At 54.8% G+C, this 144,179-nt stretch overlaps 1 protein-coding gene across 3 annotated transcripts; it reads left to right on the plus strand.

Moving 5' to 3' along the window:
* The first annotated feature begins 329 nt into the window (after positions 1 to 329).
* Positions 330 to 88,881, plus strand: LOC105701014 (protein tiptop). Of its 3 annotated transcripts, XM_012427397.1 has the most exons (4): positions 36,830 to 37,294; positions 56,430 to 56,544; positions 81,888 to 82,131; positions 83,324 to 88,881. In XM_012427397.1, exons 2-4 carry the CDS (start codon positions 56,478 to 56,480, stop codon positions 86,871 to 86,873), a joined length of 3,861 nt encoding a protein of 1,286 aa, XP_012282820.1. In that variant the 5' UTR covers positions 36,830 to 37,294; positions 56,430 to 56,477; the 3' UTR covers positions 86,874 to 88,881. The 3 variants fall into 3 exon arrangements, with proteins under 3 accessions (XP_012282821.1, XP_012282820.1, XP_012282823.1); XM_012427398.1 differs by lacking the exons at positions 36,830 to 37,294; positions 56,430 to 56,544 and adding an exon at positions 330 to 687; XM_012427400.1 differs by lacking the exons at positions 36,830 to 37,294; positions 56,430 to 56,544 and adding an exon at positions 75,466 to 75,490.
* The last annotated feature ends 55,298 nt before the right edge of the window (positions 88,882 to 144,179 follow it).

Below are 144,179 nucleotides of genomic sequence, written 5' to 3' on the forward strand. Positions count from 1 at the left end.
GCCCCGAGTATCAACACCGACGTTTAACCAGGAATGGGCTGGGGAGTTGGGTAGGCTGCTCCCGAGATACTGGGATCCGTTCGCCAACTGGTACCTTCCCAGCTGAGAGACCTCTCAGGGACCTATCGACACCGCTCGGATGCAGCTGACTTGTTGAGGGCGCGAAATTAAGCGTAATCTCTGATATCGATGAACTTTGGCCACCTGTCTGGGAGACTGCCGGAATTTCCCTCCACCCGGCGACTCGCGACATGAGGATCATAATTGGAACATCCAGAAAATAGGCTGCACGTATTCTGGGGATTTATCCAGATTTTTGAACGACCTGGTCGGGGAAGGAACCTGGAACGAGAGTCGCTGGTCCTCCCGTTGTCCTGCGGTTCTCGGCGACGCTGTTGAAGAACCCGCCGTAGAGGGTCTCGGCGATCAGGGTTTTGGAATGTGTTTTGGTAAGGCACCTTGGTGTATCGCGAGATGATTCCTCCATATCGGTGAGAATACCGATGACCCGGGGAAAGGTGCCGATTTTCTCGGCCTATCAGGACGGGATGGAGTGAAGACCGAGAGGCTGCGTGGACCGAAGCTTCGGCGAACCGGAGGACGACCTGGAGGCCGTAAGGGTAAACGAACACCCCCGCAGGACGCAGATGCCCCGAAGGAAACAGCACGCTCCGCAACGTATGAAATGTGAGTAGGACTTTTATCCCGGGGGTATATTCGATATTTAGATTAATTTATCAACATCCCCTCTATTTATACTTACCAACCGCGGTACCGAGTATCTTCGTCGTCGCTCGTCATCTGGAAAATTCGACCGGTGATTTAGAACATCGGGGGGAATTATTTATTTATTCACAGGGAGCTTCAATAACGGTGGCAATTTATTTCACTTTTTTTCCCCACGTCTTTGAGAAATTCACTGACGGTGGAGGTGATCCATTGGGGGAGCTTTAATGGGTGTTTCAATGGTTACCTCTCTTCGTTCTTTGGAGTCGAACGGTCTGTCATTAATTTCAATTAACATCCAATTTTATGGTAAACTCTTCGATGATTTAGGTCGTGGGGGGTTTCTTCGTGTTTGGGGGGAATCGACCGAGATTTTGGAAGTTCGAAGTGTCGAGGTGCTTCCATTCGACTTTCGTGAAAATTCACAGAGTTGGGCGGATCTCGAGGAGGTCTTTGGGGTGGAGGTTAATTTTCTGGGGCACCTGAATTTTTTTTTATCACGCCGCTGTTCGACGGGGACGTCGACGGGCGTCGCCTGTGGGGTTCTGTATGTTTAAACGGGTACGCGCCCGCCATGCTGCTTTTCCCACGTGGTAAGCCGCGAGGCGTAAACAAACTCCCGGCCGTCCGCGGGATTCGCCATCTTGGTGGAAGTTTCGCCGGAAACACTTACTTACTCTCACGGAGCCCCGAGTATTCCCCGATAAATCTCTCGTCAAAGTCCGAATCCGGTGTAAATCTCTGGACCGGGGGGGAGGGCGCGGAAGAGTTCGCCGGGAGATCCCGGAGAGGAGTCGCCGAGTTTCGGGGGATATCTCGCCGAGTTGTCGGAAATTTCCTTCGAGTTCCCCAGGAATTGGCCGGACTGACGAATCCGGCCAAGATGGCGGACGCCACCTTTCCTCTCGGAGTTTCGTCCGACGCGGTTCTTCCGCGCGGGAAATACACACTCCTTGGATACGGGATTCGATTCGGTAATCGGGGACGCCACTCGGGATTTATCCTGAATCAAAAATACTGTCGAAAATTACGAGCTCTAATATGGCCGCCGGTACCTGAAAATAATAAATACAGCCACGGCTTGTGACGTTATGATTTGTAATTTCCTCCTTTTAGGCGTATATCGTCTTTCGGTTCAAGCGTAAAAAATAGTGTCGAACATTACGAGCTGTAATATGGGCGCCGGCACCTTCATTTTCACTGGACATTTTTATCAGTGTACGGTTTGTAAAGTTACGATTTGTTATTCGTTCTCCCTTCAGGATGTATATCGCGTCTAATTCCTAGTCTATTTTTTTCAGTTGATGTCTGATAACTCGTACGGATCTCTCCGTCACGATCAGGTATCTCCTGTTAATTTCTCCACCAGTAGGTGAAATTTTCCCTCGGTTTGATAAGTATGGAAATGGCCGATTGACAGAAACATGATTCCCGCAACCTGACGGTCCGGTTTCCTCTGGGCTCGCTGACAGGATTTGCAACGCTTGAAATAACTCTAGACAGTTACCACGGGGACTAGGGTGTTAACAAAGTCAACTCTGGATGCTCATTACCCTGGGAAGCAGAAAACAGGAAAAGGTCTCGAATGTGGCGTAGATTAAATTACCGTCGACAAGGTGAAACGGCAAACGGCGTTCAGGGGACTACCCTCGAGTACCATCAGCAAGGCCTGCAGGCGAGCTGAATATTCGCTAGTAATTTGTTCCAAAGTGAATAGAAACATCTTAAGAGTGGTGATGTAACACGAGGTGTCGATCGTATCGGGTGTAGTGTACCTGGTTTACCGACTCGGTAAATTAGCTCGCGTCGGCTCGGGACTACTTGAGCAAGTCCAAAGCCAAGGGGACGGGTTGCGTCGCCGACGTTATAGCCGTTTCGACGAAAGAAATCAACTAAGCAACAATTATCCGCAAACTAGCCGGAGGAAAGGTATAAAAGGACATATCAGGCGGAAGGAATATCCCCGATAACGATATATCTTCGTTTGGCGGTAGACGTAAAAGGCCGACGAAGATGATTTGTGGAGGGCGAAAGTTCAAGCCGCGTCGCCTAAGGAACGCCGGCCACGCGGTATTTCGATTTTTCCCCGAACCTGGAATAACGTTGGCTCGAAATCGGCCACGAGGGTCCTAGGGAAGTTCCCCAGACGGACGGTGACATTTTAGACCCGGGTCTCTGAGGCCTCTATCCCGAAGAAAGCTCCATGAGAATTACAGGGGGGTTGGATTTTTCTCCTTCATGGCGGCGGCGGGCCCGCGATGGATCGCATTATTTCTGCCCTCTCGAAGGCGATTATTTAACATGTTTCTTTCCCCCGGCCTAATGGAACGTTAGACAGTTAGAACTCGCATTCGTGCGAACCGATGCTTTATGGATCCTTTCACCGGGACACCATAAATTACGCCCGAGAGAAATTAACCGGCCGTGCGCGAGTTACACGTACCCGTGGCGTACGTGTGTGCGGGAGTGCGCGCATTTCTCTGGGATTATTATTACCTTAGCCTAAGTGAGCCTCGTTTACCCGGTACGTCTACTTTCGCTGATGGCTTCATCGTGTGCCACATGGGAACGAGTTTCGTCCTCTGCTTCCGGTTGGTGGGAGCTGAGGACGAGGAACGCATCCGGGACTCCGGACGGCGATCCGTCCTGACGGAAAGTCAAAGAAAGTCCCGTGAGAAACGGGCCCGATATCGAGCCCGGACGATAAATTAATGTTAATTCGATTTTACATGCACCTCGCGATCGCGGGGACTTACCTCCCACGGGAGAGGAAATTGGATAAAGCTGGGAAACGAGCCGGGTTACGGCGACGCGAACGAGGAGTCGACCGGGGCGCAGTCTGTGGCATCTAATAGCTCGCAACAGTTATTTTAAGAACGATGAATAAACCGAGGAAACTCAGACACGTTGGCTCTTAGCTCGACGAATTTAGGGACGCCGAGTTATGATTGATTCCCCGACAGAACCGCAGCGATTTTTTTTATTACCACGGGGTTTTCCAGTCCTCCCCCGCGGGGGTGATCGGGTCTTTGCCCCGGCACTTTGAAATCTCTCGTTGCGTCGAGGGGAGAAAAAAAGAAGAGAGAGAGGGGACCTATATACCCTGTTAAAAAAATTGTTCGAATCACATAAGACACATTTACAAAATTACAAAATGGCACCGTGAAATTAAAAACTCATCTCCGAGAATTATAAACAATGTGTACTAAGTTACGTCCGAATGTGAGATTTATAATTTTCACGAAAACATAACATCGTGTTATAAAATTGTAAATTTATTTAGAAGTATCCAATTGTATACTAATTTAGTTTTAAGACATCAAATGTATAATTTTGTATTGCAACCTTGTGTACTAAAAGTGTAGGAATTTTATGAATTTTTTTAACAACGTAGGTACGGACTCATTCGTCGGCTTATTTTAACTGGGATGTGAGGTTTATTTTAACTGTCGCGAATTTCACTCGGCCGGCTCTCGGTTCTGGGCTTTTAAATTATATTGGGGTAAATGATCAAGCAATTGGAGGGATTCGTCATTCGTCGTTTTGTTGCCGTAGTCAAATCAATGGGCCGGGTCTTTCTATATATCTTGTGTCCGTGGCGGTGACTCCACCAGAGGAAACTGGCCATCCCATTTGGGCTCTATCCGAGGAATGTAGGGAAAACGCTTGGATCCGTTCGAGGGGCTCGGAAAAGCAGGGCGAATCGCGGAGTCCTTTTGGGAAAGTAGCTCGGCATTCTTGAGTAACGGGGCTGAGAGATGTCAGTAAAAAATGGCCGCCTCGAGACTGTCTGCAGACGCGTCCGGGACGGGTCCGCAAGAACGTTTTCTAGGGGCCTTCTGTCAAGGAAAGCACTCGTGATTCGAGCCTTCTTTCTCCGGAAAGAAGGATTTATGGTCCCGAAGGACTGTCTCGCCCTTGGAGTCCCCTCGTCCTGGGAAGCCGAAAAATTTCGGCCGCCATTGTTTGAGTAGAAAGTTTGCGCAACAGGGTAGGAGCCTCCGTCCTAAGTGGAGGCGCGAATGACCTAGGAAATTCCCGAATTTACCTCCAAGGAGGAATCTATGTCACCGGGGATTCCCTAAAACGAAGCAAAACCCCCGTGAATGCGCAAACTTCTGCCCCATGGGTCGCTCAATGCGGATTAATTGGGCCGCGAGGGGGAGAAAAAAAAAAAAATTCGTCAAAATTGGGGAACCCTCCTCGGACGGTTACATCCGAAACTATCCCCGACATCTTCGCAACATCTGGAATTGTAAAGAATTAGGTCTCGTCGGGGACCACGGGAGAAAAATGTCCTGTCGAGGAGCACTATACTGCCCGGTGATGTACTGCGCCGCCGGCCGAGCGACGCTAAACAATATAATTGTTTGTACCCCGATTTATAGGGAAAAGCGGTCCGAACGTCGAGGAAGATTTCGAAGTATCAATCCACCGGGAAAACCGCGCGCTCGTGTTTACACGTAGGAGAGATTTATCTGTGGATAATAAAATGATTCAGTGGGTCACCTCCTTTCTCCCAGTAAGTCATGTGCATATGACATATCACTTAACCCGTCTTATACGGCGTAATTTGTGGGATCGTTTATTAAGGAGCACGACGTATTTTGAACGTCCCATTCGGGCCTTGTAAAAACTTTGGGTAAATCGGCTTTACAGGAAAATCGGGGTTGCCGGAAGAAGCCACGGTCGGCTGTAATAGATATCATTTCGAGGAGCTTATCGGGTGAAATCTGCTCCGATTTTCTAAGCGATGGTGGACAAGTGGGAATAGAAAACGGGGGGCGAAAAGGAGATGAAAAAAGTGGAGGGCCAGGGAAAATGTCAAGTTCCCATCGGCTAATTTGCATCTGCTAAGCTAATGTGGTCACGGTTACCGGGTACAGGGCGTCGTATGGTACTTTGTCATGGGACATTTTCTCCCCGGAATAATTCGGTCTGCGTTCGCCAATTTCACGGTATTGGATGGATGATGATTTACGCGGGTAATTGTTCATTTCTATTACGGTTTCTGGTGGGGCGATACCATCCTAATGGAAGTATCCGTTCACCTGCGAGTAGCATAATTCAATGGAGTAGAATTAGCGAGCCATTTCAGCGTTGGGTGATTAGGTCCTCGATGTACCCGACCATCTTCCTAAATCTGACACTAGGTTAGGATCATCCCTAAAGATCCGGGAAAGCCGGATCGATCGATCGCAAGACCTCGATGCCACTTTTCGGATTTATCGGCGATTTTGGGAGAGGCAGTTGGTAGCGAGCCAACGTCTGACGACAGGATTTATTAGTCGTTGTTTCAACACTGCCGTGGATAAATCCGGCGTGGTTCTGACAAGTTCCCTGAGTAGTAACTCTTTATTCCGTCCCTTGTTACCCTCTGGCACGTCTGGGCCGACTACGACGCGACCCTTGGATCTCGATCAGCTGGGCGGGAGACCAGCCAGCTCCTCTACCACCTTCTTTCCCTTTTCACGTGGTAAATACTTTAGGTAGCGATGACAGTCATCGGTGGATCTCGATCTAGAGGACACTCGAGTGGCTTAGGCCACTCTAAAACGCTCCGCAGCCAGCGAGTGATCTCTCTCGAGTGAGGGGCTGGTGGTGAGCCAAAATTTCTTGACGGGATGCAGTCGCCGTTTTCTCGGTCATTCCCGCGAGTCGAAGAGATAACTGTGCCACGTGTTTCTGGATTAATATATTTATCCTCCATTTCGACTGCCATGGGTCTCTCTAATCGCCGTCAAAGAGGAGAAGAGAGACTCGGACGAGGCTCCGCCCGAGTTGTTCGATGATCGGCGCTCGGGGGCATGGGCCTTGAAAACCACATAGGAACGACCGTAGCCTCCTGGGATGGGATTATCTAGGTACTCGGGGCTGGATTTGAGGGGAGATCGACGATAGACGATGGAAAGTGCACCGGGGGTCGTATTAATAGCGATCATCGAGCACCGACCAGGGCGGCTGGTGACTTTGGACAAGGTGTTTGGTGTCGAGCCAATTTTTGACGCGCGTACTCGTGTGGGCGATACATCGCATATTTGCGGTGTCCTATCCGAATTGTCGGCGATCGGTCGCCCAAGTTACCGAATAAATGAGGGGCCCTCTCGGTTTAGGCATCCTCCAGGCACCGGATCCTCCGCAAAGACGTCCACCCATCGTCAGGGACCCGGGCATCAATTAAACGCCGGGATAACCCACCAGAGGCGGCTCGGGTGTACTCGAATATATGTCCGTCCTTTGATGTGCGCACTCGTGTGCCGAAACTCACACCGGCGACATCGGGCGTCTGTCACCCGGCCATCTTTTTCCCCGTTAATTTATCGTGCCCGTCCGCTCGCGTTTCTCAACAGAGGGCGCGATCCCTCCCCGCGACGGAGGACGCTCGATCGGCCGCCACCTCGTCCCTCTCGCTCATAAAGAAATATCTCTTCAGCTGAATGACATTTTTTTTCTCTTCTCAAAGTGATTGGGCGCACTTTGCTCAGTTTGAGAATGTTCAGCGATACCGAGTACCGAGGGTTCGCCGAGGTCCAAACGGAAGTCCATATAGAGGGAATACTCGCATTCGAGGTGTCGGTTTATCCCCGGGTGGGGAGGCCGCGGCTGGGGTCGCGATCGCTCGGAAAGCTCCGAAAGGGGAATTCGAGAGCGGCGCCCGAGGTGTCCAGGACGCCCCACCGGGAGGCAGAATTCGGTCCCGGTCGAGCCTATTGGATCGTAAGATCTCGCCGCTCTCGTACGCGCTTAACCACCTTGCCAATGGCGGCGCACTTAAGTGACTTTCGGTGTCTGACACGAGGCGGCGAACGGGACAGAGCCTCCTTTCGTTCTCCCTCTAGGCAGCCGCGCCATAATTCAATGCTCGCCGGCGGATAGCTAAATCACAACGACAAACCGCCGGTAATGCGCGAGCCTAGACGAGGCCGTGCACCGGAGCTCGACCGGGCTCGCGGGGGTGGGAAGGGGAACGCGCTCTCGGGGTTGGTGCGCCGAGCAAGGTGCGCTCCGAGGAGGTTGGTGCGGAACTGGTTCGGACTTCCGCAAACAGGTTGCGTCCTCGTGGCGGGTGTACCTGGGGTTTTGCCACGGTCGCGGACGCCACGGATTCCGCAACCCCTTGGGTACCCTGGTTTTACCGTGATCGGGTGGAGTGACGATTATCGAGCTGGATGTGGTGACGAGCAAGGGCTGTCTAGGTCTTGCGGAATTGATCTCGTAGATTTGACATTGCAGAATTGGTCTTGCGAGGAAGGGGATTAAGTCCTAACTACATAATTGCAAGGCCAAGACCAAGACCCACGTTTAACGTGATTTCATCGACCGCAGTGGAGTCGCATTATAGTTGCTTTCAGAAGGAGGGAGAATCAAAGTTAAGACCTCCATGAACATGAAATGTAATAAAGGAAGGGTTTAAGGTAAACTCCCCATGTCTTACGTTCTGGAATAATAAGAAAACGTCCACCCCTCGATGATAGGGGAGTATCGAAAAGGGACACTCAGGTGACAGGCGTCATCCGGCGTCGTCGCAGTCTCCCGAGCTCTGCGTCTCAGCGATCGACGTATTCCTTTAATAAGGGCGGTCGTATCTCCTAATCCCCGGTGTTTCTTCCATTTCGCCGCGATAACGCGATCTAGGCGATTTCTTGCGATATCCCCGTCCCCGTGGTCGGCGGAACCACGGGCGTAGGTGCAAGAGCGCGAGGGTCACGCACACACCTCTCGCGAGCGTGTGGGAGCCATTCGTAGGAAGCGCGGTAGGGGAAGTAAGCAGGATCTCCGGCGCCCCTCCCCAGGAGTCTACCGTCACGTCCGCCCCCGCCGCCTCCTCGACGGGGCTTCTCCGTCCGTCTCGTCTCGACTCGTCTCGCGTGACGGCCTCGTCAGCCGTCAGCCAAGTTCCGTCGGATCGATACGCCCGCCACCCTTACGCCGCCCCCGCCACCCCGTGAAAAGCAATGCACCCACCCCTTGCCCCCCCAAACCGAGCCCGACCCCCCGCCAGCAGTCTAGTTGAGTCGAGTCGAGCCACCGGCCGGGTCAGAAGACGTCTGCTGCCCGGGCGAGCGACAGCTACCCCCACCGTCTATTTTCCCGCCACTCCACCCCCCAAACCGCCGCCCACTCCCCCCGCGACTCCATTCTACCACGGTGGGCCGCGAGATGGACAGCTTTGCTATCGAAGGCACCGAACCAAAGTCGGCGGAATCCCGGACGTGTCGAGGGGGTGAGGCAAGGGGGTGCGAGACGGCTCGACGGACACGACCGCGGGGTTATTTATGAAAGGACCGAGGATGGGAAATAATCGAAGAATTCCGGGATCGGGAGGTATCGCCGACAATTAGCCCCGGGGGTGGAAATCTAAGAGGTCCCCGGGGGTGGCTCGTCTCCCCGGGACGTGGATTATGTGGATTATGGGGTGGGGGGGTGGATCCTTTGGGGATGTGGGTCAGAAAGCCGGGGATCCCTGGGGGCGACGCTTCTCCATGTGCGTATTATGTCGGGGTGTACGCACTCGAGCAATCCACCCCACTTAACCCCGTGACCCGTCGCGTCGGGGCGCTCTACCCCTAACGTCCGACATCTCTGGTTCCTTCCGAGTTCTTTCGCTTAATACCTTCGTCCTTTTCTTATTCTTTTTTTTTTCTTGTGGTCATTTCCCTACGCCCCACGTGTCGTATGGGGAGGCAACCCCGAGGTCGTCACCTTTCCCTTAGAACTCCGGGCGCACCCGGCGTGGTTTCAGACGTCAAATTCCAATAGGTCCGATCCGCGGCGTGAGATTAAATTGGAGCCTCCAAGAGGATCCCGACGTCCCCTGCCGGAGACAGGGTGAACGAGGACGTTCATCCTCGGCGCCGGTCTCTCATCCCTTAGGCCGCGGCCTCGGTCTCCCAGTAGTCAATTAAGAGCGTCGCCCTCGCGGACATATTTCCACCACCCCCCGGGGGTCGGAGGGGGAGACCTAACCTCCCTCAACCTTCACGCACTCCGCGGCCGATAATCTTCCGCTGGTATCCGGCGAAGCGAGCCATCGACGGTGTATAGGCGACCAATCGATACTCCCCCCCCGTCACCCTCCCCTCTGACGAGTGTACTGCCAGGTTTCTTGGACGAGTGACGAGTCAGCGCGGGCTCGACGAGGAGGGGGCGACGCGAGTGGACGGGCGATGAGAGAGGGGGGAAAGGGCGCGAAAGTGGAAGAGGGAAACGCCGAGGACCGGGAAGAAAGGGATGGAACGGGCGAAGCCGCGAAGGAGGAGAGAGACGGGCCGACGCGGGGCCAGGGGGTTGAAGGGGGATGCCGATACACCCAGGTGGGGGGGCAAGTGGTAACCATGTGACGCGAGTGGTGACCGAGGGTGTAGGGCGACGGAGGGGGGCCAGGGAACATATTTGGCACCCTGACAGCCCGCCGCACTTGTCGCTCTTCCTGAGAGGGGGGTGGACCGGGGTCGCGGCTGCTCAGAAAGAAAATGACCGACGTCTCGACGCTTGACGGCGACGTCGGACACTTCGACGGGGCTGCGAGACGCGCGGCGACTCGGCTAACTCGCCACGATCGATTCGACTTCCTCGGTCCGTCCTGTCTTGTCGACGTCGCGTCGTATCGTTACCTGTGCCGTGTTCCGTCAACGTCGCGTCTCGATGTCGCGGGTCAAAAGCTCGTATCGTGTCCTGTCAACGTCATGTTTCGACGTCAGATGTCAAAAGTCCGCATCATGTCCTGTCATGTCACGTGCCGGTAGGACGTATCGTGTCCTGTCAACTCCACGTGTCAGAGGCACGTATCGACGTCATGCCCAAACAACATCGGCAGCGCGTATCATGCCGCATCGGCATGACGTATCGTGCCCTGTTAACGTCATTCCTCCTCAATGTATCGGCATCGCGCGTCATGTCCTGTCAACGTCACGTCGCATTACCGGCAGATATTAACATCGCGTCTTATCGGCCCCATCGGCTCTGCTGGTCCAGCTCTCGCGGGGAATACCGCCGGGGAGCGATCGTTGTTTCGCCGTCGGGGGGTCGTCGATGACGATTCCAGGCTCCCGGAGGCCGTCCGTCACGGCGACGACGGCCTCGGCCGCCGGAGACCCCGGGATAAGTCGCGGCAATTCCTGGCGCGGCTCCTGACGCCGTCATAAATGGGAACCTATCTAAGGGGTAGATTTCTAATTTATGACGCCGGGGCGATGTGATGAACAGACGTCATAAAGCATGTCGCCCTCCACGTCTGCAGCCTACCCCGCCCCCCGCCCACCCCCTGTTATCGCGGTCCCCCGTCGCCCCTCACCCCGTCGCCGTGATTTGTGGCCTCTCGAATTCTCTTCGCGGACCTCTTGCAGAACTTGGATTCCTCACCCTCTGGGGAACCCTCCCTCGGGTCCGCGAACTGCCCCCGCTATGCGTTAAAATAGCCCGCCGCCATTTTCATTAGACACGGTGCGGAGTCCTGGAAAAGGACCGCACCGCTTCTTGGGGTTCCGCCTGCGCACCCTCCCGATATTTATTTTTTTCCTCCCTTTTCTGGATTTTACCTCTTGCATCCCGGTATCCCACTTACGCGGAATTTTTACCTTGTGCCTTGTAACCCTGGTAATTCGGGCACGCCGATCGAGCGTGTCGATGGCGGGCAGCCGCGACCTTATAAAGTACGTCGCAGTGATGTAGGGAATTTATTGCGAGGCACGATCGCGGCGATAACAGCCGCTAATAATAAGTCGTAAAACCGTGAACTCGATCTCGCGGGACCGAGGCCGGCCGAGATGGGCCCTTTTCTTTCTCTGGATCCTGGGTCAGATCCCCATCGCCTCGAGATCAGGGATCTACGGCCGAGGAACGACCCGGGGACTTTTGCCGCGGACTCCTGCCCGTCCACTTTCGGGATCGAAGATCGGCATCGGCCACTGTTTGACCGTCAGCACCTTCGTCGGCATAGGGACAGAAAAGGCCTCTCGAAGGAATCGCATCGAGAGCTAATGACGAGAGAACCACTCAAAGTCGTCATTCAGGTCGAAGAGGTCGACCTACCGACGTCCGATGCCTCATCGTCATCTGCATAGCGAGTATCACCTGGTTGCTAGACACTCTCAGAGTCTACGACGGCGTAGAGACAGAAACGGAGAAAGGCCTCGCGAAGGGGTGGCGTTGGGTGGCGATGATGAGAGACCGAGCCGCTGAAACGTGCGGCGCGCCAGGTTGCGCTCTCCTCTCTCTCTCCCTCTCCCATCGACCCTCCGGCCGGCGTCTCACTCTCTCGGGGCCTTTGTGAAAAATCGTGTTATAACCCTAATTTAATTTTATGGCCGGCATTACGGGGGGATTGTGTTGTATCGGGCTGGCATAATGGCCGTATATGGCCGCGTATAATAATGGAGGGGGCTAATAATCAGTTGTAACGCGAACCGTCGTAAACCGCAAAACAACGAGGATCGAGCAACGAGAAAGCGAGAGAGATCGCCGCCTAGCGGCTTGTCTTGGGACTAGAGGGGGAGGTTGCGAGGGAGGGAGCGAGAGGGCGCGACGGGCTTCGCCCGGCCGAGACGAGGAAGAACGGACCCGGGAACGAGGAGGGCCTATGTGTGTTTATATTTCGTCGAGCGGACGGGAGGTTAGGGAGAGTATCATTATCTCGGGACTGGCAGGACGAGAGCTGCCACCTCCGGAACCCTTTCGATCTCGGCCCGGCCTCGATAGTCGTCAAACGTGACCGCTTGGCGCCGCCAATCGTAAAACTTGGTCGCCAATCAAGGTGACGACCTTTCGGCTCGGCTCGTCGCCGCCGCTCCCCGACCGTTTCCAAACCGCTTCCTTTTGACGGCGAGCGGCTACCTCGCGCGTATATAGGTACGCATTATAGCCCCCGAAATATCTATCCGGAGTCCCGGCCGGTCTTTAGCCGCCATCTTGGACCGGCCGAGGCCGCTACCCGAGTTCGAGGCTCATTTTCGGCAATAGCTATGCCGCCCTTCTGCCATGGGGAAACGGGCCGAGGATATATTTGCCAGGGGGTGTAGACGCGCTGTTAAAAAGAAGAGGGACTGCGGATTCGGATTGGCCTGGGGAAAGGCGGCTGGAAGTTTCCGAGGCTCGCCTCCGTCGAGTATCCTGCGAGGGACGTTAAGGTGGCGCGAAACCCGCCGAGGGACTTGATCGGCGTCGGTAAAGAAGACTTTTTAATAAATACCGTTGATGTTTCTAAATATCGCTGGGGAAAGTATTGTCTGGAATTTCACCACGTGACGAGTAACGAATTTTAATTGATCGACCTCGATTGAGGCTTTCCGCGCTTTTCGTGTCATCTCGAGGTGGTCGCGTTGCCGATCATTGAGTGAAATCGCCGATGGTACCGAATCGCCGATCGAGGGTTCATTTCGCGAAAACCCCGGAGTGAGTCGTGTGGCCGATGCGTTGGTCACTGTCGAGGTAGCCGACGTCGGGAACCCAGGGCCCGCTGCCGGGGCCCCCCGTTCTCGAAACGAAATTACTATAATACCAGTACTGGCGTCGAGACAGCCTGAATATTCCGTGATTATTATTGATCGGCGAGGAGCGATATTAAAGTGGCCCTGGGCCTCTCTATGTTTACGCCGGGATCTCCCGAAAAACCATGAAATTACGATAATGGCCGTAAGCGTACGCGGTGTGCACCGTAACAATACACCCCGGACCTGCCATAATCACGGGTGCCTTTCCGTCCCCCTCCCCCTTTCTACGGGCTGCTTCCCCTCTTTCTGGCCATTCCCGAAATTTCGATCATCGCGAAATTATGCGAAATCGGTTCCTGCCCTCCTTCCGAACCCCCTCCACCCTGGTACGCCATCGTCGCGGAAATGTAAATGGAGGGCAACTCGGCCTCTCGCGTGGTCAGTCGCACTCTCGCTTTGGCAATCTTCGTGTCGAGGGGAGAACGAAAGAAGCGACTCGGTACGTGCATATATAATCGGAGAAAATCCCTCACCCAACAATTCGGGTGGAGCGGGGAAATGTTAGAGAATGGCGTGGGGGAGAAATTCACGGCAGCTTCTCGAGGAGAATCCGGAGCGACCTAATGTTCTCCTCCTCCGTAATAGTCGTAACATACGTACTGCTAGATCGCGAACGGGCCTGGTTAAATGCGCGTTACTTATCAGCGGGGAACACATAACAACCGCTCATTAGCATCGCTCGTTAACACAGGGAATAACACGGCGGTGCGCGCGGAACACCCACCGTGTTAATTCAATCCCGAATGCCACTTGGACTGCGGTTTTCGCAACGTCCCGATGGCACAATCGCTGCCGATGGAACAGTTCGTCTTGGTGCCGAGAAATCCATCGGTGTTGCGCCTAGGGATTTATTTAATGATCTTGCCGTGTCGGGAAGGACCGCGGAGGCGTCGTCGGGCAACGTATCCGTCTCTGGTGCTAGATCCAGGAATGGGAGCTGATAATTACGAAATGAACCCTGAATGTAGGATAACGCATCGCAAAATTGCTGATCGGCTCCCTAGGGAATTTTGGGACCCAGATGAGAGCGAAAGACTCTACTTCCCACTTTGTTGCTGGGATGGTTAATTCTTAGGGATTTTTTAAATGATCATGGCATGTTAGGAAAGACCACGGAGGCGTCATCGGGCAACGTATCCGTCTCTGGTGCTAGATCCAGGAATGGGAGCTGATAGTTGAAAAATGAACGCGAGAAAACCCATCCCAAAAATTGCTGATCGGCTCCCCATGGAATTCCGGATGCAAAAATCCGCCAAAAAGTTAGCTATTCAGTTAGTTGCCGAGACATTAATCGGTGCTGCCCCTAGGGATCATATTTAAAGATCATGCTACGGGAAGAAAGATCGCGGAGGATCGACGATCGGCTCATCGGGGTATTCCGGTCACGAAAGTCAGCCAGGGGGCTCGGTCATTGGGCTGTCCCAGGGAATCATAGAACTTGGAAAATTCCTCGAGGAACTCGGGGGAGGGGATCCCCCGGGAATGATTTTCCCAGGGCACCGAAACGTCGCTGCTCGATCGTAACACTTAACCCGGCCCATAGAAATCCGTAATATACGTCCGAGGAGAATGCGGTATCTCCATGGAAACCCGGAACGAGAAGGTCGGAAAAGGGATAGGGAGCAGGGCTGTATGCAGTGGCGAACTAGCCGGGTAACGTATCCTCGTCGGCGACCGGGAGAGCAACCATGGGAGCAACCATGGAGGCAACCGTGGAGGCAACCATGGGAGCAAGAAAGGAAGCGAGCCCGGCCTCGGCAGGGTCAGCCGAGCAGGGAGTTCGGCTCGGGCTGCCGGCCGCCGTAAAAACGTCAATTAAAGTGTTTTATTTGATCCTTCGTTAGAACGTTGAAATGGAATTTTGATTTATAGCTGCCGCAGAGCTATACGCGCGTAAATAAAATAAATAGGAGGCTATAATTAGTCGGTAGGACTAAGCCGAGGCTCGCGAGAGCTGACGGGGAGAGCGAGCGATCGCGCCGCTCGACGCTCCCGCGGTACGATCAACAAATTCCGCCGATGATCTATGGATCCCGAGACGGCTCGACGGACTTTTCCGCGGATCATTCGACGGGTTCGTCAACTCCGACTGTGGCCCTTTGACTTTTTGCGAGGCCTCGCTCTTTCAAGAGCCGTAAATCAGAGACCGCGGCGCCCACCTCTGGCGGCCATTTTGGACGCTCCGAGAATCCTCCGGGGCGTAATTGAATGTCTCTGAATATCCTGGCTTGTATACCGTAAACGTTCACTTAGCGTTTGTGCCGTAACTCGGTAATGACTCTTCCCGGACATACCTTTCGACCAATTTTCCCACGCAAGGTGTGCTTCCACGGGGGACTTATTTCGGAGCCCTTCGTAACGCCGCCATCTTGAAATATCATGTCCTGAAGAATCAATTTGTATTTCGAACTCGAGAAATGTCTGGAGGCTATGTATAATCTAGGGGAAATTTTCATTAAGCGACGCCGTTTTCATGTCTTTTTTATTTCTTCGATTTCCGGTTTAGTTCCTATTAGGCGTTATATTTTTATTAGGCGGTCACGTAGCGACTTTTTTCGGGGTGCACTTCGAATGGTCCCGCAAAAGGGATGCACGGTGGCACACCTTGTCTCTTTTACGTCACGGTTCTTCTTTCTTCGACTTTGAGAGGTTGTAAGCCAGGCCCGGCGGCCATCTTGGACCCCTCGGTGGCCACCGTTGGCTCGAGAGATCGTAATCGGGCTCCTTCGTCTTTTCATAGGTTGATAATTTAGAGGGCCAAAAAGAGGAGGCGAAGGACGCCCGGTAGAGAAGCTCTCACGTAAGAGGAAAAATGAGCGAAGGGCGAGGGAAGATTGTGCCAGCCAGACGAGCATCCGACTGTTATTGTTTATTACCGGGCAACGGGGGCTTGATTTATCATGCGAGATCCACCGGCGGTCCAAGCCGTGAAATAGTAACATAATCCCGTTGATTTGTGGCCGCCATTGTTCGGCCTGGCACTTCGTCGAACCCTCGGGGCTATTTTTGTCGTTTTCATTAAATCCTCACTTACGAACCGCGGCGATCGACGCGCCCGGATTACGCGGGAAATATAACGCAGATGACTCGAGAGGATGCTTCGGACTATGCCCGATGGATGGCGCCACTCTACCAACGTTCTTCGACATCTTCAGCCTGGTTTATGTTTCCATCCTGACCCTAACTCATTTCCCCCCTGTCCTAATTTTACATGCCACAAGGGAAGGTCCTGACACTCACGGAATTTCATTTATTTTTTTTTAATAAGAAATTTTAAAAATACCTATAAAGAGATTTGTAAAAAAATCAGTTCGGGGAAAGGTTCCATAAACGGGGGACCTCTTCACGCCACTTTCGCATCACCTTAATGCAACCGTTCGAAAGCGAAATTTCAGGGCGTTTTTTCTCCTCTTTTCTTCCTTTAAGGTCGTTCGTTCGTTCGTTGGAAAATTTCCTTTCGAGTGTCATGCGACTTGGGTGGACAATTCCGGCCGGAGTCGTTCGTTTGATCGCTTCGAGCGATTGGCCGCCATTAAGGCCGTGTTGTACCGCGCGGTTAAGTAGCCGGTAGGTCATCTGTAAGCCGACTTATTCTTCACGAGGACGAGTATTATGGCGCGAAGCGGCGGGCGGTCCCTTCCGTTTGACGAGAAACCCATTCATCCTCATCCACCTACGTCCTAACCTATACACGCGCTCCCATAGAGGTGCGCACGCACGCTTCCATTGTGCGCCCATCCATCATGCGTCAGAAATAACGTGGCTCGTTCCTTCGATCACTGGGAAGGAGCTAGAGGCCCTTGCCCATCCCCGTAGGTGGAAAATTCCACCGACGAATCTCCTTGGAGGAACGCCGAGGGTTTTCGACGGTGCGCTCTAATTATTTCATACATTTAATCAGGCGTCCTTATCCTCGACGCGTACGCGAATCCGCCATTGTGCGGCCATTCATCATGCGTCAGAAGTCCAGGGAAATAATGAGAGACCATTGGTCGATTTTTTTTACCGCAGACCATCAGAGTATACGAACTCGTGAACGAGTTCCGAAGGTCGGTATTTGACGTCATATTTGACGAGTTCTCGCCTTTGGTGCCTGAATTCAATATGGCCGCGGGTTTTGCCGGACCCTTAAGGAAGTCTCTCCCAATCCAGGGACCCTAGAGTCCTACCAACGGACACCCTGGCGATGACCTGCCAACGGTTCGCGCATTAGCTCGACAGATAGCGTTACCTAATCGGGCCTCATAAATTACCAAATTAATATCCCGTGTTGCCGACGCCGGGCTATCCGTCAGGTGTCAGCTCCGGCGTAGATAGCCGCCACCTCCACCTACTAACGTCATCCGCCTTGCCACCAACTGACTGACGGATAGGAGGTTCTTAATAAAACCGTGACCCGCCACGGGGGGCGCCACCGTGCGCGCTACCAGAACTTCTACTCCCAATCCCTCGGGGTCTGGTCACGTCGTGGGAGAGAGGAAGACTCCACCAAGACTACGAGCTACCGCGTTGAAAAACCGATCTCTGTATTCTGCTAACCCAGGTCGGTAGCGAACCGTCATATCACTTTGGTACCGCCTTAAAAATCAAATCTTATCAGGCCCACAATCCAGAAACATGAAAATAGAACCCGTCAACCTATACTCTTGAAGACCGATCTCTGAAGCTGGTACCAGGTTCCTCACGTGGACTAACCCACCTCCCATCACTTTGGTCCCACCTTAAAAACCAATGGTACCGGACGTATCAGGTCACGATCCAAAAGCCCCCAACATAGACGCAGAACCCATCACCCAGGAAGTCGGGATGTCAGCCTATACCCTCTAAGACCGACTCCCAAATATGGAGCCAGGTTCCCCACGTGGGCTAACCCACCTCGGTCGAGGGAAGTCGCGTAACGTGACCTCTCGGAGAAACGTTAACGTGGAAGACCACCCAGATGGCCGGCCTCTACAAGCCTCCTCTACAGGGGCTATAGGAGCCGACCTCGTAGGCTATGCACCGGAGGATGCATGCTCGTCAGCATTCGCCTCCGCCCACGCATAACGCATAACCTAGAGGGAAGCACGTCTTGCACTCGCGTGTGCCGTGTGGGTGAGCGAGAAGGTGCCGAAGCGAAACCGAACGGGAGGCGAGGACCCGGGGAGAGGGCGTGTAGCCGAAGAAGAAGAAGACCGGGACCCGGGAGGGAAGGGGCAAGAACCGCTTACGAATTACGCGACAAGCAGCCAGCTACACAACCGGCTCATGCTACCTCTATGCGACAAGGCTGCCAATTAGCGGGCTGACATCGAGCTGACTGACCACCGCCGAGACCCTACCGGTCACTCTCTCTCCGGACCTCTCTTCTCCTGACCGGCCGCCATCTTGGACCCGGGAGTCGAAGAAGTCGAGGGATAAGTCCTTTGTCCCTTTCTCGACGCTCCTGTCCTTAGCTGTCGTCGCATTACGCCCACTCCTTACGAGCTACGGGTACCGACCTCGAGTTACACCCGACTCGGGCCCTATACCGATAAATATACGCCGATAGGACGAGAAACTCCGGAATACTCGGGCTAGCTCGAAATCGTACGACAATTGACGGGGCAGATGGGATTTCTCGATTTTCCAGGCTCGTTCGTTAAGGCGATGTCAAAGTGGCGTAAAGAGTGATACTTTTCTACAAATGGGTGTACCGAACCGATTCGAGCTTTACAATATAAATATCGAGGGTATAAGGAAGGTCCTGAACCTCGTGAAATTTTTTTTTTTTCTAATTTATTAAAAATATTGAAATTTCATGAGGGTCAGGACCTACCTTACAGCCTAGATATTCACGTGGTGGAATTTGAAACGTTTCGGGGCACCCAGTAAGGAGAATTATCGCAAATGATCCCACGGATTCACTTTTGCATCCCCTTAATGTGGTGATGGGTGGTAACGGGGAAGTCTTTCCCATGACGGCGCGAGGTCGAGGTACCGGTTAGGTGATAACGTCGTACCGAATTAGATCGATTAGCGTGTATCTCGGGACACCCGGTCAGGTGACGAAGTCCCGGTCGCCTGGAGGTAGCTCTACGTCGTCGGATAATGACGACGATGACGCGGCCTCCGCGAGGTCCGCGCTCGGCCTCTCTCTTGGCCGGCTCGGGACAGGCCGCTTTATGAATATTAATGCCCCGCCTTTCTGCCTTTTATGACACGTCTAATATTAATAATTGGTTTACCACTCGCTACGGGATGACTTTCCAAAGCGTACTAGTTATGCCCCCACGGAGCGATGGCAGCCGATACCGCGACGACGGGGCCGATTTATCGGCCGATTATATCCGCCGATCCGCGGAATTCACGCGGGTAGGCTCTCGGCCCAGGTCGAGGACCAGGAAACCGAGCTCCACCTAGAGGATATCCCGTCTCGAGACCGCCAAAGCGGCGATTTCTCTTTCCCATATACATATCCGCGCGGCTCAACGGCGGAACGGGAGTGACAGAGCCCGCAACATGGCGACATAATTACAACGAGCCTGTCGTTTCGAATTACCCCCGCATTCTCGAAACCCGATAGAACCGAACCCAGCCGTATTTGCATCCCGCCCCTTTCTTCCTACGTTTTTTCCCTTTTTTTTATATCCTCGCCAATTCCTTTTTTAAATTCCTATTTCGCATCAACCCTCCTTTTGTCGATGGGCGCCGCGCACTCTTTTAGGTGCGCGGCCACGTCACGTTGTATTACGGAATCGTACTCGCTAATTGAGCACGAAGATAAAACAACGGGCTAATAACCGTTCTGCGTTCGTAGCCGCACAGTGGGGTCCCCTGGGAGCGGATAATCATACGTTGAACCGGCCGTATATGTACGTACGCCCGTTCCGACGCTCCCCGACGCCGAGTCGGGTATCGGACTTTATCGAGGCATAAGTACACCGTTTGTCGTGCCGTAATTTTCATTTTTCCTCCTGTCTCCCTCCTTTTTCCGAAAACGGGCCTCCTGTCGCTCCCTCGAAATTCCTCTCTCACTCTCCTCGAAAGCGAAACGTGATAATCGACCGCGAGGAGTGCACTCCGTACCGCGCTTCGAGGTAATTGTAAGCGGTAACGGTCGATCTAATTGCCGACGTCAAATTACATATCCTTACATTTCACTCCCCGGAACTTGGTATCATACTTAAGAATGTTGATTTTCCGCGGGTGGGAAGCTCACTCGTGAAAAAGTGCATCCCTGGCTCCGGCGTTAAGGCGACGCGAAAGTGGAGCCTGTCGATCGTTTATGAAACTTTAGGGGAAGAAATTTAATAAATGAAATCTCACGGGTGTCGGGACCTTCCTTAAGGCCTTGGGATCGATGTGACGATCTTTCAAATGATTCGGTGCAACCATCTTGGAGAAAAGTTTTATATGTACTTTGACTGTCGGTACGTATATATGAGACTTTCATATCACCTTAAGAGGGGAAGCTTTCGATGCACTTTTACCGACCATTTTTGAGAAGAGATACTCTTCACGGTTGCTCGTATCGAGGGAATTTTTTTCAGGCGGTCCTTCGCCCCCTTAACGATTTCGTTACCGCCGGGTCTCTCCCTCTCTCTCGTTGATTAAACAGCGGCGTTTCTGGTGCCGAAGCGGCACCGAGGGAGCCGGAGATGAAAGCGGAGGCTGAGGTGCGTACCAAGGCGCGATGGAGACGTCTCGAGTTGTCGGACGTTTGATCGACGGCGTCCCTCTCTTTTTCTCCCGCTCCCGGAGCCGGATCGGCGTCTCTCTCGGTCCTTCTCCCGCTCCCCTGCGCCCCGATTTAACCTCTCGCTCTCGCACCCGCTCCCACGCTCTCGCGATCTCCGATGGGGCCACTTCGCGCCCGGTGTCGTCATTCGGGTTTTTGCCGGACGAGACTATAAATAGGAGCCGAGCCGCTGCGGCCCTCCGCAGTTGCCTCGCGGACCCGCCCGATGCAACTGCGGATGCATATCCAGTGGAGGAGTCCGCGACAAGGTCGACGCAGACCCTGACGAATCTCGATTTAAGTGAAAGGGGCGTCAAAGAGGTCTCATAAATCATACTTTTCTCTTAACCGAGTCTTCCGAATCGCTTCGAACTTCACGATCTGAACATAACATATTATATAAAAAAATGAAATTTCACGACGGTCAGGACCTGATTGATGGTCCCTATGTTCACGATCTGAAGTTTCATAGGATACGGTGGAGCCGGTTCGTTGAAAAGTTTCATGAAATTTCCCGCTCGCGAACGCTTTCGGGCTGGAGGATTTTTGGCCGAGGGTGGACAAGCGGATCAGGGGATAGACAAAGGAAACGGGGAGCCGAAGTAGCCGGGGGGCTCCCCAAATCGGAGCACCATGGGCCCGGGCGGGGTTTTCAAAAAAGGCACCGCCGTAGTGAAAAATCGGAGATTAGAATCGGTGGAAGCGAAAGCGAAGGAGGTACATACGGGTGGTCTCTTATGAGACACCTTTGAGTGGTCCACGCGGGGCTCGGGGGCCCGAAGTTTGGGCAATCGAGACGGCCCGGAGACCGGTAACCCGACACCTGGGTTACGGAAGGCAACGGGTTGCACGTTCGATGGAAGTCGATCGTGCGAAAACCGACGAATCCGGCCGATCCGATCTCCGGCCATGTTGTTGTCCCTTCGGTCAGAAAAGAACTCGGTCAAATAAGAGCCCCGAAAAAGGGCCGGGACTTATAATCCACCGTGGCATATCCTCGGCGGACTCAATGGAGAAGGGCGCATGCGCCGACGCGAGGGGTGCCTCTCCGGGGTCTCCCTGGTTGACCGGGGACGACGGATCTATGGCACCTGGGGGGACCAGGACCACTCGAGGATCCGTCGAAACCGTTCCCTCGCATACGGAAATCAGGAATGCTCGATAATCATCGGTATATCATTCCGTGTGTAACGTGCCGCATACCGCGTGCGGACCTAGCCTAACCGCGTGCGTGGGTCAACCTTTATGGCGGACATAACTCGCCTGATTTCTCCGTGAGATTATCTCGTTATTTATTGGAAACCCGGATACGGTGTCTTCGCTCGACCGAAAACGCCACTCCTCCGGTGCCACTGGTTCTCTTATTTATTAATATCGGCCTAACCAGATGAGGCCATCGGTAACCTCGGACGAGCCGTCCTCGTCGGCGGTAACTCAGGACCGCTTAATCGGGCCCGATGATGGACGTTGATACGAGAGGTTGAAATTATTCCCCGGACGAGTCTCTCCTATTGACGAGGTGGGTTTACGTGGATGGCCGTGAAGTCCTGACGTCGACTTTGTAATCGGGACCTGGACTTTGATGGTGGTGGGTGACAAAATTCAGGATAACGAACGTTTTCGGGAATTCGTCAGGTTGATTGGCCAACTTGTAATGGCTCGACTTGCAATGGCAATATGAAATGACTTCATAACGACGTCGGGTGGTCATGAAATCCTGACGTTAACCAGTCGACTCTCGATCGGGATGTGGACCCTGTCGGAGGCAGATGGTCCAGGAAAAGGAGCATTTTCCAAACTGTCCGGGGAAAAATGGCGAGCGGGACTTCTCAGGTGGTATTAAAGAACAGGTGCAGGGTGGCGCTGCCGTCCGTTGCGCAGGTCGCGCAGGAGAGGAGCCTCGGCGACCTCTACATCGGCCACGAGTTATTCATGAAGACGTAAACGCAGGCGGTTACTACGTAAGCGCTCGGCGGCTCGTAAAATCGTCGCCGCCTCCGCTGCGCCTCCACCTCGTCCGGTTTCGGGCGAGCGATTGGTTAAAATCCACATTGACGTCAGCGATACGTCAAGATCGGCGCGCGGTATCGTCCTCTAAAAGGGAACAAAGGCCCATCGCGCAATTCTTTACCAAATTCGTCCGAGCACTACTTGCCCCATCATTCGAAATGAAAGAAAAATATCGCTCGAATCGAGGGGGTACTCAGGAAATTATGGATTTTAAGGTGACGTGGAAGTGGCCTCAGAGACCTCGTTTGTGAAACTTACTTTCTTTTCTTTTTTTTCCTGAATTCGATGTACCTAATCGTTTTCCCGCGATTAGGATTTAGCAATCAAAAGAGCCGATGAAATCCGCAACTTCGATACGCTCGACCCGATAACCCGAACGGGGAGAAAGTGGGAGGAAAAGAAGGGGTTACCTTCCGCGTTAAGCGTTAATTCTCATGACCTCGTAGTTTCGCGAGGGAGTAAGTGAGGTTAGGAGACGTTTCGGCGGTCTAAGAGGGGGTGAACGACGGAGGGACGCCGGGGCGCCGTCCAGAAATGCAGGCGGCACAACTTGATAATAATAAACTGAAAAAGGAGCAAAGGGCGTTATTTTAAAAGGGAAATGCAGCGGCGCATTTTTATGTCTTCGCCAGAACTTTTCATCTCCCCGGCGCTAAAGGGGACGCCGTCGGGGTTGGGAGCGCCGAGGAGGGCGTCCAAGGCGCGGATAGGCGGGGGTGTTGCTGCCCAGCGGAGGGGGGGCTGCTGTGAAGCGCGGAATGAAACGGCGGACTGCTGCTGATGAAATTCATAATTTAGATCCAATGCGCTCTCTGTACCTCGTTTAGAATACACTACTATTTATCGTCGAAATTTTCCTTCGGAACGACCCCGCGCCTCCGGGATGCAGGCGCGCCCCGCGTCAACTACTACTTTCCCGGGAGTTCTTACCAACGCCCCCGCCGACCGCCGCGACGCCGTCGCCACCCCCGGGAGATAAACTCCCTGGATCCGACGAGGCGACCCTGGATAACCGCGATGCTTGCGGGAATATTCGCGTGGCGGAACGGAGGAGTACTAATGTGGAGGGTGTAAGATAGGCCCTGAGACTCGTGAGATTTCAATTGATTAAAAATTTCTTCATGGATATTTTCAGAATTTGTTAATAAAAAATGATATCCCAGGACCTTCCTTAAAGCCTCCACATTCAGGTTGTCAAGCTTGGGACGGTTCGGCACACCCAGTTCGGGGATGAGTTTCATGAACGATTCAGATGCCACTTTCACATCCCCTTAAGGTGGGCTGGATTCCGATATATGGCGTCGTATCTTCTTATACCACCCCGTGGTGACAAACCGTCCACGGTTCAGATGCACTTGGCGGGCGTAGATCGGATCGACGGAGACTCGGACGCATCCAAAGCTGTGCCATTTGGAGCCATGTGGTTTGTCATACAAGCGGGAAAGAGCTAAAGGGTTGCACCGAAGCCACGAGGTGGAGTTACGAAGGGGGGAGGCTCGTCGGAGGCACGCATCTCGTAGAACTGCCCCTTCCTTGCGCCGTCCGCTGTCGCGTTTTATCCGGCAGTTATTCCATCCCTAATAGGATGTAATATTATACGAAGACTCACGTCCACTTGAGTTTGCGGGCTTTAACGGTGACTGGGCACGAGACGCGGCGATCGCGGCCCTCGTACTCGCCTATTATGCACCGATGCATAACGTACGTGCATACGCGAACAGGTTGCGCGTGCATAGGCAGAGTAGGGGTTGCACCGGCGCTCCAGGGGTAGACCTTGGGAATTGAGTTTGGCGCGAGGGGGGGAATTATTGCGCGAGAAGAATCGTCGATAGTCAAAGGGAAAGATAGGCCTATGGCAGCATTTCAAGAGATCGAGATCCAAGAGAACGGAAAAGTCGCCATTGCGATCCAGAGGGGTCGCTCGCGCTGATCCGCTGTATCGTCTTAACCGGTCGCGCGGGGAACGCCGAAGATTAATGGGCTAATTATGGGGTAATCAGCCCCGCTGGAGGAAAACGTCTCCTACGAAAGTTGTTCAGGGGATCCAGGGGCGCAATCGTTGTCTGAGGGTTTTCGCTACGTCGCGCGTGGTTTAGGCGCTGAGGCTCGTTTTGACGAGGTACTCCGAGGGATTGGCTATCGGGCGGCGTTGTGGATGGTCGGACGGCATCGGCCATAGATGGGACAGTTCCGGGCAGATCGCGGATTGATCTCCGGGAGAGGAAGAGATGGGACGACATTTGGTGTTAATTTTCAGTATCCCCGCACGCGCGTCGCTTAACGGGGTACACGCGTGCAGGCGCGTCCTCCATCCATTACCTCATCCCTACTCTGGAATCGATACCCACATATCCACCTACGGGGATTCCAATTCGAACGGAATGGCGGCCCGGCATTAAATTGACCGTAATTGCGCTCAATGCTGCGCGTGACGGATAGATCAAAGTCAATTGCTTGTCTAGCGATGAAACGACGTCGGAGAGACTTCCAGCCAATCGGATTCTTGCCGCGGCGAGTCCATTACTTCTTTCCCCTGGATTCCAGGATAACCCGGGTCCAGGAGAAAGCCGTTCGGTAACGATCCTACCGTACCTCGTCGCAAAAGCTGCAGGACTGACATACATTTTTTCACGCCCGATGGATATGTAACGTTTCCTCGTAGCGACTTTAATTCTTGCTCCCGTCCAACTGTGGAGACTCAAAGTTGGCGCCTTCTTGGCGGTGCCCGTTTACTCCACGGGGAAAGGAAGACGTGGAACGCCTTCCTCTTTAAGCCGCGACGCACCAGGCGCGGGGAAATCGGCGCGGAAAGCGCGCGTCCAGTCCGTGGAATAAATTAACATGCAAATACCTTGCAACGCCTACCGCGCGCCGCAAGCCTGGCTGTGGTTAAGCGCGATTAACCTTAGCCGAGGAGTGTATACGTACCACGAATTACCCTTTCGTCGACGAGCCATCGATCTTACACGCCGACACCGATAGGCTGCCATTACCGATCGGCCGATCCGCCGCGGCGAGATCGCCGCGGACGATCGATCGCCATTCGATCGGTCGGCCGGCCGTTACCGCGGCATGGATCGATTTTTTCCCCCCGCATTACAAATGGCACCGAAGGTCTCATTAAACGAAATTACCAATCACGGAAATGCCGCTCGTAGGAGTAGCGTAACGCCGCGGCCCCGGAAAAGGAGTCCGGGAAAATCGACGCCGATCGGGTTTCCGGCATTATGGACTTGAGAGGACGGTTGTTTTGGCCAAAACGCATTTGGCCCCGCGTTGCGCTTAAACCGCTCATTAGGGACTTCAGCCCGGTATTTATTGTTTTCAGGAGCCGTCATTAACGTGTTTACGCAAACGAATGTCGGCGCGGGCGTCATCGGCTAAAACCGGCGAATGACCGGCGGCAAATATTCGACTTTCTAGTCGATACTGTCGACCGATCGATCCTGTTTCCAGCCGGGCCTGGAAGAGGGGTCCCGAAAATCGGGGGAAAACTCCCGGCACCCCTCGGGTCGCTATCTTAAGGAGGGGTCCTTGGTTTCGGTTGGTCCTTCCTCCTTATCGCCCGGGGCCTGGTGGATGGTCGTCGGCATGGAAATGCCGGACTCCGGGGCCCGGTGCCGGGCATAAATCCTTAGGGCCGACTCTCCGCGAGAGAAAGAGCCGGTGGTCGTTGAACGATAATATTCCGGCGTGACTCGAGTGCGCCCATACGTCCTTACGGAGCGAGTCTGCAATGAGGAGAAAGGGTTAAAAGAGACAAGCACTCGCGGGAGCGACAGAGAGAGAGAGGGACCAAGGGAGATCGGCCTGGAGATAAAGTTCATAATGAAAGGCATTCATTCCACGGCGAGGCCGACAGTGAACTTGAGTGACGTGGTTGCAGACAGCTGCCCAAACCTGATCGGTCCGTACGTTCGTCCGTTCGTCTGCTCTCACGTGATTCCTTTTATGATATCGTATAACCAGCCAAACCAGGGACCCCTTGCCGGCATCTCCCGGAACATCCCGAGGGATCCGCAAGGTGCACGCACCTAACTCCTAAGATTCGCAAGACCGCGCTGTCTGAAATCGGAATCGGTCCTAGAAATCGACCAGTCGTTCGCCTTGGGACTTATCGACACCCTGGACGGAAGAACTTGACACCCGAAACGACTGGGCGAATTCGATGCTACCTTCTGTCAAGAGCAGGTCCACCTTTTCAGTACCTTAAAAAGGACCTCCATTGAGCCTTGTGACCGAAAATCTTTGGGCGGTCGCCAGTATAAAAAATCATCGCCTCCATATAAGTCCCGCGAACGCGAGGAGTTCGAGGGTAAGACGGAAATTTACGGTTTTCAGGAAATCCGGTGTCATTTGTACCTCGAATGTACACTTACGTCCGTATTTGTCGGGTGGAGGCTCGGGTGAACACTCGCAATTTCCGAGTGCTCGATCGTACCTGGAGAACCTTTTACATAAAATATTTGCATAAACTGTGATATTGAGTGTTATATTCATGATTCCACTTTTTATGAATGCGATCATGGAAAAGACTCACTTGATTTTATTTTTTTTTCTTATATGTTTCCGAGTGACCTTTACTCCGTTTTTCGTAGCCTGGGGCGTTTCTCGGGGAACAGGTCCACCTTATCCGAGGAATACTCACCTTGAGGAACCTGCAAACTCGTCCGGTGACCCAGAAATCCTGGGTCGGTATCGAGATCATCGATTCGCAGCTCCGACTTCGCCGGATCGGCGCGTGTTTGTCTTCGGTATGTCGCGACTCGCTCCACTTAATTTACGATGTCGTATAACCAGACAGGCCAGAGACTCTCTCGGAACGTCTCGAAGGGTATCGCAAGGTGCACGCACGAGTCGCATGCTTCCAAGTCCGAGGATGATCTCGAAATCGGGTGCAATCCACTCTGGGGGGATCTCGAGAGCCAGCTCGTCGGGTTCCATTAACGAAAGTGGCGGAAAAGTATTCCAGGCGTTTATCCTTGCGACGTCGTCAAGCCACGTTTTTCGGCCCGCCGTTTCTGCCCTTTATTTCCTGGCCGTGACAGGATGCCTCCACGTGGAGGCCGGACCTCGATCGAGGTTCTTTATTCCGGCTGTAAAATCGCCGCAACGTTCCATTGGATATCCTTTTCCCGGGTTTACGACGCTTTCGCCGCCAAGGAGGACGATCCTTGAGTTCGGTTAAGAACCAGGTCTCGATTTCCTCCGATTAAGGACGCGCCGGATTCCTCCACTTCGGCGTCTACCAATCTTTCGTCTCCCTAAGTAAATTAAGGCCTGACGGGGTTTGAGAAGGCTATAACGGCTGCCTCGGGGATCATGTAATGCCCCGGCCCTGGCCGAGGTCTTTGTGGCCTCCAAGATACCGACGTACCGCACCCGCCACGAATCAACCTGAGCTCTGTTCCAAGAGGGAATCCATAAATCTCCGGAGGTCTTGGACCTCCTCGGAGGGATCTACACGCGGTCGAAGTCTTGCTCAAAACCGAAGGAAAGGAGCCTCGGTCTTTGTAGCCCCTGCGGCAACAAAAAACCAAACGATACCCCTAACCGACCAAACCGACGAAACGCTACCCCGGAAAAGTCGAATCGAGATGGTATAATTTTATTAACAGCTTCCGCCGTGGGGAACCGAGGGAACGATGCCAAGCAGTACCTGAACCCTAGTTTCCAGGCATAACTCATGAAAATCGACATTTCCCCTAGAACCTAGGATTTAATTTGACATCAGGCCAATTTGATCTACATTTTCCACGTTAGGCATCTACCTAAATCCTGGAAAAGTTGGATGGTTCAATGTGGGCCTTATAATTATATGTTGAAATCCTAGGTAGGTCCTTCCTAGCGTGTCTAAAAATTCCGCACGCGTTTTCAAGTCGCATATTAAGCGCCTGGAGGGTATAGTACTTTCTAGGGACCCGGCAATATCCCTCGTCATGTTGGTCATCGGTCGGGAGTGACTTCTCGGCCAAGTCGCCCGTCAATTTCTAGAGGCCGGTCGATGATTTTCCGGCAAACGGCGCCTCCGTAGATGGCGAAGGTTTGCACACGGTGGTCGTTCCAGGAGGCGGAGGACGACCCCGAAGAGCGTAAATTTGACGGGGCCGCTACCGCGGTTAGCGGGATGGACAATATCCTTGACTGGTGATGTCAGGGGTCGCCATTACCCCGTCTTAGGCCGAGGAGAGCCGAAGAGGGCCCTCCTCGAGGTCTCGCTGCCACCTCCGGCTGGCTGGAAGTCTTCCAGTGATTTTTTTAGTCGGCGCTCTTCCGGAGGTCTCTGCCTTCTGGCCCGAGCCAGGTCGACTTCTTCGAGCAGAAAGAGCTCCTGGCCAGAGGGTGACGCTGACGGAGTCACGCTCTCGCCCGATGCTCTCTCTCTCTTTCCCGACAATTTCCCTCTCTTCTATCAGAATAAAATCCTCGGTTTGGTCGGTCTTGATCTCCCACTTTTCACGGAACATGTCATTCCCGCAATACATCCCACCCATGGTATATGGTTATTACATGGAGAAGGAAATGTTCGGTTGACATGATAAAATTCTTCGGTCAATAGCTGTCCATTAATCCCGTCAAATATCGCGGGAGCTTACATTAAGCATTGAAATAATTCGGTACATATAATCGAAACGTTTCGGTGTACCGACCAATGTATTTTCCAAAATTAACGAGACGATTTAACCAAGCCACTTTGCTCGATCGAACGAGTTGGGTCGGATCAACTGAAATTCGGCGCACTCGAGAGAAACGTTTTCGGGAATTGACCGAACGCGATCGATCGATTTTGTTCGTTCGATCGAACTTTTCTTTTTTTTTTTCTTTGCGCGCGAGGATTGTACGGTCGATTCCGTCGAAGGGAATGCTCGGGAAATGGCGTAAAAAAAAAAAAACTGGAAATTATTACAATCGAACCACACTTCTTAACCGAGTCGCGTGAAATGAAAGGCAATCGGCTCTCGAAGGAAATCATTCTCACCGATTACCGAGCGAATGGCTCTTCGGATTTTGCCTATAGGTACTTTGGATGGATAAGAAGTCGCCGGAGTCGACGAGGGGGCGGAGGTTCGTTGTAAAATTTGGGCGCAAAATTTGACGATTCGGGAGGGAAGTGACGGGAGAAGGAAGGGCGTAAACTCCCGATTCTTTCGTTCCTCTCGGTAAGAAAGCCAATTAGTCATCGGTCTCTCGACGGATGAAGTCGTCGGACTCGCAACGTAACCCGACCATTAAGCCACCGTCCACACCGAGGGCCTCGCTCTCTTCCTCTCGGTGGTTCTCCTCCTTCGCGCAGGACTTCCTCTTTCTCTCGCTCGTTCGATCAGATCCGGAGGGAGGGAGAGGGAGAGGGCGCAAGGAAGGGGGCGCCAGAGCGAGAGAAGGAGCAACGCCGAGCTCGCAGCGATCGCATTCTGCAGCTGGCGAGCCAGCGGGGAGGGAGTGATTTATGCTAAGTTGCTAAAGCAAGCGCTCCCAGCGGCCATCTTGGGCCCCTCGTTTCTCTTGGGGCCCGACGCCGATTGACGGACCGCGGTCACTCGCTACTTAGCGGACTTTCCTCCACCATCTTCGCTCTTTCCCCTCTTTCCCCTCTTTCTCCCCTCGAGCTGGTTCCCCCCATCGCGCCAAGAGTTTCCCTGAGACCGCTGTCCGTCATCCGAGGACGAGGACGCTGACCAACGCTACCGACACCTGTGGTCGAGCACCTTTCGCGTTTCCTTAGCGAGCGAAACGGTGAACGATACGCGAAATACGATATTCGCATTCGCAATGAGCGACGGCATAATTTTGCATTTGCCGGGTTGAGAAAAAAAAAAAGGAAAAAAAATTCTTGACGACTTCCCCTTGATTTCGCATTAAACTCCGTGATGTCCCGAGTGAACAACCCCGCGGCTGTTCCTCATTTTTCCGTAACAATGACCGGCCTTGGATTTTATAACAAGCGGAGACAATTGTCGGAGGGACCTCGGCTAGTGTACGCGAGGCGTAGGACGGGACGTAGAAGGACGATGCGTGGGGTAAAAGGACTCCGCTGTTCCTTTTATTATTTTCCTCTCTTTTCCCGCGAGCCAGGAGTAACCGCGCCGTAGGAATTTTTAGGCGTTCCACAGGTCCGCCCACGGGCTTCTTTAGGATCTCGTCCCGTGGAACTGTGCACCGGCTCCCTCATCCCGCCCTCGTAGATGTCGAATCTCCGTGTCGTATCGAAGGAATTGCGGCGCAACGGCGCGGGTGGAGGAGTCCGGAGGGTCGCTCGATTTTTGGGGAGGATGTCTCGGGGGTCCAGGGGTCCTGGAATCGGCGCAGGGTTCGGGGAAGGAAGTCGTTCCTGGGTCCCCATTCTGCGGAGGCTGGACTCTCTTGTGGTCGATCGACGGACCGTGGTCACCCGCTAGTTAACCCGGGGACCGTTTCCCGTCCGTCGACCATCTTTACGGGGCACCCTCTTTCCGGGCCCGGATTTCGGCCCCGGGTCCCGGCTCCGTCGGGGCCTTGTCGGACTCCTGTCGGTCACCGGCAGATTTACGGCGGGACCCTGCACGTCGGGCCCGACAATGAAGCCGCGCCATTTGTCACCGAGGCGCTTCCTGCTCGTAATAATGCTGGTCCTCCGACTCCGCGATCGTGCAGTCGCAGCTGAGAGACCTTTAACTTTGCACAAGAGTCGTGATCTCTCCTGCTGATCTCTCTTTCTCGCTCCCTCCTCCCTTCCCGGCACTCCGTCCCTCTCTTTCGGTCGCGAGGTAGGTCCCTGGGTCCTTCTCTCTCCCTTCCTCCGCTCCTATGGAGACGTGCCCTGCTCCTTCTCTTTCCGGGCTCCGGTAGCCCAGGAACGCGCCTCGTGTGGGGTCACGATACTCGGGACCTCCTCGAATTGTCATACAAATTGTCGCTTATTCAGGATCGCCGGGGTCGGCCGGAGGGTCGCACCGAGTACTCTAGGTCGTGCTTCGGGATCTTTCGGATCTATGAGGATTCACCGCGAGAGCGCTTCGCAAATGATTCCATGCCGGTGTTCACCGGCTCGTTTTGCAGGAAGTGACCATCACCGGTGATTAAAAATCGTGGCCAGGTCTTGGTATTGTACTTTTCGCAAAACCGAAATCGAGGTTCTAGGAGCAAGATCTATTTTGCATCATCACTGTGAGTCGGTAGTCAGGAGTGACGACGGGCCCAGAATAGACGGGCCCATTTTCGGGCCCGCCCAGACCGTCCAGGAACCTTCCAATTCACCTTCGGGACGCCGCCTTAGAAGTATTTCCCTTTTTACCCCCCGGCAATAGGAATTTGTCACGAGAGATCGGCCGGTGAACAATACGCGGTAACGAAGCGCGCGTGAAAACTTTAATGGGGTTGCCACCGACCCCGGCATGAATGGGACTCCGTTGGAACGGGCCCCTTACGGCGGGATCCTTCCTCCGGGTTCTCTTCCTGGGCTTTGTGCAACCGGCGATGTATCGATACGGAACATCGATAGGACACAAAGCGGATGTCGACGCTTAGGCTTAGAGTCGCGCGCGGAAGCGCATCCGCCTCGCGTGTAGGACATCTTCGGCATATTCTTCATATTTCGATCCACCAGGAGGCTCTCGTCTGCATCCGATGGTACTTAGACATGGCAGCGACCTTTTGGTGTCGCACCTCGATATGTCACGTCCCATGGATCTAAAAAAAATCGACGAAGTATATCCCAATATGAGCGAAGCCCAGGACTTCAGAGGAAGGAACCAAAATGGCGGCCATCTCGCGTGGCCCCATTCTGAGAAAAAAGGACTGGTTCAATGAAAATTTTTTTTTTTCTCAGCGCAGCATCCTCGCGCGTTTCTCATGCATAAACTGGATTTGCAGCATGCAATAACTCTTACCACCTGTTTCAATCAATATCTCCTTAAAAACAGCGGATAACGCGCATCACGTAAAGAAAGACGTACGAACGCTTCGACGGCCGCTGTTCCCGATTTCAAGATGGCGGACAAATTTAACTTCTCATGTTTCGTTTCTACATCCGCTGTTAATTTCGCGAGGTGAGACTGGAAGGAGGCCCTGGTAGGAAGTCGTGGATGCATCGGACATCCTCTGGGATAAATAGGGAGTGATCGATACGAGACGTCTCTTATGAAGTTTTATTTTCCCGAGTATTGGGCATGGCCGGGCGTCGCGTCGTTTGTACGACGGGCTGTCTCGCGGAGAAGATGAGGGTCTGCTTTATCGGGCCGGGTGTTTGGGGTGATCGGGAGGCGCGCTCCTCCATCTTGGTGACAATTTCGATCGGTGGAAATCCATCCGGGGGTCCTCGGGACCGAGGCGGAACTCTCGGAAGGAGCCGGCGTCGGTCCCGCCGTCTGCAGGCGGCCAATGGCGGACGGCGAACCAACGGACGGCCCCGCTTATTTATGGCGACCATACTTCAGATATATGAACTGGTTCTGTCGAAAGTTCGGGATGCATCTTCCTATCCGGTTCGGGGCTGGCGAAATGTATAGAGAGGTGTCCCGGCAGTGTTCGCTTTCAGCGGAAGATTTGCGAGGGGTCACCTTAATGTAATATCGAATGAGCTTCATTTTTTTCTTCCCCCGACCTTTCCCCCGAGCCTCCCCCATCTCCTTTCGCATCTTCTCGGGGAATTTTCATCGAACGGGATGCCCCCCGACTTAATTCCCGCTTATCCCCCTGGCCCCCCTTTGCGGTCCCTGTCAACGTAACTTCTTTCCTCCGGCCGCTGGAAAAAGCCCTGTAACTAAAGGCACTACGATTTTACGACTCGGCCGGTTTATTGCGCTTAATATCACGTTATTACGAGTCGAAGCAGCCCCCCGTGCCTGCCGTGCATTACACGCCGAGTTAAGGAACTCGCGATTCGAGGGGAGGCTCTCGATACCGAGGATGGCGGGAGATATAAACGAATCGAGGGTTTCGATCGTCTCATCGAGAATCGCCGATCGCCCCAGCTGGGTACCAGTTACCACTCAAAAACGACGGTGAGGATCGGCATTAACCCGTAATGGCACCCGATTTTCTAGTACTTGCACGTGAACGAATCGACGCACCGTGTACTGCGAATATATTACACATTCCCTCGAAACTCTCAGATCTGCACCTAACTCAAAATTGGTACAATGGTTCAAATGCAATAGTGCCAGTGCGCCCTGGATCCGTCACATGTACCCCTTTGACAAATGACCTCCTTGCCTAAATCATGTATAATTGCAACGAAACAATTACATCGTCGAGAAGGAAACTCATATCGTCGATTTAATCGCACTTTCGACACTCCACCTGACGTTTCTTCCGACGGATTTGACAGCAGGATATTATCATAGCGATGACTCCTTCTCAGGGTGTAATCCCCAGCAACCGTGACAACGACCCTTGTTCAAGAGATCGGTACAGTGGGTCGGTTCCTCCAGTACCGAGAATTTCACGGAAGGATTCCCTGATTGTCCCTGAAAAAAAGAAAAAAAAATGCATCATCCTGGCCGAGGTGCCCCCTATTTCCACATCTTCCCGGAGCGAGGGGGACGCCACCTCTGCGTCGCCCTGCCAACGGGGGCCATCTTTGTCCCCGGGTGGGTTGCACCGAGTTAATTTATATTTATCCTCTCCTTTTACGAGGCCATCCCCGTTTCCGATATCCCGGAACGGCGGGGAGGGGCAAGGAGGGCACCAGGGGCATCAACGGCATCAGAGGAGAGGGCAGGCAGGAGATGGAGTAGATAAATAGATAGATGGGCAATATTATAACTCACCGGCTGTCATCCCGCACGGCCTGAGTCAGGCTGCTAATCAGACCCTCCTCGCCCTGGTCCCCCTTCGGTCCCGTGGATCCCTTCACGAAAAATGGATTTATTGCCGTTCGCCTCGACTTCGGCACGCTATCGAGTTCCCTGATCCATGGGACGTACGCAACCATCGGGGTTGCCCCCAAATCGCCGAAATCCCCTCGGCCCCCCAGTGGCCCCTCCTCCCGGAATCCTGTACCGGTGTCGCCCTTTCAGCTCCAATGTCGCGGAAACTGCTACGCCTAAAATTACACGCGAACCAGCTACGTACGGAGGTGGGGGGGAATGGCGTCCCTACTTTCCAAATTTATCGCTCGATTTTTCCTCGAGCGCGAAGACGGAATCCGCGCCCCCCTTTTCCCTCCTTTCCCGGTCCCAGGACCCCCGAACGCAACTGCGATCTCCACCGAGATCCGCATTCTAGCCAACGTTTTATTCTTTCGAGGCGTCGTGCCCCTCCACCTTTTTCTTAACGCCGAAGTATAAGTAAGAGGTAAGGTGACGCGGAAGGAGCATCCGCCCTCACTCGTTCACGAAACTTCTTCGAGCGAGATGCATCGATCGCTTTTAAATTCGTCTATTTCGATCTTGAAAGTGTCTCGGTAAAAATGTATTTAAATGAGATTTACACGAGCAATTTTCGAGTTTGGAGAAGAGTATAACGAAACGATTGACTCCTGAGATGTCATTTCCACGTGACCTTAGGGTGCACTCCTTAAGTCGTGGGTGCCTCGGCGAATCCGTGCTCTCGTCGCAGAGTTGACGAGGTCACGTGGTGGGGGAGGGGGGACATGGTCAGGTGAGGGCCGATGCATCACGAGAGTCGTGACACTCGCCTCTGTATGGCGGGCATACATCACGTCGACGTCTTGGCCGGGAGGGGGGGAGCTCGACCGTCACGTGGGGTAGGGACGTCGGGGAGGGGGGGAGGATGAGTGGATGGCACATGGGAGGAGGGAGCACGCATTCGCACCGAGGTTGCTGCGTAGGAACCGCGTGCGCCTCGAGTGGCGGTCGTTTTTTCATCGAGATTTATTGCCGAACTCCTGGCGACCAGCAGAGGGGCCCATCCGTCCCTTTTGGGCCCGACAACCATCACGGGGTCCCGTGACTGGACGCACTTCCGCCGCTCGTAATGGGTGAGGCGGAATAACGAAGGTGACGGAAACATTGGAGAACGTAAAAACCGCGATGCGCGATGCGCGATGCGCAGCCACGTGGACGGCGTGCGAATTTGTGGGGCAATTCGGGCCTGCCGTTCGGGGGGGTTGTAAAAACCCGGAGGACGCGCTTTTCCGCGCGGGATGCGCACCGTCTACTGAACGGGAGAGGGTTACGCGGTGGTTTACTACTTTTCCGCGTAGCGTGTCGCAGGACGTCAGCGCGCACGCAGACGCACGCGTGCCGGCGGTTCAGCGGGAGCGAGAGGTCCGCGCGTGGGACACGGACGCTGGCCGGTCTTCCTTCGCTCCCTCTCTCTCTCTCCGACTCGCGATACCCGCATAGGGGCGTCCCTCTCGGCCTCGCGCCGGCGCTCCGTCCGTGGGTCTCTCTCCAACCCGCGGCGGCCGCACAGCGCGGTCCTCCTCCCACTCGCGGAGTCCCCGGCATGCTCGCCTCTCCGTTCGACCCGCATGGATGCGGGCTCGCTCTCTCTCCCTCTGACGTACTACCCGCATGTCGCACCGCCTCTCTCCGCCGCCGGTCCAGGAGCACGTCGACCCTTCTCTCTCGAGCGCACGGGGATCCCGTATCCCCGTCTCGCTCCCTCTTACGGCGCCGCTGGATGGTTACTTTTCTTTCCACGGCACAGTGGCGCTGGTGTACTCACCTCTCTATCGCGTCTCCTTCTCCCTCGGTCTCACGGAGCCGGAGTGTAGTGTCCCCTCCCCTTTCTCTCTCTATCCCTCGGTGGCGCCGCTCGTTGCCTCTCCCTCCCTCGTCCGGAGGGGGCGGCATGCGAGAGAGAGGAAGTCAAAGTCCCGCCGGAGAGGGATAGGGGCGTGGGTGGCGTGGGTGAAGCGCGGCACTTCCCCTCCCTCCCGCGCGCCGCTGGAGGGGAGGCCCGGTGGTGGGGGTACGCCAGTCGCCGCGCCGTCAGTGCGCCACGTGCTGCCGACGTGAAAAGGTGTCCGCGTCTCTACGACTTTGGCCCGGTCCTCGGACCCTTCTGCCCTTCTCCTTCTGGACCGAGCCTCGCACTGCGTCCTAACCTCCCTCTTTCTCTCTTTCTCTCTCTCGCTCTATCTCTTTGGCCTTCCTCATCGGTACGTACCAGTTCTCTCCCGGACGGACGCAGTCCTTAACGCGAATGTGGTGGAAAAACGTGAACTCAGTCTCGGGCCATGGCCTGGCCAGTGTGAGGTGTGTACTACGCGAGCGGGTGCTCGGGTGCGAATGAGCCCCGACAGGCTGGACCCCGGACTGCCCTTCGGCCCGCGAGGAGGCGCTGCCTCCCGGGGGCACCATGTGGGCGACCTGGTGATCCTCCCCAGGTGGTGTGGCGCGACCTCGGCCGCGATCCCGCCGACCGGCCTGGCGCCGGAACTTCGATCGTGGATTAACGACGCTACCGGAAACCACTACTGTTGGTGAGTGACACGTGATCACCCTTAGCAAGTAATCACCCTCCAGCGGTCGAACGATCTACATCTCCCCTACCGAAAATTCTCGTGGCTTTGTTTTCATCCGTCGAGACGAGGTGTCGGGTCGTTGCTCCGCGGCCGTCATCTCGACGATGCTCCCAAATATTGTTTCTCATCCTGGCGAGGTCCGCTCGCCGGCTCTCTTATCATCTGGACACGTCATCAATGCGACAAGTGACGAACGCGCCGCGATGGTGCGGTGTTTTCGCGTTACCACGTGCCGCCGTTAGTTTCCGATAACGCCACCCTGGGAGCGCGGATAACGGGCGACGTTCGGGAAGGCGGATCCTCCAGGTCGACGGGAAAGATACGCGAGGTGGACGGTCTCGGGGACACGACGTACGGTGACAAGGCGACCGCTCGATGAGTCACACTTGAGAGACGTATTGCTCGGCAGGTGAGAGACTACGTGCTAAAAACGGTAACGCAGGGGGGAGCGGGACGCTCGTCGGTAGACTTCGCGCCCGAACGATATGTTTACTTTTTGAAGGAATTACATGCGTAAGGTATGTCGTTCCTATGTGGAAATCATCCGTGCCATCGGGCTGAATCATTCGAGCCCGCGTCCAGCCTTCTCGCTCTTTAAACTAAGAGACAATGAGGAAATAACTTTTCGAGGTGGAGGCGCAGGGGGACGCGTTTAGGCTGGTGCCACGTGACCGGTTAAACTTATGCGTCTTGTTGGAACAAAGGCGACTCATCGCCCTCGGATGCTACTGTACGCTGAAATATACTTTTACGACGGACGTTGAAACGACACCTCCGGGGTTATAGACTTAGGGACCTCTTCGCAGGTGCATCCACGTGGACGGGGAATGGCGGGTAGGTACTCGTCGACCGTGCACGTGTATAGGGGAGCGCGTACCGAGCGTCGCGAAGGATGAGCTGACATCTGCCAGACCATTTCCACTGAGGCCACACGAGCGCAATTTCAACGTCCGTTGTGACGGACATACAGTCGAACGGACACTTTTACGTTAAACCGCGAACGGGAAAAAATCGCATTACGATGGATTTTACAATCGCAAACCCACGCGAACGACGCACGGTATCGTTTATAAGAAAGTCTGTTTAACACGATCAGAAAGTTCTTATTACTCGAGTCTGATCGAAATGTCTGATACACTTAGAAAAATAGTAAGAGCATATTTAACAACATGAGCCAGTTAAATTCTGATTCTTTTACTTAGAATTGCTTTTTGGCGTCTTTTAGACGCTAAAAAAAAATACATAAGTTTTTACGGACGTCGGTTTTGGAAGTTTTGCGGGTCTCAGGTACCTCTTCGTAGGTGTTTCCACGTGGACTGGAAAAGACCGAGGCGGAGCTTTTCAATATTGCACGTGCGTGGAGTCGCGGTGAAATCCCGCCGATGTTTCTGGTCGTCCCGACGTTGCGGAATATCCGCCGACATCTGCCGGGGCATTTGTAGCAACGTGGACGGAGTAGTCCCTGTAATCGTAATCGCAAAGGTGGCCACGCACCGTTCCACGGTGGCCGGCATACCGGCACGCATCGGGGACCCACACGAACGGGGTGTCTCTCTTTCGCCCCGGGTCCCTCTCCGTCGTGCCGTGTCCTCGGCGGAGTCACACCTGCACGCACGCGTGTCGGGGAAATAATGAACGCACACTGGGCGCGCACGCGTGGCCCGCACCGCTGCACGTGCCTCTCGTGGCCTTTGCCGTACAAAGGTGATCGGCCTGTCGCGAGATATATGGGGACGCACAATGCGTGTCGTGCGAGTGGGCTGATTGATAAATCAGCCCGCTCGTGTACGCACGCCGATCGTGGAAGGCGTGCGCGAAAATCATACGTGGCGCCACTTGGGGAGGGGACACGCGAAAACGGCGCCATTGTCGAGCCGATCACCTCCGCGTTTTCCTGTCAGGGAGTACTTAGGTGACGCGGGTGTCGATGCGTTAATGCCACCCTGGGCCTCTTGGGGTGATCGTTTCACTCTGGGCTGGTGATTTCACGCGATTCGAATGATGAAACGCGGATGAAACGCGGATGAAACGCGGATGAAACGCGGATGGAACGCTAAAGTTCGATGGGTACGAAAAGTCGAGTCGGGAGTAGAGAGGAGGATATAGGTACGAGGGACAATCTATCCCAGTTGGGAATCTGGACCCGGGGCTGGGGGATGCAGGATCCTTCCGTAAAGGGGAAGGGCGATGTTCAGGTATGCCGAAGGAGCGAGAGGGACTTTATTATTAACCCGTTCGAGCTCGGGCAGGAACAACTTGTCGGTAGACTGACGGTCCGGGCGAGGAGACGTGGCGGATGTCTCTCCACGAGGACGGGCGGACGGACGGATGGACCGGATGGATGGACAGCGACGCGGATAATGGGCGGGCGGAAATACGAGTGTCCGACCTCTTTACCGCCCTGCACCCTGGATGCTCGACAGAGCCGATGCGCTCTCGATGGATTCGCCGAGATCCTCTTCGTGTAACGATCAGCTTTTGACGGACGTTCCTGGATATTTGCGCGTCCTGGCCGAACGAAATGCGAGGTCGGTCCTGGGATTTGATCCTCGATTACCTTCATGGGAGGTTAAATACTTTCCCTCTAGGGAATCGCATCCTTAAGAGAGTCTCGTAGCATCTTCATCGGCATTAACGTCGATAGCGGGTATCGACATCGATGACCGTCAACTCGTTCCAAAGGACTCCTTCGATGGACCCCAGGAGATCCCCCTCGTATACCCATCACTTCTGGTGGAGGTTTTTTAATGTACTCCTCTCTATGGATGAATACCTAGTTTTCGGGACGGTGATTCGGCAGCGCGCATCAAAGGGTCTTCTGGATGGACCTCGGGATTATCTTCATCCCTACGTCACCAAACGTCAACTCTGACCGACGTCCCTGAATACTCTTACGGACAACTAGCTCGAGGGGTTGCGGGATCATTCGGCCCCACGACGTCCCCAGTTCCCTTTGAGGGGTAGCTAAATATTTCCCTTAGAAGGCGACTCTTCGGGCTGAATGGAGGCGGACTCGTTTCGTCTTCTCGCCGTCATTGGCGTCATTGCCGATCGGCGGGTACCGATATATCGATGCCCGTTGTTCGGCGGCATCGAAGGGACCCCCTCGAGGGTTCGTTAGTGGGCCTGCCTATAGGACACGGGAGATGGGTAATACGAAATGCAAAAGAGCGAGCACCCGTGTCTCGGGCGAAACGGGCACGCGTGCACGTGTGGGTCGAGACTGGTGTCGCGGGGGTGGGTACGTGTGCGCGTGTGTTCCGAGCCACCCCCGCGGATGTGCCGCCGCGCGCTCGAACCTATTGAAGTCCGCGATGATGGGCCCCGTCTGTCAGCAGATCAAAGCTGAAGTAAGCTCTCTTTGTAATGCTTTGCTGAGCTGGTATTTAATTATGTATGAGATCGATATTCGGGCCTGCGGGGCGGGTTGCTTCCTGCCGCATGGGCAAACCCGAAGAACACACGGGGCGCCTCTTTCCGCTCGCGATACTTCCGAGGTTTGGCTTTGCCGATTTTTATTTGTTTTTCAATTTTAAATCATATAAGATCGGGTCTTGGGATCTGAATTCTCGGATCGATCGGACCTCGTTAACGATAAGTGGAATTCTTTTAACGAGGAGCACCTAGTGCGTTAACTCCAGCCTTTCCGCGTGTGTGGCACGTCCCCTTTCTACATTGCGTCGGATTTGAACGCCGGCAGCGTCGTCCTGTGTGCACGGATCATTTGCATACAGGATCGCGAAGCTGGGCACCGATCAAGAGGGGAGGTTAGGAGGGTAACAAATTCACTCAATGAAAAATATTAGACCGGGGATTTTCCACGGGGGAGCGGTGGCGCTAATTTGCCAGCGCCTCCGGCGCCGTCGAGCCCGGCTACCGCGAATTCGCATTTCGCATTTCGCATTTCGCATTTCGCATTTCGCATTTCGCATTTCGCTCGATTTCCATTTCACGCACCGCTTGCGACGCGCCGCCCGATATGGACTCTGCCGTGCCGGGAGTTATCGGGTGCATTCTTTCGAGTTATCGCCGGCCAGCTCGCGCCTTTCCTGGACCCTCGTCCATTCCCGGAGGAAAGCCGGGAGATTCCGACAGATTTGCGGATTCGAGGAACCCCCTCGAGTTATGTTCCCGCGGACTTTTGCGGGTTCCATCAAAGTGACCCCCCGGACAAAGGGTACGCAATTAAGTTGGGCCGAAATTTGGGGGCAGATTTTCTGGCACTCCACTATCAATGCCTGCGACTATCTACCAGAAATCTAATACACGCGTAGTCGCGAGATATCGCGATTTGATCGATCGACCCGTTAATATTCAATCATCTCACCCTTGTATCAGAGATTTCGTAGGAATATCGAGAGATTCTCAACTATACACTCCGTCGGCTGTACTCCCGGCGCCTTCTCCCGAGCGGTCCCGCTTCCGCGGGTTCCGCGTCCACGGACGCGCGGCATCTCGCAATCCGGCATTGTCGGTCGGTGCCGTTTGATCTCCGGGGGTGCCTCGATAATACCATTAAACGACGACACCGGGCCCCCTCCCGAAATGACTGTATTAACGCTGACCGGCGGCCTACCGGGACGGCCGCATCGTCGGGGGCAGAGGCCGCACCCTCCCCGTCACGGTAGAATGGATCCGGGATCCACGTAAACGCGCAACTATCGGCGATATCTAACGTCACCGAAAGCACCGCGGCATAAAGCGGGAGCGGCGGGGCCCGACGTGTGCGCGATTTACCGATGCGTATGGGACGGCCTAAACGTCTGGCCTGGTCGTTAATGCGTAAACGCGGCCGTCGATGCGGACTCGCAGGTGTGCGGAGCATGCGGAGATGCCCCGCTCTCGTATCCACCGCCAGGTCGGAGCGTTTTGATCGTTCGGACAGAAAATTGTATTTTCGAAATGAATTAATAACCGGCGGAGTAATAATGCCGGGGGGGAGGGACGGGGACGTATAATGATAGCCCGGCTCGAACGCCGCGGGCGCACCTCTCTGCTGCGGATGCTGGGTCCATCAAAGTGCGTTTGACAAAATTTTCAACGTCATCGAAAAAGCTCACCGATCATCCAGGCTCTTTGACCGGTACCCCCTTTTTCCACCTGCAAAGTCGATGATTCCACCCGAATGAGCCACCGGGGGATGGTACCGGTAATCACCCTCGATTACCTTACCAAGGGAGGTTGTCCGATTGGTCTCTTAGGTATTCGGTTCGATCGATTGCACTCTGGCAGGTTCGATCAGGGAATATCGACCTTATGAGAGCTAGGTTTTGCAATATATATATATTTGTTTTAGTAATTAATATTTTTTAATCAGTGCACCTCCTCCGTTGGACGAAATTTTCTCTTTTCTTAAGAACACCGGTGGAGTCGGTTTTGGAGGAACCTGGCATTTGTTATGTGTTTTATTGCTACTCGATCGACTCGGATATCCCGATTAATCTTCGAAGATGGCGAAAGGCTCGTCGCAGCCACCTTCTCCCAGGCAGCCTAACGACCTAACCCAGTTAGGCTGCTGAGCGAGAGTAGGCTCCGGCCGAGGTTAGCCGTGCGCGAAACGCGATCGGTAATTCGAGATTACGCATGCCGGCCGGGTAAGGAGGAGCTCGCGGTAAAGCGGAGTGGACTTATTAATTAATTAATGGTGAGTTATGACCCGGTGCAGCCTGACCAGCCATCCGGTCATTTTCTCCGCTGTCCTCCTCCCAGCCCTGGGGCACGCGATGTGCGTGCGTATGTGCCATCGGTACGTACGTGCGTTAGCGGGAATACACGGGGGTACCGCGTTCCAACCCACGGGAAAGTCATCTCGCGACCACCAGGAGTGATGTCGCCTTGGAGAAGGTGGACCATTCGAGATCGGTCACTTTGATCGAGTTGGTAGCCCTGGGGATGGAATCCAGGATTTCTCGAATACCCCGATCGCGGCTAATCGCATTGACGTGTTTTCCTGCGGTACTACGTGTATCGCTTCTCACAAGCTCTCGTCAGTTTCTTCCACTGTCCGCGGTCTGTGTCGAAAGGAAAGGGGAAAAAAAGGAGGGAAAAAGAGAAAACCGGAATCCGGAGAAATCTCGTTCTCGAAACGCCTCGACCCCTTGCCACGTCGCGCTGATAACGGCCGGGGAATAATTGCGCGCATTACGTCACCGCGGTGCGCGCATACCGGTATGAATGCACCGCGGTGCATACATCACCCGTGACGCGCGACATCCTAAGGAGGCCCTGGGAGGGCATGCGTGCACGCGTGTGCACGCCGGGTGTGCAAACGAGCGAATTACCGGCCGCTCTCGAGGGCTCAAACACCCGGAGAGCTGTCCGAGAGACGTCCCGGAGAGTCGCGTCGGGATTTTCGAGTGACGAGCTCCCGTCGATCGTCGAGGGGGGGGAAAAAAAAATAATATGTAAAAGGAAATGAAATGAAATGAAATAAAATAAAATAAAATAAAATAAAAAAAGGGTGGAAAATGAAAATGAAAAAAAAATCGAAACTGCCAACTCGGGGACTGACCGAACTGCCGACTGACAGTCGCTGCTCTTTTTCGACGGAGCTCTCTTCCGAGCTTTTTTTCCCTGCCCGATTGCATTTCCTCGGCCGAATTTTTTCCCGGCCTGTCGATCCGGGGACTCGATTCTCGAGCTCGCACGATTAACTTGCGTATGCAAAATTGATAGCTTCGGATAGGACTTTTTAAACGTTGACCAATGAGGGGACTTCGCAAGAATGGAAAATTCTTGCAGGCGAATCTATGCGAAAAAATAATTGTCGGGAGAAGATCGGATCTTCCGGTGACGTCTTGGGCAAAATGGTGGACACTCGGTATATGCTGCCGCGGACATTACGCAAGGCGACGCGTCGCGTCGCGACGGAGACGCGTGACCGGGCTCTCCGGGATTGATTGATCGGTTGCTTCGGTGTTTGCTCCGCTTCTCCGGTCAACTCGACTGAAATTGTCACGTCGATCGATTATTTCTGACGTAGCTGATTGATGGAGGCCTGATCGATCGGCCCTGACGAGCTAGGCGAAGCCGACTCTCCCGATAAGTTTCCTCCTCCTCTCTTTAACCGGAGGGCTGTTTCTTTATTTATCGAGGAGTTGGGATGGAAAAGTGGGACCGAGGTCGACCGGGATGGTCCGAGATGGACCCTGGGGGTCTCTTCCGGAGGTTTGAGAGAGAGAGAGAGACCGAGGACGCGGGAGGAGGGGCTCTCGATCGCGAGGAATCGGCGACAGTTGGGATCCTCGATTCCTTTTTCTGGGTCGATTCGGCCGTTTTGTTCCTCCCAGGCTCTTCGATCGTCGATTTAATCGGCGAAGGTGGAGGGGACCCGGAGAACGTATCGGCCCGCTCGCGTCCTTGTCGCTCGCTTGCACATTCGTCATTACTCCACCTATAGAAACGTCGGCTTCAGCCGTGCCAGATATTTTCAGGCGCGTCCTCGACAAAGAGAGGGGGAGAGAGAGAGAGAGTCCCGTCCTTACGATCTCTCCCCAGACCGGGGAGACGTCGATTGTTTGACGACGAATCGAGATCGGAGCCGATCGACGGTCGGGCCTGATGGGACGCGGTCCGACTCGGACTCCTTCGACTCCCCTCTATCCTTTCCTCTTTTTCCCTTTCTTTTTATTTCCTGGCTTCGTAATTACACGTCCAGCCGTTCACTCGTTCATCCACCCGCTCGTTTAGCGCCGCGGGATGAAGATCGGTTAACCGGTGATACTCTCGAGCGGGTCTCGGAGTCGGGGATTACGTCGCCGATGAGCCTCTTTCCTTCGGTTCTGCTTTCTTCGGATCGGTACATCCTAACTCCGTGTAAATTTGCTCGAAAAAAAAAGAAGGTAGAAATAGCCAGAAATCGTCCCCTTTGTTCTCTCCACCTCGTTTCTTCCGACTTCCCGGTCTGATCGACGTGCAAGGTCCACCCATGTCGATCGTTGCTGCCGACCGCGGCCTATCGCCTCATTTTACCGGTGTATTTTTTTTTTTCCCCTCCACCGACTGCGGCAGGTGCTGACCTAGTGATTATATGCCAGCGTCGACGGAGGTTCTTATCAGCACTCGGCATTTGTCATCGTTTCCACCCGCGCCGCCGGTTAAGTCAGACATGTCCCTCCCGAAGTCTCCTCGAAGTCTTTGCGCCTCTCCCATGGCGTTGCGACATCCCGGATCAACTCCTGGAGGAATCACCCGCGGATCGACAGGTGGGAAAGGTCGACGCGTTTCTTCTCAGCATCTCGATACCAGAAGAAGGATGTATCGGGAGGCTGACGATCCATTAACGCGATATGAAAGGGTCGTTCTGCATATCGAGACGTCAAAGTATATGTATGGAATGACCCTTTCATATCACCTGAAGCGTTCTAAATACCCCCGGGTGATTATCCAGTCCACGTGGAATTACGTCGCCACGTGTGGCCGAGAACTCCGGGGCCGTGAAAAGGAACTCCTCGGGATTTCATTCGAGGGAACGATTTCCTTGGCTCGAGGATCCTCCGAGCGTCCCGACTGGTCCTCCTCCTCCTTTTTCCGCGACTTTTTCCGCCCGCCTCGATTCTCCTCCTTCTCTTCTTCCTCCTTTTTTCCTTTTTTTTTTTTTCTCTTTTTCCCTCCTCCCTGACTTTTATTGTTCGTCAACAGCCGGAGGTGCAGAACGACAGGTTGGGCCGGTATCGATACGGGTTTACTCTTTAACGATCACCGCCGGCCGAACGACGCAGTCATGCACCAATAATAACAGCCGCGCGTCGTCGCTGATAATAACAATAAAAGTGGCGAGTAATCACGGGCAATCGGCAATCAAAGAGACCGATTGGCGGGCCCGATCGGCGACGTGTCTCCTCGGCGAGGCGCATTTCTCATTAATATAAACGTCGTCGTAAATCCTCTCTTTGCCCGGCCTATTCCTCCACCTGGGATATCCGATCGAATCGGATCCGCCGTGATCGAGATGGATCCGCGATCGTTGTGGTACCATCGAGTACTCAATGACTCGTGGAAGTACCAATTGAAGAGTCGTCTCCGTTAAGTCTCGAGACTGGAGATTTCCGCCGGTCGAAAACCTGGGGGAGGTCTAATAACGCTCTATTTATTTTTTTATTTTATTTATATATTTTTTTAAATTTCTCTTCATGTATAAATTTTTTTTTTGTGGCCTTCGCGGTGAATCCGACCGTTTGGAGGGCGGAGGCGCGCTTTTGGAATTTTTTCCCAGGTCGTTCCCAGCTCCAGACGACACTCCACGCTCCCGCGGTGAACAGGTGTTGGTCTCCGCTTGCGCGGCTATAAAAAGATCTCTCTCGTTCGTGCGCGCACTCCTTATGTAATACATAACTACATGGGTAAGTAGCTACCAGCGGCCTCTGTGAATGGGGCTCGAGCTTCTGCCCACACGCGCTCTCTCTCTCTCTCTCCCGCCGCCTCTTCCTGGACCTGCCTCAACCTCCGGTGTGCTCCCCAGTCGCCTCCCTAGGCGAGCCCAACGCAATCGGATTCCCTCGCGCCGAACGGAATCCCCCGATGTGACTTTTCCTTTCTAAGGTCGTCGCTTAAGGTGGCACCGACCGAAGGGTCCATGGTTCGTCACCGCTTTTCGGGGACGCACGTCCGCGAAATCATCTGAAATCTCCCCACGTGGACGTAGAGGCCTTAAAGAAGGTCCCTGCACCCATGAATGTTCATATTTAAAAAAATGTATACATACTTTTATATTTTCATATTTTCTCGGGTTCTGTTATTCGAAGGTTTCGGGATGAGAGGTCTTTTTGCGAGGGGGGCGATCGATCCTGCTCCTGGGAGCAGGACTCACCCCGAAGGACTCGGATCGAGGCCCGGCCGGTCGGCATCGGGATTTTGCGAGAAGTCGATCCTCGCCCTCGTTCTCTCGGCGGGACCTTTTTTTCTCGCTCCTTCCTGCCGAACCTACCTGTTTAGCTTTCGAAAAAAACTCCTTCTAAGAGGATCTCAGGTGCAGCTATCCCGGCTGCGCCGCGTCCGGCTCGAGAGATCGAGTTGCCCGATGTCTTCTCGAATGCCCCCAGGAAACTTAAAACGCCTAAGCCGCCGACTTTTCCGCCTCCATTGCCAACGACGGGGCCCAGGACGAGATCGGCCCCTGATCGGGGTCTGGTGCGTCGATTAAGCGCCAGAGGAGGCTTAACCCTTCCGAGCCCAACAATGGAGGAGGACGAGAAACCAGCGGGAAATTACGGGAGGGGAAACGTCCAGTGGCCAGAAAATTTGGGCCCTCGACGTCCTGGCGTCCGATCGACGTGTCCATTCGCCCCTAACCGGGGGACATTGTTCCCAGCGGGCGCGAAAAAGCGAGCCGCGTAAGAAGTCGAGCCGAAAGGAGAAACCCGGCCGGAGGGATGGTTGAATCGATCGAACTAATTGGGCACGGCGGATTGAATAGCGCCGACGACAAACGGCTGCTCCCGTGTGAATTAATTAACACGAAGGGAGTAAATTCAGCGAAACCAATCGAAAGGATGCGCCGCATTAATTGGACCTTCAGGTGAGCGAGGCGGATGAGGCTGCCGCCTTTGGCGGGCGGTCGGCGGTGAGGCGGCCGCGTGGTCGGCGGTCGAGGGCCCCAAAGTCGGCCGATCAACGCCGAAGACAAAATGGCGAATGCGGTCCTTTTCTACCCGTGATAAGGATCGGATCCGGTCTCTTTGGACCGGACCGGAGATCCTTGGAGAGGGGTGGTCAGGGAAAAGGGACGAGGAAGGAAACTCCCGGAGGGGGGTCATTGGTCGCGGCATAATTCCCGCCTAATGAGCGTCGTGCCTCGTCAAAATGGCGTCTTCATCTGGCTTCGAGGAGCGGGCGCCAAGAGTCGGCTTTTTGGCCCTTTAAAAGGACCCCTCCAGGCTGACGCACGGCGGAGATGACGATGACGACTGCCCGATTGCGATCGGCAACGGTGCCGCTCGCGGGCTGATTGAGCCTTGTGACTTGGCACTAAAATAATGACGAATGCGTCCTCTTCCACGGACGGACAGCCGGGGTCACGTGTCGCGGGACTCGCGATTCGATTCTCTCGATACCGATCGCCGAGGACTCTTTGGGGCCCGCCAAAGGCCCCTCTCGACTCTTCTTACGACCTCCCGTCCATCAGGGAACGAAAGACAATCCCGCAGATTTTTCTGCTATTTCTTTTCTCTTTTTTTTTTTTTTTTTCAAGATGGCGCTTGCGAATATCCCTAGGAATCCGCGGGGGGGGGAGGACGGGAAACTGTACCTCGCGGGCGTTTCGCACGACGCTGCTATGTCGGCACGCACGTGCGACCGCTGCCGCAAATGCCTTTCTCCATTGCACGGTACGCAGCATATTACTCATACGTTTACGTTCTGGCCGTGCGTTACTGTCGCAACTCGGCGACGCGTTACTCACTCCGAGGCAGAATGGCCTCTGGGAGCGCGAATTGGCGAGGTCTGAGAACCAAGACCGAAGTCTACTGGGCCCCTTACCAAAAATCTCGAGAATCCCATTAAACCATGTCTCGGATTTTCCCCTACATCCGATTCACCGTTTCCGCTGCGACCCCCACCAGGTGGACCCCGGAGCGAAGAGGGGGAACTCGGCGGGGCAAGTGGGGGTATCCCCTCCACGGCGCCACTGACCGCCACCCATGTGCACCGGCGAAATGCATTTTTCCACGACTTAGAAATGTCAATCAACGCGACTTCGCAAAAATGTGAACTTTTTTTTTTTCAATGCGAATTGTACGCGGATAAAATCCGTGTGAACTCGAGAATCGGGTCCCAGAACGGTTTCCAGGTTCAGGAGAGAATTCGCGATTTTTTCTCCGACCGTTCCGAATGTCTGGGGGATTTCTCGAAATGGAAGATTCTTCCAAATTCAGGGCCCTGGGGTCCCGGGCAGACCCGGGCCCGGTTTCCTCCCCCAGGGTACCGGGCCCGGGATTGACAGATGCAGAGAGTCATCGGCTCGGCCGTCATCGTCTCGACGATGATTGGCCCTGGGTGCATTTGTTTCGTGACGCAGCACGCCGGGTCGGGGTATAGGCGCATGCGCTGAGGGTATACGGCCAATAGCAGCGGCTTTTGTAATACCTAAGTGTATATCCGAGGTGTGCTGCGTCACTGCCGGCCGGGCCCCTGCTCTTCTGTACGCGTTACACATATACAGAAACGTCGGACCCGGGCCAGATAGACGGAGAGAGACCGCGTTACCCGCCTCCCGGTAGGAGGGAGCGAGACCGAGGCACCGCCGTGGCGTATCCACCGTGGCAAGAATAATAAATAATAAAAGAACGGCCAGGCGCGAGATGGATGGCTGCGCCATGACTGACGGTCCATCAATCACCGTGGGAGTGGAGCGAAATGGAGATGGAAGGAGCCAATGGGAAGGAGAGAGAGAACCGCCGGCCGAGAGAGACGGAGCCTTCGCCCCGCGGAACATGGCCGACGTTTCTTCAGGGTCGACCCGGAGGGCTCGTCGGTAGATGCATCCTCGGTGCATCCTTGCTGCCGGCGACGCGGCCCTGTTATCGCCATGCTAAGGCTCGTTATCGCCCGCTACCGCGCGTGCCGTCGAGGAGGCTCCCTCGGCCGACCTCGACCCCGCGAGGTCCCCGCAGACATCCGGAATCCCCTTTGTCCCGGGCGAGGGTGCACCCGATGCGATTCCTTCGCGGTTATTAGTTTTAAGTCGCCGGTGGCGGCCATCTTGGTAGTCGCGGGGGGTCGATGTAGGATCCCGCGCGACATGGGGAGGCCGTTTTCTCCGGTACCCTTTGGCAAGGTTTCCCGAGGTCGAAACGACAATTCTTACCCCCCCCCCCGCCTTTCCCTTCTCCTTGGGTCGTAGTAATTCATCCCCTTTGGCGTGCGGTGAGTGGCCAGGACGGATCAATCGGAAGGCGGGTATAAGTTTCCGCCGTTGTGGTCCTGCACCGAGGTTAGCTGTCGCGGTCAGTTTCGGATTGCGGCGATGCCAGTGACAGCTGTGCTCGAGGGCCGCGTATTGAACTCACGTCCAGTCACGCTCCTTTATACCTACTTACCTCGCCTCCTCACCCCGCTTTGCCCGTTTTACCCCCGGTGCCCACTTTACCCCACCGAGCCCCTCCTCGCCCCCCGGCCATCTCGACCAGCTCGACCATCTCGCGCATCTCGGCAGTTTCACCCTCTCGGCACTTCTTACTCCCCCCCCCCCCCGTCCGCAATTTCATCCCCCTCGGACGGTACGCGCGAAACTGCCCCGACGCTCTTCGGAAAGGCGTCCAGCTGCTCAAGGTACGACTCCCATTTTCCGCTATACTTTAGATACCAAACCAGGGATGATACCAAAATTCTATCTACATCGGAGACTAATCATCCCCCAAGATACGCGGGCTTCAGCACGCGAAACGATTTTGAAACGTTGACCAGTAGCGCGACGTCGCGACGATGCAGGGTTTTTCATGCATGAAAAAAAAATGCAAATTTTTCATTCATATGCGAGAAAAAATCCGTATTAAGTTGAGAATGTAGATCCTGGACCCGGATCACGGGTCGCTGGAAATTCATTCTCCATCGAGATTCCTTCGTCCTCCCCCCGATTACCGGTACCAAATGAATTCCCCCTGGCTCCGCCAGGTAGGACTCCACCTGCGGTTCTAATTCCAAGGGCGGCGCCCCGTGCCCGGGGGTTGATACCCTCCCGAAGAAGGAAGTAGCCCAAGAGAGCCCTCTCGACCGTCTCGGCCTCGCCCGATAGGGCAGAGACGCTACACGTCGGCCCCTGTTTTACTTCCCAATTACTCGAAACACTCGCCCGATAGCCGGGCGAGTATTAAAGGGGGCTCGTCCCCTCCCCCCCGCCGCCCTGGCCGTAGTCGGGACGCTCTACGAGGCACTGCAGAAGCGGATAACGACGGACCCGGGCCACGGTGCGATATTACACGCCGAGCCATGGGGTGGTAGCCCCATCCCCTTGCCCTCGACCCTCCACTTCCTCCCCACCTTCCGGGGTTGGGGGTTTGGGGGGTTTAGGGGAGGTTTCGGGGGCTTCCGGAGCGCGGGACGGCCTCGGGGGAGGCTTTGGGGGGGGGCATTGGGACATCGCGGGTGTTGGGGGCATTCAAGGGGGCGTCGGGACGCTACGGGACGGCCGCCGAGGGACGCTTCAACGCAACGAGCACCTTATCTCCGCTACACCTTCGCCTACGAAGCGCTCTCCGACCTATCTGCTGTTACTGCCCCTCTCCCTCCCGCACAGACAGGGCCATCTCTTTCTACCCTCACACCTACGCGATTCCCTGTATCTCTCGACTTCTGTCTCCCTTTCTCTCTCGCCTTTCTAAATAAACTGGTCGCAGGGGCGAATGTAATTATCCTATCCTACCCCCTCGCCTCTCGCGCCCTCGTTTTCCACCGACCTCGCCCTGACGGAGGTTAGGGCGCCTCCTAAAGGTTCGACCGTTTTCTTTATTCCTTTCTTTTTTTCTTTTTTCTTTTATTTTTTTCCCTTCCTTCTTTCTCTACTCGCGATTCGCTAACTGGCTCCGCCTGTGACGGCGCCCTGAGGAAATTCGCGACTTTTGAAGATAAGGGCCTTTGTCTTTTGAAATACCTCGGAATGGGTGGGTCGCGTCTTTAAGGGCGGCGAAAAGCTCGGATTATTAAATGATGTGATTTAGAGAGGGGCTTGCTGAGAGTGAAATCCGGCTTAAGGGGGGGAAGTTTAAAGAGAATTAAATGGTACGCGTTATGTCGGCGCGTGGGGCTGTTTTATTTCTGTTCCTTTAAGCGTACGTTTTTTTAATTCACCGTTCCACTCGAATTTTAGGTTAGGGTGCCTGCCTTTTGATATACAAATGTACGTAGATGTGCAAAAATGGGTTGATGAATGAAACGCTTCTCGAAGCATTTTTTGTATCTTTACTGCCACCGTCTTTGTCTTCGCCGTGCGGTCTAACTTTCGTCCAAGATGGAACATCCTGGAGGTTCGACCGGGGCCTAAACTCCTCGGGGGCAATATTTCAGGCAGCTCGATGTCCACCCCGGGTTTTCGTTTTCCCGAGGCTGAGCCGCGGGCATAAAGGTCCGACAGGATTGGCCTGAGCGCCGTAGAGTTTCACGATTTATAATCGGCGACGCGCGCTCTCGTCGGTCTCCCTCCCTCGCTCGGGAGGCGCATCTCTCCGTCCCGCTCGGCCCTCTCCCCTGTCCCGTTTTATAAATGTCCCCGAGCAATAAAGACGCAGGATGGATTAGCCGTGGGCCCGACATTCCACGGCGGCGGATCTATTCTGGTGATTTGAAGCCGGGCACGCGCGTCCAATGAATCAATCGAGTGCCATCCTCGTCGCGACGCCTTCTCGTCTTTAATCTGTCAACCTCCCCGAGGTCGGCGAGGGAGAGGCCGGGTGCCGGGGAACTAAATCTCGGGCGGAGGACGAATTTTCGAAGTCGTTAGCTCCGGGCTAATCCGAGCTGGGCTCTCCGAAAAACGAGGAACGCGAACGACGCCCATGACGGGGGCCCCTTACGCCGAGTCGTGGTCATCGAGACCCTCGGATCGATATTAATATCGGGGATACCTGGGGCGGCCCTCGATAGGCGGCTATAGGTCCACGTGGGGGAACTCGATCTATCGCGGGGAGGGGAATTAATTAATGCGGCTCCTGTTTTCTCAAGTGGAGCGTCTATTCGCCCCAGACTTTCGGAATAGCCCTCCTATCTTAACGCGGTAGCCGTTCCCTCGATAAAAACACGGGGCCGTCCCTTCGGTCGCGACGCTAGACGCCGATTAACGATTTATCGACCGCGGGACGCAGTTATGACGAGGAATTGACGTAATTGGCCGCGACTGGATCTAACCTCGTGGCGACTACAGGGAATGGCTTATTAATCGGGACGAGAAAGAAAGAGCGGGTATTTTCGGCTGTCTGGGTCCTTTTGATTCGGTGGATCGGTCGGAACGATTTCCTCAAGACCGGAGGACGTCTCGGGGCGTCGGTTACGAGATGCACTCTGTGCGGGGTTCTGCTCGGATTGATTGGAAGGCGTTCCGGTCGTGCCGCGGGATTTCACTCGGTACTTTTCCTCCCCCTTGCTCCGAGGACGTCTCCTGACAGACACGGCGTCTCGGGGAGTTTCGAGAAACCACGTACGCGTCATAAATAGTGGCCACCCACCGACGCCCAACGCCCATCGCCATCGACGTTTTCCAATATTCCGAACTACACTGATTCCATCTGCACCCCTGCGACCCCGCCGCTTCCGCAAGCCTCCCGCTTCCGTTTACCGATTCCACCGATTTCTTCGCCTCCATCGATTTCCGTCTTTTCGCATTTTTCTGCCCCACAATTGACGATGCGTGGGACGAAGGACGGGTGGAGGGTGGGAGGGCACAATTTTAGAAAAAATTAAGGTCTCGACACTTTCGATTAGAGTTTATGAAAATTGCTGATAATGATAAAAACTGAGGATAATGGACGATTAATCGACCTTGCGAATGTAGGAAATTTTGGAGACCGAGGGAAATGGGCAACCATTGGAGGTGCCAGACATTTTGACATCTTTACCACACGATTTTGGCGTTGATATCGCCTCGCGATGGAATAAAGAAATTTCGGAAAACCAGGACAATGGACAGCAAGGTGCAATAATACGACATCTTCGAGCACATCCATACCGCGTTTTATCATAAACCGTAAGAATTGGCGCGAAACTCAGAGGGAGGATTCGCCGCATCGCCGGTCTGGCGCGTTGGGCGCCGACCTTTACCCACCAACCCTCCCTTAGAGAGCCGCCCTCGCCCCTCGTCCCTCGGCGCCACCTCCACCACCCGGAGCCACCCCGTCGCCAACCCTGACCTGATTTATGGGATTCTGGAAGCAACCCTGGCCGGCGCGCGTTTTCGAGGGGCGCGTTTCCACCCCCCGACCCGACGCCGCACGCAACCCCTACGAGTACGGAGACTCCGCAAGAATGCGCCTGCACCCCGGCAAGTGCAACTTGGCCCCGTTCCGGCAACTTCCCTGTCGATTTCCAACTTGCGTTTCGTAATTCCCCTGGAAACCGAGCTCAAAGGCGCCGACGGGGAGTTCGAGACTCATCCCGCGGACACCTTGGCGCGAGGTGCTACCCCTCCACGTAAAGTCCCTCTTCCGCGGTGAAAGAAATCACGGGGGGGGTGGATTCGTCGGCAGGTTGGAACCGAGGAAAGCGTAGGGAAGATTCGGTAAGGGCTCGGAAATAATTGGGAAGGAATTCCCTAGGGTGGAGGGAGCACCCTTTGGCAGTCGCGCTGCGCACTTCGGCTGTAAACTCCGCCACCCTTCGACTCGGAGCGAGGGAGACGACCGGGCACACGTGTACCGGGAGGCGGACAGAGAGGGGAAGAAACGCCGAGAGAGCCGGCCGAGGAAGACGGCGGTAGAGAGGCGAAAGAGGAGAATCAGCCGTGGGACACAAAGGCGAATGATTTGTGTCGTTCGCCATTCTTTTGACCGCACGGCACGCCGTAGATATGGGTGGGTAATATACGAGCCCTGCATCTGTTCTCCGAGTGACGCAACGTCCCGCCATAGATCACACCCAGGCTTTTAGAGAGTGAAGGCTGTTAAGGAGAGCGAGAGAGAAGGCGAGATACCGGGAGGGGGAGAGCGAGAAGGAGGACGGAGGGAGGCGGAGAAGGACGGATGGACGAGGCGGCCGCGACCACGAGGGAGACGGCGAATGGGAAGGGGCGAGACGGACAGGGTGACGTACCGTTACCGTTAAACTCGCTGCACACGTAAGGAGGGAGAGAACGAGAGAGAGCGCCCGATGGGGACGGGAATGCCTCGGAGAGAGAGAACCGAGTGCGGACTCCGCCGTGACGTGCCGAGGGCGAGGGCGCAAGGGGTGAAAGTGGACGGGTGGGGTGGTGGATGGATGGATGGATCGAGTGCACGTTTGTATCCGCACTCGACTGTATAGGTACCTAACTCCACTGCGGAGAGTGGGTACCCAGGCACTGGGTTACCGAGGCGATTGACTTTCGGAGGCGTCTCGCCCCAAGATCGCGAAAAACCGAGTCTCTATACCAGGACGACCCTTTGACCGAGCATCGCAGGCAATGCCTAGGTCAGGGTTTCGGGCGTATACATATTTGGCGGGAACTTGGTCCGTCACTTTTAAGGCCCAAAGTCGAACCCCCGTCGTATAAAAATCCTTCACATATTCTCAAATGTCATTTAAATCGGTAATTCCAAGTTCCAACTCGAGTAGAAATTTCTAAGGCTCTGCCAAATCACGCGATCCGAGGATACGATCGGGACCGTTCTTACTATCTTCATTCGACGTTCCCAGGGTACTTAATCCAGAAGGGTTGGTTCCTTTTCACCCCTCGGTGCCTAGTCCATCTACGCGGGGGTCAGTGGTCAACATCGGGCACTTATTCCCGGTTAACGCGACCGTACCCCGGTTCGGGGGTTGGTTCACGTATCGAAATAGGCGGGGGTGGGTTTGTTTGCACTTGGCGCTCGCGGGCCGCGTCCGGGTGGGCGGTGGGTGGGTGGCGGGGTTTTATCGGGGCACCCTTATGCCTATTATTTCCCTCCGACCTCTTCCTCTTCGGCGCCACCCCAGTCGGGGTGACGCACCATGCGAATTAAAACGCCTCATAAATATCTGAAACAAAGGCAGCCGCTTTTCGAGGGCGTACGGCTTGAGAGATATACGGCTGGTAGAATGGCACCGGGAGTGCCTACGACCCTGGCAGGGACCCGCGACCGAAACGTATTGCCTCGTCTAGATGGGTACCACGGCCCAAAACGCCGTTCCCAACCGGCATTAGGACGCCCGTGGCGCCTCCCTCGGCGACGATCGCCTCCTAGCCTTTAAGGCGATACGCGTAAATCGGACGGGTGGGAATTTACACCGCGACACGACGGGCCGCAAATTGCGGCACACGGGAATCTTAATTAACGGCAGGACGTATTAATTCTCGTTAACGGTTTCGGTGCCGTCTCCACCGGGGGGTAATCGGCGATGATCGACTCCGCTCGATCGGAGTCCCTCCCTCGATTTAGTTAATCCGCCGGATGAACCTTTGTAAACGATTTGACGCCCTTTCTTCTCCTGATTTCAGGTAAGTAGTGGTCCCGAAATATCGAAAATCGGCCCGCCGACGGGAGATATGCGCAGCAAGCAGCAACCGAGGCCTTCCTTCCGGTGGCCGCAGCAACGCGGCGATAACGTTACCGGTAAATATGACACACGCAATCTTATTCAAAACCTTTAACGAGACGCCGACGTGTCCCCGGGCGCGACAGGTGAGAGACTCGGCCACGCCAGTTAACGCGAGTGGAGTGTACCCCCGTTGTATACACACGCCGTCGCCTCCACAAATTGCGACTCATTAGCCGATTATCATCGTCGCCGGGCACGACCGTCTCGTAAATCGGTAATTTACGGCGCCGACGAGAACGCCCGATCGGCGCAGGCGCCGATCCGAGGACTCTCGCTATCGCCGGCGGAAACTCTAACGCCGGTCTGGCTGTACGGCCTTAAGGGCCGGACCCGGTGAAATCCCTTACGAGGAAACGATGCCGATTTACGTGTCTAAGATTTTTCCCCTCTCCACTTTTTACCGTACTTCTTTTCCGTTTGCTGATTATCACTTGCCTTTTGCGCGATCGACCTGGTCGGCGACTGCCTTAAGGGTCGAGCCCCGGATATAGAGCGCGACGGTTTTACGGGCTTAATCTTCGATTTTCCTTTCGGGGTCTTTGGCCATTTCTTTCCGATTTCTCGCGCGTTTCCTTTACCGTTTGCTAATTATCGTGGTAGTTTACAAGCCGCGTGTACGCGAAGTGCGAGGAAGATGACGACCGCCTTAAGGGTGGCAAGGGTGAGTTTTGTTTCGTTAATTCTCATCTTTCCTCGTTCATTTCCGTGGCGATTCGTGGCGTGAGATCCCGGAGACACGTCGGCAAGCCAAGCCGACCTGCGGCGGACGTTAAGCCCGTTCCCATCGGGCGATCGCCCGGTGCCCCCGAGTTCCGTTCCCGCAGCTCATTACTGCCGATTGTCACCTGCGTCCGCCCGACGGCCGTAAATCGGTCATTTATATACCGGGCCGCTTCTCGCCGGGCGACGCGGCGTTTCGTGTCCGAAGAGTGAGGTCGCGTCGCTCGCCGTGCGCGCTCGCCTTGATTTACGCGCTCGCCCGAGCATAGGAATCGGCTAATCAGTCGCCGGGCGAGGACTCGCTCGCCTTCGCTCGCCTCGGACGATGCTCGGGCGGAGGCGATTCCGCGCACTCTCGGCCGCGAGAATCTCCAGATGCGGGGAACGCCCGTAAGCCGCGGAAAGTCCCTTCCACTGGAGAACGCGAGAACGGCCGGCGCGCATCCTCGCTGGTCGTTTCCTCTTTAATAAATTCCCCGCATTTTGGTTCCGCTCGTTCTCGACCGCCAGTGAAAAAATCCCGCAAGGTGAAAAATCGCCCTTAAGGCGAGAAAAGCTCATACTATTTATACAATGCCGGAAAACGCCCTTAAGGCTTGGATATAGTCCCTTCCGAACCCGGCAATGGCCGGCGAGCGCGCTTAGTTAATTCATCGTCGTTAGTTATTTCCTCGTCGATTAATTCAATTCCTCCGTCGAGTTTCTCCCTTTTGGCGCGGCTACGCCGCGGCCGACTCGGCGCGTATAAATATTCTTAATGGACTTTCATAATAAATTCTTGGGCCGCCTTAACACCGGCGTCCCCTCGGTGCGCGCCGATTCCACGGAGTGGAGGCTTCTCTCACCTCCGGCTCTCCTGCCGGCAGTCGTTACTCATGTAAACGCGAGTAACCGAGAGCCGGTCATTCTAAATCAATCACCGGACGGTCGTGCATTTCTTGGCCCGTGTCCGAGGGTTGGTCCAGACGACCTGCCCGACCCCGGGCCCGACCATCGCGCCCGCTGCGTGCGCGACCCTAGGGTCGCGCGGATATTGCGCCGATGAAATTTATCGGCCCCTCGTATGCCTGAATAAATAATTCCGAATCGTTACATTTTCACATAAGAATTTATCCCGCGAGGGGGTTTAGTCCTAGACCCTGCGACTCCACCTTGGGACCCTACAAGCCCTGATACAGGGAACGCATCATCCATGGGAATTTTTTTTTTAAATATACATGCGGTGCAATTTTATCCGATTCTTCGTTTTCCACGGCAATTGAGGACTAGGCTCTACATAGTAAATTATCGTTGCAAAATAGTCTCCACATTGTTAAGTTGGAATCCGGTGTTAATAGGTCCTTTGTAGAGTTTCCTCAGAGTAGCCCAAAATGGCTGACATCGAAGAACCTCCGACTTCTTTCGGCCGCTTCTCTTATTGGAGGCCCGACCGAGGCCGCGACAATTAACCGCGGATTATTAATACCTCGAGATCGACCTTAATCTATCGCAAGTACTCGCATCACTTGCTCGCAACATTCCTTAAGGCGTGTACAGGTGTCACGACACGCGCGGGTCTCGCACGATTCACGTGAACACCGACTCCAGGGTTTGGGGGCATAACCGAGAGATAACACCTGGAGACGCTTTAGTATCGAAAGTTAGTATTCGATTAGCGATATCTGCTTCGGCAGGATACGAGAGTCTCTCAAATCCTAGAATTCCCGACGGAAGGATAATTGACTATACTCAGCTCATACAAATTTTTCCCGCATACGAATATACTATGAAAAATTTGGCATTGTTGGAAAGTCGCGTCATTGATTAACGTTAGAATGTCGTAAACGAAACTGTCAATTTGGCATAGAAACTGCCAAATTTGCATACGAGTGTTGATCGTACGAACTCGAGAATCGGGTCCTTGGCCAAGGGTCTTAAGAAGACGGTGGTCATGGGGTTGGTCTGCCCAGGGGGGTCTCAGAGCTCGCGGGTCCAGGATCTTTGCTTTCTTTACTTTCATTTAACCGAGGAGAAAGAGATAGGGAGGGAGGGAGAGAGAGAGAGCGCACTTTCGAGGGAGAGAGCAAAGGCCGATACTAATAACGACGCCGGGTGGAAGATATGAAAGGGGCATGTCCGTAATATCCGATCGGTCGCCGGATCAATGGGAGCGTGGCTTTGTCCGTGGGCACGCGTATATACCCTCTCGTATGTGGCGACACGTCAAGAGACACGTCCCCCCCCCCCTCGACTCTTGGATGTCTGGTCAAATTCGAAGGCTGATATGACACGCGAGACCTACACTCCCGAGCCCAGCCGGACGGCAGAGGGTATCGGTGCAAGTCTAAATGGACCCAGGGTAGCCTTCTGCTTTGATTTCAAAGAGATCCCCAACAGCCTAGGAATATTCATTTAAATATCTGTCAATACGAGAGGAAACCCGGGGATGACCGCCCCGGAGGATGGACTTCCTTCTGTCCCACCCACCGTTACACATCCCCTACATCCGCGCACCCATCGACGGTGCACCGACCGGATCTGACCTCGAATTTCGGGGCGACTTCCGGGGAAACGTCGACCTTCCCCCTCGTCTCGGAGACGGTCGTTCCCCACGCGTCGACGGGAAGCCAGGAGATGAGGACCCTGGAACGGTGGAAGGGACGGGTGGCGTCGGCACCGAAGTCGTCCGGGTGATTTACCGATTTTTCGCCAACGAGAGATCAGGATTACTGCTCCATTTCGGTGCCCAACCTCGTTCCCCGGTGGTCGCGGAGCTGGCGCGATGGAACATCCCGATGCAACCCCCGGGGAAGGGGTTGGAAACTGGCCCCGGCAAAGCCCTGAAGAACCCGGTCGTGGGTTTGGATGGGCGCGATTGGCGGGGCCCATCGTACGTTTGGCCCGGCGGCTCCTCCGCGATTTTCCCCGGTTTTCTGCCACTTTATGGCGGCCGTAAAGCGAAAGCATTAATTTTTATTATTATTACTCGGCAGCGGTCGGTCCTTCGGGGCGCGAGGCGGGGATCGGGCGAATGGGAGCGACCACGAGCGAGCGCGACACCCGGGCCTCTCGCACTCGCTCGGCTGTATAGTCGTAAAAACTCGGCCCCCCATTAATTATCCTCGCCACATGACGAAACGCGATGAACGCGGCTTCGTCAGTGTCGCCCTGGATGCGCCGCGCAACAATTTGCTGCATACGAGCGCGGTGGAGTGCCATCGACGAGATCGTCTTGGGTCGCGTTGATGGGGTCGAAAAACTGTCGAAAAAACGCCACCCCGGCTAAGCCGGGGAAATTCGCAATTTAATACGACGACGCGGCAAATTGTGTTTAATACCAAGAAGGCAAAATGGTAATTGATTAGTCTTCGGTTAAAAGTGGCGTTTCGTGGGATACGCTTCCCCTTTAGTATTATTTTTTTTTTTTTCACACGTGGGCTTACATTAAGGGGGATGTTACATTTCGGGACCGTCGCCGGACGGGGATGGCGCGTGACGGAAATCCAGGTCCAGGGGGTGCGTGCCTTCGCGAAAGAGGAGTATCCGAATTGGGGTAGGAGCGGAGTCCGGGGGGGGGGGGGAGGAAGACGCCGCGAGAGGGACTCGCCGGTCCCGGGGGATGACGTTTCGCGATCCACCCCCCTCGTCGCTCGCCCACCGTTGTCGTCCCTCCTCCCCGCCGCGACGCGCAGCATTTTAATCCGGCCGACGACGTCACTCCACCGCCGCCCCGAATAATCAGCCCGAAATTCGTTGCGAGAGCGCAGCCTGCAAATTGCCGCGAAACACAACAAAAGAACGAGATATTAGTCGCCTCCCCCCCCCGCCTCCTCCCTCCACCCTTGTGCCGAGCGCCACCGGAGGACGGGCCTGACGTCGTCAGCCGCACTTCCCGTCTTGCCCGTGACGACGCCAAACCGACGCTTAACTACTTCGCGAACGCCGAAAGGAGGGGGGGAAAGAGGAACCCTCCCACTTGGAGAAACGAGGAGAATGCTCCCTCCGGTCTCTTTGTTTCCTTTTCATTGGTTAATTATCCTACATATGTGCGCGTATAATTTCTCTTCCCGGAGTTTCGAGGAGGTCGTCGCGTCCAGTCGCGCCGACGAAGCGTCGCGACGAGTCCCTTCTCTCTTCATCGAGGCAGTCGTCAGGGTTTCCCCTCTCCGGGCGCCCCCACTCTCGTCAGGCCCCGCTCTTTGGGACCCTCCCCCTCCAGGTGCAGGCGCCGTCATGGGTTCGCCGCGAGATCGGGGGCCCATTATTCTCCCTTCTCTCTTTCTCTCCCCTTCTTCCTCTCTCCCTCCGCTTGGCACCTGCATTCGGGCTCCTCGGCTCTCTCCCTCTCTCTCGCACTCTCTGGGCCTTACGCTCGAGTTCTCCGACTCTCCGTCTCATTCTTACCCTGTTTCTCCCTCTCGCTCCCTCTTTCGCGCCTGTGGGACTCGTACCTACCCGCGCCTCCTTATGCCCGCTCGTACGTCGAGGTGAGACCCAACCTGGGCGCGTCCGACGCGGCCGGTAAAGCTGATCCCTGTCAGCGGCGGACGAGCGCCCGAGCGAGCGGAACGAGTCGCTGCCACTCAAAGGTCCGAGACGGCTGCAAGGCCACGTCGGAGTGGCGGAGGTTCTACGATCTCGCGGGATCGACGAGAAGGATCGATCGAGCGCGATCCGCGCGGAATGTCCCCCCTCCCCCTGAGTCCCGCTCGGACTTCATCTCCTGCATGACTGTAGTTCGGATCGGTGCATAAGTCATACTCTGGAAAAAGACAATCCCTAGAACCGAGATGCTTAAAATCTAAAACACCCCCTAATTCCTCCAGATCGCGGATCGATGAAGAACACGGAGCGCCGTCTTCGCTCGAGACCCTAGAGGGAGGGCAGCCATCTTTCGTTCCCGTCGCTTTTTTAATTCCCCCCCAGACGGATTTAAAAAGGAAATTACCCGGTTATCGTTACCATCATTTGCACTTATAGTCCTTCCAATTGTACGGTACAATTTCTTGGGGTTTATATTTTCTCGGCGATTAATCGTATTTATCGTATACGGTTGTCGATTCTCGCAACGCAAGATGGCCGCCGACAGGGTGAGTAGAGTTTCGGTTCCCTCCTTTGGGATCTGTATATAAAGTCGATTTCTTCGTAGATCCACGTGCGAGACCTAGCCGGGAACGAAGTAGGCTTATTTAGATATCTCTCGGCGAAGAAGCCGAGTGGGAGGGTCGGCCGAGAGGGAGAGAGAGAGAGAAAGAGTCGGGTCGCGTGGCTCTCGTTAACTGATCGTCGTCAGGGTGGAGGTGCTTAGGGTCGTAAGTCCTGGGGTCGGTGAGCGATGTCGGGTCGTTCCGTTGGACGCCTGAGTAAATAAACGAGGGTCGTTCGTGCCAAAGGAAAAATCTGACCGACCGAGGTCTCTCTCTCTCTCTATCTTTCGCCCCTCTTGGCTGTCCCCCTCTCTTTCTCCTCCCACTCGCCTCGCCTCCCTCCTTCTCTTTCGGGCTCCTAAAAGCGTACAAAGGATCCTCCGGGAGACGGAGAAAGAGACCACGCGCAATAAGAAGGCGCGAGACAAACCGGCGGGCAGCTTTGGTGGGACGGGAAGGGGGGGGGACAGGGGGGAATAGTAAGAGCCAAGCAATAGCGAGCGAATCGCTATAACGGGTGCCCGGCATTCGCGTCGTCTACGTCTGATTTATGCGAGCCGGGCCGTGATAAGGACACCGGAATAACGCGGACCCTCCGCCACCTGCCGGCCTCTCCGCGGCCTTACGCCTTTTTGTCCCCTGGACTCGGCCTCATTTTTAATTCCCCCGGGACTACTAATTTCGGGAGATCGTATCGCAACCCCTTTAACCGGAACCTCGGACAGGAGCCCGATGCAACCCGCCGTGGGCGACGCTCGAAGGAACCGATTTGTTACGCTTAATTTGTTAAAAAACCGTCATACCTCGTACATTGTCGAACCCGATGTTAGACTCTTAACCCCTTAACCCGAGGGAATTTCTTTTTCTCCCTTGAACGTATCTATTCGGTTGCGTAATTGAACACTTTACCGACCGGAAGCCTATTAATCGGTTTCGCGATACTCGTAATCTACTTGCAAATTCCCCGGTGGCAATTTGTTAAGTGATACGGCGACGGGCATACTCGTCAAATTCAAGATAAATAAATTCCCTGTCTGTACGGTGGAATTGTTTTCAACGAAATAGCTAATGTTAGGACGTTCGTTAATGTAGTAGGTGTTATTAATGTTGCTTTGAGCGAAGGGCGGGGGAAGATTGGGCTCCCGAAAAATTAGAGCGTTTCTGAGTAACGAGGGCACTCGTTAATCGTCCGTAGGGGTTACAAGTCGGCTGCGCAATTTGCGAGGTGCATCGGTGCATTCGAGCTCAATGCGACTAACTGATAGTGCATGATTAGCGGTTGACGTGTCATTTCTAATTTCCCTAAGTCGGAATGAAACCCTCCCTTTCCAACAGTGGAGCGTCTACTTTGGTCCCCCCTTTAACCCTTTGTTACGCATTTTTCGGTTCTATTTCCATTCTCTCCGGGTTTATTTGTCCCCGAAAATCTTTAACGCGATAAGCGGCAAGTCCGTTTTACCTTCCTTTCTGTTTAGCCCGGGACATCCGAGTGTATCCGAATTTACCGGACGAAAAGTATACCGTCAGTCACCGGTGACTGACGCGGTCCGAACGGAAAGTACAGTGTCAGTCACCGGTGACTGACATGCCGCTTAACGCGTTAAAGGGTAGGAAAATCTCTTTAACCACGTCGTGCGTTTCCCGGCAAATCTGCCCGACACTGACGAGGACACTGGAAATTCAAAAGCCCGGTCCAGGCCCGCAATTCGCGGCCAGGGTGCGCCATAAGTTCTAGATTACAAGCGACGTACAGTCCATACTCGGCCTTCGCGGTTTCCCCGACTGTGTTTCGGGATTTAATTCCTCGATAAAGGGAAAAAGAAAGATTGATACCACCCGTCGATGCGCTGACGTCTTAAAAGGTTCTCCGGGAGGAATAAATGACGCCCTATTAAGAGCTCTGCCATCGTCGGGGGAGGTTCGCCGGAGGAGCTGTGACGAGTTAAATGGAACAGTCCCCGGATAACGCGATTTACAATGTCTGTCAGGTATTCGACATTAGACGGATAAAAAGGGAAGGCACCGACCGGGGTCCCCGGTCGCGTCCTTGCCGATCGGGAGGATAGATCGGAGACGTCGTCGAACTCGAAGAGGAGCGACCGGGAGGTGGAGGCGCAAAGGAGTGGACCGTCCGTCCCGTCCGTCACGTTGCCGGCGTCAGATTATCGTTCCGACACTTTCCGAGTTATTCCGGCCCCGCGGCCGCGGTCTCTCCGGTGCGGAGGCATCGGTTATACTTACACACCGGACGTCTCCTCCCGGTCGCCGCTCCCCGGCCGGGAGGAGACGACGTCGTTGGTGGTGGGCACACCTCCTCGCACCTCCGCGGGATTCCTAAGTAAGTCTGTGTAAGGCTCGACGTCGGCGGCGTCCGGCCGACTCGCTTGGCCGGTGTCGATCAAATTTCCGAGGACGGGAGATCGCCCAAGGACGTCGCGACGCCGGCCCGGACAAAGCTCCTGGGAGCCCCGGCCTTTTGTTCCACCGCCGGCCGACACTTTTCATAGGTAGCCGGATTTTAATGCCCCGAGTCGTTTGTTCCATTAGGGACGATGACGGAGAGGTGACAGTGGACGGCTTTAACGAGTCCCGAACGAAATCCGACCAATTAGGGGTGCGGGAGGGAGCGGTGCCGGGGTGGATGCCAGGGGACAAATTGGACCCGGCGGAGATGTTGGGTTCCATTGCGGAGCGCGATCGAAATCGACTCTGTAACCTGGGCGAGACCTGGTGTGGGAACTAGGTATTGCTCTTGGTCGTAGGGAAAAGGACAGGAATTTTCTTCCTCATCTTCTGCAGGGTGGAGGGTACAAGTGGCAGGAACCTTTCGGCTACTCTCAGCTACAGAGAGCTAAGACCGTTTTTTCGAGAACGAGGACCCTCGGTTTCACCGAGCCGTCGAAATCAACGGTGGGATTCGAACTCCGGAGGGGATGCTGGAGTCCCTCCCTCCTCGCAGGGTGCTGATTAGTTTACAAACGGCACCTTTGCAGGGCCCTCTTCGGGTGCCCGTTGCCGCACACGACCACCCTAACTCCCCACGCCCTCCGGACCTCCACCCCTGGGCGCAACATACACACCAGCCGCGAAGTTGACACACTCCCCGGTCGTTCGGCTTCCACGGCGACTGCGTTTGATGTCACGCGCACGACAGTGAGCCCGAAAGAGAGGGTTTGCCCCCGGTGGACGTGCAAGCGGAGGGTAGTTACTGGCTCAGGACGGCACCAAAAGAAAGAGGACCCCGTGAAATTGGCTCCATCGACGGAATTTATTTGTCAAATACCCCGAGAGTTGCCGGATATACCCGGACCATTGACTTTTCCCCTCCCCTCCGCGTTACACCCCGACCAAAATGGCCCCTCTTTTCCGGGGTCGCCTCCACCCTCCGCGCTCGCGGCCTCTAAGGCACCTGTAATCTCATCTCGGGAGGGGTGCGATTGTCCATCTCCACCGACGTCATTCGAGGGATGCAAGGACCTCTTGCGACGCGGATACGTCCGGGCACGTGTGCGACCCTGGCCACGCGCTTCATCCAATTAATAATTCAATCATCGGACTCGATTGAATTACGCGTTGCGCGGGGAAAAGGGAAAAAAAGGGGGGAAAAAAAAAGTGTCACCGCTCGCGCGAGTATACCCGCGAGCGAGCTTCGGGACCAGAGGGCGCCAGGAGGGGGACACGCTACCGGACTGTGGAGTTTCAGGGGGCGGCTGGGCGGAAATAGCGCTACATCATTAAGCACTCGGTAATTGAATTATTTCCGTTTTATATCCCGCTCTTTTGATCGGCGCAAAATGACGAGCCGAGGGACCGGGCTTGCCTCGTGCTCGGCATTTCGCATTCGCCATGCGGACTGGCCCGAAACCGAACCGAGTTAATTATCGGCCGACGCCGGTCGGGCCCGTGCGCGACCCAGAAAGTGGGCCCGACGTTACTGCTAATGGACTCCGGGACTGGCCTTACCCTCGTTAAGTCCGACTTAGGCTGCCCCGACGAGCACTTTTTTCCCCCCAAGAGAGAGGAGCGTCTCTTTCCCGCTCTTCGGACGGATCCCTTCACCGCTCGGCCGTTTCATTTGTTCTCGACTTGTTTTATCATTTTTTCTTTTTTTTTTTTGGAAGGCTTCGATTCTAGGGATTTTTTTCGAAGAGGGGTTTCTTGCTTCGGAAAGCTTCGGGGGAGGAACCAGGAACTCCGGCGAGTTCCGGCCGATGGAAACCGGGGTCGAGCGACGCCCGGCGTCGGGGCACCGCTCGTTTAACGCAATATTTCCGAAATCGAATCAATCGCGTTGTCGGTCCGCCCGCGATTCCGGAGTGATGTCACGTAGGAACGTCCTCTCGGCGGGCGGCGCATTTTTCCTTCTTTTTTTTTTTTCAATAATATTTTTCACACCGCGAATAAATCACGACGGCCGAGTAAATCTCGTCGGAGTAGCTCGATCGGTCGCGTTGGGGTTAATTACTGGTGAAGGTTAACTAGAAATTCGTTCGGATGATCATTCTCGCGTAGACTTCGCATAAAGTGTTTCCCGCCATCTTTTACGCGACACGTTACTTTTGAATATTAATTTTCCGCCCGTGGATGAATCACGAGGGAGTAATTCTCGTTAAAGTTGCTCAGTTAGACGGCGATGGGATTAATTACTTGCAAGACCTAACCTCAAAATTCGTTTGAGCGACCAATTCCGCGTTGATCTCCCAGATTTTAAGAACAGCCCCGTGCTCCGCGCCGGGACTAAAATTCAAAGCATTCCCTCCGGGGAGATCTTCCCCCTGGATGGCAAGGGAGGCATCCTGGTCGACATAATCCGCCGGTCCTGGGGTGTCGCCCCCTCCCCGAGTTGCGGAATCCGCAGACGAGCTCCTGGCCGTAAAATGGCGGGGGTTGCTGTCCAGACGCGCACATCTTGTCGGGCGGCCGTCCTAGGTATGTTAATGCCTGTCCGGGGGTGGATGTAGCGCGACATCCCCCTGATGAAGTTGACCCGCGACGTGTAATAAGGGTCGCGAGAGACGAGACGGACGGACGAGGGGTGGTGGTGGTTGGAGGTGGAACGAGTAAGAGCAGGAGTAGAGGGTGGCGGCAAGGGGGTTGACACGCGGGGCGACAGGGCCGTCTTGTGACCCGCCATCCCCTCCGCCCTGGACCACCCCGCCACCCCAGCCCCGAGAAACCCACCCCCGGGCTCGGCACATGCCGCGACGCCGAGCGACCACTACTAGCCCCGCTCCATTGTTGTTATTATTAAAGGGGGCCACGTGGGAGACAGGTGGGCCGCTGGAAGGGTGGAGGGACGATGACGGAAAGGAAGGCGGCGTCTGCAGGTGACAGATGAAACAGCACCCCCCCGGCCCCCCCTCTCCGCGGATCACCTTCTCTCCCTCGCTCGCCCCTCCGCGTCCTCGCTTGCCCTCCCACCCCGCCCAACCTTTCGACCCTTCGGAATCGTAGTCCGGTCCTCTTGCCTTCCTTCCCACCTCGGCCCCCGAAGCGCGCACCCCTTGTGTGGGTGGTGGTGGGTGGCGAGGCGAGGCGTTTAGTGCGACCGGGGATCGGACTTTTCGAGGGGCGAACTCTCGACCGCCCCGAGAACGGGATTTTCAAAGAGGGCGTTTTCGGGGGAGCGTGTAAAGAATCCTGGAGGGTGGGAGGGAGGGAGGTCAACCCGGGGTTAGTTTTATCACGGTCCACTATCGCCCCGACCGTGGGTGGCGGACACTGGGGATACGCGCGGAATGCGCAGGGGGTGCGGGGGTGGCCAGGGGATGAATTCTCCGGCCCTCGAGGCTGGTCAGCATCTCGGCTCGAATAACTCGACGTCGCCGTATCACCCTTGGCGGGTGGTTCCTCGGCCGCCACCCTCTCTCGTAACCCTTGCAAGAAATCGGAACCCGAGCGCCTCCTGTTCGTCGGGTTGGGGGGGAGAAATCGACTGAAGGTTCCATCTTTGTTCTTCCCTGATCTAACCACCCCTGGGGACGCACCTTGGGACGGTTTTGCGTGGCCCGCGATGTGCGTCGGGGTAGGGGTTGGGGGATACCACACGGAAACCAATAAACCTCGGGTCTGATATCCAGACTCCTGGAGGAGGTCCGGAGTGACTGGTTGTCGGGTCTCCGGGGTTGTAAGCCCCCCACAACCCCCTCTTCCACCCAGCGAAGGGTTTCAAGACAAAATCCTCCTGCCACCGTTCGCTGAATATGCAATGAGCTCGGGGGAGGGTGGTTTCGTTCGCTCGTCCGTCTGTCCGACCGCTTACCCCTTCGCCCGCGGTCCGTCGCCCGTGCAGAAAAACCCGCCTCGCGGAACAGATATTGCCGTCCGTCAATCTGACGGTCCTCCCTTAATTCCGAGGTACTCTCGGGGAAAGTTTCGGGGGTGGAATCTACTCGTGATCCCTAATTCGTATTTTCTTTATTTAATGATAGGGAACATATACGTCGGCGACGACTAGTGGCGAGGAGAATCGGTGTTGGTCTTGGTTTGGTCTTGGTATTGCTCTTGAAAAAATGCAAAATAGCCACGGTAGTCTTGGTCTTGTTCTCCCAAGATTTAAAAATAATCTTGGTCCAGGAGCAGCATCCGCTCATCACATGCGACAGTTCGCAAGAAATAGGTACCTCGCGTTCTCGACTCACCCTCGTTCCGGATCCAGGAGGACGCCCGGGAGGGGCGGAAGCTCCCTGGGTCGGGGGGGTAGGAAGGGGGTGCGGACGTCCACTCGTCGATTCGCGGATGTCCGAGGGACGTCGGAGGACGTCCGAGGAGACGTCGGAGGACGCCTAGGCGTCGTCGCCGCTCACAGCATTGATCTGTCGGACGGCAGTCTTGATATCGGCGAGGAAGGGGTAGAAGACTGCGGGGGGGTGAGCCGCCCCCTCGCGACTGTATATATTCTATACCCGGCAAGTCCAGGAGCTTGGCTCAAGTCCGCGGTGGGGGTGAGTCGCCCCCGGGGACCCGGGGGGAGGGCGGGGGTGGCTTGTCAGGCCGTCACTCCAGGAGACGGCTCGTCACCCGGCGTCCGGGACTCATTACACCCCTCTCGGACGGGCGCTGTCTTCCTACCCCCCTCGGCCCCCCTCGGCCCCCCTCTTCCCGCCCCTTTGGCCCGCGTTTCCTCCCCTACTCTTTCACCCTTGGCCCTCGGCTCTCCGACCCACCGACGACCCTCCTCGAGAACCCACCCTCGCTCGATGCTGTTGACCGACGCGAACCTCGCGACACTTCCGCTGATCCCGCTTTTTCTAAGCCTTTCTTTCCCCTTTACCTCGACTCGCCCTCCCTAGGTCCTCCGATTCGTTACCTTCTACCGGTTACCTGAGAGCAACGTCGATTTAATCGCCAATCGACCGGTCTCTTCTCTAGGGTGGCGCCAGAGGTGATGGGTCCACTCGACGTGATTCGCGCTTAACCCTTTTCCCCGTGCTTCGTTAGCTCGTTCCAGAGCCTCGGCAACTTGTTTATCCACCTTCCAAATGACGTCAATTTGGCTTAACCCCGATGTCCTCCCCCTCCACCGGGCCGCAGGAAATTACATGTAATTATGCATCAGCGGATTGGACTTCCTCGGCCGGAGCCCCCCGGTTTAAAACAGGGGTGCCGGTTTTTGCCGGTGATCTTCATTCTCCTCCTTCCTTTACCTTTCCTTTTCTTTTTTCTCTTCCTCTCTTTTTAATCCAAAATATAAACTTTGGCGGATTTTTCTATTCAGGCCCGGAGGAAATTACTGTCGTTACGGGCGTCCCGCGCGATTACCGCGCAGGGCGGCGACACCGTCGCGGGATGAGCCCTCGGCTTAATGACAGAGCGCGAGTTTTACGGTCGCAGACGAAATTCCGTGAAAGCCACTAGGGTTATTAGGGTTGCGAGGAAATTGGCGGACCTCGGGGTCCACTTGAAATTTCCTAGATTATACGTGCCAAGCCGGGGCCGAACGCTTGGAAGGACCTCGCTCTAGTCCTTTCCGATCGTCCTGGTCCAACTCCACCTTCGAATCTCGATGTAGGGACCTCCTTGTCGGCGGTTTCGCGAATTCCTTCCCCGGCAGAATTAAGGGCGAAGTCTAGCGGGTTGCCCGCGACAACCCCTGGTTAGGGACCCAGAGCTGGGGGGGCCTCGGGGAAGGTGTTGGTCGCGGCTTTCACAGGTTTTCACGCCCTTATGGGCAACCCGCGCCTTCCCCTTCCTGGCTGCGGAACCGACGAGACTCGGAGACACCCCTTTCCACCCCTGGCCAAGAGTTGCGCCAGGGTAGGGGTAAGACGGGTTCGGGTTAGGTTACTCGGCTGACCCGGTTGACAATCGATTGACGGCTGTCGCTAAGACCTGGCGACCCTCCACGACCGCTCCCCGGGCACCTCGCGACCATGGGGTCCCCTCTTCGAGCCAACCGCGACCCCGACCACCTCTCCCTCCGCCTGGACTAATTATTCGACTCGATCCGACCAATTTGCCGCCTCCATCCCCCTACCCCGTGGGCGAGTCACCCCAAGAATCTACCCTTTCGACGATACGACCGCCATCGGCATCCCCCTGAATTTAATTAGCTTCCAAAAAGAGGACCTGTCGACAACGTCCCCGAGTCCTGCTCCGAAAGGTTCGTGACTGGACCGCGAGACCGGAAGGAGAGGGTTACGAACCACGTCTCGATTTTAAATCAACCCCATCCATGACTCCGTGTCTTGACTATCCACGTGTTAACACGATAACACGTAAATGGACTCTGGATGGGAAAGAAAAATAAAATCCGTGTTGCATCTCGGTCCTGAACTCGAAAACCAGCCCCATCTCCGTACCCTCGGTCCTCCACGCTCAACACATTAACACCCCTAGGAGTAATCGCTCTTGCGCGCGCACCCCGCGTGGTCGCACGGGGTGGCGGGGAAGTTACACGTCACCGAGCGGTGGTGGATATTATTTGCCGAGGACAGTGACAAACGCCCGTCAACGTCACTTCCACTCGCAACCCTCTCTCCCGGCCGCGACTCCCACCCCGGGCCACCCCTAGTTCGTCTCGGTCTTCCACCCCTCCAGGGCGCCCGGGAGGGGCGAAAGAGAGGAGCCGGAGACGTGACGAGCATATCTAGCTCTGGACCAACTCGTCATCTCTGCCAGCCGTCAGGCGACGTCGCGACGCCCTGACGGCCACGACGCGGCGTATTCCGGGACCGGCTCCACCTTAGTCAATGGCCACCGGTTACGATGGAACTATGAGGCTCCGGAGATATCGCTGTTATCGTGCACCTTCTAAACACCTATTCATGAAATTCCAACCGAAGAACTTAAGTAACGATGCTCGAAAATTAAGAACAACCATGGAAAACGTGGACGAGAGTGATCTCCCTTGGCGACGATCCTGGACATGGAGTAGGTAGGCGGACATTCTAAACGGTGGGAAATTAATCAAATTATCTTTAATAAATTCTAACATCTCTTTTCCACGTATTGAATCGAAGGATTTCTCTTTCAGTCGATTAACTGTATTTTTTTTTTCTTTTTTTTTTTAATCTCGGTGCATCGGAAATGTGAAAAGCGTCTTGGGCGAGGGTGATCGCGAGCCGGCGATCCTCGAGGGCATGTATGAGTACCTTGTAAAGACCGGTGTTCATTAAAGAGTACAACCAAAGACCTGAGCAATGACTCGGCGTCTCTCGGAAATGTGAATTCCCGTCGAAAGCGTCGCACCGAAGACGTCCAGCGCCGTGGGCGAGGGTGATCGCGGGGCGGCTGGCGTCGGGGTGCCCGGCTCACCAGGCGGCGTAGGTAGTCATTATGTAGGGGGAGGTGACGTCACTGACGGTGACGGATGGCTACGCGTCAGGCAAGTATAAACCCCATGGTACCCAATAAATTATTGCAACTATAAATTACTTCTGTGCCCACGATATAATACCACGGCTACTGCTGCGGGTGGGGTGAGCCCGGGAACGAGGCGCGGTGTCGCATCGGGGTCGCCTCCTCCTCCCCGAGTCGAACAAAGGTGGCACGCATTGCCCGGACAAACGCACGTCGGGATTTTCGGGAACAACGGATCCCCAGGCCTGGAATGATGCCGATATGGACGTAGGATAGAAATTGGCGAGAAATTCTGCCGACTTTTCGGCAGAACAACGGAATCCTTGCGCGAAGGGTGAACCCGGGAAAGGCGCGCGCTGTCGCCTCGTCAGGAACAGGAATTTCTTTTTTTTTAATAACAAATGATAACACCTATGAACAAATTCCGAAAAAAAAAAAAATTGAAATTTCATGTGCGTCAGGACCTTCCTTATAGCCTCCACTTTCACGTGGTTCAGAGAAGAATTTCACAAACGAGACTTCTGTGCCACCGCTTTCACGTCACCTTAACCTTATGTCTTAGTGCATGTGTTCAAATTAAGTCCGAATCAGGTCGCGATGATGGTGTTTTTTTGTTCCCCCTCAAAGCTATCGTTATTGTCCTTCGGTTTACAGTCCTTTTCTGATTCGGTTTAGGACGTGCCAGGACGGAACGCGAGTTAGGGACGAATGAACGATCGGGTAACGCGTCATGCCGGGGAATTTGCCCGAAGTGGGGCACCATGGATCGCGAGGCATGTCCACGTATCGGCCTTGATCCTCGAGGAGGTCCAGCCGCACGCGGATTCCCTGGACTCATCGGGGTCGCTTTAGAAAGCGGAGCCAGGTCCACGGCGAGCAATGCACCGAGTCGCGTGGGCGTCGCTCGCGATGGGAACCGCTGGATAACGTAATCCCAATACGTAATAAATATCACATACGAGCAGGAGAGGGAGGGCAGGGTTCGGTGGTATCGGTGCGTCTGTCTCTCATCCCGGCTCGCCGGAACGCCGAGGGGCGGGAAGGAAGGGAAGAGGATATTATGGGCGAGCGAGTGAGTTATACGCCTTGCCGCATGTGTGTCGCATAAATCCGTTCCAACCTCGGGGTCTCAGCCCCTTACGACTTCGCCGGTGAACCGTGCTCCCAGGGACTGACTGACTGGTCGACTGTCAGTCGAGGAAGGGAGGCATCGGGCTGCGCCCCCGTCGAATAGTCGATAACTATCGCCTAAGACGTCCTGATCGGGACCGACCGCGACAAGACCCCACCTGGTGAGGAGGAAACGCAGGGACCTTATATCGCTCCCCAGGACTATGGATATCAAGTCTAGGGGTTGCTGGGCGGAATCGGTCTTGGTCTTGGCCTTGAGAAGAGTGCAAGATGAAGAAACGAAGACTCGATAGCGCGGGATCGAAACTCGAGTACGCATCCCCAAGACTATCATGGGACCTCGCATTGGCCTCTAGTCTCCATAAGTCCAATTGCAAAGCCAAGACGGATGTTTCTCGCGTTTCGGTTCAGGGCTGTTCTACCGACTTATCGGCTCGGAATGAGGAGGAACCCTATCGGCGATAGGCGTCGCCTATTTCTAGCGTGGCTCGCTGTCACGGTGCCGCTACTTAAAGCCGCGTACTCCGAGGATAGAGGTGCGAGAGAGCGCGCGCCTCCCCGAGTCGCGGCAGAGGGAAAGGGAGGAGGATATATCGAGTGGGCCGCTAGGTGGCGTCGAGGCCGCCCAGGCGTCGGGGCGCACCTGTCCTCCTGTACATCAGCCGTCCGTCACGCGGCCGACACCAGCCGGGCCGCGCTTCGCTCTCCGGCGAGGAGCATATCCCACGACGCATCACGCTTATTTACGTTGACACAATATTTATTAGAACGGATCGGTGCATCGTCTCCGTTCCCCTCCCGGGGCCATTCTCTTGCCCCTTGCCGAGCAGCGGCGCCTCTATTTTCGGCGGCGACTCGAGACGAGCCGTTCGTTCTGCCCGAAGACAGCCCACTCGCCACTTGCCGGCCGCTCTCTTCGGAATTAAGATACGCGCCGGTCGCGAGGCAGGCCTTATTTCCGACCGAGACGACCACGACGACGCCCCAAAGCCGTTTAGGATGTCGCTCGAGATTCCCCGGAGCGTCGCGGCGAGCGACGCCGCGGACCCTCTTCGAGTTCTTCTCTGGGAGGAGTCTCTGAAGCTAAACGGCCTCAAGAAACGTTCTACTAAAAAAGAGGAAGAAAATTGAAAATCCGAAATCAGGAAGCGCTGAAAAATTGTCCCTCCTAAATTTCATGGGAGCGGGGAATAACATGGAGAATGATGGACCGAAAGTGCTGGGGCAAGGTCTTGCGAGGGAAGAAGAGTAAAACCCTAACAACGGCTTCTGAAGGTTGAATTCCATCCCATTCTTAATCGGAGCACCGAGATGGGAAAAAGGATGCGGAACGAGGTCTGAGACAAGGAGCGAACAACGCTCGGGACCCTGCGCAGGATGAAGGGGATGCACCCCCTCGAATTTGTAATAAATCCATGCAACGAAACGGAGGAGAATTTCTCCGCCCCTCGTTCACCCGAGAGAAGTATATGTATTTGAAGGAAAGAAGTGAACCAAAATCGAGGATACGTAGGGTGGACGTCGATTCCCGCGTGTCCTGGAAGAGGAAGACATCAACCGACCGCGGGGAGGAGGGTGACAAATGACGGGAGGACGCCTTCATCGTCGACGGGTCCGTCATCCCGTCTGCCTCGGAGGCATCCGACGCCTTCGTCAGGCTGTCTTCGAAGTGTCAGTCCTCCGGGCCGGCGGTGCCGTCCGTGACAACAATAATTGTCAGCGAACTAACTCTCTCGCGTCAAGCATCGGGTGGGGTGGTCGCGGGGTGGAGGGATGCCGCGCTATTTCTGGAGCTGTAACCTATATATGCCCCGCAGCTGGCAGCTATGCTCCCGGTTATCGAGATATTTACCGGGACAGCCGATACTCTTTCTGGGGTTTTGCGGAGACCCCGGGAAGAAAGGCGAAATAAAGGCGGCCGTTATTCGCGTCGAGTCAACACCGCCGAGACGCGGCTCCTACGACGGCAGGTTGCCACGTTATCGACACCGGAAACGACCGATATGCGTCCAAACAAGTCGCAAGGAGCTATCGCAATTGACGAGCTCAAAGTACGCGCGAGAACTCGAAGGAACGAGCAGGAATATTCGCTGAAGGTGGAGTCGCAGCATCGAGGTCGAAGGAGCTGGGTCCATCCGACTCCTCTTGGGCCTCTTCTCCTCGCATCGGGGCCCAACTATCGGTAATTATATCCGAAACTCTTCTAGATGGACGCGTAAAAGCCGAGGTTTAATTCCCAGCCGGGGGATCGACGAGATGGGGCCAGGGGAGCCTGCAGGCCGAGGACCCCTGGGATGATGGACGTCGCGACGAAGGCGTCCTTCTGTCATCCTTCCCTTTACCCTCTGGCCATCCGACCGTTTCCTCTCTTTTCTCTCCGTGAATTCGCCTTGACGAGAGATCTTCCCTCTGTCCTTGACGTCCGGACACCCGTTTCGTGGATCCTAAACAAAAGGCCTTCCGAACAATAATCAACTCCACCCTCGCTCCTGGCGCAACGTTAACGGTGGCCCCGGAGGATCATCACCGTGGTATCCTTCCTCTCACCTGTCAAACCCCTGGGGAGATCAATGGATCCCCGGGTCCAGTTCTCGAAACCTCCGCCTCGGGCCTCTCCCTTCCTTCCTTCGTCCTCCAGAATGCGCGAAATAATTAATCCGAGTCGGCCCCGTTTCTTTCCGCCATGATGGACCTCCCCGATCCTAGATACGTCGCGGCGTTAATCGCAACTCCCGGCTCGATGCGATAGAAACGAGTTTGCCGATTCCGGTTGGGAGTCGGCGCTTTCCTAAGCATCGCATCGATCATCACTGTCGCCTGTTGCACCCTGTATGTATACCGATGAACGTACGCGCGAGCATCCATCATGGGTTCGCCATGTTAACCGGCCCCGACACCGTGCATCGATCCGGCATCGCGATGGGCTTGATTAGTTTCCAGCCAGTCGTCTCGGAGTTTTCCTCGGCCTCTTCCTCTTAGACGTCGCCATGTTCCTAGAAAATCCCATCTTCCTAGTCCGCACTTTTCCTAGCTCCGTATCCTGGTTTCTCGTTAAATCGAAATGCATCGATCCAGCATCAGGAACAGCTCGATTGGGTTGTAGATCATCCTCTCGCTGGGTTTTCCTCGACCCCTGCTTTCTAGACATCACCGGTCCACTTTTTAGCCAGGTGATGATTCTCTCATCACCCATCGATCGGATCTCTTTATTTTCCCCAGGACCGAAATCGGCGGAAGCGCTTTCGATTCGGAGATGCCCTCGACAAATCTTCCCTTGGCTCCTCCAGTAGGCAAAAGCCTCGCGGCTTGTAGCCGACCCTCGTGATCCATGTAATATTCGTAAATCGGGCAAGTTTGTCGCGTCAATATCGCGGGGGAAACGCAAGGATTGCGAAGGGTACGAGGAAGGCGCAAAGGAGTTGGAAAGCAATTGGGCGCGGGGGATTCGAGGCTTCGGGGGAATAGAAAGACCCGAACTGCTCATCCTTGACTCGCAGCTCCGAGAACCTTTCTGACTGGATTTGGGGCACGTTCAGCTCCGCAGGCTTTCCGCAACGGCAATCTCCAGTACACACATATTACATATATTAGCGCGGAAAAATGAATCAACCTCTCAACTCTAGACGTTGTTTCATGGACCATTTCATATACGTATCGTGTACACTATCGCGGGAAAAAATGAATCAACGCCTCGGGTTAGAGGTTCTTTTGTGGAGTCGCTGTCTCTCCGACTCTGGACGTGTATTAATATCGCCCATCGCGGGGTTTGTCGTCCATGTCCATGACCATCATTTCTCGTTGCTCCTCTTTAGGGGAATTGTTGGCTCTCGCTCGAGATGTCGATAGCACCGAGGTGGACACTCCAGTCCGTTCCTCGAGGAAACGTTGCTCGACGAGACAGAAGGACGAAGGAGAAGAGGGATTCGACCGGTTGATGGAGTGCGTGTTGACTTAGGATAACAGTCGCCTCATCAGTCAATCAGTCAGTCAGCCAGATCTTGGTATAGGTGGGCATCCGAGGCCGCAGGTCTTGAGTCCACTGGGACGGACTTTAAGGTCCCATTTACACCGTAGGGCCTTTATCCGCCACCCAACGAAGGACTTTCACCGTGGAAAAATAAACGGCAGACTTAGGTAGCCTCCCCATTGACGTTTCGTGCTCTCGCTTTACCCTATTTCTCCATTAGTGCGAAATAAAGGATTAAACGCGAGCCGATGTCGCCGGGATGTCAACGTCCCAAGTCAGCGGACTGACCGTCTGACTTTAAACCGCGATGACGAAAAGAACTCTACGACTCGACGCGACAACCTGGATCCGAGTCCTCGAGGACTCGTCCAGGACCATCGAGGAACTTGCACCGATGACGTATCTCGTGATGGATTCGACGAGGCATCCTACAAGAGACGTCGGTCCGGTTCTATCTCCTCCACTTCCGACTAATTCGTCTGTGTCAACCGATGGGAGATCGTTACGCACCGGTTCGTACAAAGAGCGGCCTGAGTAATTTTAACATGCTCGGTTGACACGTCGAAATCTACACCGGAGAACCCACGAGGCACCCTGTTCCCAAATTTGATTTTCTGGACACCTAGGAAACACAGCCCATATCCTGCGTCTAAGCTATCGAAATCGAACCCATCGGAAATTTGACTAATCCGAGATTAATTAATCACGGTTAGGAAATTTAACTGTAGTCATGAGTTAACGAGGATCAGGAAACAGGACTTTAGGCCAGGATTCGACCGCGACAGCGGGGACGCGTCGCGGATATGACTCTCTTTTTCTCTAGTCTCGGAAGGATAACAACCGGAGGTTCTCCCTCGCAGTGTCAGTTCTCTTTCTCGTTTGATCTCGAGTTGGCAGGACTCTTCGGCCCTCGCACGCACGTCCCAGGATCGCGCTCCTTGAGCGGAGAAGAGGGTTTCGAGTGGCTCGCATTCGCGTCGTCTCGGAGATGAAGCGGAGGCGAATGGATTCAGCCGTCAGTCAGTTCCGTGGCAGACCAGGAGGGAATCACAATGCGCAGCATCCCCTCCTTCGGAGCCCATCCTGCACCCATCCGTCCGTCCGTCCGTTCGCCCGTCCATCCGCATATCCATCCGTCCGTCTCCTCGCCTGTCTGTCGGTCTCCTCTCCTCATCCGCGTCTTTCCGTCCGCGTATCACCCCCAGCCTCTCCGCCTCTCCGGGGGCACCGCCGATCTCGCATCAGAAATTCATCTCGTATCTCATCTTCCGCGCCTCCACCTCTCGGGCCCACCTCCTTTTGTTCCACCGCGCCGAGGCGGCTTGTTATTATGTACTCTTTTATTGCCGGCACGATAACTCCGCAGGGTGCCCAGAGCAGAGGAACCAGGATCGAAAAAGTTATCCGATACCGCCGCCGAAAGTAAAAATCATCCCCCCCAGGGGGGGGGAGGGAAGAGGTCCCTGAAGAGCCACCCTCGCGTGGCTCTTGAAGAGACGTTGTTCCTTGCGTCGCTTCTTCCATTCTTGCGTCTTTGGGGGGAGTTTCAAAGTTAAGGAGGATTCAAAGGAGCTGGGGAACATCACCGAAGGGAACCAGCTCGGAGGAGCTTCCCGAGTTCCCCTGCGACGATTGGAAGGAGTTTATCACCTGGAACAACCTGCTGGGGGCATCGGGCTGACCCCTGGAGAAAGGAGCATGACCCGATGAGACAACCTCGAAGACTGCCTGCGTACACGTGTACACGCGTATGTAAGACTGTATCAGCCAGGCGTGCATGTTTGCCGGTAAAGGAGAAAAAGGAGCAGGGGCTGAAGAAGAGCCGAGGGGGGCCGCGGGGGGCAGAGAGCCCAACGGTGGGTCGTTACACGTTAGAAAGAAGGGTCCGCCGATAAGACTAATTATTGTTGTGCATTGTCGGCGAGGTAGTAGGTGGTTACCTCCACCTGTGGACCGGCGTGCAGACCTGGAGATAGGGTAAAGCGAGAGGGAAGGACGCATTAAGCCCGAGGTGGAGGAGGAGGGAAAGAGTTAGAGGTAAAGAGGTAAAGAGGGTAGACGGGGGACCGGCTACGTACGTAGCTACTAATATATCGTGTTCGCCGGGCAGGACCGAGTGAGCTGAGGACAGGAGGAGCGGATATCGGTTCTCAGCATCTCCTCGAGTGTCAAGAGTCTCGGTCGGGCCGGTATACTACGGTCCTTGTTCCTTGTTCCCTTCGTATCTTTCCCGAAGGGGCGCCCCGAGCCTTGTTAGTGGCAGCCAATGGGATCGCGACGCAGGGTCGTGCCGGGTATTTGCATCTGGGAACCGGAGCCAGGGATATACCCGCCTTTCGAGCGACATCGGGGAAACTTGATGAAGTCGGCCCCGATTCCGCGCAATCGCCGATTGCCGATTTAACGTCGAGGTACCAGGGATGAGGGAAGTCAATTGCGAGGTACCTGGTACCACTTGGTGCACGTGGAAAAATAAATCACGGTCATAACGAGAAGTGTCAGCTTGCTTCGGAATCGCCCTTCGGGTCGACAAGAATCCGGGATCGCTTGATCAATGACAATATTTTCTGGACATTGTTACAAATTCGTCAGCAAGTTTACCAAGTACTCCATCCATGGATTTTTTCCGTGCGGTCCGGAATTTATCGCGGCTGAATACGTTATCGGATTCTTTTGGGGGCTTGGGAACTTCGAGGTCGAGGTCGAAGCCGACGAAGGAAGAGGTTATAGCGAATCAATCTCGAGGTGCCACGCCTCTGGCGTGGTAGCGGGTACCCGTTGGTGGGGTCCGCGAATTCTCCGTACCATGCCCAGTCGGGACTTCTTGGGCCACGGGACTTTCGAAGTCGAAGGGGGTAGGTACCGGCGAAAGAAGAGGTTCCAGGAGCGGGCGGGGCTGACTGCCGGTGGTCCGCCCTGGTCCCAGGCTGGACCTGGCTGGACCTGGCTGGACCCTGTTGAACCTCGTCGGACCTCGACGGACCTCGACGGACCTCGTCGGACCTCGCCGGACCTTGCTCGATCGGGTCCAGGGGCCTGAGAGGGGTCCGCTCTCCCTGCGCACCTTCCACTCTCGCTCCCGACTCGGAGACAATGGACAATGGGGACATAAATCTGCGTAATTAGTTGCCGATGCCCCTACGGATCAATGTGCGATCTCCTTTCTCTCCCCCTTCGACTCGGCCGCGAACAAACGATCCCTTGGTTGGTCAGTTGGCGAGGTAGGACGGTGCTTGGTCCCCACCAGGGCACGGGTGCGAGCCGGAGGACGACACCTCCCCTGATCCGGAGGTGGACGCGCCAGGAGCAAGATGGCGGCCCCACGTCCGGGAGCGGTATTCCCGCCGACTTGGTCCCGCACTTCCTTTATTTACATCCTGCCCCTCGACATAGACGTCCCTGTCCCTAGGATCCTCCACCTGTTCGCCGTAGATCCTTGGATAACCCCTCCACCCACCATCGTCCCACCATCGTCTCCAGGACCTCTTCAAGGAACGTCCCGTGTCGTCAACCCCGAAATTCCCCTCTTGGTCCCCGTTCCAAGGGCCCAATTTTTTAAACCCGACTCGAACCTCGCTTCCATTCGTTATCTCGGTACCGGGAACCCTCATACTCCTGCTTGCATTGGGAATGATTTGATTAAAATTCATAATGCCGATGACGGAAGACCTCCGCGCTGGCAACAATGGCGTCGTCAGCTCTCGACGACGTTTCTCCCTCCTGGCATAGCAGACGTCTTTGGCGTCGAAGGCTGATAAATGAACCGATAGCGCCATTGTAACCACCATCTGCACCTTTATATCAGCCCTCTGTATACTTAGGTGCCGCCCACGAGCCTTTCGTCATTTCTGATTTTCTCGTTAGGGCTGTGCTTCCTTCTGCTTCGAATCTACGTTTGTTTATTCCTACCGCCAGGTTGTCGCGATAAAGGGCGAAGCAAATCCTGGCACACCTTGAAGCTAGATTTTCCACGTCGCGCCGCACGCCCCGAGGCCCCTTCGGTTCCTTTCCAAGTTCCCTTTAAGAGGAAGGTCGCCGAAGACGGAGTTCGGTAGCATCCTTGTTCGGAAAGCGACGACACGGTCGCTTTTCCAAGACTCCTCGGCTCTGTTCGCCGTCCCTTTGGAAAGCTCCCCGACCAGGGGCGTCACTCTAGACGGATAATTAGCGGCGGTGCCGCGGGCCGCTAATTACCCGGCGTTTGTACCCTCTTCGGCCGAGGTTCGCAGGAAATGAAGCCGAGATCAAGCCGCGAATTGCGCTAATAACCGCGGAAGTGAGCCGCCGGATCGGCCCGGTCGCAAATCGCGAAGACGCTCGCGAGTCGGCTAATACCAATTTGGAGAAAGCTCCCCCAAAACTCGAGCACATTATCGCCGAGTTGCATCGCGATGCAAAAATCGTCATGCGTTTTCGTGGATCTTATATGAATTATCGCATATTATGGAGGGAATATTGCGAGCCGCCCTGGCAATAATGTGCAAGAGCCTTTAGGGCTACCACCCCCTGGCGATCGATATCACAACAAAAGTTGCAACCACCGCGAAGATAAAAAAAATGACGGGGATTTTATTCCCGAAACTCATGCGGTGCCTTTCTTTGTCTGATCCAGGGGAGGACGGCGTAGAGGGCGCTGGACCGGGTACGGATCTCCAGGGCGAAGAGGGCGACTGCGCGGACGAGGATGGTCCTGTCAGCCCCAGCGAGAGGGGCTGCGTCCCGACGGCGAAGGATGACGACGACGGGGATGTCACCGACGAAGAGGACGACGACGACATCTCGCCACCCGCCCCCTCTCCTTCGGCATCCGCGAGGTTAAACCCGGTGGCACTTCGGGACACAGGACCTCCCGACAGGTTGGTGTGAAAAATCGAGGACCCCCAAAATGGACCCACCGTCCACAATTAACATCCTCCAAGTCGTCCCCACAACAAACACCCGCAATCGGCAGCCTCGCGAAAGACAAACACCCAGCATCTCGCAAAGGCTTCGCTATTTCGCGGGGTTCTAAATCACCCACGCGGCCTGGATTCTTTGAAGTCGCCGCCTTGGGTCGGCTCTTATTGTTTAACGGCAACAAATCGCACCGGATAAGCCGCTGATAAATCTACGCCGTCAGGTTGCGGTATCTACTCGCGGATTGTCGCTATCAGCGGGCAAAGTGTTACGTCACTCTGTTAATAGAGATAGGAACGCGCTTCCCGACCCTCGTTCACCCCACCCTGAACCCGGGAGCCCCCTCCCGTTGTACCAAAAACTTCCCCTGCATGCGTACAACTGCATCCCCTTTCATCCCCGACACGCATTCGGCATTCAGTCAGGAGTCAGTTACGAGCGAGCCGTCGCCAAGCCTGTAACGTGTCTCCCACGTGGCGCCTCCGCCCTCGGTTGACGTTTCACGACCACGTGCGTGTCCAACCCCCGAGATAACCGCTGCGTAAGTGCGAAAAGGACGCTTCTGCCTGAACCAGTCGACGTCTCATCTAGAATTTTTGTATATAACTTTTGCCCCCCCCCCGCGGAAAATTTCAAAAGACGTTAATTTCTCCCGCAAGTTTGCGCCGATGAAGCCGCACAAAACAATCGCTTGGAAGAGCGGCGACAGCTCGTGAAATATTAATGTCGAAAGCAGCGGATACTCGGTTGCGCGATCGATCATGGGGAATTCGTCGGCTGGTCTATGTTGATTAATGATCCTTGCTTCAATCTATGAACGGCATGCATACGTAGCGACCCATTTTCACCCGCCATTTGCCTGATACCGCGTCGCTATAAAACACGTAAACGGGCATGTGTGGAACGGAAGTGTAGTGAAACGGGACCGGCTAGGTCGGCATTGCTAAATAATCGCAACATAAATTATAAAAACATTCCCGGGGCCATATATCAGGGGATCGAGAGCGCAGTTGCGGCGTCAGCTTCAGGTGGTTGATCTAGAATTCGCTTTCCTCGAGTGTGGTTCGTGGGGATAGGGATACAGGAGAACGATCGTCTAGATTGGTTGTCGGAGAACGGAAGGACCAACCAGGGTGTAATTTCTGTTCGCAGGGAGCCAATGAGTCCACGCTGTCCCTCGAGGGACTCCCGAGAATCATTTGGCCCAGCAATCGGAAGTCCGCCTCCACCAGCAACGCGGAGCAGCGCGAGTCCGGTCAGTCCCAGCAGCATCGTGCCTCTTCCCCTGGGGACGCATCCGTTGCTGCCGCCCCATTCAGCGGCCGTGATGGCGGCCTATCTCCAACAGACCCATCAGCGACTGATGCTGGGACATTCCCCCTTATCCCGGGGTTCGGTATCCCCCCTGGTGTCGTCGTCTTGTTCCCCACCAGCAGCAACGCCGGGTCTGCTGGTGTCGCCTAACAGCGGGGGCGAGATGTCCCCATCGGCGACGCCCCTCCCAACGGTGCTGGACTTCAGCACGAGGAAAGCCTCGTCTACGGAGGAGGAAGAGGAGGAGCACATCCTGAACCTCAGCAAGCCTCCTACGCCGTCTTCCTCGTCCGAGACGAACAACGGGCCCCTGGACCTGTCGGTTCCCAGCAGGAAGCGTCCAGGTCCGGAGGACTCGCCTCCTCCACCCCCTAGGAAGTCCTCCAGATTGGCATCTGCCGGCTCCCATCAGGAGACATCGCCAGTAGCTTCCTTCGGTAGACCCCCGGTGGTCTCTCCTTGGTCAACCCCTGTGGTCGCGTCGCACTTCCCCTACTTCGCGGCTGCGGTAGCAGCAGCAACTAGTCAGCAACAGCTCTCCCCGAAGAACACCGCCGGCGTGGAGCATCATCAGCTGTGGAACGGCAAGATGAAGCCACCAGTGGCACTGGAGAAGCCCTACCAACCTAGCGAAGCTACCAAGGCCTTGGAGAAGATGAGCGAGCTCAGCAAGCTGGGCGGGGAGGATCTCTTCAGGCCAGGAGCTGGTCCCACGGGTCCTTCCGTGGCGACAGGCTCTAGCAGCAGGCACAGTGCCTGGCAGTCCCATTGGCTGAACAAGGGGGCGGATCAGGCCAAGGACGTACTCAAATGCGTCTGGTGCAAGCAAAGCTTCCCTACGTTGGCAGCGATGACGACTCACATGAAGGAAGCCAAACATTGCGGAGTCAACATGCCCGTTCCTCCGACTGCTGGCAGTCTTCATCCCCAGCAGCCGTCCATTCCGACCATTCCACCGCCCCAGCAACATCAGCCCCAGACGTCGACCAGCAGCAGCAGTAACCCTGCCACCAGCAGCAAACAGAGCCCCTCGGAACTGAACCTGCTGATCAAGGAGACCATGCCCTTACCCCGGAAACTTGTCCGGGGACAGGACGTCTGGCTGGGGAAGGGTGCCGAGCAGACCAGGCAGATACTTAAATGCATGTGGTGTGGTCAGAGCTTCCGGTCCCTGGCGGAAATGACCTCCCACATGCAACAGACTCAGCACTACACCAACATCATATCTCAGGAGCAGATCATCTCGTGGAAGTCCTCGGACGAGAGCAAGGCCGGTGGCGGAGGTGGTGGTGGGCCTGCCGGAGGAGGTGCTGGGAGCGGAGGTGGACCTCCTGGAGGTGGAGGGGTCGTCCATGGAGGTGGAGGTCCTGGTGGCGCGACCAGCAGCCACGTGAGCGCGGTGCTGACGTGCAAGGTGTGCGACCAAGCCTTCAGTTCGCTGAAGGAGCTCAGCAACCACATGGTCAAGAATTCCCATTACAAGGAGCACATAATGCGCTCCATTACAGAGAGCGGTGGCAGGAGGAGGCAGACTCGAGAAAAGCGAAAAAAGTCACTTCCGGTTAGGAAGCTGCTGGAGCTGGAACGCGCGCAGAACGAATTCAAGAACGGCGACGCCTCGGGGGGTCTAGGACACACCCTGGGGAAGCACGCGGGCAGAATCACCTGCGAGAAGTGCGGCGACAAGATCGAGACGACCATCTTCGTTGACCACATACGTCAGTGTATAGGCGCCGGAGCGGTGGGCATCAATCAGCGGAACTTTCTGAAGAGTGCACTGATGTCCAACCACATGCCCCCGGTGTCGAACACCGAGAGTGGCCGGAAGAGCGTCAACGAGGACACCTCGTCGGTGTCGTCCAGGCACCACCGGTCGCCGTCCTCGGCCAGCGACGCGACCACGCCTGGGAAGGAGACCCCCACACCCACCACGACTGAAACAACGAGTTCCTCACCTTCGGTACTGAATGCCATTGAAAAGCTGATAGAGAAAAGCTTCGACTCGAGAATAAGGCACGGGGCGGCGGGGCTTCACCACACCCAGGGTGGTGCTCCCATGGGGTCCAGCATCCTGAAGCGGCTGGGCATCGACGAGAGCGTCGACTACACGAAACCACTCGTGGATCCCCAGACGATGAACCTGTTGCGCTCGTACCAGCAGCAACAGCAGCAGCAATATGGTGCCGCGAGCGTTGCCGCCAGGCGGGAACGCAGTGGTAGCGAGTCCAGCTCGATATCGGAAAGGGGAAGCGGTCGAACGGACGCCATGACCCCGGAAAGACGGATCGATCTCCCGGTGAACCTGGACAGGCACTCCCACGGCCATCATCACCGAGTCACGCCGGATAAACAGACCCCACTGCCCTCCTCGAGGCTCCATCCCGAAGAGTCCGGCGATGAGGAGCCTGTCATCAAGAAGGAACCGCGGGAGGACGACGCCGAGGCGGGCCCTGGCGAGGACGACCAGACCCACGGGACGAGAGACGTCGTCGTGAAGAAGGAGGTGATGGACGACCCTCGGGACGACGACGATCAGTCGACCTACAATCATCAGAGGAGTACCCACGACCCGGGGGAAGACGGACGAGAGGGCCACTCGCCCCACGTCGGTCCACCCACGCCTAGACCCACTAGTCAGGTGGAGCAGGTGCCCAGGAGTCCCTGCAGGAACAGTACCAGCAGTCCCACCAGCAGCGACAGGTCCGTCACCCCCAGAGGTACCCCGGACACGAAGGCGTCCAGCAGCCTGGGTGCCCTGTCCTCCATGTTCGACAGCCTGTCAGGGGGAGGTGGGACCTCGGGCAACGCCGGGGAGTCCCAGGGTCGCAAGACCAGCAGCCACCCTCTGGCGGCTCTGCAGAAGCTCTGCGACAAAACCGAGACCAGAGGCTCTTCCGGGAGCAGCGGGACCAGATCAGGGTCCGGCTCGGCACCCACCATTGGGCCCTCCAGCGGGTCATCCGGCGTTCCTGGACCTGGACCCGGGGGCCCCACTCCCGGTGCCATCCTCGCCTTCAGCTGGGCCTGCAACGACGCCGTGGTCACCGCGGACTCCATCATGAAGTGCGCCTTCTGCGACACTCCGTTCATCTCCAAAGGGGCGTACAGGCACCACCTCTCGAAGATGCACTTCGTCAAGGACGGCGTCAACCCGGACCCCCTTGGTATCTCCAGGTCCGGGGGTCCTTCCTCGACCCCTGCTGGACAGTCCAACCCCACAGGCCCCAGCTCCTCGTCGCCGACGTCTCAGCGTAACAAGTCCCCACCCATCCCCCAAGCCAACGGGAGCCCCTCTCAGCCTGTCGCCTCACCCCTGGAGGAAAGTCCCCATTCTAAGTTTCTCAAGTATACGGAATTGGCCAAGCAATTGTCCAGCAAGTACGTATAGTCCGAGCCGAGTAATTAGCGGTGCAACCTGTACATAAGTGTATCTATATGACTGCTGGGGAAAGAAAAAGAAAAGGAGCACTCGCCGGTCACCGTTGCTCCGGCTATGACGAGTACTGCCGCGGTACGCGAAAGGGTCGTTGCGTTTTCTACCGCTTAGGAGGGATTCAATTTTCTGGGTTAACGATGCATCGCGCCAAGGGACACCTCCGATTAGGGAGTCTATCTAGGACTAGCTTCGGGGACGGACCATCGAATCCAGTCGTTTCCTTCCCCCCCGGTTTTCATTCTCGACGTGCATTTTTAAGATAGAAAATTGCATTTATCCGGAGGAGAGGCGGAAAGGCGAGGCTTGATCTTTTCGCTTGTGATGGCAGAGTAGCGGCATCGGGTCCGGGAATTAGAGTAGGTCGTTAGAAGTCCTGGGGGTCGTCGTTGTTGCGTAGGGCTCGCCAAAGGGTGCGAGGGTCCTACCAGGACCTCCTAGTGGAATCTCGGATCGAACCGAGCCCTGTGGCTCCGCTTTTAGCACGTTTAAAAAAATAAAAAAAGAAACGCGCTTTTTATGGACTCTCGCACCATTTCGCGCCGGTCTACGGAACGGGAGCGGAATGAGAGCAAGGCGAATCGTCGAAGGGTCAATCGATTGTGATGCCACCATATCTCGCGGCGCTGCTGAGTCTCGGTGCTCGGCACAGGCCCAAGTTGTGATTTTATAATAATATTACTTAAGGCAGTTTAAACGGAGAAAAAAAAATTAACACAAGGAGCCGAACGGCCGGACGGAGTACTCGACTAGAAGATGCTTTTTGTTCGCGCGAGGGAGGACCTATAAACCTTGTCGGCCGATCGTCAGCATGTATACCTCTAGGCTGTAAGACATAGTTAACTAATAGCGTAGGATAGGCTAGGCGACCTGTTAAGGATTCCCTTTGTTGAGAATTATAGCCGGTAAAAGAAATAAAAAAAACTACGCTAAGGACGCGCACGTCGCGTTCCTTCCGCATAAGGACGACCCTCGGGGGCGCACGACGACGACGCGGTGCAATATTCTTAGGGTTTATTATTGCAGCATTGCAAATATACAAACAAACAAAAAAAGGAATAAAGAAACGGAGGGGCGCACTCGCGCTACGAACTCGGGCTGCTCGGGAGGGGGGAAGAGGGAAGGGGGCCACTGGGGTTGAACCGTGTAGAACATTGTAAATTTTCCTTGTTTTAAAAGAACAAAAAAAAAATGAAGTGAAGTATTTATTATGCGCCAGGTTAAGCGAACGCGTCATTATGTATAAAATATTATCATTACTATCATTCGGATTATCGCGATATTGTGTATATTATTATTATCTAATATAAATAGCGAGAGGGGGGCGGCGGGGAGCGAAGGGGTTGAAAGGTGGAACCGAGAGAATGCTTCGGGGTGAAAGTGGATTAATGCGTGGATGAGAGTCTGACGAATCTGTGTGGGAGGGTGTGACAGTGGTACCGGAAGCGGAAGCAAAGCGGAAGCGAGCGAGGGCACCTGAGGGGAACCGGGAGGAACACACACACACACTTGTATACGTATTTCTTGTAAACTCTAATTCTTCCATCGCGGACTTTAAAAAAGTATTTATCGACATAATAATAATAATTAATATTATTATTGTAATTACATACGACTGCTGACAGAAAGCGAGAGAGAGAGAAAGAGATTGAGTGAAAGGGAGGGAGAGAGAGAGTAGAGAGAGAGAGAATGAAGGGTGAGCGAGGTCGACATCGACACACCTACATTCGAACCGAACAACCAATCCAAAACGACACACCACCTACACCCACCGAGACACACACGCGGCTGACAAGCGACCACAAATATGCATCATGTATACGCGATAAGAAAAAAAAAAGGAAAAAAAAAAATAATAAGAAACTCTTGAAACCATTTTACCAGATTTGTCATTATTTAATTATTTCGGTTGTATTTTAAAATGCAATTAAAGCTCAAATAAATATATATGTTATAAACTGAACGCCCCCGTCTGAGGTCTTCTCTCATGCCCTGGATCCTCGGAGCCCCTTTCCATGGAGATCGTTTCCTTGCATTTTAGAAATTGTCCTATCGGTAGAAATGATCTTCTCGGGATACGGTTCAACCCGAGGATGCGTAAGTACGGCCAGTGGAGGAGGTCGATGTGTGCGTTCGTTCCCTTCCCCATCACCGGTCCATGGTGTCGGGTTCTAATGGTGGCGAAGGTCGTCCCCCGTTGGTGCGGTGGAGGCGCCGGAGGTGCGGAGGGCCGGAGGATGCCCGATGCGGAGGTGGAGGCCGCGAATCGACGCGCAGGGAACCGGTCGCCTCCGCGAGAGATACGCCGCATGCCGGAGATACGCGGCCATTTTATTTTGCCCGTAATGCGCTAATGAATTGATACAGCGCCGAGCAGCTCCTTGCAGCCTCCCTCCTTTCATCTTCCACCTCTGGAACTCGATTATCCCCATTCTCTCTGGCCGGTTGCCGCGGATTTCGCGCGGCCCTCCCACCCCGGGATCTTCCTTTTACAGGAGACAGGACCCCCTCCTTCCCCCCCGGGGGATCCTGCTCGGTGGCTGCGCGCTCGTAAATTTCTCCGAGGGTCGGGCCTCGATATTCAAACTCGAGACAGACCGCGGAGCGCCATTAAAGGAAATTCCGTGCGAGATCGGTCGTCAGGGATCGGTTGCGCAGCCCGATGATGTCACCAGGATTTACCGGCCAACTTGGCCGGCGTTCCCCTTTCGGATACCTCCCTATTAGCGATTCGCGGATGACGGACGCTTTATGTCCCCCAGGTCCTGGATGGCGACCTGCTACTTGGTCGCTCGACGCCGCGCCACGTGGCGGAGGGATCTCACGTTAGATTTCGATCTATGGAAGTTATGATCCATCCAGGACCCAAAATATGGCGGAGGGACCTCGCGAAGGACCGTCCGGCCGCGTGGGAAGGAAACGGGAGGCACGGTTCGGCGTAAAAGTGGGGAAAGATGACTTTCGGTCAGCCAAGAACGAGTCCAAAAGCTCTTTGGACGCGCCGAGTCCCCTGTCCCGGGGGGAGGTATAAAGGCCCGCTTTAAGAGGCCGAGGGTTAGTTTAAGCGGCGCTGGAGAATCGGTAGCCACTCCAGTGTTTTATTTTATCCTCTCCGCTCCATAAGATCGCATTCTTTACGACCCATTAGACGAATTCATTACCAGCCCCGGGCAACGGGTAGGTGAGGTCCGTGAGCCTTCCACCCCGCGCCTCGCCGCCATCTTGCTTTCTCTCTCGCGTCTCAAAGAGGGGCCTCTGCCTCTCCCTGTCTCTCTTCCTCTCCTCTGTACCCGCAACCGCCCCTCTCTCTCGCTCTTCCTCCTTCCCGACGGAGGCAGAGGCGCGTCGATGACCGCTTCATAATTGCTCGGACGCTCGATTAAGCGCGTTCGACTCAAACGTATCGCCGCTATTTATGGCAATTCCCCCCTGGCTGATGGACGACGATTTAGATACCGGGGACGGTCGTCTGAAAAACCCCGCCCGATCGCGGCAAATCGAGCCTTGAATTTATTCCGACGCCGGGACCGACTGCTGCCTTTCGTCAAGCTCCCACTCCCAAAGCTACTCTGGGTCTTCCATGCCCAGAAATGGATCCTGACTGTTGATTTAAAGATGATCGGTAATTAACTTCGGACCTAACCTTCCCTTTGCGAGACAACCGGTCGGCAATTAAATCGGAGACCTTATAAACGGCATTAAATGCATTGCCCTAGAAAAGATCAGTTTTGGGTGTTGATGCCCACGTCTAGAGACATATCCTTACTCCTGGGCCTTATTTAAAGGTATTAAAGGATTTTCGACTTTTGCGGGATAACCAGTCCGATGGATCCATTCTCGAGAATCAGAGTCGGGGAACGAAAGTCGCAGATCGCGTTGTCCACGTGTTGAAGAGCTTTTTGAGGGGCGTGGGGAGCGAGATCAGTTTTTAGATCGATCGGTGGAGTTCTCCATCTTCCTGGGCGTTGAGAACCACGGACTGCCCCGAGGACGGTACAGGCCCATCGAAATCCGTAATTCTTGGTCGATCGGCCCCGCGATGAACTCCGCCGGGCACAAATCTCTAGCGTCCTTTCGCGAGGCTCTAAAGCCTCCCCCTCCGGTTCCCGGGATCCCGGTCGACCCCTTCGAACAATTCGTGTCCGCGTAAGCGCAGTCCGTCTTGGACACGTCCTGGCGTTCCTGTTCTTTATGTGAACCGGCCAAGAGCTATGGGACCTCTAGTTACTATCTATACCGGCAGTCCGTCCTCCCCTCGGTCCACCTCCGCCACGTCCACCAGGGTGGACGAGCCGGTGTGTATGGACAGGGGCCCGGGTGGTGGAGTGCACCCACACGGGGACGCTTCGGCGTCCAGACGCGTGGTTAGGCCAGTCGAAGATCGCGTCTGTATGGGACCGGGCGTCCCGGTGTGCGAGGAACTGGGCTCCGAGGCATTAGAGCCACCAAAAACCCGGAGATCCGCAGATAGTCCGAGATTTGTGGCGGTCGTGGTCGCCGATAACTGGCCTCCGTGCCGACCGTTCCCGGGCGTACCCACTTCACGGCCGTCGATGACATCGAACCTTAATCCAACGGATCTAGGCGCATTATACGCGGATATACCACTGGTATATCGACCTGGCGCATGGTCCTGGACCATCTTCGGAGACGAGCAAACGCCCGACAGAGGGGCAGGCTTTGAGCTTTGGTGGAGGGCCCGGAATCCATGGTGGTTGGGATGGAACGAACTGGACCAGATACGAGGTCTCTCGAGTCATGGGATTCATAAAGTACACTTTTAGGAGGTTCGTCAGAATTACCGAGGGGAACTACCGCCAGCAACGCCATGTCCTCGCAATTCAAGACTCATGCCCATCCCCATCCAAAACGTGCTTTACATCCGCCGGAGGAACATCTCTCGGTCTTCGTGGAGGACCTTCGAGGGTTCTGAAATTGTCCTCGGTAGAAAACCACCGGGAGCGGAAACCCCCTACAAATCCTAGGATTCACTAAGTACCCCTCTTCCCCCAAGCCCTCCTGTTCCATCGGGCGCAGAAAGTCGGGAGGACTCCCCCCAGCGACCGCATCCTCTCATCCAGGCCCGATGGGGGCCCATCACCATCCATCGCGTCCGGCGGACCGTCCCTCCGGTCCATCGGTGGCGTCCCCTGGAGAACGACCCACCGCAGGACCTTCACCTTTATCCCGATCCTCGGAGTTACGAGCTTTCGACTCTGGGAGGTCCTCTATTCCGGTTTCGAGAGAGGGCGCGTCGTTCGCAAATAAAGTATCGATCTTTATGATGGCGATCTTTTCGCCTCTCCCCCGGGCGTCCATTGCGGCCGACGCGAAGGACGCGCGACCGGCGACCGGCGACAGGAGGCCGACGGGCGACGTCGCGACGTCCCGGTCTCGGTCGCGTGTCGCGTCGCGGAGGCGACGGCCTCGTTATGCTCGGGCGTGGGCGCGAAGTCGCGTCCCCGTCTCCGTAGGTGGAGGCGCGCAGGCGGCGGAGGTGGCGAGGAGTTTGGGGGCGGCCTCCAGGGGGAGCCAGGGGCACGGGGGGCGAGAATCTGTCAGGGCTGCCACACTCGGGCACAGATTTACAGGGCTGCCGCTGTTTTACGAGCCCACAAAGTGCCGCTCGCTTCGTTCTCGAGCCTCCGCTCTCGCTCTCCCACACGCGCGAGCTGGCTCGCGGGCTCGCGCTTATAAACACGTCATTCTATCGCCCGGCCAACCCCATTATTCAAAACTTTACAATGCTCTTATATCTCGAAGGGACCACAAATTAAAGATTTCGCCGCGCAATTTGCCCCGGGCCCGGCATCGCCGGTATCGGGGTCCTTTCCCTCACCGGGAGACGTTTCCCCCAGAGATCCCTCTGATCCCTTTTATCGCGAAGGGAACTCGAGAAATGGCATTTGGGTCAAATTTCAACTTCAAGAGCGAGACCATATTTAGGGTAAATTCTATTCGACGGGATGAGGTTATTAGAGTCTCAGGAGTATTTCTTAATTTTGGTCTAGGGGTTGAAACAGTCTGGGGGAGACGAAGGGACGCAAAGAAGTCGCGTTTAAACAACGAAGAGGGAGACGCGAGCGCTATCTCGGTCAGATTTAAAAATCACGAGTAAGAGCAAGTTCGGGTTAAAAAAAAAAACTTGGTCTAGGAACGTTGAAGCGGTCTGGAGGAGGCGAAGAAGTCGCGCGGATCCCCAAGACGGTGCATGGAGAATTCGCATAAAGAGCTCACTGTGCCATGGCTTTATCAGGTTGACCCTGAAGAACCCGCAGGTGCCAGGATGGTGTTTTATTGCGGCGGTAATCGAGACAGGGCCGAGAGACGCCGGAAGTGCTCGCAGATACGAGGACAGGAAGTCGAGGGAGCCACACACGGCGTCGGTTCTCTCGATTCTTCCTCTCTTGGCCGCGGTTACTCGGAACCAAACAAATGTCTCTCTGGCAAAGGAAACATCGTCCCGAGGCTTGGGAAACCCTCCCCCGCGTCCTCCGGTTTTCCGAGCTCTAGGTCCGGCTTTTTTAAACCGAACCAATTAGGTCCCACGGCGTGAATAAATCTCATCCGTTTCCTCGTCTCCCGGTAGTTGGGCAGCCCTTAAGGCCGAGTCAACTATGAGGCAATTACCGAAAGTTGAAAAAGCCCGCGGAGGGTTAACCAAAACCCCAACCCTGGGACCGGCCCGGTTAGTCCGCTCTTAATTCAGGAACGAAGTTTAATAATTGACAGTACCCAGGAGAAGGGTTGGAGTCGAATCTTGGGAAGCTGCTGAGAGACGAGAGGACCGAAAGTGTACCTCGGGAGCAAAAACCTTGGACGAAGGAACAGAATTTCAAAGTCCAACGATCGAACGAACGCCACCCTCGGGGGAATCGAGAGTCGATAGACAAATTCAAAGTCGGCCTTCCAATTTTGGACCTGGTCCTTCGATGTCAACGTCGAATTTAGATTTCGTCTCGTTTGCAAAACCAAGACCGGGGGCAAGACCAAGACTCGAGCTGCGAGACCGATTTCACTGATCGCCCTGGCAAGAAGAAGGGGGTGGAACTCAAGTCTGATGGTCAGATCTTTTTAGGGAAGAGAAAGATAAGTTATCCGTCCAGGGGCGAATGGGAAGCGGTCCTCGTGCCGGTGCGACCGAGAGGGCGGCATTTTGTACTTTCTTATAAATATTCATTCCTTCTTCCCGATGAATCAGGGGGCTCGAGGCTCGCGCTCCAGGCGGTAAGTCGCGTTAAGAGCGCTAACGAGCGACCCCTTGGAGCCCGAAGGAATCCCCTGGCATCTCCCACCTCCGGGCAGCCCTATCCCACCCACCTCCACCTCGCGATCCCCTACCTCCACCTCGGCTCCCACCTCCGGGTCGAAGGAAGAGCGGCCGTTGGAGCAATTCTACGGCAACCGCGCGGCGCGCTGAGTTGTGCGAATTTGTTTAATTAGAAGTTAGGCCGGCGATACATTAGCAATGTAAATACCCCTCACTCCCACGGGCAAGCCGCCCCCACCTCCACCTCCGCCCTTCCACCGGACTCATCCTCCACCGGCATCCTTCCACCCCCAGGATTCGTCCTGCGAGCGGGCTGCCGGGAACGCGGCGTGATTTAACGTTTCTGTTTTGACTTGCTCCGCGTCGCTTTGCTCGAACACGTACCCGTGGTGTCGTGTGCAAACTCCACACACTCGCCACCGCCGAGCGCGTCCGTGTGTCCGCACACCACCCAGGGCCCCCTGTAAGCGAGAGCGGTACGTCGGTTATTATAATAATGATTTATGACGTTTATATCGTCCCGGTGATATAAATTCAAAGTTTGTTGCAGCCGTAGCGGCAGCCCAGGACTTGGCTACCGGCGCTTGATGCCTGGAGATGCAACACTGTGGTGTTGGGAGGCAGACTGTGGTGGGTGGGAGCTCGTCCTGGTAATAGACAGGGATTGATGTCGCGAGGAAAGTCTTATGAGACACTTTGCGGCCTCTTAGGAAGGCTTTCGAACCCCAAGAATTTTCGATGCGGTAATTGTGTGGACTCGGGTGGGACATCCGAATTTTCGGTGCGGAGAATCGGAGGTCTCTTCCCTTCTTCCATACATACATACTTGGCGCGATACTCTACCCTGGAAACATTTTTTTTTCTTTCTTTCTTCCATCGAGTGCATTTAGTAACGATGAAAAGTTTTTCTTAGAGTGCGAAGAATGTGCGCTCGTTTGAAAGCATATACCGGAGGGAAGGAACTTTCCAAAACGTCCCGTAGAAGTGGAACTCTCGCGTGAGAACCGCTGACTCCCGGCAAGGAGTTCGGACTCTGCTCGCAAGGTGGCATCACAGCAGCGGAGCGTCATCTAATTATGTTTTACGCGGACAGTGTAATAACTTCTGGGCACCCTTCGACTCTTCCTTTTCTTGCTCGGAGCGTGCCGCGACACGCGATAAGATTTTCGCGACATAAACGCAAAGAGGAGGGCCTCTGTTTCCCGACTTATCTCCGGCGAAGACCAGCAGAAACTCGCGTCTCTTCCGCCAAATGATCTCCTCCACCTTCAAAGGAAGATGACCTACGATACGTATCTGCTTGTCCACACCACAGCCATCCGTTGCGTTTTCGTTCCAATCTCCGGATCTACTCGCAATTAGTGTAGCACACATGTGCAATGGTATTCCTAAACGGAACAATTAATCCTTAAATTTGAGCTGGCTTCCGGGAATGTAAACATGGCGGTATTCCTAAGCGAATCAATTCTTCCACGTGTAGTGTGTAAACAGACCCTTGGCCCAGGACGTCCCACCAAAGTTAACGCGATTAGGCGTGTGCGATGACGATTTGGAAAATCCCATAACAAGGGGCACGAAGCGTGAACGACGCCTGTTGTGGCGTCGCAGCCACCAATTATGCTAAAGAGTTCTCCTTTGCCAAAGTGAGCAGACGCGCACTTCGGTGAAGGACCCTGGCCAGGACGTCAAAGATCCCAATCGACGGACACTTGGTCTCGAGGAGAGGCAGGGAAGTTCCCTTCAACGAGTGATGGAAGCCACGTCGAAGGGTTTATTCATCGACCTGCATCGGAGCCACGCAAAGAGTTACCCAAGGTACCACTTACCCTAACCTCAAATCGGATAAAATATCTCGTTATATCTGGATATATTAACATCAACACGGAATTTACCCTAACCTCAAATCGGATGAAATATCTCGTTATATCTCGATATATTAACATTAACACCCGAAGAGTCAATTGTTGATGAAACTTTTCTACATGTGTATATAGGTGTGCAAAGGGTGAAGGCGTCGGTGGAAAGGACGCATCTCAGGGTGACATGGGCAAGGCAGTCCCCACGTTCTCCAGGATGGCGATTCCGCACGTAAGGTGCGCCAAGGAGTGGGAAAATATTACGGCAAGACGGGACATTAAAGTACATTAATATTTTGCCCGTCGAGCGGCGTTGGCGACTGCCCAAATGTCCTGACGGCGTCTCCGCTGATCAGGTGGCGGCGACATTACGGGCGACGCAATCATCCGTGCGTCGACTGTCGATGGTTAGTCGATGGACACGAGGAGGACAGGGGCTAGCGGAGCTGGTGGAGGAGGTCCCTCTCATTGGTTTTCCCGAGATTAACACCCATAACTCATTCGGGACACGGAGCCGTGCGTCACTCGTAGCTATGCTATAATTGCCGACATAAATCAATCGTCCGATGAGATCATAAACCCGGAGCGATACACTGCGCCAACAGATCCATATAACGCGCAGTCCCGGGATGCATGTTAAATGTCAATTGGCGTCGTCCCGACGTATCGGATTACGTGAACGGAGGCCGAGAAAGACCCATTTGGGACGCCGAACTGGAAGAACGCCGCCATCTTGGAATCGAGCGAGACGCTGCTTCTTGGGCGACTCCACTCTTTGGATTCATCCTCTGGCCATCGATAGCATCTTCGGCAGGTCCCTTCAGGTAAGTCCTGCAATTCTCCTAATATCATTGCGTTTAATTGCCCAAGATAAGGGCTAAACGATTTCTGGGATGATTTGAGATGCATATTCCGCGGAAAATTTTGGGATTTCCTTCGTAGGAGGTGATTTGTAATTCGCCACAGCGGCTTCGAACGACTTCTAGATTGCATTCCGTAACAATGGTCCTTTTAGTTGGTTTTCCACGCGATTTGGTATTAACATTATCCGGTTGAGAATAACCTCCGAAGAGATGGCGGGTCGACCGCCGGCGAAAGTTCTGAAACTCGCATCCTTGCTACCAGAGAGCTTCGGTCTCGGGCCGGTCTTTTTATTGCAAATATCGGGTCGATCGGAGTCCGTCAGGTAAATAACCGATCGGTGCCGAGAGAACGGCCGGCTCAATGAGAGATGATTGGCCCAATTATATCCAGCCTAGCGGAAAATGAGGGATCCGGGCCCAGCAGTGGCCGTTCCGCCGCGGATTCCCCGGTGGTCGGTCTGATGGGGTCATCCTCGAGGTCCGCCCGATGACCACCCGATGATTGCTCACGTCACTTCCCCGTTTACCGATAAGATCGCACCTTATAAGGTTAACCCAACCCAGCGTTCACCTGGGGGAGGAGGCCGGTGACCAGGACCGATCGCGGTTCGGCCCTAGGGGAATTCAATAACTATAGATCATCTCGATCGCGAGTTAACGCGACCCGAAGGGAGAGCCAGAGGTGGCTTTACGAGCGGCACGGCTCACCACCGTCCAACCGGTGTTTTCAGCCGATCGAACCTATCGATCGATCGATGGACTTTCGAAAGGGAAATAATCGCTGCCCTCCTCCGATCCGATCGTCCGGCATAACGCGATTAGATAACGCCGGCCACTCTTCTAGCCATTAAAGATCGAGGGAGATTCCACCTACCCTCCACTTTTCCACGTTCCGGGATACGGTCTTAAGGCCGGGATAAGTACCAGGGACCTCCTCCTCGGTGCATGCGACCATCGCTCGATTTTCCAGTTATCCGCGGTCCCATTCCCTCGGGAACGAAGGGACCGATGGGGATGCGTTGCTTTTTAAACCCTTAAAAATCCTCTGCGTCTTCTAATTCTTCCCATAATAGCCATTAAGGGGATGTGAAAGCTTCAAACTTTGAAACATGAATACGAAGACCACGAAGCAGGTCCCCACACCCGTGAAATCTCATTGCTTGGAAAGAAAGTTTCAAAATGTCTATGAAATTTTCGAATGTCATACGCGAAACCTCTTAACCGAGATAAGCACGTGGAACGTGTGATAGCTTTTTAAACGTTAAAAATCTCTTGCCGACCTCGCCGTCGACGGGCGAAATCCCAGGGAGATTCGAGGCTGCGCCGAAAAGAGACTACGGATGCATTATCCGTCCCGCTCGGGCAAAAGAGGGTATCCGAGGCACGGAGGAAGCCTCTCCACGCCGGGACGCAGGGGGCGAAGAAGGAGAGTTGCATTTGATATGGAGCTGAGATAGGCCGGTAACGTACGCGCGGGCTCCCTGTCATACAGCTACGTACATACTTAGCCCCGTAAAACGCAGCACACAGATGCACCCGCCGGTGCATATGCCCACATATGGCCACATATGCAACCACACAAGTTAACGCGCATTCGCTAACCCACACTTGCCTAGAACCGTCTACGGTGGATTGCCCGATGGGAGCTTCCACATACGGGGTGTGTAATCGCAGTACCAATGTAGAGTTAAGACTTTCCGAAACCAAACGGACTCGGTGCGTGGACCTCGTTAAATCCTTCTCCTTCCCCGGTGTAGAGGGTACGAGAAATTAAGGGGTTTGTTTTTTTTTTTTCATTAAAATTGAAATTTCACGGCCACCACGTTCTTACTTTGACTCTCCGTAATCACATGCTGAAGTTTCCAACGATTCGGTGCATCCAGTTCGGTGCAATATTTTCAAATTTGATTTCACAATTTTTTTTTACAAACGTCTTCGAGATGTATTCGAAATGAAATTTCATGAGTTATGGCCTACATGTTCAGGTTGTAAAATTTGAATAGATTTGATACACCCAGTTCGGTGGAAATGTTTCATGATGACCTCTCAGATGGTACTTTCGTATCCCCTTAATACATGGCGAAGTAATTACGATTCCGCCAGGTTCTCATCAAACTGCCGACGAAGTTCCGCCTGGGACGGTTTTTACACCGGTTATGCATATGCCCGCCATCGCGCATGCGCACGGGTCGGTAAGCTCGCCGAACGACGTGCGTGCATCGGCCGGTGCACGGGACTGCGGGCGTGTGTGCACTGGTTGATGCATACGCGGATCGGCGGCGGTTCTGTACCGGTGGTTCCGCGTCTAATCCCAGAGGCAGGGCCGCGATATTATTTATATGGGTGGAGTATGAGTACCGAACGGACTCTCGGCCGATACGGAGCTGAGGAGCTGCCGGGGAAGCCTGCTCGACTCTACGCTCCCGGTCACGACTCGCGGCTCCCGTATTTGAATACAATGCATTATATTGTCCGCGTCATATCATATATCTCCCCGCTAAATAAACGCCGTCTCAATATTTAGACTTTGGGCCGGAGGAAAGAGAAAGAGAGAGAGAGACTCGGGGTGGGAGCGGGAGCCCGTCAAAATGGCGCGCCAGGAATCCGACTAACCCCGAGAAGACGCTTTCGTTCTACGGATTTCTCCTCGACTGCTCTGGGGAAAGAAGTCTCATTGAACCAATGAAATAATTTCATAATCCATGGTATAATTATTTTACTGGAATTATTTTTCCTTCCGGAAACTTATTCTAGGATTGAAATAGGGACTTGCGGAAGGGTAACTTTTTGCGACAATTTCATGCAAGATGGAAGTATGAATTTTTGGTGCGTGGATACTCGGAGGAAACAACTACGTAATATTGCATGTAATATCCTGATGATGTATCTTGCACGGTACCGAGCACGGGCATTGTACCGTGATTACCGTGTCCCTTTTTTACGCTCCCGGAGAACGTACCGTTTTGTACGGTTGATATGGATTGCCGTGGAATAGGCATTGTAATGTTGCATTTGTCGAGTGCCTAGGTGGCGGATTTGTCAGGTGTGTTTAGGATTGGAACTGGCTTACCTCGATTTGTTCGATGCTGGGAGCGCGGCGCATGTGCTAGGATTCTTGATAGCTCGGTTAGCTGTGTACTTCCAGTGGCATTGTTTCTTTCGGGTGATACGCATTTTGCATGTTCGATTATGGCAAGTACAGGGACGTAATGTGTCGGACTCCGTGGGGCGACCTGTGGAGTCTGGCGCGAAACAAAGCGAGGTGCTGCGGTGGTCCACCCCGGGTGGGCCTGCATTAATGCACGCACGCACGCGTGCCTTATGATCAGCATGCACATGAGAGATGCGAGAAGGTGGAATACGTTGTCAGCGACGACGGGTGTCGCGTGGCTGAAGCCTTTTCCATGATTTTAAAGCCTAGCCCCTGTTATCAGGAAATGAAGATCCTCAAAGGGTGGACGGTCAATTCGGCCAAGGTTGATGGTCCCAACTACCTACGACCTAAACCTTAAGTTGATATAAAAGTACCGAAAATACCGAATTCTTACGCACTTCGCAACGTGAGCGTGGAGGCAATAAGGAAGGTCTTAACACCCGAGAAATTTCAATTTTTATCTAGAATTTATTATATCTGTAAAAATATGAAAAATTTGTAATTCCACGGGCGTCATTGTAGTCTCTGTATTCATACCATGTATACAGTGAGATTTGCTGTGCCATGATCGGGGCATCGAAAGGGCTCCTTTGCATAATCGAGGTTTCATTAATCCGACCCTTCGACTATCTCCCCGGAGTTGACGTCCAGCTCCACATAGGTGCACGTCTTTTCTCTTTCCCAATAGTTGCCGGCTAGCAGTTTGTTATTGTAGGTGGGACCTCTGGAAGAAGACGAGAAAGTAAGGAGGCCAAAGGAGAAGGGTTCGAGGGCTTTGGTGGGCAACTCCGATATAGAGCCTTTCGAGGACTTCGACTACCAAGCTGCTCCAACTAACAAACTTGCTATCTCGGCAAGACGGGGTCGGGGGCTAGGATCGGGGTTGGAGGGAATTCAGGACAAAGTTTCGTCATTGCGAAATGACACGAGTGGTCTTTATAGCGCCCCGCCGGCTGAGCCGGCTGTATTGACAAAAGTGTCGGTCGGTCGCCTCCTCTCCACCTCGTAGTTTCGTCGCGCCGTTCTCCGATATTACCGGAGCGCCGCGACGCAGGCCGTCCCGAAGGAGGGCGAGGGCGACAAGCCGGGTGATTGCGACGAAATCATTGCGAGGAATAGAAGGTGCCGCAGTTGGGAACTCATAAGACGTAAAACCGCCTTACAGACGCCGGCGACGCCGGCGACGCCGAGGGCGCCCGGAGACGACGGCTGCGGGAGGACGTATAATCGGGAAATGAAAAGTCCTTCGGGAATTCTTCCTCTATTTGACTGTGTTTCCTTCTTGCCCCGACGTCCAACTTTCTACGTCCATCCTGCGGTGACCCTTTCTTGCGTCCTCCCTTACCACCGAATCTTGCCCTCGTTAAGTAGTTCCACTTGTAACGTTACAATTAGAAAATTCTCTTTGGATTCGCCGGAAAACGGGTTGATTATATTCCACGTGGTATAGTTTTGTTACGAGACAAATGGTAGGGAGGACGTTTAACGATTTAATCCAGGGGAAGTAATCGGAATTCTGGCTCTTTTAACTGGGAGGTTTTTGGGACGAGGGGGCAGATCTCGCCCTGGATTTCTTCTTGAAAAGTATTCAGAAGCACAATGGGGTTTTGGGGATCTTCCCGGTCGCGGAGATATCCGCGAAAAATCTCGGGGCATCTCGACGTATCGAATTTCTCGACGGTGCGAAACACTCAGGAGCAATATCGGGATGCTGCCCCTTGCACATCCCGGTGGACGTAAGTCGACTCCATCGGCCGAACGGAGATGGATATAGGAACGATTTACGATTTCCTGGGAGGCTATGTCGATACGTGACCGTTACTCCGTCACGCGCGAAATCTGGGGAAAAATATGTGCCAGGATAAAGGCAGCCCAAGGAATGGATTATTAGTGTTGGCACACTAAGGCGAAAGGTAGATCTGCCTCGAGGGACGCCGAGGCCCTCTCCTCTTCGCTCTCTTTCTCCCCGAGTCGCCTCCTCTTCCTCGCTCCACCTGGATCTTCTGTTTCACCCCTCGTATATAATACACCTGCCTACGTGCCTACTGCTCCCGCAGGAGGAGCAGGATGTTGCTCGGAAACCGATATTCCGGGGGCCAGGATCCAACAAGGACCTTCCTGGTTCGCCGACTCCCGGTTTATCCCAGGTGGAACCTGAGGGAGCTGAGGTGAATCGGAGGGATCCTGCGGGAAGAGGGAGCGATAAGGACGCTTAAGATGACCCTCAGAGTAGAAAATCACACACGTGCTCTTAACATTCTCGAAATATCAATTTGTCAAGGGTCCAACACCTGTAGAGAGAAATTCCACATTTGCGCACCCGCGTCGACGTTTTGCCGCACCTTGACAAGGAGGGAAAAGAGAGGGAATGTATCTCGGGTAATAGTCAACTCTCTCTTGATTCTGCATGAGTTCAACACCATTTTGGAGACGCATTGTACTTTTGCGTACCCAAGACAACGGTTTGGCGCACCCTCGCCTTCTCAGGGAGAGCCGGAAGAGAGAAAGTACCTCGTTCACTACTCAACTCTACGATGATAAAGCAAATAGATAATATCCAAACTTTAATTAAAAATGGACGGCTGAGTGACGTATTTGATTACCCGAGAATTTAATTAATCACTCTCGGCGGAGCTCGCGCCACCGAAGGGGATGACGCCAAGAGGGCCGAGGGGTGGAAGAGGGATTCGATAAGTCGCGGATTTGTACCGCGAAATTATCCCATTTTTCAGTTCCCGTTCGGTCGATGGACCGACCCAACGAGGGGCTAATTAATGGACCGGAATCCACTGACTCCCTAATGTCTCCCTAATTACCATCCAGTTTCACCTCCGAAGTCCCGGTACTCGTCAACCTGGACGTCCCCACCCTGCGAGAAATAATACACCCCCGTAACAAAAACTATTAGAAATTTTTTCCCCAATTGCAGGTATTTTCGCAGTTAATTCGCAAGCTCCAGAATAGAGCCCCAGGTGACTTAGAGAGGCATTCGACCCGATCTATTCCATCCTCCTCTCCTACATATGTACACCGATGTACGTAACAAAGTCACCCGGAAAAGGGGGAGGCGATCGGCAAAGGCGTCGCGATTCGTTCAAGAATCGCTCCAGGACGATTCTAGGAGGCTAAAGGTTAGGAATTATTGGCCGGCTCGCGTGCTGCATGCGCAATGAAATAATAACGCGGCAAAATCTATTAGACACGTGAGCGGGTTCTTCCTACGGTTTAACGATCACGAGTCCTACTTGGTTAATGTTCCCGCGTACATGAGCCGGCTCACGTGGGTATAATGGCCGGGGCACTAGGAAGGACGGGAATGTGCCCGGTGTGCCATGAATCCCGTCCGGGACGAATCGATCATCCCCTTGGTAATATCCTTGTATTTCGAAGGGGGGGGGGGAAAAATGGCAGAAAAAAAGAAAGAAGTTGAACCGTCGGTAACACTCGTCGAAAAAGGACTCGGTCACCTCGAAAGGGGCATAATGAAATCCTGGACCGGTGCAGCGACGCCTTTTGATCAGCTTTAACGATCTCCACCGTAAGACCCGGCTAGTGTCACGGAGAGACGTCGCGGCGGAGTCTTCGAGACGTCCTTCTCTGCCACGGGGCGACGGCGGCGTGGCGGTCTACGACTAATCACGTAAAATAATTACGTTTTGTTTTGGTGGCGGCGGTGGCGGCGCGGCCTGATGGACACCATCTCGTCACGCGAGGGTCGCCTCCTCGTGTGCGAGTGCGTGTCGTGCACGCCGAGGATGTCGGCGTGGACGGTGGGTGGAAGGAAAGGACTGGCGGGCTCGCTGAAAAAGAGCGGCCCTCTTCTTGCGGCGAGCCGCACAAGGCGAGCCGGAGAGGGATCTCCATCAGGGCTCGTCACGCCGGCTCAAAATGCCGTCGGTGGAAATATTCATTACCGCGTCGAGAGTATGGATGGGCCGACCGCGATTGCGAGAGCGTTGCACGCCGCTTTTAATAAGAGACCGAAAAAGTGGAGGTGGTCGCGAGTTGGCCAGGCGCGGCTGGATAAGAGAACGTCCTTTAGGGACGGGAGTTTGGGAGTTGGAGGTAGGGTGGTCGATACCATGTAACGAGCCTCTCTAGATACACCATTGCACCCTAGTCTATGCTGGTTGCATTCCACTCGTGGTACCTGGACGGTCCAGGACTTGCATCTTTGGATCCGGGTCCATCCTCCACTCAAGGGACCGACATTTGAGAAGCAGAGATCACCTCGCCAAACCCACTGGACGCCCCGAGCCCGCCTTGACTCGGGGTCCCGACTTCGGGTGGAGGCTCGAGCCCCGTCCTCCCAACCCCTTGGCTGGGTCCACGGACCCGACCTGCCTAGGTCGGTGCTCGGCTCGCACGTTATTCCCGGCAGGACACGCCACGATAAGACTTGAGCTCCGCGTCAGCTTTCAGCGTGTTCCGCCGGGGCGTGGATCGTAAATCGCATCCGCGGCCCCGCATAGCGCATCAGATATTTGGAGGGGAACGACTAAGAATTATGGCGGCGAGTCCCGCGGCCAGCAGACAGAGCTTCGCGGCGCTGCTCTATTGCCGCTCTCGCTAAAGGCAGCTTCGGTATATAACTTCAGGTATATCCAGTGCCAGTAAATTATACGCAAAGTGTACGCGAGGGTCTCTCCCTCTCTCTTTCTCTCTCCGCGGCTCCCTCCCGGGCTCCTTCCCTCTCGCTCCAGCAACCCCGTCCAGCCGCCCCTCGCCAACCCCGGAGAGGCCGCGCCTGCCTCACGTACATCATTATGATTGATCGCTTCACCTTACTTTGTAATTAAAACTAGTTGCCATTGTGCCCAGCGCCAGCGCTCGTTCGCTCGCCTCGTCCGCATTTACATACACACAGCAACGCGGCGGAGGTGGTGGCGGGGGGGTGGGATTTGGGTGGTGGAAACCGGCAGCGACCGCACCCCCCGTTTGCCGACGTCATCAGCGACGTGACCTGTGACCTCCCCTTCCCGACCCTATCAGCCTTTTATTGCGGACCCGGTCGGGAAATCTCGATCAATGACTCCTGGGGCGACTCCAAGACTCCGGTGGTTCCTTGCCATATCGCTGATAGGCAACGTCGATCTTGACCTAGGTCTTGGTATCGAAAAAATTAATTTTCTTGATTTTGGGAGGGGAATCGTCTTACTGGTCGAGGGGTCATCCGGACCGAAGGAATCGGTGATTTTTGTACTCTAGGTACGCAATCGTCAAGGTATGGGCTCCTTTCATCATCGGGGGACCGTTTGTCCGGATTCTGTCCTTCCGACTATTACATCTTCCCGCCCCTCTTGGAGCAGGACATTCTCGCCCTCCAGCGGCACCTACTACCTTCCCTCCACCTCCTGCCCCGTGGCCCACCCCTGTCTCTTCCCCGGCCATGCATCATAGTTATCTATGCTTTTTGCTCGGAGACTGATTTAGAGCTGTCTAAGGACCCGGGCCCTACGAAATTAAATAATTGCTAATTTATGGGCCGGATCGTAACGGGGCTCCGAGCTGCCGCTCGATGCGCCGAGGTTAAATTTCGAGGAACAACACAAGAGAGCCCCGAAGAGCGAGATTGCCGGGAACGTCACCTAGGCCCCTCGAGAGGGAGCTACGCGGGGTACTGCTGATTTACGATCGATGACTTCCCATCGCTGGGAGATAGAACGAACGAACCCTGGCCTGCGAACCGTCGATAGGGAACTTCTCGGATCTTTATTGCCGGCGAGATTCTCCCCTGCGATTCTACGGGAACGATTTTGGCGCGACCGCGGACGCGGATGGCGAGGAGAGGGTGTCTTGGCAAATCTTACGGCGACTTTAATCGATCGAAGATTTCATTGTCTGTCGGGCTAATGGTCGGCTCAAGACCTTCCTTACAGCCTCCATGTTGACTTTGTAAAGTTTTTCTAAAAATTTCTAAAAAATGGAAATTACAGGCCTTGTCCACCAGGAGGATTTCTGATATCACGGATGGGGTATCGAGGCGGCAGGGTTGGCGACACGAGGTGCGAGTGTGCGACTTTGTCGCGGCATGCAAATTAATGGTGACGCGGTTTAATTCGGCAATAAATAGGGGGTCACCCTTACGCCGGCCATCGGGCCATCACTCACGGTTCCTTTTTGTCCCGTACCTGGGAAAGCTTCGGATTTATCTGACGCGCTTCGACATTATTTATAGGTCCGGTTCGGACCCAAGACTGCACTCGGTCGTAACGGTGGACGCGACCGCGACTTAACGCGACCTTCGAGTCGGCGAGCGAGCGTCCATCTTCCGGGATAATCCGCAAAACGAGATATCCTGGACCCGATCATCACCGGGTGGACCGGAGGTAGTTTGATCCGCGTTATGAACGCTCTGCCCATCCTCGAGGACGGCGTCCCTCGGGGACGATCCCAGCATCCCGGTTTCAATGGACCGGTGGAGTCCGTCAGGGTTCGAACCCCCCCCCCACCCTCCCAGGATGTTCAACCCGAACGTTTGTCCTTCTTAAGGATAACCAGAAACAAACACCGCCGACGAAAAGGAATACGGAATTATCCCCCAGGGGTCGCGGCGGGGACATCCGCAATCCTCCGCGGATGATCTCGCGAATGTCGACTCCTATGGGGGAGATTATTTACTACCAATTACCGTACACCCCGCAGGAGAAACTGAGAGTACACCTTGGCGAACGGGAGTGCACGCTAAGCTGTACGGTAAACTGCGGGATTATCCTGTCAAAAATGACTGGGATCCTAGAAACTGCCATACGGCACCCCACTCGGCTCTAAACTACCGATCGTGATTTACTGCCAGGCGCCGTGTAATATTATTATACATAATCCGCGGTACTTCTTTCCCAATAATCATTACCTACCCGGCCGCGCCGTGGACGAAGTGCCCCAAACTTTCGATTTCTCCTCGACTCTTAATTGAATTCCCTTAAGGGTCCGGTAAACCCTGACTAGCCATATTGGATTTCGACGTCGGGCGCGAGGAAATCGAAACATTGGATGATCAATGAACGCAGTGTCGATGATTTTCTCGGCTCTGTATGAAATTCAAAATGGCCGACCTGGCTTTGCCAGGCCCTTTAACCCTGTCCCATAAGTTTGACGCACGATTTTTCCCCAGAAAGGTCGACGTACAATTTTCTAGATCCTCCGGTCTCACCCATAGTCCGGATTTATTAAGTAATCGGTTAATGACGACTCGGAGGAATCCTTTTTAACGGCTCGAAAATGCATCAGGATCGTCCAGATTTATCTTCAGATTGGCAGCCTGCGCGAGAGCTAATCCCTGAGACGAGCGGCGGCTCCAGAGAGAGAGGGAAGGTCCGGAGGGGAGCGAGAAAAAAGCAAAATTTATCGGTAAGACTCGGGGAGGGGAGCGGATATAAATCTCGGGTATTATAATGGGATCTGTCTATTATTAAAGAATGAGTGATTTAGGGGAGGGGTGGAGTAGCAGTCGGGATATGCGCCGGTCCATGGTGGGTGGGAAGAGGAGCATGAATTTGATCGGCAGCCCAGCGACCATCGCCTTCTCGGATCTCCTCTGCCCCCCTTCCCATCGAGAAACTTCATTATCGCGACTTCATCGTCGCGCCGATCTGCTCCAATTAATATTCCCCGGTCAAAGTAGGGTCTCGGAAATATCGAAAGGTGGATAAATAATCCACCCGAGGAATTGTCCTTAACCCTTCCGATGGATCTCCCTATCTTGGGCGCGACAGAACAAATTCCCCTTCGATCCGATTTTCACTCACCCCCCCATACAATACACCTCTCCATTAACAAATATCACGAACCAATACCTGCTACAAATTTCAGAAAAACCCGGACGTTCCGTGAAACCCCTTAAAAACTGGACGTTAAAAAGTCCGAGAGCGTTTCTACCTGTCTATGTATTTTTTATTCCATACCTCGTCAATTGATTTCCAGTACGGCGATGCATTATCAATAATCGATTTGGATATATCTATGACTCGGAATTAGGATTTGAAGATGGAAAGGGCTCACACCACTTGCATCTTAGTCTTGGGATACCACGGTAAAAAATGATTTCCCGCCCACGAGGATTTTTTATTAATCCCTCCCCGCGCCTCGGGATCCTCGAAATTCCGGTCGAAAGTTTCGCCGGGGGGTTTTCATTGCGACGGAAGTCGAGTACCTAGGTAAGGACGAGTCTAGTCGGCGAAGATCGGGCACAGAGCGTCCATCCGTCCGTCCATGTCGGATATTTACGACTGACCGACTCATTGCCGCGGCGAGTGAGCGAGTGGTCGCCACAAATCACGTCGTGAAAGCCGGCCTTTCTCCGCTCTGGGAAACGCCTGGCATTTTTCTCTGCCGGGGATAACTTTGACTTATTGGTGACAGCAGTACCAGAGCGAGAGAGAGAGAGATAGGTGTAGAGAGAGGGGCCAGCGGGAGCGGGGACCCAGTAACCACGAAGCGGAGGCAGGGAAGGGGGCAGAAGGAGTAAAAGCGGGATGAAGAGAGCATAACAGGGGCAAAGAGGCTGCAGAGGGGGGATCTGGACCCGGCAATGGAACGGCATAGCGGGAGCACGCGGAGGAGGGGGCGGAAGGAGTAAAAACCGACGAAGAGGGCACGGAATAGGGAGAAGAGCGCCGCCAGAGGTTAGGGACGCTGCAGCGGGCGAGGTCGTAGGGGAGCGTGAGGAGCCGCGTCCGAATGTCAGCTGCTGCCAATAAATAATGTCATCCGGTGACGTACGGCGAAGCCACGCAAGTCATCTATCGCGCCCGGCAAATCAGCTGGGATTTTTCACGCGTAGCGCGCTCTTGGGCCCCTTTATGCGGACCCGAGGTACGCAGCTTCCGGTCTGATGTATGGACCCTTGCGGCCGCGTTTTCAACGCGCCTCTTGCGCACTCGGGACATCGAAAAGAAATGCCGAAATTTCGAGAGAAATTGCGAAAGTGTCGCGCGATCGATAACTTCAATTAGGCGCGGTCGAGTAAGGGTGATCAGGGGATGATTAGAACATTTCGAATAATTAAACTCGAGTCAAATGTGTATTCGAGGCTACTCGATATTGCTATTCTCGAATTCGAGGAACTCGAGTCGATGGAGTACTCGAGGATGGGTGATTACCGAGACACTAATAAGGGGTTGGATTAATGCCGAAGAGGAAGTAGGAAGGATGGGGAGCTGGCGAAGGAAGTGGAACGTATTCGTAGGGCAACTTTCGGCGCGTCTCCGTGGATCCAAGCGGAAAATTGGCGCAGACAATAGTGTGCCTCGCCGTGAACGGAGCCCTCCGGGTTCGGTCCCCGACCCCGGTTGGACGTGGCATAGGTCGGCGTAGGTTGGCGTAGGTTGCCTCTGGATGCCTTTGGATGGCTATGGACGCCTCTGGACGCCTCTGGATGCCGTCGCATAAATCACTGCGGTATCTTCTGGCGGTGCGGCTCGCTCATCACGGGGTAGTTCTTGTCGCGCCTTAATAACGCCGGCGTCTCCCTAGCCACCCGTTGGCGCCCCTTCGGAACCACCCCCTGACCCAACGCCCCCCCTCCCGGTGGCCGCGTAGCTCGCCTCGCTACAAATCCTGATTATACTCTGCAAGTGACGTTATACCGTAGGGGTGCGCGATGGCGGGTTGAAGTCTGGTTTTTGTTTCCTCCGGCGGCGCTTCGGCCACCTCCCCGGCACCTTCGCCACCTTCGTCGGCGCCACCCTACCCGGGCCTCCACCCCTCCCGTCTTTAGCCGGCGGACTGACAGCCTGGACCGCGTAAATCAATTTTCAATTACGGCCTTAGCATGTAGTAGGCAGAGAGCGCGCGACCGAGGGGCGAGCCTCCGGGGGGAGGGAAAAAGAGCGCCGCGTCGAGGGTGGCCGGGAAGGGGTTGGGTCGGTAAGGCAGGTGCCGGCGTGGCCGGCGAGAGGGAGGAAGGCCGAGGCGGAGACGGACGAGTGGGACGGAGACGGAGCGACGCGGCGAGGGGGCACCCCGACGCGGCTCGGTGGGCACCTACGTATTATTATACTTCGCTACAGTCATATTTATAAATCAGCGATATAGCACGACGAGCGGAGACGGAGAGGGATGGAATTTATAGCTTCGTTCTCTTTCCTCCGCCGGTGAGCGCCGCAACCCCCCGCCACCCCCTCGGCCCTCGTCCCTCCACCTCTCCGACGCGTCTCTCGCTCCCTTTCGCTCCTTCTCCTGACCTCTCGTCCTCTTTCGATACTCTCTCTCTCTCTTTCTCTCTCCCTCCACCCTCCGCGTCCGCCCTCGCCGAACCTCTCTCTACTCTCCACGGAGAGTGTGCGGCCATACAAACTGCCAAGCCTGTACATATGAGCTTAGGTCGACATTTTCCGTCCTCTTTGGCAATAAATCTGCGAGTCTTTTGAGTCGGGGGTTCCACCGCTCGGACCGTGAGTGCCCCGCTCCCGGGGAGCTGCGGGGAAACGGCCGCGACGAGCTCGCCTACGTGTCACGGGAATGTATATAATTAGCGGCATTGTGCTCCACGGACGACAGATTTACGGGGGGTATCGCTACCGCGCCGCTGCATGCGTAAGCGCGTTAAATAAGTATTTATCCAACCCTTGGGGCACGCGGACCAGGGCTGACGGATGGATGCCGGCCGGCGTCATTGCTCGCTCGGGAACTCCTGGTGCCGATTGCTGGATCGGCGACCTGCGGGGGGTCTTAAAGCGTATGCTCTACTCCATTATGGAACGCCGAGGGATGAAAGGTTCCCCGTTTGGTGATCGTTCCTCCCAGACGATGCTACGCCGGGTGGTACTATTCCTTCCGTCGGCGAAGACCTCGTCGGTCGATTTTTTCCACCCTTGCCGCGGAATTATCCTCATCCTCGATATGGTATCAACGATCCTTGACGTTCCGTTCTTCCGAGATGAAGCAACGCCGAACATGTTGGGTGGAAGGGAAAGTTCTGTCGATTTTTTTTTTTTTTTTATACGTCGGAGAGGGTCCTGTTTTACGGAAACCTCCACATTCGTCCAGGTCGGTTCCGCTCCTTCGGGATCTACCTCTGGCCGGTATTTATCCAGAGATCCTGGAAGTGTCCGAGGGAGTAAAGTCGAGGTAGCAGCCGGTAGCCTCGGCATCTATCAACGGTTGATCGAACCATTTATCACCTGACTAACGCTCTGTGCCGCGTTGTCGCCTGCTGCAAGCCAGTGTATAATGCGGGGCCACACAATGCGCAGGAGAGCTCGTGTGTATCTCGCACCACGTGGTCGAATATACGCACACGGGCAGACATTTTCATGTGCCGGGAGACCCGTCGTGGTGGAGGTGCCCCATCACCAAGGTGCACCCATGTGCGCGGGTGTCCCGTCAACTTTGAAAGGGTTGACGAATGGTCGCCACGGGACGGAAAGACGACGAGCTCGGATCCATCATATTTCCTGCGTCACGTGCCAGCCGGGGACCAGCCGTCCTTACCATGCCGTCCCCCAGGAGTCCCAAACTCGAGAAATACTATAAACACACACAGACGTACCTCGCGTGGGGCTTAAAGAAAAAAATTGGAAAAAAAAATTCGGTGTTAGTCCTGCGAAGAGTGGACTTTAGAGGGAAGATCAGATTTTTTTTTACTATCTAACGATATCAAACGTTATCACGATGTGGATTCGGGCTCAACCATGTCGCAGCCTCCGAGTATGGCGGAGCTGGACGTTTACGTTTAAACGACCCCCCGCAAATATCGTAAACAGGAGCGATATTCCCGATAGCATCGGCAGGAGATATCCCGTCGGTTTTTCCCCTTTTTAAATCGAGAAATTAATATGTAACCGCGTAGGAAAGTAAAAATACGGGGGCTTTGACGTTATTGCCGCGGCAGGGACGCGGTGACGCGACTACAGGGTTCAATGGAGCGGCGCGCACACGGGGTACGAATCGATAAATTACGAGACAGCGCATTAGTGCAGTCCGCACGATACTAATCAGCAAAATTTCCGTGCGATAAATAAACGAAATGCCTCGCGATACGCGGCGAACGTCGATGGCCGGCCGGGCTCACGCGCCACTCGTAAATCGGCCTTTACGCCTTGATTCACCGTTTCCCCTCTGTTCTCTACTCTTCCGACGGGCATGCAAAACTCCCGTCGCTGATTCGTCCGTACCCGGGAGTTGCTAAATTACCGTCGGGGCCCGATAAGAGCGGGGACGAGCCAAGGGAAGAGGGTACGAGGACCGATCCGTCCCCCGAGGGGCCGGAGATTCGCGGACCCCCGACAACAATGGCCGAGAAAAGAGAGCAGTGCGTTAAGGAGGTCGCATAGCTGCCATGCCGAATGTAACGAGGAAAGGGTTTATCTCTTTGCCGTTATCTCCGGCTGGAGGACCTCTCCGATCCTCGATCTCTCTTCGGTTCGGCGGGGCCTGCCCGCGGGGAGGTATTATGGGACATTGTGTACGCGAGGTATCATCGGAGAGGCCCCGGGACCCGACAACAATGCCCTCTAGGAATAACTCCCCGTCATCTTCCTCGGGCGACGGTTACGAGGCGGGCCCGCTCGTGCGTGACCGGGTCCTCCTCTCTTTGCGACCGGGGCCCGTCTCTTCCGCGGGTCCTTCGGTCACTTCCGGAACGACTCCATGGGAACACTTCGATGCGGATCGTCCTGGATCCTGCGCGGGGGAACGTTTTATTTCTTACACGGAGAATTTAATAGGTTTAATAGTCCAATATATTAAATTAAGTTAATTAAGATGAATCTTAATTGCGACGAGTCGCGACCCTACTGGTTCATGCGACTAATTTGACACGTTAGTTCGACACGTAGATGCGGCTATTTTAATTATGTTTCAAAGTCGAATCTCGGTTTGACGTCTAGAATAAGATTTTGTATATTTAATGCTATCACAACTGACATTTTGTAACTAGGTCGCTTATCAGAGACGTCCAGTGTGAGACAATTTAATAATCACGGCGGAAAATGCCAAGGCAACAATTTCAGTTAGTTGAGATGTCAAATTCGATCTTGAGGCCGTGACCACTTCGCTCTGTCGCCTCCGTAACAAAACGGTCCGACATGTTAGGGCGACCTGGTCACAATGACCGAGCCTCCACCCTAACCTCGTCTTTCCTCCGGCGCCCATTATTCCCGCGGGAATAAAAGCGACGCCCCCGCGCGTGAACGCTGCATCTCGAGAGCCGTGAAAATGAAGTCGCTCTCTCGTCTTCTGTCTTGAATTCGCTGAACATATTTAAGGAAAAGGGAAATAGGAGGCGCTGGTGAGAATCGGTTCACCGGCGATGGAGAGCCCGAGTCGTGACCCAGTGGCCCGAATTCCCGCGTGGTGCCAAGAATCGCGTGGGGTAGGTCGGTCATCCGTCGAACCAGCCACCGAGATGTAGCGTTTTTCCGCTTTTCCTGACTTTTTCTCGTCCCTGGTAAGAGTCTCATCCTTTGCAAGAACGTCCGTCAGGACGAGAGCCCGCGCAAGGACGGTGTCCATGAAACGTCACCAACCATGACCCGACTCCAACTCTCGAGACCATCGAATCCTCCCGACCAACTGGCCGTCAATTGTTCCCCAAATGAAACGTCCTGATTGACGTAGCTCAATAAACCGGCCCTCTTTATCTGGGCGAGATCGAATCGCGTAGTCTTCCCATCTACCCCAAGGACGACGCTGACGATGACTCCGCGGATGATTCGCCGCAGCGATTCGAGATCCATCCGCGTCCCTTGATGTCGCCGCGAGCGGAATCGATCGCCGAAGCGTTAAAGGAGAGAACGAGACCCGATCTCGATCTCTCCCCGTCCTTAACTTGAAGCATGAACAAACGAACCGTTTACCGGTCGGTTAGCCGCAAATAAAGCGTTAACACGATCCGGAACATCGCGGGGGTAAACACGGCCGCGGTGGATGCGGGAGTTCCGCGGGGCGATTACGAGCGTGGACGGCCGCTTGCGGATCGGATGCAAAAAAAAAGGGAGAGAGAGAGAGATAGGAAATAAAAGGAGAGAGAGAGGCCGGTGATACGTACAACACCGTCAACTACGTACAGGCTGGCAGCAGAGCCGCGCGTTTTTCTGGGGGTGAACTAATAGACTCCCACTCGGCCCCCGTTTCGCCCCCAACCCCCGACGAGGCAACCGGAGTACAGAGATGGGGCAGTTCCCCCACACTCTCCCCTCGCTCTCTCGCTGCAAAGCCCCCCCATCGCTCTCTCTCCGTCTCGTTTTCCCTCTCGCTCTCGGCTCTATCTCTCTCTCCCCCTCGCGGGCGCAAATAAAAGTTTGCCGTGACCCGACGACACCTGTTGAACCGCTGCCCCTTCCCCCCCACTTCGCGCAAAAAATGACCAATTAGCGTATGAAGCCTGTCCATCAAGCTCGACTGAAAAAGATTTACGGAGAGGGACAGCGACCGAGGCTGCACCGGCTGACCTGAATGGAGAGGCGTGGAGAACAATCGGGGAAGCGGTTAAAAGCGCTACGTGGAAAAACCGGGACAGGGATGGGGTGATCCTGGATCCTTTACCGGGGGTTTTGTGTATCTCTTCGAGTCCTTTGACCGATTCCATCGAGGTGGATTAATACTTAGGGACGATAGGATTTGTCACCATGGGGGTGGAATGGTCTGACAGATTACTTTGCATCATTGGAGGTCGCTGATAGCGGTGTCAGGGTGGAGGCAGGGTTAGGGCGGGCGCTGAGACGCGATAGTCCTGCCAGAATGAACCAAGGGAATTATTAAAAATTATTAAATGATACTTGGCGGCATCGAACCTGGTTATTGGTGACTTGTCCGTTGACTTTGATCAACGCCACCGAAAGTCACCGATTCCAAGATGATGGCGGAAATACGCTTAGGAGGAGGAATGGCAGGACAATGGGAGTCCTCCCAGGATCGTCGGAACTACCATGGAGCGTTCCATGTTCCGCAGCTTGGGCTGCAGCCGGGGAGGGATAATGTCGGCTAATTATGCATTCGCCGAGGGTAGGTTACGTCGGTCAATGGTGACTGACGGGTGACGGGAGTGACGGACGGGTTCGGTTCAAAGCAGTGACGAATGGTCCTCGACGGACGTGTAACGCCGGCCCGGCCTGGCCGCGCGGTGTAATCCGCGCAGGAAATGCGTCAGGATCGTGTCACGTGTACGTCGATCTCGGTTATATCGTTATCCGCATAGCCCGGTGGCCATGTTGACTCGCATCATTTCGAAACAGTTCCCCGTCTGACAGCTCCTGCTGGAGCTGCCTCTACCCTGCTAGGTAGTCCTAATCGGAGGTCTCATCATAACCTCCACCCTCTATTTCATCGTTACCCCTATTTTCTACAAATTTCAATCCGCCACGTGATACAACTTTCCCCGAATTTCCATCCGAATTTCCCCTAGATTTCCGCATCGAGACGGAAAATCCCTCGAGGGAGCAACCTCCCGACTCCACCCAGGATCGGTTCCAAGATTTACAGCAAGACTGTCCGATCGGCGGTGGGCGGCTTTTAGGGCAATGGGTCGCGCCTCCTCCGCGAGCCCGCGACGTTGGTCGCGATTAACGCGACGCGACGTCGCGGCCCGTCGCCGCGATAAATCCTGGACCGCGTCGCGAGCCAACGGACCGACCCGGGGAAAGGAGGCGGTGAATCCGGAGCGGGGACGAATTGCGCCGAGAGGACGCATGACGTTTTGGAAAAATCCGCCCGAAGCGGGTCCCTCCTTTCGGAGCGCGCGCGTGCTTGCGGAAAAGCGCCGGTGTGCGTGCGGAAACACGGCGGGGGGAGGGATATAGTTGACGCGTGAATAGGTTGCAAGGAGGGTGGGTGGGTGGGTGGAAGCTAAATGGGGGGGACCAGAGGGGTGGGTGAGGACTTCTAGCCAGCTATATAGAGCGGAAGGGAGGAAACGGGAGCGAGAGGACCGAAACTCCGGGATCCGTCCTCCCTTCCGCCCCCTGCCCCTTTCCAGCGACCCCCCCCCCCCGCACTTTCGCCGGAGGAAAGGGGGGTATGTTTATTGCTGGAAGCTATCTCTTCTGTCGAGGGTGGGTGCCGCGTCACACAGAGTCATTTTCATAATTTGGCCGTTCGTATTCTCCGCGGCCGCCGCGGCCCGAATCGAACAACAGCGGAGGCCGCGGGCGCGGAGGACCCCCACCCTCCCCCGGGGGGCCCCTTACCCTCCCCCTCAGGCGACTCGCGCACTTTCTTTCTCTCTTCCTCTCTTTCTACATCTCTGTCCCTTTCTCTCTTTCCGCTATCCGCGCTTGTGTTTCCGTCCCGATCGCTTTCTCTCCCTCCGCCCCGTTGGTCTCCCTCCTTCCCTCTCTCTCTTTCTGGCTCCCCCCCAGCATGCCGCCCCCTCCACCCCCCGCGTTTCTTCTTCACGGAGGGAGAGAGACGCGGACATCCGGAGATGGGGCGCCAGAGACGGACAGAGTCGGAGACAAGCATGGCCGGCCATGTCGCCGATCTGTCCTATGTCGGACCGCTCGATACCGGCCAATCGAGCGGCGCCGATCGGCACGCTCTTCGACGAGATGGCCACCGGGTCTCGACTACCCCCTTTCAAAATTGCGAACCCCCCCCTCGACCCCAGTATATACCCCCGACGAGGGGACCAACTCCACCAACCCTTTCTCTCTGCACGACCTATGCTACACTACCCGGGCAGATTGCGACGCGTTGTTACGGCCTCCTTGGTGACGAACAATTCAGACTCCCGATGTAAAAAAGAAAAGATCTTTGCACTGTTTGCAAGAGACTGCCTCGCCGATTAACATTGGAGAGCTCTCTTTAAGAGAAACGCCTCCTAAATTAGACAGGTGAATTTGTTGCGGCAGAAGAAAAATTATCGTCACCCCTGCTCGAACGAATGAGGGATATTTTTTTTTCCTCATTATCGACACAGAAAAAATATCATTGAACCAAAGATGTATAGTCTTAATTGAAAGAATAATTATTTGGCTCAAGTAAACTGGAATAAGTATCATGTAACCTTGCTATGGAGTTACCACAATTTATTTCAGTGAAATAATTTATTCCTTGAATTAAAGAGATATCCCAGTGCAATAATTAACGAGATACTTCTTTGATTCGATGCATCTTTTTTTTTTTTTTTTCATCGGGGGAGGCACATCGTTCAACGCGATTTAGGTCGAAACTTGATGTGCAATTTTTTGTTGAAATTGCAAGTGTCTCGTTTTCTGGGCGTTTAGGTACTGGTAAAATTGGGTTGAGGTAGGGCCAGGTGAACCTTAGGACGAGGGGGGACGAAGACCGAAATCAACACTTGGTCGGGACTCCTCGGGGCGGTTCTCGGAGTCTTCGAGTTTCACCTCCGGGAGAGAATAATTCCCGCCGAGCGGGATGACGTACCGTCGGTATTTAGCAGGTGCGACGTGAGATACGGCCCCGTTCGCGCGGTAACGACCTCCAGGAGGACCGGACCCGGGGACTGGAAGGTCAGGTAACGCTAGTTAACGTTAACCGACGCGTCAACCGTGCGTCTCTGAGCGCGGATCGGCTGAGACCGGGCCCCCGGTACACGCTGTATTAACCCTAATGGCTCGCGAGGATATAAAGCACATCCCGCGCATACACTAACTCGTTATTATTGCCGCATAAATAACGTGATAATCCTGCGCCGCCAATCTCGGGGTACGTTGGACGAGGCGTGGAGGGTGCCGTCAGATACTCCGACCGATTCAACTGGAGAACCTGGAACGAGGGGCATACTAGGCACCGTCCTCTGTCTTCTCGATTTCGATTAATCGGGACTCGGTTTTATTAACCCCGTAGCGCTAAACCGTGTCCCGTATAAATAATAACCACGTGCGACCTTTGTCGACTCCGGCGATCTGTCAAAAATTGCGAGGAGAAAGAGAGGCTTACTGAGAGAAGGGATTTTTTTTTATCGTGAGGGGTTTCATTTTAAGGATAATTTAAACTGCTTTTCGATGAGGTATGAGTATACGGTGCACCGTAGAAAAAAATCATGCGGAATAAAATGCATCGTAAACGAGTCGGTGTACATAGGATCGTTCGCGATTCGTGGAGATGGGATTCGAGAAGTGCGCTTCCTGGGGGACCTTTCCGAGCGCCTTTGCGGTGTACCCCGGGCATTCGAAATTTCCCCGTCCTCGTTTCGGAACTCGGAGTCACCGTAGAAACTCGCGGGGCGAATCTTAAGGGCCTTCTGCCAAAAAACCGGAGCCATTACTGGCACTCGGCTAATTACTCGCGCCCACTCGTCGGCGAGCTTGGAAGTCTAGTTTCGGGTGGAGGTGGTGTTGGCTTCCGCGGCGCCTGTGTGTCGTCTGGGTGGCATTCGTGTGGATAAGCTAGAGGGATGTTAGAAAGGCAAGGCAGGGGAGTCAAGCGGGCCACACCGAGACAACCGGGGCTAAACAGCCATCTAAATGCATCCGAGGTGGCGCTCACTGCCATTACGGCTGATGGACGCTTATTGACGCGCGCCCTGCCGCCTGCCAGCCGGAACCTGGAGCAGTCCTTCGACCACCCCTGGCTCCCCTGCAGCCCCTGCACCCCCCACCGAGGAAGCCGAGAAGCTGAAAGTACCCGACCCACCCTCGACACCTTGCACCCCTGTCTAGAAAATGTCGCAAAGCCGTACCTCCAGAATGGAGAGTCGGCGGCCTGGCCGTACCTCCTCCGGACACCGAGAATTTTCATTGACCCTCGTCTAATTCCGATCGCGGCCGAATTAACCGTGGAGGGCTCCCATTTGCGACGCCTCTCGAGGAAAATCGGAAAAATCCGGAATCTCCTTCCCGGGAGAGCGGAGGCTCCCTCGGAGCCGGACACTTCCTTTTGGAGCGCGTCCGCACCCCCGAGTGAAATACTGGGATTAACCCCGGAGTTCGGTCGAACGTTTCGAGAGAGCGCAGCCATCCTTCCGTATTTTAATCCCGATAGTTATCCCAGGACCCTGACTCGGTTATTTACCCTCGGGAGACGCGGCGACGGAAGTGTCGGGGAGTTTGCAGTGCACTACAGAAGCTCCGAAGCTCCTCCTCGAAAAGGATCCCGAAAATGCATCGTGTATACCGGGCTCGACTCGGTACCTTTATTCGATTATTAATTCATGAAATACCTCGTCATTTCCCGATCTGGTCTCACGACCTCGCGGGGACGATTTCAGGACTTCCGATGAGAATCCACGATGGGGGGATATTTAGCCCGTGGATTTCTTTCTTTTTTTTTTCCTCGAGCTTTAATGCACCTTTTTCTTCATCCGGGAGTAACTAAGTGCAGTCGACCGGCGCGGGGATAAATAACGCCGGGATGATTCCCCTCTCGATTATCGTAACACCTGGTCGAAACGCAGCGAGTCGAATCGAACCTCGAGCCGTCTTCCCTTAGGATCGGTAGCGAGTCCTTCCAGGGGAAGGCCTCGGCCCCGGCAGGACGTCGGTTTCCCGGTATGCAAAAAGCGTCCCGTGGCCGACGGTCGTGGATTAAGGACATTATTAACGGCATCGCGGCGGCCGCAGCGGGCCGACATACTTATGTCCGGGCGGAATGCCCGGCGATAAATACTCCCGGCTGGGAGGCGTTTTAATAAAATGAGGATTTTATGACGCGATCGGCCGATCGAAGTCCGATCGTGGGCCGGGAGCGCCGACTCGCGCCCGAGAACCTAATGGTAATGGTCATCCGCGGTTGGATCCTAATGGTATTTACATTTACTAGAAATCAATGGCGCGGCCAGGAATACGAAAACACAATTATAAATCACGGGAGGGAGAGATTGCCCGCGGAGGACGAGAAGGAGGGAAACGGGGCCCGGGAGGGGCCGAGAGAGAGGGGCCGAACGCGGGGCCCGATGTCGGACCGAGAGGGACTCGGGACGGCGAAAAGACGGAGATAGGGAGTCCTGGGACGAGAGGGACTCCGAGATAAGGACGAGGCTAATGAATGCTGACGTGCCGCCCCGATCCGACCGGCGAAGACCCCGAAGAGATCCCGCACACACGAGAGTCGCGGACCTGGGCAAAGGTGTGCGTCTTCCGCCGACTGTGCGTGGCCACGTGCGTGCCGCTCCGTGTGAGCAACACGTATGCGGTCCCACACGGGACGGGACCCTAGTCGGTGTACCTTCGAGTAAATGTAGGCCGTAATGTATGCCGTTGACGCGGCCGCCCTGCTCGACGCCATCGCCAACACTAAACAACCTGATGGACCGCGATATCCTGCCACCGCCGTGTCACAAGGACGATTCCCCCGGGCCCTCTGCCTAATGGCCCAAAATTGGCTCCCTAAGAAATGCCCTGGGAGGCCGATATACGAGTCCTAAGACTTTTACGCTACCTGACTGACTTCTGGATACCTCAATGGGCACCTGACGCAGGGGCGACATTATATGGAATTATAGGGTGGGATGTTGGAAGGATGGATGTTTTTTTTTTTTAAACCGTGGAATTTTTTACATTATTATATGCAACTGACTAAGTCAGAAATGGGAACGCGGGCCTTTGGGAGATCTGCATGTAAGAAGTTTGTTAGGCTCGCGGCACTAGATAAGGATAGTTTAGGGGATGCGCGGAGTTCCTTTGCAAAGCTTTCAAAAGTTCTTTCACCCCTTGGCTGGCTGGTAAATTTCCACCCCCTCGGCCCCTTGGTATCGATGCTCGCGAAATACAGGCGCGCCGCCGTAGACCGGGCAGGGACGAAATATTAGACAAGAGGTCCACGAGCCGGGAAGGTATTGGATGGCCGGCTGCAGGGTGGATGCAACAAAGTTGCGGCCGCCGCGATGATTTAGTCCCGGCCTTAATGGAGCTATAAATACTAGGTTTTCGATAGAAAACGAGGATGAGGATGCCCGCCCTGTACGACGCCCTGGTATCCTTCCGTACGATTTCGCGCACTGCGCGATCACGGTGTCACTAATTAATGTCGTCGTGCCATTTCATAAATCCCTGGGCTATTGCTCCGTTATCGACCTCCCTGGTATCGAGCCGCCCTCGATCTTTTTGGTTTTACCCCCTGTCGCGGGGAAATGCTCCCCGACGCGAATAGCACGCCTACCTCGCGATATTTACGCGGAGTTTTTGCATTCCTCCGCTTTCTCCGAGACGACTCCAGGGAATTTTTTTTTCTCTTTTTTTTTTCCTGCGATTCGACTCTTTTTCCACCGGGCGATAAAGCTTAAATCATTGCTTCCCCGTGCGAGCCGTCCGAAGGGAGTCGAAGCCCCGAGGACGAGGGCGACAGGAGGGAATCGATTTTCCCGCCCGATTTCGAGGACGGAAGGAGCAGGGAGCTCCAAAATGGCCGCCCTTTCGGAACCGGTCTCTCCGTCGTCGATTTCCTTCGCCCCGGTTGCGCGCAAACATTCGCACTTATCTTCGCGAGCCGTAAATATTGCTCATAGAATATTACGGTGCCGTAGATCTCGGCTCGTTTTCCCTCCGTTCACTCCGCTCCCGGGGCATCTCTCTCTCGTCCTCGCCCTCCGTGACCGTACCTTCGAGCCTTTATCAAATAAACGGCCTGTATAATCATCCGGCTTCCTCTTTCACCCCTCCACCCTTCCCCGTCCGATATCCACTTTGGCGAGGTCTCCTCTAAACGTATCGAGACTCTCGAAAAACCACGCCACGTCCGTGTTTATGATAATTTATTCCCCCACGAATTTATCGGGGAAATTTGAAGACCGGCCGTGGAGCCGGTAAATCGTCGGGCTCCTTATCAGCGGTGATGCATAAACCAGCCTTCGCGTTTCTTAGACGCGAGATACATGGCCGATAAAGCGCTGCTAATCCTGCCGGATGAGAATTCCCACGTCCACTTAGGCCCGTTTCACATAACCCGGCATCGATCATCGACACCGGGCATGGGCATTATCAGCTGACAGACGGCGATACTTGAGGAAGTTGAACGCGTCTCGTAGGTCTCCTTCCATCCTAAGGTGGCTATCGGCTGACCCAGAAACGACCAGTTTCCTCACTCCGCGGACACGAGAAACGCTAATCGCAAGGAGTCGCGATCCGCTCGGTCGATCCTGACTGCGTTGCCCCTGAACGGGAGCAACCATTGTCTCCCCTCGAGTTCAGCGATTTCCGTCATCGCGTCCCCTGGAAATGTCGCATTGTCATTTGTCATCCGAAATCAAAGGCAGTCGGTTGTCGAGGAGGGGAATCTTTTTCACGAATTTCCACGGATTTCCCTATCCGGGCTCTAGGAATCGCCATTTTAAATTCGAGTTCCGCCGCACTCTGGGTCTAGCTCTTCCTCGAGATGTCGCATTATCGGGTCTCTCGACGCGGCGCACCCCCGTAGGTGGTCACCGGCTGACCCAGAAACTCTCCTCTCTCTTCCGAGGCGGAAGAGGTTCGTGGAAAAGAGCGATCCTCGTAGTCGGTCTCGACGTCGCCGCTCGGCGGTGCTCCCAGCGCGCATGAGCGGCGTCGGGGCTCGCCTATCGGCTCTATTTAAATACACGTCAGACCGGTGAGTTATAGGACGGGCCGCGTGATTTGTGACGAACTCGCTCCCCCATTAATTACCGCAGCATCTTTCCTCGCCCTTACCTCGGCGCGTACCTTACAGGTACACGCACGCGCGTCCCCGCACACCTGGAGAGCGCTACAGTTTCGCGTGCGGACGTGCCCCACACGCAGGAGTCGGCCCGCGTATCGAGGACTCACCTTCGTCGGGTTTTTAATCTCTCCATTAATTGCCGCCTTCCCGCCCCCCCGGGGGCCGCGGCCCCCGATATCGCGACCGGTCGCGGAGGCAGATTGGAAATCCGTCCGGGCATGATAGACCGCGAGAGACGACCGTCCGTCGGGGCCTCCGCAACCTCGGCGGCATGCACGACCTCCTCCACGGAGAAGGTGGTGGCGGCCATTAGTCGAGCCTTTTTTATCGCGGAATATCGCAGGCCACCCCGTTATAATTATGGCCGATAGGGCCGAGACTTCGGTTATCCTATAATCCTGCGATCCCTGTCGATAACCCGGGACCATCGGCGACTCCCCCATCGAGATTCCCCTCTATGTATAAATACGATCTCCGACTCTTCACGCCGGAACGGCCACCATTAAGACGGCGATTGACCGTAATAAGAAATCCCCGGGAAATTACCTGAAAGTGCCGAGTTGGGATAAAAATGAGGGTTCGAATTTTGGTTAAACCTCTGAAGCAAGTCTCGGAGGCATAAATAATAATAATAATAAAAAAATTGATATGCAACTAGCTTAAGGTGAATTGAAACCGAAAGAGAGGTCAGGTTACGGAGGTTCGACGGAGGGTTGGAATTTCGTAGCATCGATGCGATCCTGTTTTCGATCCTCTTTGGATGTATTTTCTGGGATTGGCATCCGGTCGATCTGTCGCTCACACCCTCTGATGTGATAATCGCAGTCGCTGGGCCACGATAATCCGATAACCCGCGACGGACAATAGGGAATAAAGTCGGGCCCAATACGTAGGCGGTCGGCCGGGAGATAACTCGGCACCGCCCGACACGCATCCATCCTGCGTCCTCTGTAATTATCCCTGTCCAGAAGATCCCATACATAAGGCCGCCGATGGAACCGAGGTATCCTCCTCTCACTCTCATCGCATAAATCCAGAGCCGGTAGCCTCCCCTTTACCGAGCCTCCACACCCCTTGGAAGCATGGGGCCCACGTCACTTGAATTCCGTTCGAGCCTTCCACGCATTTGCCAACATCTAGGATCCCATTCCCCAGAAAAAGGTGCAACCAAAAAGAGAATTAACGCCAAATTAATCGACCTAACCTCCCCCGAGCATTCGCGATGAGCCCTCTCAAACCCAATTAACTCATCCAAGGAAAAAAAAAAAAAAAAGAGCCGGTGTAACTCGAAACCTCCAAATGTTAAAAAAATATACAATGTGTGGAAATCTTCGTGAATGAAAATCCCTCGGTGAGAAAACAAAGCGAGAGAAGATAATCGCTGGGTCTGAGACCTCAGAGTCACGTGACGCTGTAGGGGATTAATTATGGGGAATCGAGGGAGGCGATGAGACGAGTTCAGGTTCGACCTCCATTAGCCGAGTTTTCCTTAGGTCACTCTGCCATAGCCATTCTCAAGGCCACCGAGGTCGATCGTATGGGGCCCCATAATGGCGGCGACGAGGCTGAAATCACGGAGGAGGTGACGGGTCACCGACCGGACCCACCTGTCCCCCACCTCGCCCCCGCGGTGACACTCCGACCATGGTCGCCCATGGTTGGGGGCCTTGGTGGGAGAGTCGGAAGAGAGGGGCCCGGCACTCTCTGACATTGAGTCGAACTCGGCTGTACCCCACGGGCCCCTATAAGGCCCCCTCCCCGGAGGTGCAACGGGCCCGTCCCCCTTCGCTCCGCATAGGTATATACCCGGTCACTTGCCATAAATCAGATTCCTGCGAGATAGCTGGACTAGCTGCTTCTCTCCGGGGCTCAGTTTTATCGGGCTTGCCGGCGCCGCGTGCTAATTAAACTGACGTGAAATAATCGGCCCGGTCTCAGGATTGATCGTTGATCGAGTCCCCGGTCTACGGGCCCGGACCTTAGAAATTGGGCCAGCCTGGGAGAGGGTGTACCGCAAAGCGGCCTACTTGACACCCGGCCGTGAACCGCGAGACGTCACTTCAACGTCCGTTTCCAATGCATCTACTGGAAAGGATTTCCAGTCGGCGATGGAATGGCAAACCTGGTTCCCTTTTCCATTTTTGGTGACAACTAGATATCCACTTCCGCTTCCGGGTCAGGAATTATTATTTTTTTTTTTTTCTTTCAATTAAAGAAATATCTCTTCGGTTCAATGATGTCATTTTCTCAGCGAAGCCCGAGTCTGACCGCTCCGTGGGACGAGCTCAACGACTAGAGAAACGGCTAGACTCGTCCCTTAGCAATTAATACGGCATAACCGTGAACTATAGACAGACGGACGTAACGGGGAGGATTTTTATCGCCGTTAGAGCTATTAAAGATTGGAAGGATGGCTACCTTCTCCGGCGAGGATGATATACCGCCGCGTCAAGCGCGGGTTAGGTGCAATAAAGGTCTTCTCATTAAGGGGTACAATAGCAATGATTAAACCGTGAAAAAGGATGTCGATGGTGTACCGGAAGTAGAGATAGATTGGGGGAGAAAAGTTGCGCCGAAATTCCTCGGATCTTCCGAGTGGAGGTATAGCCGGTAGGTGTTTCCTCGAGGCGTAATGTCTCTCTTGGGGATCGCTGAGGATTCGCCGGAGAAGAAATCCTCCCAGCGGGTATCCCGAGGGAGGGCCTGGAAGCGAGGCACGCTGTTCGCTCCTAACTCCGTGGACTCCTTGACTGAGTCGTCAATCCCCACCCTTAGCTCTTGCGGCAGGTCTTAACCCTTCCTACGCACCCGGGAACCTGCTGAGGAGGGGCGGCAATTTGTCCGAGGAGCAGGCGATGCGAAGCTTGCGATGCGTATCATCCGCAGCGCCTCCACCTACGGCCTACGTAATGCGCTCGCATCCCTCATCCACACACCGCGCCCTGTTCGTGTGCGAGTGCGTGACCAAGGTGCGAGATCCTCCAAAGGACTGGCCCAGGATTTGGGCCCTACCACCTGCGACGACTGCCAGGATCCCTGTGATCCTGCCGAAGATGTTCGTCTCGAACCGAGATGAAGCTACCTCGACGTCCAGGATGAAACGCACCAAATGTGCATATGACCCTCCTAAGGATATTAACATAAAATCTGGTAGTTCTTGTCAATTCTCCCTTAATTAACGCATTAGGAAAAGAATTCCCACGCCGATCAAGATTCGCAGGGACCGCGGCTTTCCGCCATCTTGGAAAAGGATTCTTCCAAGTGTCTCGAGTGTTAATAAAATAATTCCTAGAGGGGAAGGGAGGCCAAATTGCGAGTTTTCCCCGAGGACTTGGGTCCCACCACCACGAGTACCAAGTATCCCTGTGATCCTGCCGAACCGCAATGAAGCTACCTCCACCTCCAGGACGAAACGCCGCGGGTACGACCCTTCTAAGTACATTCGCATAAATGTTGAGCACGTTGAAGAAAAAGAAAAGGTCAACGCGAGTTCCCGCCAATTGGCGTAATTTACGCCAGAGAGAACTGGGATCCGTTACACCTTCGACTCTCGGAGCGGGGTAACAAATCCGCGCGGCCACCAAGGGTCACAGGGAAGGCGCGTTTCCGCCATCTTGGAGGAAGGACTCCTCTTCGTCTCTCTCGCGCCAATAAAACGAGGACCTCGCGAGGAGGGGGAAAAAAAAAAAAGAGACGGCCGGGAGGAGGACGTCTCATCCTTGTCCTCCCGTTGGTTCGCGTAGCACGGTGAAAAAAACGGCGCTTGTCAAACGCGACCGCGGTGGCGGTGCGTTGGATATAATAAAGATGGCGATATAGGAGTCATAATGTAGTGGTGTGCACTGCGGCGCGGTGCGATGCGCGTCGCGGTGCATTCCGACGCTCCCACGAGGACGCTCGCCGTCAGCCTCTCACTCACGCCCGGCCGAGACAAGCCCTTACTAATGGAGGAAATAAATTTCGGATTAAATCGTAGCCAGGCTACTTTATAAGGCTGCCCGCTCCGCCGTGGAACATGTGACACCGTGGGCCCGCCTGACGTCGAGGACCTCGCGGGTGGAGGCACAGGTTCAGCCGCGGGCCCGCCTCCGCCAGCATCCACGGTCCAGGACCCGAGATGATCCAGGCGCGTCTTCGAGCACTGGTTGCTCCTTTTCCGACTTTAGACACGGTTTGAATGGTACCTAGGAGATCCCCATGAACAAAGTGCACCACAACAGCTACCGTCTTCAATCGACGTGCTCTTAGAAGCAATGTTCCGCACATTGTCATACTCCAAAAAAGCCGCGATATGCGTACGTATGCATCGCAAAGAAAGATGGCTCTCTCGGTTTGTCTTGAGCATCGATCTCCTGGTTTAAAATCGAGCCGCACACTCTATCCATTTATCCTAGATCCATGATCCACCCCTCCGAGGAGGAGAGGCTCTGGGGTCTGATTGAATGCAGGCCGTGCATATTGCACCGCTTGTAATTACTAATGAACGGACGCGCGTAGATTAATAGGGAGCAGCCTTTTCCGCCCGCCTTATCAGGGGGTTTGCTCGATAGAGGGCCGAAGAGGAGTGGCTCTCGAAGGAAGGGGCACGTATCTCCGCACGAAGACGACGACAAGAACGACGATCAAGCCTACGAGGAGGTGGACGAGGAGGTGAGGAGGTCTTCGGGTAAGCGAGGGAACGGCAAGAAGGACGAGGAGGAGGATCAGGGTAGCAGGAGAGGGACCACGCTGCGCTGTCCCCCATAAATCTATCAGCCGCGGTTGTATAAATACGACTCAATGAGGCGGCCGTGAATCACCCTGACGGGCTTCATAAGTCCCGGGAGTTTATTAAACCTGCAGGCATTTCTCATGTCGGGGATAAGATCAATACGGGGCCGCGCAACGCCAGGGTAGCCGTTGCCCGACCTCGAGTAGAGCACCTAAATAATCACGTAAATAATACGAAATAATCGGGAGGTATATGCAAGACCAGGAACGAGGGCTCAGCCTGATGCACCTCGCCAAGGGACCCTTCGACGCCGCGTGGATGACGTACGTACGGCGAAATGGGGTAAGGATGGCGAAATTAAGTGGAATAGGAACGCGCTCGGTATTGGGTAGAGAAGGTCGGGTGTAATTAGAATATGACAGAAATTGCGACATGAACGTGGATTTTGACGGAAGTGTCGAGGGTGGGTCCCTTCAGCTCCCTGAGTAAGGACTAAGACAAGGTGGAGGAACCATGACTAAGAATAAATTAAGCGGGGCAAAAACGCGCTCAGATGTAATAGAGGAGATCAAAGTGTGTTAAATTGTGGCATCGATTGCGAGGGAGTAAAATATTTATTAAAAAAAAAAAATAATTGACAGCATCGATGATAAAGCCGTCCCGGGTCGCACCTGTACCCGGTAGGTTTGCGATCGGCCGGAAACCGAAGCGTCTCCTAGAGGCACGGTCTCCGGGTTGAAAGGGCGTCTTCCCTAACGTCTATTTCAGGTTTCGGACGAATCGGATGAAGTTTATTCGCCGGCGAGCCGCGTCGGTGAGTCGAGTGGGGTTGTCGGCGGAAGATTTACAAGAGCTCGAGGGCCTGGAGGGTTACGACTCGTTATTATATGCTTTAATTACAGCTCGCGGTAATGAACTATGTTTAGCCGTAACGTGGTAGGCTTGGCAATAAATTAACAGCGCGGAAAATACTAAATCATAAGTTTGCCGATGCTGCCGAGTAGATAATCAGAGCGCAACGACTAGGAGGCCGATTCCCTGGGCGAATTAGCCGCGGCAGGACCCCGAAACGCGAAGGACCAGGCCGAAGGACCTCCCCGGTACCAAGATCCTGGGCAGAGAGAGAGAGAAACCGATATTCCTGGCCAGTGGTCGGGTTTTGAGCGGTCCAGGGCGATTTTCTCCCTGCGAGGCCATTATCTCGCGTCGTTTTCGTTTTAGCATCTGGAGGAGGAGAGGAGCCATTGGACGATTCCGTTGGACCCTGGGGACGGGGTGCTTCCAGCGGATGAACACCCCCCTCTGGGGCATGGAAAGAGAAGGTGGTGGAGGTGAGTTGTGCTCACGGGGTTGGATGGCTCTGGAGGGGCGAGAGGAGTAGATGGAGGTTGAATGTTTCTTCTAGGAGCCCGCCGCGCGATTTATGGAGCGAAGTGACGGGAGGTGTTTATTGTGCAGCATCTGTTACGTTACTCTGGCTCTACCGGCTGTCTCTGTCTCTCTTTCCCTCGCTACTCCACGGCGGCATTCGCTCTCCCCCTCCCGTCTTTTCGTCTCCGTCCCTCTTTCTCCCCCTCGTTGCGCCGCCCGGCTCGCAGGTTCACGCCAGCCCGCCATCATACATACAACAGACGCCCTCGATTTATAGTTTTGAATTAGATGAAGTAAGAGAGGTCTTGGCGCTGTTGTATAAATTTACCGACGACGCCGGGCTTCTTCGGGGCTCGCCGCGACGTCTAGGCGTCGGGTCGCGCTCCAGCGCCGGACGGGGCGTCCTAACTCACCCGGGACCCCGTCATCGATCCCCATTAGGCTTGGACTCCCCCCGGTCGACCCGAATCCGGTGGCGAACTTTCGAATACTCCCCCTCCGTCGAGGAAGGACGACCCCCAACTCGGATTTTCGGACCACTGGACCTCGCTTCGATCATTCGGGGTAGTCGTCGATGAAGATCCTTCGAGGACGATTATGGCTTATGTGTGTAAATCTGCAGCACCCAGGAAGACCGGAAACGGGCAGTCACCATCCAGGAAGTAGACCGGGCGCGCCGACACGCGGCGAGCATTCGTCCCCTCTCGCGCGGCACGTCGAGACTCCGGTGCACGAGACGCGCGACGTGCCGCACGGGAGGAAGCCGGCGCCTCCACCTTGGCTCGTCAACCTCGGAGGAATTCCAACATCTCCGACCGACGATCGGTCTAAACGTCAACGTGGCATACCGCCCAAGAGGCCGCCGATGGTCCTCGGACACTTCCGGTAGACCGGATGCCGAATCCCTGCTTACGATTTCCGGCCCCCTTAACCCTTAAGGCGACACGGAAGCGAGTCAACTCACCTTGCGACGCTTTTCTCCAAACCTAGGGCACCGAATCGTGCGAAACCTTTCCACGTGGATATGGAGACTCCTAGGGAGGTCCCTCCACCCATGAAATTTCAATTCTAATTCGTTCTCATCGACTTTTTAGATTTTTTTGAATATATGTCAGGTTCTTCCGCAGGACCTCCCGGGGTGAAATTCAAAGCTCATAAGATCCTTTGGATGGTATTTCGTAACGATGTGATCGGGGTCCTAGGGACCTGTACGTGCAATTCTGGGGGCTCCCGGCGTTTGTTAAGGGTTAAGGGAAGGATCCGTGGGTATTATCGATCGCTACGATCGAGGGGTCGAACCGATTCGATGTATCGGTGGTTGGCGTCTCATCCGCTTGGCACACCGACCAAGAGAGCAGAGGCCGCCGCGCACCGAGCAAAGAGCAAACGAGTAGCGCGAGAGTACGCGCGTCATACGCGTCAAGTGCAGAGGCGGTGACGTCAGCGACAGCCAACAAAGACCTGCGAGAGAACCACCGGGGAGAGAGAGAGAGAGAGGTCCGCGGAGAGGGAGCGAAAGAGAGACCGAGAGAGGACGGCGTGGTAGGAGAAGAGTGGCGCAGGGGCGCCGCCGCCGCCTCGGAGAGACGTGTCACTCACTCACTCCGTGTCACTTACACAAACAGACGTACATCACGGGCAGGCAGGCAGCTAGCTACGTGTCCCTTTTATGTTCCCACACGCGCGCTCGCATAAACCTGTCAGTCTCGTGTCACGAGCAGCGCAGTCATTCACTGTCACCGGCAGCGCGCTCCGGCAGACCCCGCCGACCGGGCCCGCCTGGGACGGTCCAGGACGGGATCCAAGACCTCGGGGTTATCCGAGAACCCTAACGTCACGGAATTTTTGGAAATGCGAGATAACTAGCCACCCGGAAATTTGGATAACGGATACCTGCGGGGATGATCAAAGCGACTGGACGGAGGTAACTCGATCGAGCAATTAATTAGGAACAATTATGGTGATATCTCGGAGACCACTCCTGTGAGATATTTAGAGGGATTTTTTAGGGGACAACCACGGTGCAAATCGCGCGAGAGAGCGATTTGCACCCTGGAAAACTGCGTGTACCTGGATTACTCTTACACCTTCCCGGCCGATGCTCGCTCTTGAGGGCGAGGGGCCTGGGGAAGAAAGCCGGAGGTTTTATGAGATATGAAAATGAGGACGGCCGTAATAAAAGTGATGTAAGGGGCTCCTCAGAGTCGTTCCTGAAGGCGCCACGAGTCACTCGTCAGGTTTATGCGGAGACGTCCATCATCGGCTTGACAGGCTTCATTGCCTTCTGGCTGCGAGCGCTCCGGTTACCGGTCTCTCTGCTTCTCTCTTCCCCCGCCCCCGATGTGCTTCTCTCTCTTTCTGCCCCTCTCTTTATCGCTCTCCGCCTCCTCTTCTTTCTCTCTCTCGCGGATAACGCCCCGTGTCGCTTCCTCTCGCTCTCGTCGCTCCTCGAGGATTCCATCCTACCCAAATTCGCCCAGGAGGGTGGGCCCGGCATCCTCGAGTATCTTCGACGACGTCCACCCTCGCCGAAGGCGGTGCGCGAGGTGATCTACGATTTTATTCCCCCGCACTCTGGAGGGACCGACTCCTATCTTGGGCCGAGGCCCGCTCCTGCTCTTCCTCGGTGAAGGATAAAACTTCTTTACGAGGATCGCTCCTGCCGACTTTGCCCTGGATCGCGATTTTCAAGTCGCTACGGAAAGGACGAGCGCCCACCTCGTTAAGGCTCTCACGCTTTTCCTTCCCTGAGAGGAGAACCCTCTTAAAACTATTCAAGTAACTCGTACCTACGGTACTAGAGGTTGTAGGGAAATGATAAATTATCCGTATCAATCCTCCGGATAAATTTCTAATCCTCTGAAATCGAAGAATACGTTACATACAGGATAAGATTTTACTCCGAAATGTTATCCAAATGGTGCACCGTGGCCGAATGAAATTTGCAAGAAAAATGTTGTAATGTCGGGGTATCTTCTTTTTTTTTTCTTTTTCGGTTTAGCTGGGTATATCCTCGCGAGGCAGCGTTCTCGAGGAGAAGGAGCTCGCCACGTGGGGGCGAGATAAATCGGCCCTGTCCTCGAGGAGTCAGGACGCGTCTCAATTAGGTTCCTCCGGCCGCCATTTTGAGGGCCTCGGTTTCTTCCCGAAGGAGTGCATTCCACCTTTGAGATTCCTCCTGAGATCCGTTTCTAACGCTTAACTCCGGCCTGGACCGAAGTTTATTTAAGACCTTTCCCAACCGTTCCCTGGCGAGCGTGATTTCAACCAGTTTCCATCCGCAGGCTCTCTCGGCGTGGCATCATGGGCGCAACTTAAGAGGCTAATCCGAGGCGAATACCGAGGAGTTTGCTCGCGCGAGTGGACGCGCCGAGTGACCGTTTGATGGACGGGGAAGCCAGTGACCCTAGGCGGTTCTCGACCCCTTTCCGACGTTTCCTGCGACCGCTCCTGCGAGCCGATCTTGGTACTTCTCGGCCTTCCTAGCCATTCCCGATCGGCTTCCTGGATCGCGATATCTCGAGCCTCGCTCCCGATGATCCAAGGAGCTGGACGTTTCCTCCCGTTCCGACCTCTCTCGGGATGAGGCCACGAGATTACGCCAGCGAGGAACTCCCGGTGCAGGAGTTCCTCCGACACCATCTGGAATTTCACGGTCCGAAGAAGCCTGGAGGGAGTGGAAGACTCGGACCGGTCGGGCGAGTCATCAGGAAGGAAGCGAAGGCGATATGGTACATGCGGATCGATCCGTGGAGGAGTCCGGAGGGACTCGGAGGGACGCGGATCAATCCGCACCGCGGCGGGGACGGAAACATAAATTAGGATGATCCGCGGAAAAACACAGAGAGTGCCGACACGAGAGCAAGACGGGGCGAGAAGTCTCGGGACCCGAGTGGTATTTCGGGCGAGTGGTAACAAATCACTCGACACCGCAAAACGAACTCCTCACTCGTGACCTCCTGACTCCACGTGGACGCCAGGGTCTCTTTACTCGCGCGAGCCCAATGCGCCCTGACACGGGAGTTTGTTCCATTAAATTTCCCATCGAAATGGAGGATCTCCAGTGTCGGCGGAAATGGATTTTCGGACCCTCTCATTGTTCAAAGCTTTGGCAAATAAATTCGCGAAGGGGTGTAAAGTCGAAATTGACGCGGAGGTGCTTGTCGATGGTGACTGATTCCTCGCGAGCTCGCTCATCCCTTCGTGCCGGGGAGGTCCTTGACGGACCACCGGGTGGAAACTTCCCTTGGGAAGGACGCGGCCTACCCGGGGAGCCTGGAGCATCCTGCTCGAGGTGTGTCGCCGACTTCGGCCGGGGGGCGCCACACACGTATCCGACTACAAAAAGGGATCAATCCGCTCTCTCACGGAGGAAACATAAATCGTCGTCCGGGTGCCGCGACAGTTTTCGGAGGGCGACGAGGAAGGCAGCCGAGCCAGGGAGAGCAAGCCGCTCTCGAGAGTAGCGGTGTGATACAAACAAGATCCACTCCGCGACGCGAAGCGGTAAATATACCGCTCTCTCGCAGGCTCTGACACGAGGAGCCTGCGAGAGGGAGAGAGAGCCGGGAGGTGAGAGGGCGAGAGGAGGAAGACTCCTCTCCGTCGTCCTTTTCCAACCCGCGCCCCGAAGGAGCGTCCCGCCTCTCTCGGAGACGCCTCCACCTCCGCAGCATCCCGCCTTGGTCCAGCTCCTCCGGCCGCTCGTAGCCCAGAAACGCTTTTATTTTGCAACACGACACCGGAGACAAGTGACCACATCGAACTGTCGTATTTCGGGCTGTCACCTGTCAGGCCCTCCCGACGTCGCCGAGGACGTCGGGATGGCGCGCTTCTTATCACCCTATGGCTAAAATAGGCCTTCGGATGACGCCTCCCTCGAGTTAAATGTCCACAGGGCCCCCGAGGAAGAAACGGGAAACGGGATGAAGATGTACCGACGATCTCGGGAGGGCGGGAACGGATTTCTTATTCCGGGACTAAGTCTCACCCGTGGCAAGGGAATTATCACTTGTTAACGACAGCATCCTTTAGTCATACCATTAATTTAGAGATTAATCCCCGCTGCCCAGCTAGTTATCTCCCTATTCACGAAGGGGTTGACAAAATTGTACGAAGACACATTCGTCGATGCGACGATTTTTTAAGGCTTTTACGATACACAAGTACCATGGATAACTCACGGTTTTCCCATATTCGTCATAATTTAGAGATAAACTTGCAATCTAGGATTTTAGCTTCCCTTTCATTTATAGATCAACACTGGGAGGGGAAGGTGGAGTTCCTTGCAGGGCAATTTATTTTGCCTTGGATACCTGGGAAGTTAATATTATCAGTATTGTTATTTAATTATAGGGATATCTTGTTTGTCGGCATGTAGGGCCACATTCCCGATCGACGATGGTACGCTCATTTTTTATAAAAGGATTCTTGTAGTTGAACCGCGAGGTAAAGTCATTCCAACCTTTCGATTTCTTCGCTTTTGATACGGGAAGTAATCCCTGGGTTCCGGGGGAACATTGTTCTCATAATTTCCTTCTTAAGATCCGAGATATTAGCCTCGGCAGCACGCGCCGGCCGGCTCGAATCGGCCTATCTCCGCGCGCGTCCACCAGGCGGCGCGCCAGGACGCAGGCGCATTTGTAAGTGCGGCACGTTCGGCTTTTAAACCTATCTGCATGACACGCATGCAGGCCTGCACTTTCGAGTTACGATCTCGCGCGGTTTCGATAAATGCTAAACGCGAACACGTGAGCTTTCTCGTCGGGCCACATTTTATTGCCCTCCGCCATGGGCGCCTCCACCTTCTCCACCTCTCCTTCGAGACCTTTTCGCCTCTTTTTCGGAGCGACTTCGCGCCGTCTCCGAATTTACACACGCAGGGACGAGTCGCTTAAACAATGCTCGGGTACCTAGGTGCACGTCTTCCATTGACTTCTTCCTCGGTTTCTTCCGATCGGCCGTTACGGGACCCGCAAATGGGAATCTTGACGCACGTCATTTCGGCGTAATCGCCTCGGAGGCAATAAATGGATGTTTTTCTTCCTCTTTTTTTTTTTTTTTCTTCAGGGAAGTTATTCGTCGCCGATGTAATCTATCCGACTATTTATTTGACTTCCACCGGCGTTGGCACTCTTCCCCGTAATTTACAGATCCCCACCTCGACTTCGAGCCGCGCTTTCTCAGCCGCAAAAGAAAGTCGGATCATTTATGAGCCTTCGAGCCGCGTTTCAGCTTCTTCGCGGATGCTTCTCGGATTTTCCGTCCCTATCCGCCATTGCGGGAATAAATCCACCTCCGGTGTCATTCGTAATTCCCGACTGGTCTCTGGCCGGATAATTCGCAATTGCCTCCCAGGGTCCGGCTTGAGAAATCCGCCGAGGAGCGAATCCTGCCGGGCGGTAATTCACGCAGGAAATTAACGCAACGGCCGGGAATGCGGTTGATAAAAATTAACCGGCTACCGGCCGCATCCTACGTGTAACCACTTAACAAGTGGACATACCTCGGATTACTCGGGCATTAACGATTAGATAATCATACCACCCTCGGCGATCTGATAAACTGCGAGAAAAGGGCGAAGGAAAGATTCCGAAATTCGAGGTCCTGGCGAGGTCCTTCGAATCCCTTCCTCCAGAATTTAAAATCATACGATGGACACCATACCATGATACTACATTAAGGATTATATGGAATTACATGCTCCATACCGCGTTTCGGTAAAATAACTATAAAGAGGGCGAAGTAAAACCGAGAAAAAGATGCATCCCCCTTCGATGTTCCAAGATTTCACTCTGCGTGTTTGAAACACTTTTCTGGATATTTTCCACGTAAATCTGTAAAGTTCAATTATCATACCGTACTAAGTTGTCAAACCCAGGTACTGGAGTTTTGAGGCGGGACTTTCGCTTAAGTTTAAGTACACGGGAGGTTTCGGAGGAGTTCCATGTAAACAATCGTAGGGTTGAAATATCCCGAAGTTTAATGCTTATTAATTAACCGCGGCATATCTCGCGAGTACTCGCTTCGCGCACTTCACGTACGCGCAAAGTGCGTGCAAAGTGTGCGCGCAATCCCGGCTGCGTGTCGCCCGAGGACACGTCCCCGGCTTAGCCAGTTTGTCAGCTTCTGTCGCTTTACGATTCCGCGACAACGACAGAATTATTGTCGCGCAACGTCATAAATGTCGCGGGACCGGCCGAAAGAGGCCTCGGCAGAAAAAAGAAAAAAAATAAGAGGAGCATGACGAGGAGCTCGCACGGCTCGCAATAACCGGCCACGAGGTCCTCTCTTCTGCCATTGCCATCTGTAAATATTACAAGGGAAGCTGCATAAATCAATCGGCGTTTGCAATTCCGTCGAGCAAGTGCCTCAGCTGTTTGAAAACCGATCCAAATCCTTGCGGAAAACTGAGGAAGATGCTCGGCGCTCCCGATCAGCTGACGGATCCATTACGTGAAGTCGTCCCATAAAAAAATATTAAACCGTGGAAAATCATCGGCTCGATCAGCTGGTGGTCTCTAGTTCGATCAGCTGATTCCATCCAGCCTGATCAGCTGATCCGTAGAGCCATTACGCCAAGTCCCATCCCAAGAGCCTATAAACCGTCGAAGACGTCGGGACTGGACTTTGGGCGCCATCGATGATTCCCCATTTCTGTGGGACTGGGAGAAGAAAATGGTCCCCCCCGAGACAACAAGGCCAGGGACAAAAAGAGCCTTGGGCGAGTTCGGACTTCTCGTCCGTACACTCGCGCTGTAGCGCGCTCGCGCGCGAGGCATTCGCCGCTGACGTGCACGAGCTGATGGCGATCCAATTTATGATAATGAATCCCTGAATTTATGGCGGTCTTATAATAGAGATACGCGACGGTGAGCCGAGCCGGGCGTGTTCGCGCTAGCGCAGATAAATTTAGAATTCGCGTCCGCGTGCCTGAGCACGTCCGTCCATCCGTCCGTCGTGGTGCGCCCATTAAGTCCGGTGGTTCCCTCGTCCACGATGGACGAGCGCGTCCACTCTAAAGTTGTCGTCGAGATGATGCAGATCCCTCCGTGACCCTTGCAACTGGGATCCAGAAAGCTCCGATAAGCCGGATGGTGATCAAGCAAGAGAAGAGGACCATCGAAGGCGACAAAAGGGAAGAGTCGGGTGCAAGAAGAAGGCCTCCTCTTGCACCCTGAGCCAGTACCAAAAAAATTCAAGTGAGAGCTTAGAAAAATACAATCTAACCTGCCAGAAAAGTAGAAACAAGGGAAGATTACGTACCTTAACGGAATGCCAAGGAAGACGGAACTGAAAGCGATAAAAGATCATCATCGAGCCTCCCAGGCAAGCAGCGACCCCCGGGAAGAGCTCGACTCGAAGTACTCCCGAAAGCAGGGAGGAACTCTTGGACCATTTCGCGAATTGGAATTCCCAGGGATGGATTTCGCAGGTTCCAGCCAGGGGGCGACGCGGGTCCGGTCCCTGGAGGGTGGGAGGAAGAAGGAGAAGGGGTGATCGTATTCAAGTTGGGTTGGTCACTCGGTTTGCAAGGCACGTCCCGGCTTGACCGAGCCCGCGCCACCCGGGTCGGGGGCAACGGTGGCCCCAGAGGGCCGGCCGTTACTTCGGCATCAACAACAATCTCCACCACGGCCACGGGGCGGCCCGTTATTCCGTTAGTGTCTTAGCGGTGGCGGAATGCCGCCGGAGGCGCCACCCTGACAACGCCAGGGGCGCTTCGTCGGCTGACCAGTGGCCACCCCTTGGCCCTCCTCGCCCCTCGCCCCTTCTGGAGCAGCTCGAAGCCCGTCGGGCGCAGCGTCTCGCCTCGGTCCACTCCGGCCAGTAATTAAACAGCCACGAGCCGGGCAAATTGAATCAGTCGAAGAGACAAGGGAGCGTCGACACAGAGGTGACGGCCAACTAGCCGCAACTATGGCGTCCATGGCCGAGTCGTGGACTACGGCGAGCCCGGCGACCGGGTTTCACCCCGGATGGGAGGGTCGGATACATCCCGGACGCACGTCCCGACCGAGGGAGTTACCCTATGGACCGTCCCCCGGACCCTGCCTTACCGTCAGGGCCTGCATTAACTCCCTGTCCTGCCCTAAGTGGCAAGTTTCCCTAAGATTGCCCTCCCCCTGCGAGCGGCCTTGGCGAAGAGCCCCCTTCGACCGGTCCGGATGGCTTGATTAGCGGACCTTGCTAATATTTAGCGGTACCCGGAGTGGCGAATCCACGGGCGCGAATCTCAAATCCCACGGAGATGAGGGGAAATGAACACCAATTTGTCAATGGTCCTCGCGTCGACAGGGGGTGCGAAAGCGACGGCGACTCGATTTCTCGCCTCGAGTGTTCCCGTATTTTGGAACACTTCGGTGGGGCTGTGATAACGAATTTCAACGCCATGGATTCGAGAAGGTCGACCATGGGGACGCATGGGATGCGATTCGGAGATCCGGCCGGAGGAAACTACCCCCGAATTCTCCAGGGATCGAGCGGGACCTTCTTAGAGTCGTGGGTGGACGCGTCGACAGTAGGTGCGAAAGCGCCGGCGAATCGATTTTTCGCCCCTCGGTCTCGCCCTCGCCACCTCGGCGTACGTCCGTCTACGGGTCTCACCCTCCTGGACGGCAACGTGCCCCGGTATTCCACGGGATTCATCGAAGGCCCCCTTCGTTACTGCCTCGGCCCCTAATGAAAATATAACAGTTTCTATGCCGCGGAGTTCGTCTGGCAGCCTTCTGGCGCATCAACCTGACACATAAACTCTTATTATACTATACGTTACCGGGCGCGGGGGCGCTAATGGAGCCACAAGTCAGCCCCCGGTATCGCGCCCGCCCGCCCACCGAGCCGTCTCTTATTTTATATTTAACCGTCGTAAAGAGCGAGCTACTTACGCCGATGGAAGGATATTTAATAATTCTCCGAGGTAGTCGAGACCCGCCGAACCCGCTCGGCCGCGGTCCCGCAACCCCAAGACGTCGCCCCAACGTCCCAGCACCCCGGCCGTCCGAATCACCCCCCATGATCCAACGCCCAACGATCGTCAGAGAGTAACCAAATCCCGATGCGAGCTGTCCAATATTTATTTCCACCTTATCGAAGCGACAGGTCCCTAAGTCGTTCAAACTGGAGGGGCCGGAGGGGTGGAATCAGGGGTTAGTCATCGTCAGGAGACCTCGTTTGCCGGAAGTCGAAGCCCCCACCTGCGAGGTCGAATCGATAACGCGCGAACGTATTCATAAATCCCTTCGGCGTAACTGCGGCTGTATGAAAATTACAAAGCTATTAATTATGACTGCGATAAATTAGCCGTTACACGGGGGGATGGCGAGCAGAAAGGGGGCGAAGGGGTAAAGCGGGACCATTATAGAGCGGGACCGGTGAATTGTTGGTAAACTTGGTCCAAGTACGCAACACGGGGCTCGCTACGAGCTCGGCTCACCGGCATATAATAATGGTTGGTTAGAATGCTAATATATGTCCGTGCGAGGGTGGCACCCGGGGACCTTGCATCATCGGGGACCCAACTGGGCACTCGCGAGCCGCTCCTGGCCGGACACCGCATAATCTACGTCCGAGACGTTATTACTAGCCGAGACCCTAAAACCCCGGCGCACCCTTCGCGAAGGGATGCCGAGTCGATCCCGGAGGACCCTGGAAGTCGATAACCAAGGGCCCAAAACTAACCCCCTGGGATCTAACTTTGGAATCGCTCGAAAGGGTCGTCGGAAAGGATTCAAGGGTTGGAGCTGGTTCCGGGAGCCTAATCGGCGATTGGAATTAATCCCGATGGCGAAGACCGTTTCTCGATCCTAGGAACCGATCTCGCCGTTCCAGTCTTGTCCGTTAATCTCTGGAACAACCCCCGGAGATTCGCCCCTGGGGGGCAGTTGGTCCAGCGGCCGGTCCGGCGTGTTTGGAAGTGGCACGAGAGAAGAAGAGAATCCAAAGGACGAGAGGGGCATGACGTCCAGGCGGCAAGAAGGAGATTTCCTTGCTGTCCCGTCCACATGCTCGATTCAGCTCACCTTCGAGATGCCAGTGACCAGGGGGTAGTCCAGGAGCCGACACAATGCCCTGGTCCACGTCAACTCGAGCCCCGGGCGTCTCGGGACGAGCTTTGTGCTCTCGCCTGTTCTAAGAACGCATCGCAAACAAACGTCGCCTCGTCGGCGGAGATTCCCTGACGAGGCCTCGGATGCGTTTCTCGGCAACTCCTGGGGATGGAACTCAACCGTTAATTAGTACCAAGATGTAATGTCCTGCTCTTGAGGGACCAAAAAAATGGGAGAACTCTCCCTGCCCGGAGTTCTCCGCACCTAACCAAACCTACCCCCTAAATCCTTGATTCTCCGATTTTCAAATGTCCCAGGATTTCTCGCGATCAAAGGGAAGCAAAGTTCCCGAGGTGATGGACGAGCAGAATTCCAGGGTGCCAGATAAGAACCGAGGGCCTTGGATATCCGTCATTTGCCGAGCCGACGAGGAAAGGATAAACCCGAAATGCATTCGTTGCGTGCAGGGTCGAGACGGTACCAGGGCATACCGGTGCTACACCAAGGGACGACAGGACGCATAATATAACGGACGTGCATAAATCCACGTGCCAGTCAACAATGTGCATAAATACTGGCCCTTGTACCGCGGTCTCGGTGGGCACTCGAGGGTGGTGGGGTCTGCAGGGTCGAGGCATCCCTTCAGCGACAACTATGTGGAGTCGCAGTTCCTCACTCCGAGGAGACAACCCGCGGTTATGATCGTCAGGGTGAGGAGGTGATGAACGCCAAGGGCGAGCCCTCAAGGATTAAATTCCTGACTTTAAGTATGCCGCCAACGAGACCGAGCCATGCCCATCTCGCCGATGGAACTCTCCCAAGTGCGGGGAAAATTGATCGCACTTTTCCCCATAGAGGAGGTTGGAGATTTCACGACTTTGCGCCCTTGAGATCGATCCTGATCCTGACTCCACCGAAATGATAAATTTCATGAGTACACCTTTGAGGTCGTCCCTGGAGAGATGTCCTCATCCTGTCCCCATGTTGCTAGTAAAACCCGAAAATACAATGAAACTTTTCCCACTCTTCCCCACAGAGGTTAGAAGTTCCACTTCTTCGCGCCTTTGAGCTCGTTCCAGCCTCGCTGACCACCGTCGTGGTCCTGGGCAGCATCCCATAAGTCTCCATCGATCTCTCCCAAGGAGGATCCAGCCTTAACGAACCCGCGAAATCCCCTCGGAAATATCCTCGGGGTGTTCCTCGCGCGTTTTCGCAAATAGATGTATACGCGACCGGATCCTCGGGTAATCCCGCGGGGGGAGGGTATTAGAAAAGTTTGGCCAGGTCGTCCGTCAGGTCGATATCCTGGCCGGCTCCTGTTGGAGGATGCGAGGCAGTTTAGTCCCAGGACCGGTCCGTTTGGCCACCGGAATCAGGAGGTACGAGCAGAGGTCGACGTAAACCTCCGGATCCGGGATATCCGGACGTTTCGGACCCCGCAGATTATCTGGGGTCCAGGAGCTAAAGGACACCAGGGACGGGGAGCATCCTGCGGCCGTTCCGCGATCTCATCCCCGTCGATCTCCCCCTGGATCGCGAAAACCACCCTTCTTCCCTTGTTCCCACCCTCGGAACGAAATGCTCCAGGAGACGATGCGAGTTGGGCCAATCTCCGTTTTCCCAGGCTCGTCCTCGGTCTATCCCGCGTCCTGGGGAACGAGTGTCCTAGGGAAGGCCGGGAAGGACGTCGTCCTCGTAAATACTCGAGCCGATAGTCTCGGATATCGGCTAATATTCCAGGAGAGGTCGGCCATCCTCCTCGAAGGTCGGTCCCCACCCACGGGTCCTGGGTCCTCCGACAACTATACAATATTTATATTATTCCTGCAGGACACACTATGGGTAACACGGACATGATTGCAATCCCGTTCATATATCTCCGGGTATATGGCCGGCCGCAACTCTACGCCACGCTGGGGACGTATCAAAACCGGCCACTGCTGAGAGCGCAGGCGAGATCGAGCCCGCGACACTATCATAATATTTTCAGATAAAGCTACGATTTCGTACCCTCCCATCTTCCCACTCCTTCTCCTGTCTCTCTCCTCCAGGACTCGCGGGAAGATGGCCCGACTCGCGAAACTGGACAAGATATGCGAGGAGCGTAGATCGCGGATCAGGATCGCTGGACGTTGGCCTCCACCTTTCCTCCCGCTTCCACTTTTCAGACCAGTTTAATCCTTAAGGCCGTGGGGACTTTACTCTATTTTCTCGATTTTTTTTACCTCTAACCGATGAGACTCCACTTCCCACGGTATTAATTTGATCAACCTGATAACAGGGCGCAGCAGAAAAAAGGAAGACCCGACAGCACCGCGGAAGTGACACTCCTCTAGGAGTCGATACTCGGGTTAAAAAGAAAAAATAGCCCCCCCTTTTGTAAATCATTAATGTTCCCTTGGGAACGCTTTAATTTTGGTACTATGAGGTGGAGGACTCGAAGGTAGTCCGTGGAAGTTTCATTGAAAAATTCGGAATTATGGGGGAATTTTCAGGAATAGGGGGGAGAGGATTCGTTAATCGCTCAGGAACGGCGGGAAGAGTCGGGAAGATATCCAGCCTTCCCCGAGGAAACACTGGGGCGAAAGGGGTAGATCCGCTGGGACGAGGGCGGTAAATGAGGCAGAGCCAATCGTTTCATTGCATCAATAGTCATAGCGGAGTTACGCCAAGTTCCTTGATAAATTCCGCTTACTTTGCGCCATAACATAACTTTACAGAATCGGAACCACGGCCATGGAAGAATTGCGATTTGTAACTTTAGATGAGGTCCTCGCCGCGCGCCCCGCGTCCTGGACGGAGCTCTCATCCTTAACGGTATTACCCCGCCGGTTCGGGATATCCTCGGGATATCCTGATACAGATTTCCTTACGCTACGTTCGCCTCGGCCCCGCGTACCTCCAGGACCCCCAGAGGAACCCGTCCCGATTTCCGGAATCTACATCAGGAGGGGATTACCCAACTTTTGGCAAAATCGGGCTCGGTCGTCCGTTCCTTTTTCTAATCGCCTTATAAACTTCGTGGATAAAATTCCACTACTCCTCGGACCTTAATCGCGTCTTATCAATCGTACGAACTCGACTTTCATCAGAGGAAGTGAGTCGCTTCGACGTGTCCTTTAGAGCCACTCCCTAAAATTGGAATTCTCGCAATCGCCAGGGTGGCTCGGGATATCTTTTTCTAATCGGCTTCTAAGCTTTCAAGAAGGTTCGAATATAAAATCCTGCACTGTCTAGGACTCCTTGATCCTTGATCGCAGCTTATCCATCCCCGGAATGAGTCGCTCCAAAAAGAGCTCGTCCCTAAAATTGACATCCTTGAAGTCGTCAGGACAGTCCGGGATTTTTCTAACCTCTTCCACCTTTCAAGTTCGAACTTAAAGTCCTTCCGGGTCCAGGACTCCTAATCCTCGATCACACCTTTTCTATCACCAGGACCCAACTTTCATCACCAGAAGTGAGTCGCTCCGAAAAGGGGGCCACCCCTAAATTGGCATTCTTGCGATCGCAAGGGGAGGTCGCGGATTGGTGAAGCGATCTCCACGGGCGAGTCTTAGGGCAAAGCCTGGCAGACTCGCTCGCGACTAATTAGTCGAAGCGCGAAATCGAGGCGCGAACGGCTTTAATTAACATTCCTCGTTCTCGGGTGTGCTTTCCTCAGAAAGGGTAAATTGAAGGCTGTAAATGTCGGGGGCGGCAGGGCCGTCGCCGGCGTCAGGACGCGTGACGGTGCCAGTAGGCGAAATTAGAGTTCCCCGGCGTCGGCGTTCGGGAAAGTCTAATTTTTCCTGGCGCAGGACGATTCCGTCCGGCCGAGACGGATCCGAGGAGGGGCCAGGGTGGAGGGCTCTTAAACGGGTTCTCTTATGGGTTTCAATTTTCCTTGACTCTTCGAGGTCGGCCGGGGCCGCGGGGTAACGCCGGCAGCCGAGGCAGTTTCTCACGGGCTTTACAACCTCGACCTCGAGACCAGCTGAGCGCCGGTGCACCGGATAACGTCCTGTCCAGCGACCATCTCCTCGGTCTCGGGCCCATGTATACATAATACCGACATCCTTGGACCCCTTCTGGGATCGCGGAATCGAAATCCTCTAGGGACCTCTAAGATGGACGTCCCTATCATCTTAAAATCGAACTCCTACGATGGACCGATACCGGATGCTGCGACACTCTCGACCGGTCGAAGAGATCAAAGCAAGGGGCGAATTGTTTATAATCCACGGGGAAATTATTAATGAAAACGCGAGATGTTTACGAACCCTCCATTGACTCGTTATCCGCGTCACCTCTCGTCTATGCGTCCTGATAAAGACGAGACGGCGACGTCCACCGGACGAGTCAGGGTCGTCTCCGGTATCCCCGGGACGACTTGGATTAATCGCGACGCCGCCACGGAGGGATCGATCTCGAGTAATCGAAGGACGTTAATTTCTCCGGGAATAATTGGGCGGCTGATCGATCGCGGGTAGGTGG

This window comes from Orussus abietinus, unplaced genomic scaffold (assembly GCF_000612105.2).
Source record: "Orussus abietinus isolate OABI.00-Male unplaced genomic scaffold, Oabi_2.0 scaffold9, whole genome shotgun sequence".
Classification (NCBI taxonomy): domain Eukaryota; kingdom Metazoa; phylum Arthropoda; class Insecta; order Hymenoptera; family Orussidae; genus Orussus; species Orussus abietinus.

Excerpts from the sequence above, each read along its gene's own strand:
- LOC105701014 (XM_012427397.1), top strand. The coding sequence starts at position 56,478 with ATGCGCAGCAAGCAGCAACCGAGGCCTTCCTTCCGGTGGCCGCAGCAA. Across the intron at positions 56,545-81,887 it reads ACGCGGCGATAACGTTACCG|GGGAGGACGGCGTAGAGGGC; the intron begins GTAAATATGACA and ends TGTCTGATCCAG. Across the intron at positions 82,132-83,323 it reads GACACAGGACCTCCCGACAG|GGAGCCAATGAGTCCACGCT; the intron begins GTTGGTGTGAAA and ends TTCTGTTCGCAG.